Source organism: Acinonyx jubatus, chromosome C2, assembly GCF_027475565.1.
Source record: "Acinonyx jubatus isolate Ajub_Pintada_27869175 chromosome C2, VMU_Ajub_asm_v1.0, whole genome shotgun sequence".
NCBI lineage: Eukaryota > Metazoa > Chordata > Mammalia > Carnivora > Felidae > Acinonyx > Acinonyx jubatus.
Genome location: NC_069384.1, coordinates 3,297,804 through 3,428,100, shown reverse-complemented (window position 1 = coordinate 3,428,100; position 130,297 = coordinate 3,297,804). Strand labels below are relative to the sequence as shown.

Here is a 130,297-nt window from a genome sequence, read left to right as displayed (position 1 = left end):
CCTCACAGGGCTTCCACACGGTGGTGTCAATTCTATCCACATACATTAGAAAGCACGGGGCGCCTGGCATCCGACCTCGGCTGAGGTCATGATCTCGCGGTTCGTGGGTTCGAGCCCCGCGTCGGGCTCTGTGCTGCCAGCTCAGCCTGGAGCCCGCTTCGGATTCTGTGTCTCCCTCTTTCGCTCTCTCTCTCTCTCTGCCCCTCCCCTGTTTGTGCTCTTTCTCTCTCTCCCTCTCTCTCAAAAATAAATAAACACTAAAAAAATATTTGAGAGAAAGAGAAAGAAAGAAAGAAAGAAAGAAAGGAAAGGAGGAAGGAAAGAGAGGAGGAAGGAAGGAAGGAGGGAAAAAAGGAGGGAGGGAGGGAAGGAAGTAGAGAAGGAGGGAGGGAGAGAGGAGGACGGAGGGAGGGAAGGAGGGAAGGAAGGAGGGAGGGAGAAAGGAAGCAGGGAGGGAGGAAGGAAGGAGGGAAGGAGAGAGGGAGGGAAGGAAGGAGAGAAGGAGGGAAGGAGGGAGGGAGGAGGGAAGGAGGGAGGGAGGGAGGGAGGAAGGGAAGGAAGGAGGGAAGGAGGGAGGGAAGAAGAGAAGGAGGGAGGAAAGAGTCAGGACGGGGAAGAAGAAAGGCAGGGATAGTCATGCCAGGTGCTGTATGTATACACCTCTACCATTTAATCCTTGCAAAGGCCCCGTGGGCCCATTTTACAGAGCGGAAAACTGAGGCTTAGCAATTCAGCCAGTGGTGCCCAGCAAGGAAGAGTTGGACTCCTGGTCCCAGGACCCACGGCCCTGGTCAGCCCGGCCTCCTCGCACACGTCGCTTGCATCCATGTCAGTCAGCTCTCGCCGCAGCTTTTGATCCTCCGGTGGCTTTCGTCACACCTGGAATAGAGCCCCAAATCCTGCCAAGCCGGCCTCTCTGACCCCTGCCCACTCCTCTGCCTCCCCCGCCCGACCCGTCTCCCCACCCCAGCGCTGGCTGCGTCTGGCTTCTCCTCGCTGCTGCTCCCTCCGTGTGCCCAGCTATCCTTTCCGACAAGTCTCCTTCACTTGACTCAGTGTCTGCTCAAATGTCACCTCCTCCGTGACGACTTCCCTGACCACAATATCTACAATGTCAGCCTAAGAAACTCTCTATCCTCTTTCTCTGCTTTATTCGTCACGTTACGGGTCTTATCTCTGTCCTGGTGTTGTACATCTACTTATACGACGTATTGTACGGTGTTTCCTCCATTGCCTATCTCCCCGCCAGAATACAAGTCCCGGGGCAGGGGGGTGTTTGTGGTCGGTTTCCCCACCAGAATATAAGTCTCAAGTTGGTAGAACTGTGCGTGTCTTATTTACTGATAGAGCTTTCCTCCAGGCGCCCCAGAGAGAGGGGCTTACACTGTGCGTGGGGGGGGGGGGGAGGGCAACGGTGTGTCTGCTTTTGTTTTATATCCTCTTCTCTGTCTGCCTCCGAGCTCATCAGAGAGCAGGACCAGCCCCACAAATCTTTGCCCCTCCAGGCTCCCAGCTCCCTGCCCTTGGCCCCGTGCTTCACCCCGACCGATGCTCGGTGAGCTTTATTTGCTGTCGTCTGAACCGGGCTGGACCCAGAGGTCGGAAGGCCTGATGGATCCCGCCAGTTCACCTGCTTCACGCTTGGCCTTCGTGAGGTTCCGGTCAGAAACAGGCCATGAGAGACGCCGGTAAACCCTTTTGATTCCCCCCGTCTCCCACCTGGCCTAACTTCGTAGTGGAAGCTTCTTGGAAAATCTCCAGGCTTATCTGGTCCACTGATCAAGAAAAATGCTGTCCTTCACTTAAGGGTGTCATGATGGTGGCAAGAATAAGCCAGGCCCGGCGGCCAGGGGCCCGGCAGCCAGGGGGAGGAAGGAAGGAAGGAAGGTCAGAAGGAAATCCACTGGTGTGGTGGGGGGTGGGGAGGGTGGAAGGGGGCGGGAGGGCAATTTAAGGGAGCTGTAGAACCAATGGGGGTGGGGGGTGTCCAGGGGGTGATAAAGCTGTCCTCTGGCAGCCGTAACCCAGCCCAGCTGCGGTCTGGAGAGACGGACTGGAGGCACCTTTCTGAGGGGGGGGCGGCCCAAGGCGCACGAGCCGACGCCGGGAACTTCACCCAGTCCCGGGCTCTCAGACCCAAATGGTTTAAATGAACAAATACCAGTAACAGCTCAGTTGCTAAGAAAGAAAACAAAAAAAGGAACGGGCTTTTCCTCCTGTTAAGATCTCTCTTTGCCATCACGCTACCGTTTGCAAACTCTAGTCTGGCACCTGTTGGCGGAGGGGCGCGTTGGGTTTCTGCGCTTGCGTTTGGCGGAAGCTCGAGAAGACACCGGCAGGAAGGAGCCGTGTCCCCCACCTGCTGGGAGGATTCAGAGGCCCCTCCCGTTGGCCTCATACACCTCTGGTTTGGGTCCCGTGGGAGAGAGAGGGCGGCTCTCAGGTCAGGGGACAGGGAACCTCCAGCTCCTGTGGACAGACGGGCACTTAGGAAATTAACCACAAATGTACAAGAGGCGTGGCCAGGGCAGAACTTGGAGTTCACAGAAGAGGTTCTTGCACTAAAATGCGTACCGGCTCTGACCCCTTAGAACTCGCATTGGGCGGATTTTTCAGGTACCCCAAGGCGTTGTGGAAGCTATCCAAAATCACAAGCCTCGCGCTCAAGGACCACCCAGGAGGAATCCCGTTGAGCCGGAGCGCTAGGATCTGTGGACACACACTGTCGGTAAATAACCAAGGACAGGTCTGCATAACAATGACTCTGGGCCCTATTTCTAGAAATGACGTCATCGGCCTGCTGTGGATCCCACGCACGGCCACCGGGTCAGCCTGGGCCGGGAGGTCATTTGGGTTCTCGGACGAGCCTGGATCCTGACTTAAAATTCTGCAGCTGCCCCACACGGTCACCGAGGGCGCTGCCGCACGCAGGGGGCGCGAAGGACCCACTCGGTGGCCCAGCATGGTCTCCAGCACCTGCCCAGGGGCCCGGATAGAAAGAAGCCAGTGTGCTGGGCGGGTGTCTGGGGCAGCCATGTCCCCACTTGCCAAAGAACCTGGGGTGACAGGGGCCGAAATGAGGGTGGGGTGGGTTGGCAAGATGGGACCCCCCCCCCCCGGGTGACCCGGGCCGGCGCGCGCAAGCCCCCACTCGGCCCACCTTGACACACCTGGAACCTCCTCTCGTTTTCAATGACGAGCCTGGTCTGTGCCCTTCTGGCAGTTAACACAGCTCTGGGAACCAGAACGCGCTCTCCGCTCTGCCCCCGACCCGATCACAGGGAACACGGTCCAGAGAGACTGGGGGTCGCCTCACAGGCCGGCAGCCCCCGACCCAGGGCACGTGTCAGTCAGTCGCACTCACCTCCGACCTCGGAGCTCCTCGCAGAGAACGGCCTGAGACACCAGCCAAGGTCCCTCGAAAGGGTCTGCAAGTCGAAAACGCACAGCGGTCCAAAAAGGGTGGGTGGCGGCCGCGGTCAGCACTGGTCTGTGCGACAGGTCGGGGAGCACGAAGCCTCAGTGGAAAGTTGGGGGGGGTCTGCCCGGCAGACGTGCGCAGGGACAGGTGAGGGTGCCCCAGAGAGCCCACTGTCAGTTGTCAGCTGAGCCAGGCCCCGGGGCTGCAGTGCACGACTCCTGAGCTCCCGGTGTGCCCCTGTCCAGCTCCGCGGGGCAGACGGGAACCAAGTTCACCCCAAGGCTGGAGGGCGAAAGACACCCTTGCAGGGTCAGCACGAGGCAGCCTTTCCGTCCTCGGAAACATCACCGTAGCCAAGGCGTCCAGGATGCATGGTTGGCTCCCAGGACCCTCTTAATGTCCATTAAGGGCAAGGCCAAAAATTCAGCACAGGCCACATGCAGAAGGAAGGCTGGCCTCTGAATCACACACGGCCACTCGTTCCTTAACGGGGCGCAGTTTGTCCACTCAGCCCCAGGGGGAGGGCCGGCCCCCATCGGGAAGACCCTCCACAACTCGGTCTTCCCTCCTGACATCATAATTCAGCGGAGAAGACGGTGGTAGTCACCACACCCAGCACAACGCGGCTTATTCCTGACACGACAACCACACGGCCCCGTGCTCCTACTGCGCGCCAGGCCCTGGGCCAGCGGACTCCCACGCGTCGGCCTGTGCTCCCGACTAGTCTCCAGAGGGCTCCGGGCCGGGTCGTCCTCCCCATTTGATCGGTGAGGATCCCGAGGCACAGGGAGGGCACGTAAATTGTCCAGGGCCACATGTGGGATCGCAGAGGTGTGGTGGGTCTCAGGGCCCCAGGGCAGGAGCTCCTTGCCTGGCTCCCGAGGTCAGGGGGTTCAGGGAAGTTGGCACCGTGTAGGTGACCCCTTAATGGAACTTGAAAAAGAGGTGATCAAGGGGAGGAGACAGGGAGGGACCTTCTTCTCGATGAAATGAGGCGCAAAGTCACAGATGCGACAGTGAGTTTCTGATGTCTCCTTGGTGTGGACGGACAAGGACAGGGCAGACGGATGCCAGGGACAATACCACACTGGGAGGTGAGGAAACGTCCCCAAAGAGGCCAGTCAGGGAAGTGACAGGGCCAGACTGGCCCAGTAGGAAGGTCCTGGGGACACGTGCTCCAGAAGGATGACAGGGGCTGGGGAAGCAGGATCCCCGGGAGGAAGCCGCTAAAACAGACCAAGAGAGGGGCACCTGGGTGGCTCAGTCGGTTAAGTCTCTGACTCTGGATTTCGGCTCAGGCGATGATCTCAAGGTGCGTGAGATCAAGCCCCAGGTCCAGCTTTGTGCTGACAGCACAGAGCCTGCTTGGAATCCTCTTTCTCTCTCTGTCTCTGCCCCTCCTGCTCTCTCTCTCTCTCTCTCAAAATGAATAAACTTTTTTTAAAAAGAAGGAAAATGGACCAAGAGAGAGAAGGAAAGAGGGCCCGGGCCAGCCAGCTTCCCACGGAGGCCATCACTGTCCACGAGGAGCGGGGGAGGAGGGAGGCCCGCTGAGGGCCCAGGGAAGCAGGGTATTTCCACACCGCCCGGTAAACCAAGGGTCCCACGGCACAACATTTGTAAATGGGATGCGTCCTCTCCTATCCAGCCACTGCTAAGACGGCGGGAGGCGACCCGTCAGTCCAGCTCAACACAGTCACCTGATGCTCCCCCTTTGCCCAATTTTATGGCAACAATAACATCACAGAATGTAAAAGTGTTTTGAAAAAGGCAATGCCCAGGGGCACCTGGGTGGCTCAGTTGGTGAAGCATCCGGCTCCGACTCACGTCCATGATCTCACAGTTCAGGGGTTCGAGCCCCACGGCGGATCGTCTCTCTCTGCCCCTCCCCCACTCACGATGTCTCTCTCCAAATAAATAAATAAACTTTAAAAGGAGAGAGAGAGAGAACGAAAAGAAAAGAAAATGCCTAGAACCCTACCCCCTGAACACACAAGCATTTCTTACTCCCTTTCCAAACCAGTTCAGCTCTGTGGTGGTTTTCGCAGAGCCACCCCGGTGTGCCAACTGTGCAGCCCGGGATGGTCCTGTCCCCGGCACGTGTACAGCTTCAGCGTGTGGCTCGCGCCCCGTGGACGGATGGTATGTGGGAACGAGCAGCCTGCGTGCAAACGCCTCTGCGGACCCTGCCGCGTCGCTGAAGGTTCCGCGCGTGACCTTTCCCTGGGTCTCCACGCGCTCGTCATGATTTACCCTGTTGGATTCTCCCCTCGGCAAATGTGCCACAATTAGTTAGCCCGTGCCAATCTTTGGAAATGCAGGTCATTTCTTTCTTTCTTCTTTTTTAAAAAATTTTTTATTATAAATGGTACTTCCTTTCCAAGCTGGCAGGAAACCCGGAGTGCCCCCCAGAAGACTAAGAAGGGCCTTGATTCCTTACACACATAAGAGGCACATTATAAAGACACCATGAATAAAGCTGAAAGATAAGCCAGCAACTCGGAGGAAATATTTGTAAAATACACGATGGCCGATGAGCTGCTATCCTTTGCACACAAGGAGCCGGTTAAAAAAAATCAATAATAAGGGATGCCTGGGTGGCTCAGTCTGACTTCGGCTCAGGTCATGATCTTGCAGTTCATGGGTTCGAGCCCCCCCACCGTCGGGCTCCGTGCTGACGGCTCAGAGCCTGGAGCCTGCTTCGGATTCTGTGCCTCCCTCTCTCTGCCCCTCCCCTGCTGGCGCTCTGTCTCTCTCTCTCTCAAAAATGAATAACATTAAAAAGAATGTATTTTAATCAATAATAAAAAGATTTTCTTAATAAAACAAAGGGCAAAGCAAATGGATTTGCCACAGAAGCACAAACGGCCCACAGTCCGGAGAGACGTCTCCCCTCGCTCGTAAGCACAGACATGCAAGTCGAAACAAGACGTCTCTTCCCTCTTCAGACTGGAAAGCAAGCAGGATTAAGTCGATCTTATTTTGCGGAGGGTGTGGCGACACGGCACCCCCGCTTTCTGACGGCGGGCACGTACGTCAGCCGCACCGTCACAGACGGCAATCAAGCAAAATAAAAAACTGAGCTGTGCACACACTCCCACCCAGAAGTCTGACTTCCAAGAATGAGTCGCACAGAATAACAGCACAACTACCCAGGGATACACAGCGGGTTCTTTTTGCACCACGGGCAACCACGATGTGCTGGGAAGATCTCCAGGCCCGTCCCGTGGGGAACCGACGAACGAGGGAAGAGAAACGAGCGTACGTGTGTCAGGGACCCGCGGGGGCGCAGGTTCGGAAGAGGGGACGTCCCCACCTCCGGATCCGGATGGGACTTTGCCTCTTCCACTGCACCGTTTGAAGCATTTACAACCGGTCATAATTCTGTAATTACCAAAGCCATAAAAAGAAACAAGCTGATGTGGGTATAAATCAAACGTCAGGAACGCTGGCACCCGGATGGCTGCTGCCTGCACGTTTCTCCTCCCTTTGCCCCGGAGCTCGGGGCAGGCCGGTTCTCAAACTCTTGGCGCATCCTGCCCAACGGCTTTCCGCGAGGGTTAGAGCAGTTTGTGGGGTATTCGGTTCGTTATGTACGTGTGAAGCAGGCGGGTCCCTCCGAGAGGCTGGCGGTGCGGCTGTCAGAGTGTGACGCGCCTGATCTCTGGGCAGTTCATCCGTTTCCCTGCCCCACGGTGCTCCCAGAGTCCAGGGCGCTCCAATCCCCCTTCATAAGGCCGCTCAGTGCCTGGTGTATGGGGGGCACTAATACACTCTGCATGTTCAACGCACTCATTCGGTGCCCCCCACCCCTGCCCCCCCGTGGTTCGGAAAAAGAGTTGGCAGAGGAGGCGGTTGGATCCTTTTCAGAATGGTTATTACCAACACCAGGTAGACCCAAGAAAGAACAGGAAGGCGGTGTCCTCAGGGCACAGCAGCCCGCTGACCCATTTCCCCGCCCCACCCCCCAGTCCCAGTCCAGGGGCCCCGCCAGGAGCCAGCGCTGGGCGCTGCTGGCCACAGGGGAAGACGCCGTGCCACTCCGGACACGCGTCTCCCTCTGCGGTTGGATACATCCTCTAAACTTTTCCCGAGTGCCCGAACCCCCTTCCTCATCTCTGCATCCTTGCTGGAGACTGCCCACCCTGAAGGGACAGGGCAGACTCCCTCTCCTCCCCGTGTGGCTTCGTCTCCTTGAGCCGGAGAGGGACAGCCGTGGGACCCGGGGACCGGGGCCCGGCCCCTCCAGCCCCGGTCTCGGCTCAGTCCCTGTCATCTTCATTTTGGCCCTGATGCCTTACTCTGGCGTCTCCCTCGGCACAGTCCTTGTGGCAGATTAAAAGAGTAGGTTCCGCGCACAGGAACGAGCTTGAGTGTGTGGTACCAGAAAAAATGTGGTCCACGTGCGGGCCAGAGACAGAGGCTGGACCCAGCCCTGGCTCTCAGACGCCGGGGGACTTTGCGCCTCTGGGGGCTCCTTCTCCTCCCCCTTCCCTGTGAGAGTCGGGCAGGATCTGACACTCGGACCTCCCAGACAATCATAAGCTTCCTTCCCTGGGACTCCCCCTGGGACTATGCGAACGCAGCGGCCAAGTTCCTATAACGCTCTTGGGGCTCCTGCCCCCCGCCCCCAGCCCACCTGGCAGAGGCAGGCGGTTTCTTTCGTTTTTGTCTTGATTCTGGGAACTTACGTTGGCTGCATTCCTGGTGGCCAAGCCAGGGTCAGGAACACAGGTCAAGGACACCGGGGCGACGCTTGGGCTGATTTGGTGCACAGAGGGGAGAGCTGGCCCCTCCGAGCCTACCCCAGGGGCCGTCCAGGATGAAGGAGCGTGAATTTAGGCAGGGCCACATTATATAAAAGGGAAGGAGAGCAAAAAGCAGAAATAATGTCAACCTAAGCAATGAGCAGAAAGGAAAGATCTGAGCAACCTCCCAAGTGGTTACAGGTTCCAGCCACTTCTCACGGCCCTGGTCCAACCACCAGTGTTCTTAGCAAACGCTACCGTAGGGGTGGGTTCTCGGCTCTCCCTGCCGCAGCCCTGCTGGCCAGCAGCGGGATGATCCTGTCCAAACACCAACACTCGAGTAGACCACATCCCGTGGGGCTGGCCAAGGAGCGTGCCACCGGGTCACTTGCACGGTCCACATGGGGGCCTGCCGCCCCCTTGTCTCTGGGACCTCACTTCCCACTCCAGGCCCCCTCTGTCCACTCCCTCCTGCCCACCGGCCGCACTGGCGTGGAGGCTCTCCACCCTTCGCTAGAAGGTTCTTTGCTCCTGGCTTCCCGACGCTTGTGTGCTGTCTACGTCAGCTCCCCACATGCCCCAGTTTGTATCTCCTTCCCCCGTGACTTCTCTCCTTCGCACTCGTCATGACCCCACAGGCCACAGGTCACATTTGTCTGTCCCGTCTCGTCTGTGTCCCAGCGAAACGCCAGCTCCTCCAGGCCCAAGACCGTGTTTCTTCTCTCCTGACCGCCAGCTCCTAGAGACGCAGCGACGCACAGTGAGGACAGTGCTGGCTAGATCCGCCGGCCCGCTCGGGAATAAGGTGACGGCAGGTAATCCTCTTGGGCCCCCAATGGCTGCGGGCTCCCTGAACGAGAATGTGTACGCAGGGCCGGTCCAGGAAACACTCAGGAGAGTGATTATTATTCTGAATCCAGACCCAGCCAGCCAGTGTGAAGACACTCCCCCCCCCCCCCCCCCCCGGGACGCTGGGAGCAGTCACAGAGCCTCATGCTCCGATCTGGGACCCAGAGCTCCGTGGAGAGCCACACACGGCCTTTCTGGGGCGCCAGAGGGAGATGATTGGAGAGGGTCAGACCAGATGACTGTAAGACACAGGGAATAAACAAGCACCGGGCTAATGAGCCATCTGCTGGGTGGTGAGATTCCCACACCACACAGCGCACCAGCCCCACGGACCCATCGCTGGCTTAGCCCAAACAGCATCAGAACATTCGACAACAAAACTGAACCATGACAACAGTGCTTGCTCCAATTTTCTGGGGGCACGTGATCACAACTGTGAGTCAGGTGACCGACGACAGCCACCCAAACGAGGCCACCCCCGCACCAAAGTTCCCTTGCTGCCCTCTATCTCCCCCTAGTCACTTCTGAATCGAGTCTCGTGCGCCCAGGCTCTGACGTGGCCCCTTCGCTGGGCTGGAGGCCAGGGCAACGCTACGGGGACAGGAAGCCACACGTGCCCGACTGTCCAAAGGCTGAGTGAGGAAGACCACTTCGCCTAAAGACGATGAGCCCCACCTTCCCCGGGGCTCCAGCCTGGCCAGTGCTCCGCGTGGCTGGGGTGGGGGGGCTCTGGAAAGCCTGGGCACCAGGTGAAAACCAGAGAAGGCAAAGGAGGTGACCGTTGGCAGTGGTCAGGCTGGCTCGGGCCGGCGTGGAGGGCAGGAGGAGCCTGTGTGCACCGGGCCCTCTCTCAAAAAGCAACACCCGGTTTTCACCAGCCCTGCCCCCATCGGGTTCCCACTGGGAGATTCCAGAGAACTGGGAGCCACAAAGGAGCCCCCACTGTGGTCTGCAGATCACTCGCTGCCTGAAATCCCTTTTCTTTCCCGCCTGCCACACTCCCTGTAGCCACGAACCAGGTGTGGGGAGGGTGGGCAGAACAGCGCGGAAACCAGCACAGAGCCGGTGGCTGGGTAATCCTCACTCTGGCTCCAGTAAGGACAGAAATAAAATTGCCATTTCAGCTCTGGGTGCAGCTGGGAGAGGCTGTCAGTCCCGAGGATGTACGGAAAACTTAGGCAAGGGATATGCATGAATGAGAAGCAACTTTTCTCATTTCCTCGTCAAATTAGGCGAGGATTGCAATCGCAGCAGGGGGAGGCTGAACCCAGGGGAGCTGCCCGATGTGAAACGGGGCCCGGGATTGGCTAATGACTGCAGGTAGCCTGGGGGGGGGGGTGCCCCCAGTCCCTGATGTGTTTGATTAGCCACCTGGGGCAAAGGAGTCACTATGGGCAACTGTCCGTGTGGGGAGGTGACCAGCCTGCAGCCAGAGGGGGTCGCTATGGGATTTTCTGGCCGGCGGAGGGGTGACCAGCCGGCAGCTAGAGGGGGTTACTGTGGGAATCTGGTCACATGGGGAGGTGACCAGCCTGCAGCCAGAGGGGTCACTCGCTATGGGCACCTGTCCAGAGGTCACTTGGAGATAGGCTTCTCTCTTGGCCTGGTCCCCAAGGAGGCTGGAGTCAAGCCGAGGAAGAGGGGGTGTGCCCTAATGTGGGAAGGGAGGGAAGAGGGAGGAGGGAAGAGGTGGGAGGAGGAGGGAGGGAAGGGGAGGAATCGGGAGGGAGGGGGAGGTGGAGGAGGGAGAGAGGAGGTGGGAGGGAAAAGGGGGGAAGGAGGAGGGGGCGGAGGGAGGAGGGGGGAGGCCGAGGCCGGAGGCGGAGCACGAGCCTAGACGCGCGCGCCAGAGGCGGCGGCAGAGCCCGCACCGGTGCGGCGCGGCGCTCTGGTTGGCTGGTCTCCTCCTCCCTCCCGCCGCCGCCCCCTCCTCCCTCCCACTCCCCGCCCTCCCCGCGGCGGCTGGCGTCGAGAAAGTACAGTAAAAAGTCCAAGTGCAGCCGCTCGGCGCACAAGATGGGGTCCGGCTCCTCCAGCTACCGGCCCAAGGCCATCTACTTGGACATCGATGGGCGCATTCAGAAGGTAGCCTCCTCCCCGCCCTTGCAGCCCCCGCTGGGTGCCCCCACCCCTGTGCTCCGTGCGCGCCCCCCACCCCCCCTCCCCTCATCAGCACCGTGGCCCTGCGATCCCGGGCAGTGGCCCCTCCCCGGGTGAAGGGCGACGCGGGGGGGTGGGGGGGGTCGCCGCGGCGGGTGGGGGACCGTCGTCTGTGCGTCCACGCGTGGTGGGTCCGGGCTGCAGCCTCTGACAACTTGGGCTGGGGGGCGGCGGGGCCCTGCGGAGCTGGCATCCCCACGCCTCGGGCCCCGTGGAAAGGGGACGACCCACGCGGGGGTATTTTTTCCGCCTCATGGGCAGAGCTTTCTCTGTAACAGATCTCATCCGGTTGAGTTTGCATGTTCAGAGGGCTGGTACGCTAAGCCTTTCATTTCGCTCCAAACGACCCCGAAGCAGACACCGCGGAGCCAGTGGCAGCGATGGGCAGCCCTGGGGGATGTGGTCCCCGTGCAGGGATGGTGACCGTGGCACTGAGGGTGACCGAGTATGCCCCCCCCCCCGGCCAGTAGCAGTGCCTCCTGCCCAGTGGGGAGCAGGTGTGGAGGGGGGATGGGGGCCTTAGAGAGAAGGGACCCTCGTACCTGCCCCCACTCCCTCCGTGTCCCCTCCCAGGCAGGCGGTCAGCTCTGACCGCAAAGGGGGCTCCCTGAGTCTGCTCATCCCCCTGCCCCCCACAAAGCGACAGGCTCTGTGGTCCCTCTGCCCTTCTCTGGAGACATGAAGCCCTCCAGATGTCCAGTGACCCTAACCAACTTGAGTCTCATAGGAGAGGCTTCTGGGACAGACCCCCCCCCCCCTTTGTCCCGGGCCCCTCCCTTTCTAAACCCCTGGCCTGAGCCCAGAGAGTCCTGGACCCGTGCCTCTGATTGGCAGAGAGGGACAATAAGAAAGCTGGCTTGGAGGGGGGGATTTTCAGCTCTTCCTGAAGGCCCCGGGGGAGGGGGGGAAGCCACCGTGAGGCAATGACTCCCATTCTTCAGCTGTACATTTCACGGAAGCCCCCGTAGCTGCCGTCTCTCCCCTTCTCTTCTCCAGGACCCCCCACCCCCACCCCTGCCAGGAAGCCAGGGGAGGGTGCCCCCGCCAGTCACGGAGTAGGCAGGGGGCAGGAGAGGGTCTCTCCGAGAGATCTGGAGTGCCTCTGCCAGCTTGCCAACAAGCCACCCTCACTGCCACTGTCCCCATGTCCGTCCCGGGGACGTGAGAACCCACCCTTCCCCCACCCCAGCCCGCCCTGGTCGAATCAGAGAGCAGGGAACAGGAAGCATCTGCAAGGGCAGGCTGGCAACCCTCTCGTTTCATGAGTGCTGGGCAGGTGGTCAGGACAGGCCTCCGGCCCCCCGACTTCCAGGACTAGGCGTTTGCCGGACCGCTCAGGAGCCTCAACGGCCTCCTCAGAGGAAGAAACGGCCCCGCGTCAGGTGCACGCACACGCAGCCCCACACACGCACTTACACGCGTACACGCGTGCTTCCACGCACAACGTGCGCACGAAACCACGCGTGCACACAGCACACACGTTCACAAACACAAACCCGCACACCCGCCTGCACACACACGAGCACACGCTCTCCCGCCCTGCCGGATGAGACTTCTCTGAGGCCGGCCCCCTCGATCTTTCGGAAGAGGTGAGATGAGACCCTGCCGCCAGGTCAGCACTGACAGCTTCTCCCCCAGAGCTTCCCAAAGGTCTCCCCGAGAAGCTGGATCGGAAGCGGGTGAAAAGCGGAAGGCAGGTGTCGGAGGGTGCGAGGGGAGGGCTGAGTCTGGGGGCTCCGCCGGCGGTGCAGGCAGGCTGGCATGTAGGAGCGGACGCACCTGGGGTGGGGGCGACTTCCAGAAGGCAGCCCTTGAAGGCACACCCGCCCTCAGGAGCGGGGAGGCCGCGGCCTCCGAGGGGCCCGATCTGCTTCCCCGGGGCGGCTCCACCCCTTCCCGTGGTTCTGAGCAAGTCCCCCCCGCGGCGGAGCTGGCCTCCGCATCCGAAAAGTGGGACAATCGCGTCTGCTTTAGAGACTGGCCTGGGAAGCAGCGAGAGCGGGCGGCCAGAGCGCCTGGGGCTGCGGGACCAGGGTGGGCATCGGGCGCCCACCCCTGGCTCCGGCCACGAACGGCCTCTGGCCGCGGCGCGCAGGGGAGGGGAAGTGTGGGCAGGCGTCTGCAGCGCCTGTTACTGTTCCTCGACCTTGCTCGGAGCGCTCTGCCTTTGCCCTTGACGCTGTTGGAGGCTCGGCTGGACTTGCAGCCCTGGGCAGAGCCACGCATTTGGGGTTTCCAGGCACGTGCCGGAAAATGACAATGGGCCACTCACTGCACGCCCAGCAGCACCGTGGGGACGTCAGACGTCTCTGCCGAGAGCGCTTCCAGCGGTGTTTTCTGTGGCTGCGCCCTCCTTCCTTAAGGTCACAGGCGCCCGGTTGATTCTGAAAGGTCCCCGCGTGCTGGCCGTGCTCTGTCTCCCTTTAACCCAGCAGAGCCCTTCTCCCCCACCGAAGGCCGTGGACACAGACCCCACGTTGCTTCCAAGGGGAAAGCGTGATGGGGGGATGGGGGAGGGGTTGAGGCGCGTGTCTTCTGGCGTTTGCGCTGCTTTGCCCCTCTGGTCATCAGTCCCGTGGCTCCGCCTTATTTCTGCCCTGTGCTCCGCGACTCACCCGGCTCTTGGTCACTGCACGCTCCCCCCAGAGAAGGCACAGATGCAGGGGAAGAACGCCCCCAGCAGTGATCCCCACAGATAGAACCGGGTCCAACAGAGCTTAGGGGGATGGTCCGGAGTTGTCCGAAGGGAGGCCGCCTTCCCTGTCCTGGGGTGATGAGGCTGGGGCGTCTCAGGTGCCCGGTGACACCGTTGCAGCCATCGGATAGTTGGTTCAGTGCTTTTTGACATGAAGGCAACTCCAGACGCACACGTCACATACAGTCCCGGGGGCATACAGTGTGACAACAGCAGTGGGAACTGGGGGGATCCTCAGACCGCCTTGGGGAATCGATTTTTCGCCTGCGAGCTTCCCTTCAGAGGCTGTGCACAGCGGGCTCGGAGGGCACAGGTGGCTTCTGCTTGGGGCCCGCGCCCCTCCTGCCCCCCCCCCCCCCCCCGCCACACAAAGGCAGCACACAGAGCCAGGCCGACCGCGGGCCACACTCTCAGAGCCTCACCCCTCTGTCCACATGGCCTGGGCGCGGTCCTTAACCTCTGTGCAAGGTGCGTGAACCGCCAGGGCTGCTTGATGTAGAATCAACGGGACAAGGCGAGTCACTTAGCCCGCTGTCCGGACGAGCTGTTGAACAGCTACCATGTGCTGAGCGCGGGTCCGGTGTGACCGTGACACCCACAATGCCATTCCCCCCCGTGATGGCCTCACAAATAGGCAACCACAGCTGCTGCAGGGCTCCCCGGGACGGACAGAAGGACACGGGGGCGGGGCAGGACGTGGGGGGCTTAATGGATACGTTCCCTTCCTTGGTTTAGACTGGCTGGGGTCGGGGGGCGTTTCGCAGACTGGGAAGCCTTAGGATGACCCGGATGGGGAGCCGCTGGTTGGCTAAGGGGACGGCCTCACTCACCTCCACACACCTGTCCCCATCACCTCTCCTCCCCTGCACCAGATGAAGCCGTCCCCTGCTCGTGTCAAAGGGGGAGCGGTGTCCTCGATCCTGGATGGCTGGGAACCCCTGCTCCAGAGGACTCTTCTCTAGAAGCTAATGCTTCTTGTCTCCGCCCAGACGGTTGGCTTTTTTCTCTCCTCTGCGGCCCCGGGCCTCAGTACCTCTGCCTTCGCACTCACCTACCGTGCCCACGGAGAAAGGGTGCGCTCAGCTGGGATGTCCAGGGGATGGCAGGATGGTACAGGTGACGTTGGGGAGGTTGAGGGGCCCCTGCCTGGTGGCACATCCAGGCATGGGTTTGATGACCTTACGGAGAAGAGTGAGGCGTTCATGTGACCCTTCAGCCTGGCCTTGGGCTTGGGCTGGGAAGAAGACTCATATGGACAAGAGTGGGCCTCCCGGAGCTCCCGAGGATAGAAGGGGCCACCTCTGCTGGTGCATCGCCCTGGGCTGGTGGCTCCCTCAGGGACAGTCCCCTGCCGATGGCACCCTGCCCGGCCCACCCTCAGCCCCCACTCCGAGCCATTGCATTCTTGTCCCAGCCTCACCGCAGCTGGGACCCCAGCCTCGCTCTGAACCTGGACCCCAGGTCCCCAGAAGCAAACGGCCGCTTGACTTGGTGAAGCTGTGTCCACTCTAAAACGAGGGAACAAATGAGAAAACCCGAAAGCGGAGAGTGGTGTTGGAAAGTTGTTCTAGTATCTGCGAAAGACTGTGCTGGGTTCACCGATTGCGGTCGCCCCACCCGCTGACTGCGGTCCCTCCTCCCCAGTGCACCCGGCTGTCCTCCCTTCTCACCAGGAGCCGTGGTCCCCGGAGCCTGGGCCTGCAGTGCCTGGGTCCCGTTGAGTCCCTGCGGTTTCCTCTGCGGCCAGGCCTCCAACAGCCCTGCCCGCCGTCCCTCTCCCCGCCGCCTGCCTCCCTGTGCCCGCCACCCGCCCTGCTCCAGCCCTGCACCCTCCAAGGGACTCCAGGCTCCTCTGCCTTCCTTTCTTGCCTTGGGCACAAACAGCTACTGCACTTCTTTAGGGCAACCCCACCTTCTCTTTTGCGAAACGTGGAGCTGCCCCCCGCCCCCCCCCCCGCATGTGGTCAACACAGCCAGGCCCGGAGACCCTCTTTGGGGTATCTCCCCCTTCCTGGAAAATATGTCTGTCTTGCCACCTGGCAGAGCCTGGTGAAATTGTCCTTTGGAATCTGAGATGCGTGCACCTGCCCTGCCCACGTGCAGAGCCGACGACGGAGGGGCCTCCGCTCCGTTTGCGCAGGACCGCGTCCACTGGCTGCACGACCCGTCGCGAGTTCTCGGGGCCTGGGCGCCGCTGTTACCCCTGCACGACCGCCAGGTGACGGCGACTCCCCGTGGCCATCCTCCAGCGCAGTCTGCTTCTCTTCCTTTAAGTGTTTGTAACTTACGATATTTAAGTGGGTACTTGAAATGGTAACATAAGCTAATCGCCAAGTTCGGAGACGCCCAGGTTCGGAGAGGGTCTCCAGCTGGAGATGGTCTGTCTGGTAGTGAGGGGGGAGGAGGCGTTTTGCCTCCAGCTCTGTCCCCCTGGGCTTGCGATGACCCCTCTGTCTCCAGCTGGGTGGGAGCTGGGAGGGGGGATGTAACAAGAACGGGGGTGTCCAGTCTCTTACTGGACAAGTAGATCGACCAGACACCTCTCGGAGAGGAGGCCTGTCCAATCCTGTCTAGCCCGAGGGCTAGACAAGTCAGGGAACCACTGATCTCCCTCCCCCTTCCCATTCGCCATGGCCCGAAGGTCTCTTAAACAGAAGGACGCGCAGATCTCTCAGACGGCCTGCAGCTCACCCTGTCTTGGAGGGGTGACCGCACAGAGTGGCGAGGACCACGGGCCCCGCAGACCCAGCTCTGTCGCTTGACTGCCAGGAAGCCCGAGGGAAGTCGCCTTCTCCTTGGTACAGCGGGCACGGCAGAGGCGCCCCCATGGGGTGACTGCGGATGGCACCAAGTGACAGGCAGAGTGCCCAGGGCGGAGCCGGCCCCCCAGGGAGGCTCACGTCCTGTCCTGATAGCAGCTCGAGGCCCGGCACCCCCCCCCCCCCGCCACCCCCCGCCCCTCCCTCTCCCCTGGGAGACCGCGGCAGGAGCTGAAGCAGCACTCTTGTCACTTGTCCGCATCTCTGTGAGGCCACCGCGAGCCCGAATTCAGCCCCCAGGACCCCGGGTGCCTGCTGGAAACACGACCCCTGGAGCCCCGAGCGGCCTGGGCCAGCGGCCTCCCCGTGGCCTGAAACACGTGCAGAGCACAGCTCTGGTCTTCAGGGAAGGAAAGCAAGGGCAGAGGAAGGGCTTGGTGTCCCATCAGACAGCTCACATGACTTGCAAATGAAAGACGAATCAGGGACGCGGCCGAGCCGCTGATGTCAGTGCCGTTGACGGGGAGCCCAGGGCCCAGCCCGGCGGTGGGACGGCAGGGACCGGGGGGCGGGGGGGGGGCACAGGCAGCCGTGGCTCCCTGGAGGCTGGGTCCCCACACCCTGGCTTTGCCTCCTGGGAGTGGTGGGCACGTCCCCAAGGCCCTTCCCCCAGCAAAAGGCACAGGCCAAGCCGCCTACATCCAGCCCCCACTTCCTCGGCTGCGGATGACCCAGCGGCAGCACTACTGGGAACTGGGGCAGGTCTTTGGCTGGAAGGGATAAGAGAGTCCCCGGAAGATGCGGAGGGCCCCCCAAGTATCCACCTCGACAGCAGCCCGCCAGCTGATCTTGACCCTAGGAAGGATGTCCCCGCGCGTCCTAACTCCCCCCTCGGGCACGCGGACAACCAGCTGAGAGGCGGCTGCCTCGAGGCACGTCCAGGCCCAACATTCCTGTCCTCCGCGGAGGCACGAGCTCCAGGCCGCGGGGACCGCTCGAAGCCGGCGCAGTTTGCAAGTTAGCGACCCCGGCCCCGAACTGGAGCTGGACCCACAGCCTCTTACTCGGCTCCCGGGGCCGTCTCCTCCCGCTTGGTGGTCGAGTGTCTGCGTTCCCAGGGTTCCGGATCTTTCTGAGCAAAAAATATCCTAAGCGCGCACGTCAAGAGCCACCTGCGGGAGCGCGAGGAGCACGTGGCAGTCTCTCCCCGGGTGTGTTGGGCACGTGGCCACGTGGCGCGAGATGGCCCCAGACGGTTGCAACCTCAAAAAAACAAGTCTCTGTAGTTGACAGTGTGGTTCGTTTGCCTTGAGCGCACCCTCCCTGTCCTCCCGTCCCCCCTCACCCCCACCGCGGTACCACGCCTGTCCCCCGAATCCCCAAGCTGATCGCCCGAGGGGAGAGTTTGCCTGAACAGAAGCAGTACCCCTAAAAACACAGTCTAGAGCGTTAAAGTGGAGCCAGAAAGTCTCATCGAGTTAGCTTTAGGTGCCCTGCGTGACTTTTTTTTTTTTAATTATAGCAAAATACATATAAAACTGGGGGCGCCTGGGTGGCTCAGTCGGTTAAGCGTCCGACGCTTGATCTCGGCTCAGGTCACGATCCCAGCGTCTGTGGGATCGAGCCCTGCATCAGGCTCTGCGCTCACAGCACAGAGCCTGCTTGGGACTCTCTCACACGTGCGCGCCCTCTCAATATAAATAAGTCAGCTTAAGAAAATGTATAAAATTTACGATCTTAACCACTCCTGGCTGTGGAGCTCTGGGGCATGAAACAGATTCACAGTCAGGTCACCAGCATCCCCACCGACCACCCTCCCCGACTGAAACTGTGTCCCCAGTACATGCCGCTTCCCCAGCCCCCGGTGCCCACCCTCTGCTCCGTCTCCGTGGACCTGACTCTCCAAGCCCCTCGGACGAATGGAATCAGTCCTTGTCCTTCTGTGCCTGGCGTGTTTCCCTGAGCACGATGTCCTCTGGGTCCGTCCACGTTGTGGCATGGGTCCGCTTCCTGACTTCTTAAGACTGAATAACATCCCCCCGTGTGTATGGCCCACATTCTGTCTCCTGGTTCCACTCTCGGTGAACCTGCCTGACGGTCTTTCAACCTCTGTCGTTTCCCTTCTTTCCTCAGTGTGCAAAGCGCGGGCCGTGCTGTGGTGGCACTCTTATTGTCTTTTCTGAAAAGCGTTGTCCTCCCCAAAGCCCTCCGCCGTTTCCTGGCCGCAGTTGCGTTAATCGAGGACGTGGTGTGTGGTGTGGCCGTGACCACACCACACGGGGACGGTAAACAGTTCGGGGAGGGTGGGCACTTCCCAGATTCAGTGACACTCTGTCCACGTACCGACAGCATGATGTCACAGTCCAGAGCCCGGATTCTGGGACACACAGGCAAGTTCCTTACGTGCCTCGGTGGCTCCATCTGTGAAGGGGGGTAGAGGGAGCGTCTCCCTCGGGGGTCGTTCGGATGAGACACAGGACTGTGTGTCCAGTGCCAAAGCGGGGCCAGTCCGTGGTGAGTGCCGCGTAGAGCCCTCGCCGCTTGTATTGATCTGTTGAGAGTTTATCTATTCACGCTGCGGACGGAAGGCAGTCAGATCCCCGTGTCTTGTTGGGAGGGCCTCGCCGAGACCCCCGGCTTCCCACTGCGGGGCGGCAGGTGGCTCCCGGGTAGCTGGCCGTCAGTCCCCGCGTCCGGCCCGTGTCCAGGCGCGCTCTGTGACATGTAGAGATGCTTCCCGCCCAGGGACACCGTGCTTCCCGGGGCAACCCTACATCCACCCTCCTGCCCCCCAGCCTTCTCACCGAAGAGAGGACCCACACTTGCCTTTCCTTTCTCTTCTCGCCGGTTCAGAGGTGGGGCCACGGGGACTGCGGAGAGGAGGGAGGGCGGGTGGGGTGGCCGCTGACTCTGCCGCGCCCACTGCGCAGGATGAACGGGGACAGCCTGCCCCCCCTCCCCCCCCCCCCCCCCCCCCCCCCCCCCCCCCGGCCGCATTAGGGCTCCAGGCTCAAGCTTCATTGATTTTGCCGGAAGGGGTGTGGGTGCCGCAAACACTCAACAGTAATTGTGCTGTTGAAGCGAGCGGGCCTCGGGCTCACGCTGTGTGGCTGGTCGCTGCCCGGGCTGCCCGCGGGGGGCTGCTGGCCACACCTCCCCCCACGGGCCCTTGGCCCCCCTTGTGCAGCCCGGAGGAGCACCTCAGCCCTGGGAGAGATGGGAGGTGCTTCAGGGAAACAAAGTCAGAGCCTACCCGTGTAGTGGCGGGAGTTAGCGGGACCTGGTACGTTCCCCGCTCCGTTTAGCCCAGAACACGGCCGTGAGGAAAAGCTGCCACCCTGTCCTGCAATCGGCACCACCAAAGGGACGGTCGGGGTAACGGGCATGGTGTCCAGATGGAGTCCGGTCACCCTGGAGGCCAGTGGCCCACTGGGCCAATTTGTTTTGTAAGCAGAACGGTGAACGGAGCCCTGGAGCCCGGTGATTCAGGCTCTTTACCCTCCCAGCTTCTGCCTTCCGGGTGTTTTTTTTTTTAAACTTTTATAGTCTTACAAATGCCAGAGAGAGAGGCAGCACCCAGTACCGCTGACATTATCCTCTAGAATCTTCAATAACGTTGGATTTACATTCGCAAGAGCGGCTAACCCCCGGGTGCTTATGGAAAGGCTGGCTGTCCACCGAAGCCGCTGGGTGCTGGGCGTGGCTGGGGAGCTGAGCCATTTCCAAAGTGCTGGGGGGAGGCCCCCAAAATGATGTCTTTGCCCAGAGTTGCGTTATATAAACTTCACACAGAGAACAGTTAAGATGTGAGCAGTGCTTAAAGTTTCATACATCCCCTCAGATCTCTAGAAGCTTCTGAAGCCTGACACATCACTGCGGAGAACAGAAAATCCGGAGCTCAGAACAGACACCAGAAGGGCTGGGAAACAGGACTCCAGAGATGGCTGTGGCCTGTGGAGCCCTTAGGACTTTAGACTCCGCCCTCGAGCCACCAGGGTGCAGAGCTGTGGTCCCATCCCAGCGTGAACTTGATCCCATTTTGTGCGTGTTGTTTGGAAGGCTGAGCCCTAAGCAGCAGAGGAGGGAGATGGCCTCTGTGCCCCCCCCACCTGGCAAAGCCAGCCCAGAAAATTCCAAGGAGCCGGGGTCCAGAGAGGAGCTTCCCCTAGCAGAGGAGTGAGTAGGGAAGTGTCGGAGCAGTGAATTCCCCGCCCCCGCAAATTTCTGGAAGCGGTGTCGGTGGCCCGGGGCTGAGCAGGTGAAGGAGGTGGGATCAGCCTCGGGGCGCTGCGTGGACACGTGGGCAGGTAGTATGAAGGTCGGCGGGAGGTAGGGGGGAGGCGCTGAGAAGCGACAGGTGGGGGGGGAGAGGGCTTTCTTGGAGTCAGAATCAGACCTGCCCCCCAGGTGCTGCCTGTGTTAGAGCCCTAATCAGTGTCGCCAGTGCTAACGCCGTGGCCCTGAACGAGCCTGGAGGGCTGTGGCTGGGCGCGCCGGCTCCCACGGGCTCCTGTCCTGAAGGTGTAGACGCGTCACAGGCCACCCCACACCCTGCGCCCCACCTCTTGCCCGGAGCACCCTGTTTCTTCCAGCTAGCTTCCTGGCCTGCAGCTTCCCCCCCAGGGCTTCCCCTGAAGCCCGGGGCCTCCCCAGGGATGGGGACCCTGGGTCTCCTGGGTGTTGGTGCGGGAGCAGCCGAGGCCGCAGGCTGGATGCAGAGCCCCTGACCCCCCCGGTGTGGGTTTCTGATTCGGCCTCAGCCCCTGCAGTGAGCCCTCTGTGCGTCCTCCAGAGGGATCCAGGAGCAGGCAGCTTGAGAGGACGCCCTGGAGCGAGGCGGGTCCAGGCAGCAAACGGACCCCTCCTAAGGGCCAGGCTCTCCTTCTGGAAGAAAGAGTCGGGGAGCTGGCGGCTTTCACGCAGCTGCTGTGAGCCCCAGGCATCAAACTAACGGTGAGCCGCGTGCGGGCCTTCGGAGACACGGCCCCCGGCTGAGGTTCCATCGCGGTGACGGGCCACCCCAGAGTCCCATGGCGTTGAGCAGAAACCCTGACCTTTGCAGGGACGTGTGGCAGCCACCCAGGAGGCACGGGGCGTTTCAGCCTGGCGGGTGGAGGCCAGCCTCTGAAGGACAAGAAGCAGGGCCGGGGGGCCACTCCGGCCACCTCGGCGGCAGGCACACAGCCCGCTGGGACCAGCGCGAGGCCCCTGCCGCCCACACCCAGAGACACTTGCTTTCTGGCAGGAAAACCATCCTCGATTTTTCCAATGAAATCTCAAGGTCATGAAAAGGAAAGGGAAAAGAGGAGACCCCGGACGCAGGAAGGAGGGACTCCTCCCCCGTGCAGATGAGGGCTTCTGGATCCCTCCGCTCCGCGTGGCCACCCAGCTGCCCACTTTCTCCCACGTCTCCGATTTCCACGCCCTTGGCCTCGGCTCACCAGGGTGGCTGGGTGAGGGCGTCTGGCCCCGCCTGCCCGCGCTGTCCCCTCCCTGTGCCGCTGCCCGCGTCGTCCTCAGCTCGTGACTGATGCCGGATGAGCTGTCCCCATCCTAACCTCCAGTCCTTCTGGGAGTATTACAGTTATTTCAAAGAGGATTTAAAGTTATATTTGGAGGAGCGTCATGAAAAAAAACTTTGAATAAAAACATGCCCTTGCCTCCGTTTGCCTGCCTTCCGCGCTGGCAACAGAGTGGCCTTGTAGAGGGAGTGGTGTGGTGCAGGACGGTCCCCGTGGCGTCACTAGCAGGAGGGAGCGGGGTTTGCCCGAGGCCGGGCCCCCGGAAGGTGGACGGGAGGACGGAAAAATGTGACCCGCTTCTCCGGGTCGTCCTGGGCTGTCTCTGCTCACGGAAGCTGTGGGTTCCAGGTTCCATGCGAGTTCGGGCCATCGTGTGTCTCGAGACGGCCAGAGGTGGTGAGTGATTTCTGGGGTTCCGTGAAAATACTTGGATAAGGAGAGAATGAAGGTGCGCGGATTCCTCTCGAGAGAAGTCGCGGTCCCCTGTGTGATGCCCGGGAAGGAGGCTGGAGCAGGAAGGGGCATGAGCCTTCCGCCTGGACGGGTTCTCCTCAAAGGGCTGCAGGACCCGGATCCCCAGGGTTGTGCCCCGCTCCTGACCTCAGAGCCAACACCTGCCATTCGGCCAAGGCCTCTGGGACACCGTGCAGGACCCGCTTCCCGCGAACAGCCCCTCCGCCCGCGCACTTCTGCCTCCCCCCCCCCCCCCCCGCCCCGATTTCGCTCCTGCTGGGACGGACGATGGAAGTGATGCCGCTCGCTTTCCAAGGTGCCGGAGCTCGGGTCTCCCTGGGGAGGGTTTTCCTGACTCACAGGCTAAGTCTGGTTGCCACGGGGCTTCCCCACGTCTTTTCACCTCGCCCCGCCACCCCCTCACCCCTCCTGGATGCGGCTGCGGGCTGCAGGCTGGGGGTCTCCCGTGGGTGGCCCTCCTCACGGCCCCTCCCCCCGGGCATGAAGGAGCCCGGGGCCCAGGACGGTCTCGCTGGCCGCACTCAGCCTCCTGATACAGCCGAGCCCAACAGAGCCCTGGGGGACAAGGGTGCAGGTCGGGCAGGAGAGCCAGGCAGGGGCCCAGTGAGGGGACACGGGACAGTCGGGCACCCTTGAATGGGACCCAAGAAGTAAAGCAATTGTCCACCGGAGAGACACCTTCAGAAATGTCCCCACACAAAACAGTCCTTGGAAGGGGACTCCACCCCCACACATTTCTTACCCGTTCAGCTGTCTGCTCTTGGCATTTTCCGTCCCCTGTGGTCCATTATTTATCACGGCGGAGACTGGCCTCAGACACCAGAAGTAGAAAACGAAACAGAGCAAGCCGGAGAGTGACACGAGGGGTGAATGGATCGGCCATGACAAATGGGTTCAGCGCGGAGGGGGCCGTGGGCCCTTGCAGACACAGGCGCAGGGAGAGCGGCCCTGAAATCCTGCCGAGCCCAGGCCTGGAGCCCGAGCTGGAGGGCTGTTTAGACGGTCTGGGCGGCCGTGTCCTGCTGATGAACATTGTCAACCAGGACAGGAGTTCCCATGGATCCCCAGGCTGCTCTTGTCCGGCCTTCCCGCCCAGGCCCACATCGGCCCCTCCAGGAGGGGAGGGGCGGGGGGACAAGGTGATGGGTCCCCTCTCTGGAATCCGTCCCCGCCGGCCCCTCCTGGGGTTTGCCCCCAGTCATATTCGCACTCCGTGCCTCACACGGCCTCAAGGATTCCTATTCTCTGCAAAGAGAGTCCAGTCTTAGAATGGAGGCCAAGGGCACAACGGCTCCTGGGACGACACCAGCGCATTCCCACTGTCAGCGTCACTGAAAACAGCACCAATTTATTCTCTCGCGGTTCTGGAGGCCAGAGTCCAGGATCAGCACCACGGGACCTCCATCAAGATGCTGGCAGAGCTCCCCTCCCCCCTCCCTGCCCCCAGAGGCTCTAGAGGGAAGCATTCTTTGCTGCTTCCTACTTCGGGGGGCTGTCAGCACACTTTGGCTCGTGGCCACACACTCCAGCACCTTCCGAACTCTCTGTCTTCACATCACTCCTCCTCCTGTGTCACCTCTCCCTCTCTGCGGCCTCGCCATTCGGGGGATTCCCGTACGGCCCATCCAGAGAATCCGGGCTAATCTCTTCCCAGGATCCTCAATCTTACCGAGTCTGCTGAGGCTTTGCCTCGGAGGGCGGAGAAGGACGCCACAGGGCTCTTAGCCGCCCAGTTGTATGTGTTTCTGGCCTCGGATTAAACCACAGGCCCTTGTCTCCAAGGCTCCTCACATAATGGCTGTTCCCCAAAGCCGGCGGGATCATCGGTCTGGAAGGCTGACGGGGCGCAGTAGGGCGGTCGCGCCTTCCCTGCACCTGCGGCCCGGTGCATCGTGCTCCTTGTGGCCTCCCGTCCCTCAAGGCCGGCCCTCCTTCACAGATGGGTCACATCTGCCTTTATTTGTGCGTGTGATGACGTCACTGCCTCCCCTGCCTGCCGGCTGCCCGCACACTCCAAGCAGGGTCCTACATTTCTGTCTACTCCCACACCAAATTTTGCTGTTCATTTTGACGGAGTTAACTCATGCCGTGCTGAGCAAACGTGCCTCCAGACCCGTTCACTTAACAGACGAGAGGGCCCCCCGTGCGTGCACGGGAGCCGAGAGGAGATGCCTGGTGGGCCGTTGGCCGTGCGCCCGCCCCCCAGCCCCTTCCGCCACCGTGCCCCCGCTTGCTTATCCGGCGGCCCTGGGATCAGCAGACTGCAGTTTGCATCTGGCACAGACACGCGTGTAGCTGTAGGATCCTGACCCTCGGATTCCACACCTGTGCCACGGGGATAGTCCCTGCCCAGCACACATCGTCTCGCGCCCACAGCGTAGCAGGGATTTGCAAGTATTTTACAAGGGCGACCAGTGTCTCGACTTCCCCGTGTTGCAGAGGAGGACAGCGTGCCCACCAACCCCAGGGCGCGTCAGAGGCAGAGCTGGGGCTGAACCAGGAAGGCTGGCTTCAGGTTCCGCGTGCCACAGCACAGACCTCAGGGAAAGGTCTACCCATGGGGTGCGAGGGTCACTCCAGCCCTCGGGCTCGGTGCGGCGACCGCCCCGTGGGGGCCTCCCGGCACCTCGAGGCAGGTGGAGCTGTATTACCCCCACTGTGAGGATGAGAGGGCCCTGCGGGGCAGGGAGGGTGGCATTTGGGGGATTCCCCTTGTGTTTGCTCCCAGCTAGCCCTCCCACGATTCCGGGAGACTTTGTGCCGCGTCCGAGGGCGGTCATCAGTAGTTCCGGTGCCCTTCATCACCCTGAGCCGTCGCGTCCTCACCCCTCCCCGCCGACCATCGCCCCTCTGCCGGACACTCACGCACGCCCTTCCCCTCCATCGCCGCTCCCTCGCTGTGTGACTCTGGAAAAGTTCCTGACGTTCTCTGAGCCTTCCTATCTACAAAACGGGAAGAAGGATGCCCACCCTCAAGCGTACTTTAAGGATCAAAGGTCATGAGCGTTCTTCACCCAATCGCGCAGGGAAAGGAAAGGGGACCGTGTCTCACACACTCACACACGTGTTTGTTTTCAGTTCGGGATCCAAAGCTGGCCCACACATTGTATTTGTTTGCAGTCTCCCTAAGCCTCTTCCTATCCGCGTGTCTCGTGCCCTTTACGTTCCTTGCCATTTACTTGGAGATGAACGCTTGCTACTTCTGATCCTTAAAGACACAGACAACAATACAGGCCCGGATACAGATGCACCTGTAGCTATGACGCCCCGAAGGATGATGAGGCAGATTGTTGTTAGTTTTCTTTCCATGTGAATATCGCCCCGTGGCTGTCTTGAACCGTAAGAAAGGATCCCGTAGGTTAGGGATCCACACTGACGTGCATACAGATGAAGCCATATGTCTACACTGGGTTTTCAGTCACCCCGCGGGGGAGATGTCGGGGTGCAGATGACTCGGGCTGGGCCTGTGCTGCTGGCCGTGGGGGTCGGGGGCCGCGGTGGGGCCCCGCTGTCGTGCACGCTCGAATGTTTCCAGAGCACAAAACTTCTCTTCTGTAGAGGAATGGATGTAATGAGTCTGACACATACTTATAAATGGTAGTTTCTGCTGTTACTTTATATTCTCTTCAAACGCAGTGACCAGAAAAATACCTCCTAACTTGGAAAGGGAAACGAGGCCTGATAGAGAGTTTATTTTAGCGGATTGCCTGACAGTTAACTGTAATCCACTCTGTGGTACCATCCTTAAGGGTCCGAAAACAAGGGCCAAAAGAGTGAATATTGTGCTCACATTCACATGACTGTAAAATTTGTAATTAGAGGTGAATTGCAGACAGATTGCAGACAGAGATAGATGGAGAGAGAGGTAGACGGCCCACACGCTTCCTCGGCGACACGTGTTTGTTTCTTGAGTATTTAAAAACATAAAATGTGGGATTGTGGTCTTGGTCTCTTTTTAGCCTGTTCTCTATATTAAACACTTGTAATTCTTGGGCACTAAAAAGCCGGTGGAAATTCGTCTTTTAATTCCCTCAAAGGTAGAAAAGTTGTGAGTCCAGGGATGGGCCGTGATTTGGCCGCTTTATGGGCTGTGCGGGTTGAGCTCTAACTCCTGGAGCTGGGGCATGAGATCCGGGAGGCAGACTGAAATACCCTGGTTTGCTTTGAAGGCAGACAAAGCCTTATAAAAGCTTCTAGAAGCAGATGTAAACCTGAGTAGGTTCTAGGAACTACAGAAAATAAGTCACAGTTTGATAGACGAAAGATAAGGAATTTGAATTGGTTTCTTTTCCTCTGGGAGAAGAAGAGCCTAAGTCAATATGCCACCAGAAGTACCGATAATTGAAAACAAGGCAAACGGAGGACGTATACGCCATTATGGGCAAGTGACAGTGGCAGAGGCCAAGAGACCACTCCTGCTTCCCGTGCAGACTGCCCCTAGAGGTCTCCGTTCAGGAACAGCACGCGGCACTGTGTGCTTGAGCCAGGCGGGCCCAAGTTTGCATTTGGGACCACGCTGGCCAGGCCAGCTTCTTCTCTCTCTGTGGCTCGGAGCCCTCATCTGTGACAGGGCTGATGATGATGTCCCAGGGTCACTGGGCTCAGATTCTGGCTCAAGAACAGTCGTGATCCTGTCAGGTCGTGGTGACGGTGGTGGTGGCGGCGAAGATGTGATGACAGAGGTCAAGGTGGAGGTGATGGAGGAGGTGACAGCCGCGGTGACGATGGTGGCTCTGGCATCATCAGGGGTGTGACACAAAGCAGCGGATGCAAATTTCAGCCCCAGCTCGTTTGCACAGGCCAACGCTTGGGCGCCAGTGCTCCCGGATCTGATGGGCAGATCCTGTGCTCCGTGGGAGGCAAAGGACCGCCCACAATTCTGCCCTCGGGGACCTCATCTTCCGAAGACTTTCTTCCATGTTTAACGAAGACAAAACGAACCCGGACCAGGGTGAGGTCACGCTGATCCCTGAGCCCAGCAAAGTTTTCTCAACTCCTGCTTGGTGATTCGGTGAACTAATCCATACACATCTGCATCTATCTGACCCCAGTTTTCATTGCGCTTTGGATGTAGTTGAATGTGGTTAATGAGCAGTACAAGGATACCAGAGCGATGGAACCTGCTCTGTGACAGCTTTCCCAAGATAACACGTCCTTTCGTGCCACACTCTGCTGAAACACCCAGGAACGCCGACACATCGAGGTCGAAGCTGCCTCTTGCTTGTGAAAATGGCCTTTCACAAGGGGTCAAGGAGGAGCCTCCCCAGCCCCAGCCCCAGGGAAGGGTTTCAAAGGGCCCCTCCTGTAATCACAACGGCCACATAACTCAGCACTTAGTGCGCACCAAGCTCTCTGTGTGTCATGATGAACCTTCCTGACATCCCAGAGGCACAGGAAAACTACTTTCATCACTCTGCGGGAGAGTCAGAGCCTCAGAGCGGTGAAGAAATCTGCCCTGGGTTGAGCCGGTAAGAGGAGAGGCTGGAAGTGAACTCATGTCTGTGGCTCCTCCCTGCTCACCCCTCCGCCCTGCTTGTGCCTGGAGCAGTGCACAACACCAGCGTCCAGCCAGGGGTAATCCAAGGGATGTGAGACAGCTAAAATGGCCCACACTCCAGGCAAACCAGGACCTGCCGGTTCAGACCAAGCCAGCTGAGATCAGCCGCTCACCCAGCTGACTTACTCGTGGCCAGACCCACTTACTCTGCCCTGATGGCCAAAGAGTTAGTGCTGTGATTTGCACAGTGCTAGCAACCCATCTGTTCCCCCCTACACACACACACAAAATTTTACACGCAATCCTAATGTGTGAACCTTATATAAAGTTAAGTGACATGTGTTAGTACCCATTTGTCCTGTAAGTTCACATCTATAGCACGCAGTAAAGAATGAATGGGAACAGAGGGGGTCCCTGCGTGAGCACTGGGGTTAGAATCGGGAGCTCGGGGCGGCATCCACTGGCTAACGGCCTCAGCGTCAGTTAACGTCACTGGCCCCAGATTTACTGGTCCCCAAGACACTCCCTGAGGAGCGCACCCTGGCCCACACTGTCCTGCGGACGTGAGCAGGGCTGTGTGGCCCCGTGACTCGGGGGCCAGGACTCGGCCTTAGGACAGCGGTCAGGGGCGGCCTCGTGGGGGCCAACCCAGCGGACCTGACCCCAAAGATAATGTTGATACTTAGGTTATTACAGCCGAGGGTTTGCTTTGTAATTACATCTAAAGGAGTTTGAGGCGACCTACTGGAAGGAAGGAAATCTGAATCAGGGGTTGCCAAGAACCCGTCCTGTGCCCCCGTGCCCCAGGGTGGCTCTGGTCAACCAGAATGCGCCCTTCAGAAGTCAGCCGCTTCCCCGCCTGAGCCGGTCTTGGCCCATCTGCTGGTCTGGACTCTGCAGGGCCCCTGAGCCTGCTCATTGCAGCTTCCTCAGCAGGAGGCCCTGGGCCTCCACACCCTTCCTGGTCCCTGGTCAGCAGGGCCCTGAAGATGCATGGGTCTGAGGGGCGTTCCAGTAAGGTCTGGAGCCTAGGAATTCTTTAACAGGGAGTCCCAGCCCGTGGGGGAGCACCTGGCTGCGTCTTCAGCACTCAGAGCACCTGCTGGGGACGGGAGCACCCTCTGGCCTCCCCCTTCCGTTTCCCCAACTCGGGTTCCCTCCAGGTCCCAGTGCCCCGTGGGGTCCCTCCAGGCCCCAGTTTTCTTTCTCACCTCATTCTGCCCCAGGAGACACCTGGCCTCGTTCTCTGCCCTGGATTCTTGCTCTGCCCTCCCCCCAACACCTTCTCTGGGTCCCCCCATGCCCCGCCGGCTCTGCACCCTTCCCCCCATGTTCCCCTGGTGCCTCCCTCTCACGCTGGTTCCCACACTCCTTGCTGAGCGCTATTTAAATTCTGGGTTTTGTCCTCTGGTTAATTTCCTCATCTGCTTGGCGTAATGCCAAAGAATATTCTTTCCGAATAAAAAATGGTAAAGGCCGTTATTTGTCTCCTAAGAATTCTTTGTAAATGCAGTACAGCACGTGCTCTCGGGGGGGGGGGGGGGAATGTTCATAAAGTACTTCTGTTATCGGTTACTAACCTCAGCTTCCAGATCTAGATAACTCTTGCTTGTGAAAGCCCTGCAGAGTCACTGTAGAATATTTGGAAAACGCAGAGCATATAAAAAGAAAAGAACCCATCGTGCCACCAGACGTTTCGGGACCTCTCCCGAGGCTGTGTTCTCGTGTGTGTGTGCGTGTGTGGCTCTCTCTTGTTTACATAAATCTTTACCCTGATCATTTCACTCAGCATTACGTCAGCCGTACTTTCCGATAGAACGTGAAGTCGTCTTCAGAAACATGATATTAGTGCCAACATAATGTTCCGTCCTGGAGACTAGCTCAAATGGAGTCATTTCGTCGTTTATGTGCTATTTCTCCTAATCCCATTTCTCTGCAATAAATAACAGGAGAGGAGCCTCCCTGGCCGTGGCTCTTTGCTTGCAAAGCGGCCGCGCAGGTCAGGGGTTTGGCTCGCCGTAGGCGTGAGCTCACTCGTGAAAAGGGCCCGAACGGTGTTAGAAGGGCACTTTATAAATGCTCTTATTATTATGTTCGCTGTTATTGTTTCCCTAAGAGCGGTTCCTGGAAACGGCTTTCTGGGTCAGGGGGCACGCGTTTGCCAAACCACTTTCCGCCAGGGCCGTGTGGGTGCACATTCCGGACAGGGCGCCCCCTCACGACCCCCGGCCAGAGCTACCGCACAAAACCTCTTGATAGGTAGACACACAGTTGTAGCAGAGAATACAGAGAGGGGCGCCTGGGTGGCTCAGCCCTTGGAGCATCTGACTCTTGGCTTTGGCTCAGGTCATGATCTCACGGTTCGTGGGTTCCAGCCCCTTACTGGGCTCTGTGCTGACGGTGCGGTGCCTGCTCGAGATTCTCTCTCTCTCTCTGCCCCTCCCCTGCTCCCTCTCTCTCTCTCTTTCTCAAAATAAAGAAATAAACTTAAAAAAAAAAACAGAGGGAAACCCAGTTTCCCTCGTGGCAACTTCTTGCAAAATTATAGGAGTGTCACAACCAGGACGTGGACGCTGAGTTGACCCAACACCTCACTCAGATTTTGCCCGCTTTATCGTGCTTGTTCGCATGTGTGTATTGAGTTGTATACGAGTTTGTCAAACGTACAGATTCTCATTGCCACCCCCTCGATCACCCCTTTTGAGACCCCACCCCCCCCATCCTCCCCTCTCCTGCCGCCACCCACCCAGTCCCCAACTCCTGGCTGACGCTAATCTGTTCTCCGTGTCTAAAGTTTTGTCATCTCCGGGGTGTCATCTGAATGGAATCACACGGTATGGAACCTTCGGGGATTGATTTTTACTCACTTGGCACGAATCCCTCCGGATTCATCCGGTTGTTGTGCGGACCGATAATTTGTTTCTGTTTCTTGCTAAGCGGTGTTCCGTGGTGTGGACAGACCCCAGCGTGCTGGCGTTCACCCGTTGAAGGGCGCGTTCGTCGCTTCCAGATTTTGGCCGTCTACCACTGTTTCACCATTGTCAATTTGGTTATTTCCTCCTATTTTCTTGGAGGCCGATATGGCTATTTTTAGAAGTCCGTACCGTTGTTTTGGTGGAGTACAGATTTCTCATGTCAGCGGGACATTTATAATTAATGAACATCATCATCAATTACAAGAGTAAATACAAGTTAACACTGAGATTTAAAATGCCCTGGGGGGCTGAGATCAACAGCCAGTGTGAACAGAGCGAGGGGGGGGGGGAGGGGGGGCCAGAAGCGAGCGTCCCGGAAGCATCCATCCAGTTCTGATTAACCAGAGGAGGCCACACGGAACATTCCCTGTGTGGAGAAGCAGAGCTCACCCGTTGCTCCGCGGGAAGGGGGACTTGGTGGAAGAGGAAAGCGTCTTCCCCCCCTATGCTGGGACCCCAGCAATGTGGTGTCTGTGGCTCAGTATCCTCAGCTGAAGCCCGTAAAATCCCTTGGGGGCAACACTGCAGGAGAATCATAATGAGGACAATTTTGCCTGCGATTCGTTACCCCCAGGTTCTAAGCAGCTCTGTGAAAACTGTTGCTAAGGCAATTGAGTAAAAAATTTCACAGGCGCCATACACGGGAACAGCAAGACAATGAACGTGATTGCATGTTTTACAACAGCCAACCCCGAAAGCACGACATATCTGACACCGAGAGTTTTTTGATGATTTTCAGGGGTTCCGGGGACGTTTTCCGTGACTTTGAAAGGCGACTAACGCCGTCTGGCTCGCCAGCTTCGTGAGACTGCCCGCGCCCCGATCGGGATGGTGGCCGGCCTCGCGGAGGAGATCCCGGGGACGCTCAGCTCCCTCAGGAGGCCACCCCCGCCACCCCCACCCTGCCCGGTCCCTAGTCCCCTCCCGACATCCGCAGATTGAACTTTTCTTCTGCGATAGTGGCGGTCGCTGTCTTTCCCAGGCTGCAAAACTCAGCCCAAACCCACGCGGCCACTTGGTTATCCTACTTGTCCGGATGGGGAGCATTTCGTAATGCAAAACCACAGATATCTGCGCAGGAAACCCAGCTTCTAGTGGTCACTGACTTCGTGCCAGTCCACCCGAGAATGTGACAAGCCCAGCAAGAGTCGTTCTCAGCAGCTGCGGGGAAGCGCCTCGGCCGGGCCCCCGCCTCCCCGAGCGGGTGTGGGAGACCCGGAAGGACAGGGTGCGGGAGATCTGGAAGGACAGGGTGCAGGGCCTGGGGGGGGCGCTGGGGTGCGGGACACCCGGAAGGGCGCGGCGCGGGGCCTGGGGGGGCACCCCCAGGCCTGAGCCCTCGGCGGCCCTCTTACTCCTGCCCGAGCGCCCGACGGCTCCCAAGAGGGGGTCACTTCCTCGGAGACAGTGCCAGCCACAGCTGGCAGAGCAAGGCCCGCGGGCAGGAAGCCACAAGTCACGTGTGTGAAGGCCACGAAGACGCCGTCAGCCCGCTTCTGCGCACCTGCCCCCTCCGGAGCACAAGCGCCCACCCGCCCTGCAGCCCTCCCGGGGCAGCCGGGCTGGTTCTGGGCACCGGGACCGCGGGGCCCAGCCTGGGGCTGTGCAGCCCCCCACGCTTTGTAAAGGAGAGCGGATGGTGGACATTAAGACCAGCTTTCCTCAAACATTGCTTTGTCTGTGAATCGCACGTGAATTTGTCATGAGGCATGATACATCCTTCAACGGTCCCCGGTATCTGGCCAACATGGGATGCAGCACCCACCCCCTCCCCCGCCACGGGCATCTGGCATTTCCTGAGCCTCCGCCACCCGCTGGACCCGTCCCAGGCTCTGGGCACAGCAGAGCGAGACACGGACGGTGTGGCGGCCACGGCCACCTGTGGTCAGGGCTGGGGTGGACGTGGAAGCGGGGGCCGGGCCTGCCTTGACACGGCCAGATGCGGAGCAGGGCTGGGAGCCCGGGGAGGGATGGGGACGTGTGGGGACCGGGGCGCACACCAGCCACCGCCTTCCTCCGCTGGAGTAGAAGCTTCGTAAAGCCTGTGAGTCACAGCCTGGCCGCTGCCCGCGCCATGCACACTGCTGCCGAGTTGAAGAATTGGCCACCAAAGGTGTCTCGCCAGGCCAGTCCCTCCATACTGTTGGGCGTAACACCACACCTCTCAGGTTCTCGGAGCCAGGTGTGGTGACGCAGGAGTGGTCCGGGTGAGAGGTGACAGCCGGAAACGGGAGGGGGACACGAAGGAGCCCTGGCAGCTTGCCACTGGCCGAGGATGAGGAAGCCCAAACTGCCAGGCCCTCTGAGTAGGGGAAGGAACCTTCTGGAAAAGATCCGGGCGCCCCCATCTGTGGGTGAACTCCTCATCACCTCTGCTGGTCTCGCCGAAGCCTGGAGCCCCCACCGCACCCCGTCCCCGTGTCACTGCTGGCCCGCGTCCTGTTTCCCAGTCAGTGCACCCGTCGAAATCCTGTTTCTGCTCCGGAACATCCCAGGCAGCTCATCACTGTCACTGGGGTCTCCTCTCCTCGCGAGATGCCCGCCCACATCCTCACCTCGCACTTCCTGCCGGATACACAGCTTCATCGCTCCGTGGAAGGTCCTGGTTGAAAGCTCCCGGAGGGGACTTGGGAACAGCGCTGTCCTGCGCGTGGGTTTGCAGGCAGACCACACACAGAGTGCCCTCCGGGAGCCGCGGTTCAGCCACGATCAAATCTTCACCCGCCTAGCGTTGTAGCGGGGAACTCGTTTGCCTGGAGCTGGTGCTGCGGCCCGGAGACCCCGTCCACCCCCCTGTCTTTGGCAGGCAAGCAGCACAGTGTGTGGCTGGAAGCCGGGACCTCGAGGGGCCCTCCCCGCACGCTCCCTCCACGAGCCTCGGAAAGGGGAGTCCGGGGAAAGCAGGGAAAACACAGACCAGGGCCCTCCGTGAACAGAATCACATTCCGGGAAGAGGCCTCTGGACCCAGAATCAGAGAGAAGCCACACCCCGTCCTCTAGAACCGGCCCATCCTGTGTCTGTAACCCGCAGACCACCCAGACTCGGGATTTGGTGGCCGATGGCCACCCTCTCTGCAGCCACCAGCCCTGCTCCTCTAAGTACGTCGGTCAAGGTGCTTTTGATACTTGGAAACAGAAGTGGGCTTATGTCAGTTCAAGAGGCTCGGGGTTCGCGGTGGACGGATGTGAGGAGGTGCACATGGGCGGGTCCCGATCTGGGGCTGCGGGAAATGTGCTGGGCAGCTAGCAGGTGGAGATGCCCTGCGCTCTGACAGGTGTGCATTGGCCACTGCCGTCCCTGCGCCTTGAACCTGAGTCCCCACCTGTAAGGACAGGCCCGGAGGACGCCTGTCAGGAAGGAGCCCCGCTCAGCCAACCTGGCCAGAGCCCCGGGTCTCAGCCCTGGGCGGCCCGATAGGAATGGGTCAAGGCTGGTCCCAACTGTGAGCTGAGCCAGAAAGTCCAGTCAACCTGGGCTCCAGTGACACCTGCCTCTCTTCCTTGTCCTGACCGACTGTTGATCAGTGCCACAAAGCAGCAGGACCGTCCTGCTGTGAGCTTGGGGATCCCCCTCCCAACCCCTGCTTCCGTCTTTGCCTTTCTGGAGTCAAGCGTTGCTCCCTCCCCAAGAAACAGTGAAGCAGAGAACTGGGTTAGATGTTCCTTCTTCAAGCCCTGGAAGTCCCACAGGCTGTAAATTTGAAGTCCTACGAAAACAAAACTGGGTGCCGAACAAAATGGAGCGGGAGGTCATCCGGTGCGTTTGGTAATGTGGAGCCCCCGGGAGACCGGCACCCAGAAGTGCGGGATTCCAGAGCCACCAGGAACCGTGAGGTCCGTGCGCAGTGGAGACGGCTGGCGTTGGGGTTGTGTGGAAACATGGTGTCCGAATGATGCCTTCAGCCACCCGCCCTCCCGTGTCGCTCCTCACGGACCCGAGAGCAGGTGCACCTGATGCGATCGGTGCCATCTGCAGAATGGCAAACCGAGGCTCCAAGGTTACCGTCTTCCTGGTGAGGGGTGGGGAGGGCGAGAGAGGAGCCGGTGGGCAGAGGGAGTAGCCGGTGGGGACAAGCCCTGCCCTGCCCTGCCCTGTCGCTGGAAGGAGGCTGGTGTGAATGCAGGCACCGAATGACACCCACGACCTGGGAGTCTAGGTGCTGCGGCCAGGTGTGTGCACAGGGCGGGGCGGCCCTGGACGCGTTCCGACCTCCACTGGCTGGCGGGGCCTGAGGGGGCCTCTTTGGCTTTGATCCCGGCATGGGGCTGGGCTTGTGGCCCCCTTGCCCCTCATTGGTTATGCGGCAGCAGGAAGGTTCTAGACACGGAAGCTCCCGCTGGCATCACGGGCCCCCGCTGAACAAGAAGATTAGCATCCAGCAGGCGAGAGATGGGTCCTCGTGTGTTTCTCGTGTCTCACTCTAACATCACGGTGCTGCCAGTCAAGCCACGTGCAAGGGTCTACTTACGAGCGTCGGTCGCTGCCTCAAGCCGGACGGAAATACGAAATCTGTGTTTTTCTGCGGGCTTGCTCCCCGTACATCTCCCGTTTACATTTCCTGTTTCCAGCACTCTTTCTTGGCTGCACAAAAGGGAAAGGATTTGCAGAATGATTCGGCGCGGGAACCAAAAGTCACGGGGCCCCCTGGCAAGGCTGCCCGGTGGCGGGGGGGGGGGGGGTGGGCAGTCTCCCGAGCCAAACAAGCGTCTCCCACAGCCAGGAGCACCTGACCTCGGCTCGGGAGCCTCTCCTGCCACCAGCGAAGAACCCCCGTCCCAGCCCTGCCACCATCAGGCACGCCCGTCGCTGTGCCCCAGCCTCTCACCTGCTCACAGCGTATTCGGTCAGGGGAAAGCCTGGCTCTCGCACACATGTAAGACGGCCCCACATCCAAGACGTCATTAGCTGAAGGGGGGGGGGGGGACTAAGAAGATGTCACAACCAGCACAAAAGGGAAATCCAAGGACCATACACCTGTGTGTGGTTATCTTTTTTTTTTTTAATGTTTATTTTTGAGGGAAGGACAGAGCGTGAGTTGGGGAGGGGCAGAGAGAGGGAGACCCAGAGTCGGAAGCAGGCTCCAGGCTCTGAGCTGTCAGCACAGAGCCCGATGCGGGGCTCGAACTCACGAACCGTGAGATCACGACCTGAGCCGGAGTCGGACGCTTAGCCCACTGAGCCACCCAGGCGCCCCTTGCGTGCGGTAATCTTGAAGCAGAATCACAAGTGGACGCGGCGTGACCTTCCAGTGGAGACACCCAGCATCATCTGTTTTGTTTATCCTGGATTTCCTTCCGGCCTCCTGGCCTGTTGTCAAAAATCACCTCGACGGGGGGTTATTCTGGGTCTGGAGCGAGGCTGGCCTCGCTCGGTGTGGCCGGGTAGCTTCCACGGGGCAGCAGGCGGGCCGGGGCGCCTCGTGAGCCTGCCTGACCTCGTCTCATACGTGCATTTTTTCAAGCTTCTGTTATTAGCTGTCCCGAGGCCGGGCGGGCGAGCAGGACAGTGTCTCTCTTCCAGCGGCCACAGGCGGCACTTAGATGCCGGTGAAGCCTCTGCGGACAAGCACAGGACATGCCCCCCTGGACCGCGTTCCCGTCCACCGATTGTGGGCTGAGTGAGCCCATGAAGCTGTCTGTGTTCCAGCTAAAAAGAGTCACGGTCTGAACGCTGTCTGAGCGAGGCCGTCAGAAGCCCGTCCCCGGGAGTCTGCCCCTTGGCGTGGAGGTAGTTTTTGTCCCGTTCTCTGGGGCTCCGAGGTGGCCCTTCCGGGCGGAATCACAGCCTGGCGTCTGGCTGATGCAGAGACACGGCATAGACGTGACTCTGCCCAGTTCTGCCCGTTCCCACAGAAGAGAAACTTGAAGCGCAGAGAAGCTTGCCCAGGGTCGGAGAGGTCAGAGGCAGAGCGTCAGCGTCCCCCAGGCGCCCCGGTTCCCACACTGTCACCCCAACCGCTGCAACAGGAAATCCCCACCCGCGGGCCGGCTGCGCTGGGCAGAGTCAGAGGAGCCCTCCCCGTCTCAACGGGCTGCATTCATGCATCTTCGGGGTCGCTGCTGTCCACGCCCCTCCTCCGTCCAGCCTCCGGGAGCCCACGGCGGAAGCGGGCTTTCCAGAAGAAGCTGGAGAGAAAGAATCTCAGAGACCGCCCCTGCCTGTGAACGCTGCAGGCTGGCACAGGGCCCCGACCCGCCGTGGGGAGCCTCCGTGCACATGAGCCGCGTGGGCGGCGACCTCTATGAAGGTGTCGCGTCTGCCCTGACGACAACACGGGTGCCCCTTCTCCTGGTCTGAGGCAGCCCACCCAGCCCACCCAGGCCCCCGCGAGGGACCTTGCTGTGGTCAGGCAGGGAGGGAGGAGCGCGGGGCTCACGGCAGCCGGGAGACCCCCGGCTCCTAACCCGCAGTTCCCGGGGCCCAGCCCAGACCCTCTGCCCCAGAATCCTCGCGCCGGGGCCCAGACATCAGCATTCTTCCGCCGAACACACCCTTGGAGGAACACCTCGTCAGCAGGGCTGGGGGGAGAAATGACTCTCCGTTCCCCTCTGCGAACGCCCTCGCCTGCCTCCTTGTGCACCCCTGCCCTTCACCGGGGCCTGGAAGAAAGCCTCCAGTCAACCTCACAGAGGTTCAGAACGAGAACGTCAGAAGTGGTGCTGTGCCGGTGGGCGAATCGCCAGGACCCCAGACCCAGCCCTGCCGCCCCTGCCCGCTCACGGCACGGCCAGAAAAGCCGAGGCATAGACTGTGGCGCTCGGGCCTGCGCTGGGGTCACTGGGGATGCGCCGTCGTGAAAATGAGGGCCTGGCACACGTCAGATAAAGGCGAGGCTCCTCTCCGGGGGGCGGGGAGGCTTCGTAATGCAGCCAGCAGTGGGGGGAGGGGCATCCAGAAAGCAGGGGTGGCACCGATCGGAGGGCCCGGGGAGGGGCGCCACGGCCTGGAGCGAAGCGGGGGCGGCCCCCGGCGAGGCCCCAGGCCGGAACGCCCCCGCAGCCAGCTAGGACGCGGCCACACGGGCAGCCAGAGTCCCTGCTGCACAGGAGAGTGGCACGGCCGTGTCCGAGTCCCAAGGCTGGGAGCTGGGGCAGGACCAGGAGCGGGGACAGTGCAGGGGCCACTGCAGGTCGCCAGGCTGAGCCAGGGCGGCGGCCACCAGCGCGGGGCGGGCCACCAGCGCCGTGACTGCAGGTGCAGATAGGCCGGCGGGGAGCGGGTGCGCTGGCTGAGCCTCAGCGTGGCCAGGCCAGCAGCGCACGGTGAGTGGCATTGGTCACAGAAAGGCGAGGTGCACGGGGGTGAGTATTCACTGCGTCCTGTAAAGAGAGACCCAGAGCGTCTTAGAAGAGACAGTGGTGCTCTGGGCACCGGAAGATGCCCACCCATCCCAGGGCTGCTTCTCGCCACGCAGGGACGAAGGGAGGGGCGGTCAGCCAGGGACAATGTGGAAGGAAAATGTCCCGTGGGTGGAGACGGGGGCTCTGCCGTGGACTGTCCACACCCCGTCAGCCACAGAGATCGGCCGCTCCCGGGGAGGGATTCAGAGCAGAGACTCACAGTCGGGACCCCTTGGACAGAAGACGCTGATGCAAACGTGTTTCCCCCCCCCCGTTCCCGGGGCGGGACCCCCCGGGCGCTGTGCACCTGCCTGCGTGCTACGTGTTTTGCTGTGGAGACCGCTGGTTGGCCGGTTCGCTTTGGCTTTTCCCATGGTGATGCCCCCTTGGATTTAGTCCTACAGCCTCAGCCCCCCGAAGTCCACAAGGGCAACCTTTTTTTTAATTTAAGTTAATCACCTTTAACAAACTTTTTTCCATAACGGTCTCCAGGAGTCATTGGAGACTCCCCGCAATGCCGTGTCACGAAACCGAGGGGGTCAGCCTGTGCGTCAGACGTCACCGATGGTGACCGTCACCCGCCGATGTGCACCACGGGTGAGAGCTTTACCTCTCGCGACATTTTCCAAGACACAAAAGAAAAACTGAAGTTTTCACAGTCCGCGTGGATGGGCTGAATGAAAACACATTCTTACAGCATTCCCGTGCCCACAGTTCTATTGTCTCTTTTTACGGTGAACCTGCAGGCTGGGCGGGAGGCAGGGCTGGAGGCACCTGACGTCGCCATGGAAACTGGCACGCCGCCCCGCCCGCCCGTCACCTCCCTGTTGCTTGTGTCTTACAGGTGGTTTTCAGCAAATACTGCAACTCCAGTGACATCATGGATCTGTTCTGCATTGCCACCGGCCTGCCTCGGTGAGTGATCCGGACGCCCCACTGCCGGCCAGGCCTCGCCAGGCCAGTGCACCTTGAGGGGAAGGCGCCTGGGAAGGAAGGGCGAGCCGCCAAGGCTGAGGACCACAGGTGCACCAGGGCCCGGTGGGCTCGGTTCACACGTGGGAGCCCTTTCGGATCCGTGAATGAGACCCCGCGGGCCTGGGCCACGGCCTGTGTTCATGGAGGAAACCGCTGGGCAGAATTAGGCAGAAACCACCGTCTTCCAAGGGGTTTTTTTCCTTTTATTTATTTGCTTTCGAAGAAAGGCCAAGGGAGGGTGGTTGTGTTTTGGCTTTAACACAGGTGAGATTTTTCCATCTCGGGACAGGGTCTGGTGGCCACGGGGCAACGTTTGGGAAGACGGGTTGAGAGTAGTTGAAAAGGCCAGGGACCCCCTCCCAGAATCATCACAATTCCAGAAGAGCTATTTCCCCCAATCAGTCTGAGTGCAGTCTTTCTCCTGACTTTTTTTTTTAATATTTATTTATTTTTGGGGAGAGCGCAAGCGGGAGAAGGGCAGAGAGAGGGGGACACAGGATCCGAGGCGGGCTTTGCTCTGACAGTCTGACAGCAACGAGCCCAACGTGGGGCTCGGGCTCATGAACGGTGAGATCGTGACCTGAGCCGAAGTTGGACGCTCATCCGGCTGAGCCACCCAGGCGCCCCTCTCTCCTAACTTTTCGATTGTAAAGAGTGGTCAGGAGTGGCCGTGGCGTGGCATCTCACTCCAGAGCTGTGGCCCCGGTCAAGGGCTGGGACGGAACACCAGGAGCGTCTCACAGACGGGAGGAAATTGTGTGCCTGGAATGACAACGAATGGCAGTTTTTAGAAGCAAAACTGGCCCACAGTCCCGGGCATCTTTCCCTGACCATTGTGCTGAACAATACACGTGTATAATTCTTGAGAACAACCCGGGATCTGGGTATCACCCCCCACAACCCCGTGCACGCCACAGAAGGGCAGAGAAGCTTAAATAACATGGTCAAGGCCACACGGCTTAGGTGAGACCCCAAGGGCAAGAGGTCGGGGGAAGATTCAGCTCACCCACTCGAAACTGCTTCGTAGGAGAGCATGCCCCGCTTACACGGGCCCCCACAGGGTGGTCGGGGAGCAAACCGAACTCGTCGTTGGCCAACATAAACGCTCCTTGCTGTCTGGCTGCCGTCTCCTTGATCTCCCGACTCCGTAACTTAGACTTCCTCCGATTCCCATTTTAAATTACTTAAAAATGGGGGCACCTGGGTGGCTCAGTCGGTTAAGCAGCTGACTCTTGATTTTGGCTCAGGTCACGATCTCACGGTTTGTGCGACGGAGCCCCATGTTGGGCTCTGCGCAGACAGTGCGGAGCCTGCTTGGGATTCTCTCTGTTCCTCCCCACCTTGTGCTCACTCTCTCTCTCTCTCTCAAAATAAAATAAACTTTAACAAAAATTATTTTAAGTTACTTAAAAAAGGACAAGGTAAACCCCACTTGGAATTACACATGGCCGCTTGTGTGTTACAAACGCAAGTGTCGTGTCTGGGAGCCGGGCTGGCCCCGGGACCCCTGTTGCCCTTTTGCGCGTGGGGACGCTGACGCGGTGTATCTTCCAGGAACACAACCATCTCTCTGCTGACCGCGGATGACGCCATGGTGTCCATCGACCCCACCATGCCTGCCAATTCAGAACGGTAAGTGGCAGCTGGCCGGCCTCAGCAGCTCGGGGTTCTTGGGGTGTCTCTGACGCTTCTCTACACGCGCGGGAGGGGCTCTAGGTTGTCCTTGCAATTTGCTGCTGTAGGAAAATCCGAATTTAAGCCAAAGATGGGGTAGGGGTGGGGGGGGGGGGCGAGAGAGGCTTGTTCCTTTGCAGACCAGTCCCTCCCCAAGACAGTCACATTTGCAACAGTGCTCAGGAGGGCTCGCTCTCAACAAGAGTCCTCTGAGGAGCCACGGATGGGGAAACTGAGGCACAGAAGGCAGGTGAGGAGCAGTGAAGCCAGGTCCTGGGGCCCTGCACTGACGGCCCCACTGTCTGCCTCCAGAAGGTTCCCTGACCACAGCCCCAGGGGTGTTGCATTCACACTGGAGCAAGATCTGGTGGTGGCCCAGTGCTGCCTGCCCAGACCAGTGTGCACAGGAGGCGGGGGGGGGGGGGGGGGGGGGACCTGGGGGCCTGAGGAGTGGTTGCGGGAGACCTGGAAAGTGAAAGGGACATTTGCAAACATGAACATTCATAAAATCAGCCAAGCCTGCAGTATGGCGGGAAGAAGGACAAGGCCTCTGGGCAGGGGCCCCTCCCCTCCCTGAGCAGCCCCCTGGCCCAGCCACCTACCGAGTCCCCGGGGCCTCTGCTCTGTGTCTGCGGCTGGGCAAGGCGGGCGAGCAGGGTCCACAGGGGACGCCCCTCAAGACCCCCCCCACCGCCGCCCCTCTCCCACTCCTGCTTCCCACTGAACATCTGCTCCGAGGGACATTTGTCACTCTGGCCATTGGGCTGTCCCACCTGATGACTGAGCCCTGCCGGCCATTCCCAACCTGAAGGAGAAAGCATGCCCCAGGCGGGCCCCACTCGTGCCCCAGCAGCTGGAGGGCCCACGGTGCTTAGTGAAAGTTGGATACATTTGGGCTCCATGTGATGGGGTGGTCTAAGACCCTCACTGGAGGCCCCCAGAAGGATCCCCCCACCCAAGGTGTGTGCACACCTGAGCACCCAGAGGTGCCCCGGGCTGGGTGCCAGGTCCCCCAGGCCCTGCCCAGGGCGCAGACCCTCCCCCGCACAGCTTAAGGCTTCAGTGCAAGGAGTCGCACGAAGCCGCTGGGAGGCACAAAGTCCTCGACCATCCTCGTAGCCACACCGTCTCTCAGGCTCGGTGAGCCGTGGTGAGCGCTGTCCTTCTCCACGCACCCAGTTGCCTCCGCCAGGCCTCCCCTCCACCGTGCCCATCGGTCTTCCCAAATTCCGTCCGTCGGGAGCTTCTGCCCCACACCCTCGGGCTCCGATTGCCAGCCGCGGGCTCCCCAGAAAGAGCGGCGCGAACCTGCTCCCCAAAGACTCCAGCGTGAGTCCCGTAAATCACGGCACACGCTCAGCCAGATCGCGCTTTAAGAGCTGAGTCTTGAGCGACCTGTCACCCCCGACGTGCACAGACTAAACTGACCTTGGGGTGGGGGGGAGACGTTCCACTCAAACCAGCACAAGCTGGTCTCTGAGCGAAACGGCATTTCTCCTCAACAGCGGTTTGTCCGTAGCTTGTCTGTCTGTACTTTGTGGCTTCCGAATGTCTGCTTTGTACTTTATTCTGCGCCAGTGGCTCTCGGCAGGGGAGGTGTTGTTCCCCTGGGGACACTGGGCAGTGTCTGGAGACACTGTGGCTGTCACAGCTGGGGCGGTGGGCGGAGAGTAGGGCTGCTGCTACCCATCCCACTGTGTGCAGGATGGCCCTACCATGCTCAGGATGGTCCCACTGTGTGCAGGATGGTCCCACTGTGCACGGGACAGTCCCACTATGTGGATGGTCCCACTGCACGCAGGATGGTCCCACTGTGCACAGGATGGTCCTAGTAGGCACAGGACAGACCTACTGTGCGCAGGATGGCCCTACTATGCGCAGGGTGGCTTCCATGCAGAGACCCACTGCCTGAAACACCAGGGGAGCCGAACTTAAGAAGCCCGGGTTTCTGTGCTCTCTGGCATTTTCTTTCCAGAGCTACCCATTCTGCTCACAGGTCACCAGCCCCCCACCCAGCTGCACAGGAGACTTCCCGTCCTCCCTCCCTTCCCTGCCCACCCCTCAGGTCCTCACGCTCTGGATCTGGGCTGGGGCCCCAGAATTTGCTGTTCTCTCGGCTCCCAGGTGGAGGTGGCGATGCTGGGTGGATGCCACTTCCCAGGTCCCATCCCAGGGGCCCCCAGACCCCGCCTGCCCCAGGTCTCTCCAGGCCACTTGTCTAGTTGCCTGGGGGTCCGGTGCCACTAACCCAGTGACTTGCAGCCCTGCCGCCGATCAAAACCACCAGAGAGCATCGCAAAGGCCCTGAGGCCCAGACCCCGCTAGGACCCGCCCATTAAATGTGAATTTTTGAGGGATTTTTTCAGTCTTACCAGGTGATTCCAGTATACAGCCCTGGGGGAGAGCCACTGGTATAGAGTGTGGAAAACGTACGAAACTGCCCTTGACCCCAGGTCGGTGCTCACCAGAAAGTCGTGTCCACCAGACACAGGGTTTCCTCTCTGGGAAAGTGCTGGAATCTTGTTTCTTCCCAGCAAACAGTGGCCAAGTAGGCCGTGCATGTGGTCAGGCTGTCTCTCCAGCGTCTTCCACTTCTGAAGACATTCGCAGCCGCTCGTCGCCTGCTTGCTTCCCCAGCCTCAGACTCAGGAGCCATCTCACGGGACAGGGCTGGTGCTGGTGCTCCTGTAATTGTCAGCTTTCCAAGGTCTCTTCTCCAGATTCCGAGGGCTCGTGACCTGGCTACTGATGAGAAGCGGGGTCCCGGTGGCCCTCAGGCCGATACTTTTGGGCTCATTTCAAAGCAAATATCATAATCGTCTGAGTCTTCCTTCAAAATACGTTTCCCCTTAATGCCTTCTTTAGATGCTCCCAGCCAGCCTTTGCTTTGGACTGTCCTACCCTTCCTCCGGGCTTTGCGATGCACAGACGCCTGGTCTCTGCCTCCAGGTGCCCCTCAGCCGAGCCCCGTGCACCTTCCGGGAGACTTGGCCCCAAACACAGCTTCATCGCAGTGCTCCTGGCACGGCCTGCTTTGGGGCCTGTTGGCCACAGGACATTGTCCAGACGCCTCCAGTGCATCCTCAGCCCCCTGTTGACTGGGGCCAGAGAATTTCTAGAGCTTAGCCATTCAAGCAGTGCAGGAACACCTGGCCCTCTAATGCGTATTTGAACGCGGAACATTACCTCCGTGAGGACAGGAGCATTTTTGTCTTTGTCACCTGTACCTGACCTGTGAGCCCTCCGGGAACAATTTATTGAATAACGACCTGAACACAGGACACGGGACGATATCCCCACGGGCTAGTAAGGTTTCATCTGGTACATTTGTTCCTAAATTCTTGCGCTGAGTCAAGGTCATGTGATGGCCTGTCAAGATCAAGGATCATGCGTGGGCCTGTTAACCGGTCTTGCCAGGACTCCTTCCAAGGCTGTGACCGTCCATACTCCCCCAGTGATGCTTTTTCACCTGCTTCCCTGTGTCCTTGCAGCCTGTCTGTCACAAGGTTTTGCAATTTTGCTAAAAAAACAAAAAACAAAACACAAAACCAAAAACCCAAACAGCCTCTCTCTTGAGGTTCCTCTTTAAAAAACTATTATGAGCTATTGCCTATGCTTTTGAACTATTTTCTGTTGGCTCAGTCGTCTTTCCCTCCCCCCGTCCCTTGCTGTTAAGTCCTGGTGTGTCAGGCGCAAACCTTCTGTGTCCATCCCCTCGGGGCCTCGTGATGACTGGGGATGGCGTCAACAAGATGCCCGTGCGTGTTCACCCGGGCGGCTGACACCACCCGCTCTCGTGCACTTGGGAGATGTGGCCGTCGGGAGCTCGGACCGGGCCAGGGGCAGAGCGCCTTCCCTGTGCGTGTCAGGTGCTGGCACGGACGTGGGCACAGGAGCCCTTCCCGGCGGGATCCCGCACCCGAGCGTCAGTGGTCCCGATCACCAAATTTGTTGAATTCACCACATGTGAACATCAGAGAGGAAGTTCATCATTTAAATGATATGTTTAAAGTATTCGGAATTCTTCCGAACGAGGAAGCTCAGAACAGCCAGAGAAACTAATTTCAGAAAAAAACCCTAATCCGCTGGATTCCAATTTCTCCCGAGTGCTTATCTCCCGTACCAGGCGTGCTGGGAGCACCTCGGACGGCATCTCACAGAGAATTGTCTTCTGTCTTGCAGCACCCCGTACAAAGTGAGACCGGTGGCCATCAAGCAGCTGTCTGGTAAGGCCCTGCTATCATTTTTAAAATTAAGAGAAAAAAAAGAAGGCTCCAGGCTGCCCCTGTGATTGAATATATATTAGGTAAGCATTTGAACGTAAACCCTGTGCTGTTACAGAATCTGAAGCCCTGTCTTACGCTCCACCCTTGACGACCCCTCGGGGGCCTCCCTCCTAGGCCGTCCCCACGGACTTAGCAGACCCTGGGTGACAGTCCGCCCTTGTCTTCCTGGGCGCGGAGTCTGGCCTGTATGCTCAGACCCATGAGCCGCCAAGTCCGCACGTCAGGCCGTGGGCCGTCCGCGGCCCCCAGCCCCCGGGACGCCGGGTGCGGTCAGTGGTGTTACGGTGGTAAAATCCCATTTCCTTCTGGATCTTTTCTCTCTCGTATTTACGTATGATTCATGCAGAATACAATGTTCCCATTTAAGTGTATATTTTGATGAGCTTTGAAAAATGCATACCCCCTTGTAACCGTTCCCAAAACTAAGACGCGGAACATTTACGTCACCCGAAAAGGTTCTCTTGTGTCCCTTCCCAGTTAACCGCCCCCCCACCCCCGCCCATGACCCCTGGCCTCTGTCAGCAACCCACCTGCTTTCTGACCCCATAGATTTAGCTTTTCGAGAGCTTTGTGTAAAAGAGATTACATAGGATGCCTCCTGCTTTTTGACTCGGCCTAACGGCTTTGAGACTTGTGTGTGTGTCAGCTGCCCCAGTGGTTCATTCCTTTGTATCGCTGGGTAGTGTTCCCTGGTGTGGCTGGACCCCAGGGTGGTTCCCCACCCATCTGTTGAAGGACAGCGGGTTATTCCCAGTCTGGGGGCTTTTAGGGTAAGGCCGCCATGAGCATTCAGGTGGATGCCTTCGTGGGGACGGACGTTTTCATTTCTCTCGGATCGAACGGGACCGCTAGGTCGTAGCGTTAATTCGCGGAAGAGCCTGCCCATCGGTTTTTCCAAAGTGGCGGCACCGCCTGACCCTCCCACCCACCAGGGGTGAGCAGTCCCCAGACGCGCTCGGAGTCGTCAGTTAATCATTCTAATGGGTGTGGTGTGATATTGCGTGTGGTTGGACTTTATGCTTCCCCAGTGACTAATGATGGCGAATGTATTTACTAACCGGTCATAAATCTTCTCTCATGATCTGTCGTGGTAGGTGACTGCTTTCCTTATTATTGAACAGTGAGTGTCCCTGATTTATTGGAGACCCACACCCTTAGTCAGACCCGTATCATAAATATTTTCTCCCAGCCTGGAACTCGCTCCTTCGTTTTCTTAGCCGTATCTTTCAATGAGGAGAATTGTTCCATTCTGATTCGGCCCGGATTATCAATTTTGATCTTTTTATGGTTTGTGCTTTTCGGTACCCTACCCGAGAAATCCTCGTTTGTCCCCTACCTGTGAGGTTTTCTGCCGTTCTCTCTTCTGAAGGTTTTGTATTTTTAGTTTGTCCCTTTAGGGCTGTGATCCCTTGCAAGGTGACTTTTGTGTATGGCCTGAGACAGAAGGCGAGGTTTATTTTCCTTTTTAAAGTGTAAAGTTAATTTAATTTTGATTTTTATAAGCTTGGTGGCCACAGAATAGAATTTTGAAGCCACCCATCCCATGCAGGCCGGGATGAGGCACTTATGTGTCTGCACCTTGTCTCATCTTTAAGGTGACAGTTGTCAGGGCACCTGGGTGCTGGGCAGCTCAGTTGGTAAAGCATCCGGCTTCAGCTCAGGTCATGATTTCACAGTTTGTGGGTTCGAGCCCCGCGTCGGGCTCTGTGCTGACGGCTCAGAGCCTGGAGCCTGCTTTGGATTCTGTGTCTCTCTCTTTGCCCCTCCCTTGCTCGTTCTCTCTCTTTCTCTCTCCTTCTCTCTCAAAAATAAATAAGCATTTAAAAAATAAAAAACAGGAAATCTTCTGGATCTAAGGGGAAGAGTTTTCAGACTTGCCAACAAAAATCACATCCATCAAAGGAAAAAATTGATAGAGGTGCCTGGTTGGCTCAGTCGGTTAAGCAACTGACTTCGGCTGAGGTCATGATCTCACGGTTCGTGGGTTCAAGCCCCGCGTCGGGCTCTGTGCTGACAGCTCGGAGCCTGGAGCCTGCTTCGGATTCTGTGTCTCCCTCTCTCTCTCTGCCCCTCCCGGGCTCATGCTCTGTCTCTCAAAAATAAAAAAATGTTCAAAAAATTTTTAAGTGACAGCGTTTACATGTGGGCACTGATTGCTTTACATTTTTTTAATGCTTGGGGCATCTGGGTGGTTCAGTCCCTTAAGCGTCTGACTCTTGGTTTCGGCTCAGGTCATGATCTCTCAGTTCATGAGTTCAAGCCCCACTCTGGGCTCTGTGCTGATAATGCCAAGCCTGCTTGGGATTCTCTGTCTCCTTCGTTCTCTGCCCCTCCCCCACTTGCACTCTTTCTCTCAAAATAAATAAATAAACTTAAAATAAAATAAATGTTTTTAATGCTTCAGTAGCTCTTTGAAAACACTTAATTCAATTCTCTTGATAGTAGATGTTCGAATAAAATAGGAGTTCTAACTTTTTCTAGAAGGAAAATTCCTTTTTTAAAACAAAAAGCAATCAAGCCCTTGACTTGATAATGAATGTGACTTTTTTTTATTAACTAAACCCCACACTTTATTCGGATTTCACCAGTTTTTCTCTGGATGTCCGTCTTCTGTCCAGCATCCAAGCCACGGTCCCGTCTGTGTCACACTGGCCCTTGGGTCTTCTCCATTGGCCCCCTCTGAGAGGGCCATCTGACTCAGACACTTTGGAGAGTCTATAGAATGTCCCCCAGGCTGGGTTTGTCTGAGGTTTTCTTCAAGATCAGCCTAAGGGTATGGATCTAGGGAAAGAATAAGGGGGCCCACAATATCCCTTTGAATCCCTGGCTTCCCCACTGCCGAGCTCTGTTTCCCCTTCCTTACTCTGCTCTTTGGAAGGATGTCGCTCAGTCTAGCCCACCTTCACGCGGGGCAGGAAAGGACTGAGATTCATTCTCTCTGCATGGATATCCATTTGTTCCAGAACGTTTGTGGAAAAGACAGTCCTTTCCCCCCATCGAGCTATCATGACATCTTTTGTTGTTCCGGGTTCCTTGTATTTTCAAATAAATTTTAGTATCAGTCTGTCAGTTGCTATGAAAAAAAAAATTCTTTCAGTGGGACTTTGAAATTGTACTAAATACACAGAACAATTTGAAAAGAGTTACTGTCTATATTGCTGAGTCTTCTGATTCAAGAATGTGGTATCTCTCGATTTATTTGGGTTTCTTTTAATGTTTCACAATAACATAGTTGTCAATGTAAAGTTCTTAAATCTGTGTTAATAAATTTATCACTAAGTATTTAATATTTTAATGTACTGTCAATGGCTTTTTATTTCAATTCCCAGCAGTTTTCTGTTTATAAAAAATATACTTGGGAGCGCCTGGGTGGCTCAGTCGGTTGAGCGTCCGACTTCGGCTCAGGTCATGATCTCGCGGTCCGTGAGTTCGAGCCCCGCGTCGGGCTCCGTGCTGACGGCTCGGAGCCTGGAGCCTGCTTTGGATTCTGTGTCTCCGTCTCTCTCTGCCCCTCCCCTGCTCCCATGCTGTCTCCCTCTCAAAAATATATAAAGATTAAAAAAAACAATTAAAAACATATATAATTGGTTTTGTGTATTGGTTTAGCTAAGCTCATTCAGTACATCTCGTACCTTTTTGCCGATTTCCTATGATTGTCGACATCTGCAGATCGAGAATTGCTTCTTCCTTTCAGACTGGATGTCTTTTGTCTCTCTTCTCTTTCTTGCCTTGCTGCTCCTGCTGGGATATCTAATAGGAGAGAAGCACATGGTGTGAGAATGCATATTCTTGGTCTGTTCTCATCTTAGAGACAAAGTGAAGCTTTTCACCATCGGTTATGATGTCAGCTGTAGGGTCTTTCTGTAGATGCCCTTTCTCGGGTTGAGGGTTTTGTGGGGTTTTTTTCCCCTTAATTCCTAATTGGTTGAGAGTTTTGATCATAAATTAGTGTTGGATTCTGTCAAATACTTTTTCTGCCTCTATTGAGATGATCATGTTTTTTACTCCTCTGTTCTGTTACTGGTGGACGTACTGATTGATTGTAAAACTTTAACCTTGAATTCCTAGTGTAAACTCCATTTGGCCACGGTCCACTATCTTTTCGCTTTGGGTTCAATTTAAATACGTTTTGTGAAAGGTTTTTGTTATCTGTATCAGCAAGGATTCCATAGTTTTACTTTCGTACAGTATGTTCATCTGGTTTTTGCATTAGGGTGATGCCGGCCTCGTGGGAAGTGGGGAGGTGCTCCGCCCTCCTGCTTTCTGGAAGTTTGTACAGGGATGGCACTATTTCTGCCTTAAATGTGTCCTAGAATTCACCAGGGAATCCTCTGTGCTTCGAGTTTCTTTGTTGGAAGGTTTTAAATTATGAATCCGGTGCCTTTAAGAGACAAGTATGCCCAGGTTTTCTGTGTACTTGGAATGAACTTCAGGAAGTGGTACCCATTCGAGCAAAGATTTCATCTAAGAATTTGTTGGCAGGATGGAGTCTGGGAAGTGCTGGTCATCCCCTTTATGTCCATGGCATTGGCGTGAACTCTGCTTTTCCATCCGAGATACCCGGAAGGTAGACCTTCTCCGTTCTCGAGTCAGTCTGATTTATACATTTTCTTGATTTCTTTTTTCTAAGAGCCAGCTTTGAGCTTCATTGGTTTTCTCCATTATTTGGTTCCTCTTTCACTGATTTCTCTTCTCATCCTTTTGATTTCCTTCCTTTCCTTCCTACCCACTCCACATCTAGTTTGCTCCTCTTTTTCCAGCTTCTGAAGGCGGAAGCTTAGATCATTAATTTTAGATCTTTCTCTTTTTTCTATAATAATTCGAAGCTAACGATAGCCCTCTAAATATAAGTTAGCGGTATCTCATAGATGTCGATGCGTTGTGTTTTTGTTTTTATTCAGCTCACAATATTTTCTAATTTACCTTGGGGTTCCTGCTTGGATCTATTTGTTATTTAGAAGCATGTTGTTTAATTTGCAGATTGTTGTGTATTTTCCAGTTACCTTTCTGTTATTGATGTCTCAGTTCATTCCACCGCGGTTAAAAGTGGACCCTTGGGGCGCCTGGGTGGCTCAGTCGGTTAAGCGTCCGACCTCGGCTCAGGTCATGATCTCACAGCTTGTGAGTTCGAGCCCCGCGTTGGGCTCTGTGCTGACAGCTCAGATTCTGTGTCTTTCTCTCTCTGCCCCTGCCCCGCTCACACTCTGTCTCTGTCTCTCAAAAATAAACATTAAAAAAAATTGTTTTTAAGTGGACCCTGGATGGCTTCTGTCTTTTCTAATGTATTGGAATGCATGGTGTGGCTTGGGGATTGTTCCGTATACACCTGAGGAGCATGTGAACCCTGCTATTACTGAGCGGAATATGCCACCAATATCAGTTAGGTCGAGTGAGTTGATAGGGTAGTTCAAGTTTCCTCCGCCTTCATTTTCTGTCTACTTGTTCCATCAATTGCTGAAAGCAGGGCGTTGAAATATACAAATGCCTTGTAGATGTATCCATTGCTTTTCTCAGTCTGTCAGGTTTGCTTCATGCGTTTCCCTTCCTGTTATTGGGTGCGTACTTGTTTAGGATTGTTCTATACTCCTGATGGATCGATCCCTTTATCCTCCCAAAAATGTGGCCTTTGTCCTTGGTACTATTCTTTGAATGTCCTCCTTGTCTCATATTAATACAGCCACCCCAGCTTCCTTAGGCTTTAGTGCTCACATATGATACCCTTTCCATCTTTTTATTTTACTGCGTCTGTGCCTCTGTAGTTGAAGCAGGTTTCTTATTGGCAACATTTATCAATCTTGGCAATTTCCGCCTTTCAACTGGAGCCGTGAAACCATTTACATTGAAAGTAATCATAGATACAGCAGGGTTATCTTGCTGCTACCTTGCCACTCATTTTGGCTTATCTCATTCATTATTTTTTTAATTTTTTCTCTCTTTTCCTATGTCTTCTGGATACTGACCATCTTTTCTCCACTCTTGGTCTCTAAACTGTACTTCTTTGTCTCTTCTTGGCTGCCCTTGGTTTCACAATCGGTATCACCGACGTATCGCAGTCTTCCTTTAAATTGTGTCCTGCCACTTCTTGAAGGAGTGGGGTCTCAGAGCCGTGTGCTTGTGTGTGCCCCCACCCTGTGCTCTATGTCATACATTTTACTTGTGTGCTACGTATGTTTTTAGGCCCATAATCCACTGTTACTCATTTTTTGCTTTCAACAGTCAATTATATTTCTTTGTATAAATCCACATTTGCATTTTTTTTTTGCTATATTGTTGATCATCTGGATTTCGTTTTCTCCCATTAAAGAGTGTGGGTTCTGTCCTGGCAGGCAGTTCAGTTACTAACAATTCAGTTTGATGCCTTTGAGACCTGCCTTTAGGCTTTGCCAGGATGGTTGTAGTGGACCAGGATCCAGGGATAGTTCAGTCCTACTGCTAAGGCGTGATGCCTCCAGGGTGTCCCTTGAACTCCTGGAGATAAGGTTGGGGGTGTCAGGGGCTCATCATGTGGGACTTTCAAGGCCCATCAGGAGGCTGTAATTCCCGTAGGCAGAGAGGAGCATGGAGGCAGCGGGGGTGGTGAGGAGTGGCCAGATTCTGGCATGTTCTCCTTTTTTTATTATTAATGTTTATTTTTGAGAGAGAGAAAGAGAGTTGTGAGTGAGGGAGGGGCAGAGAGAGAGGGAGACACAGAATCCGAAGCAGGCTCCCGGCTGCGAGCCGTCAGCACAGAGCCCGACGGGGGGCTTGAAGTCACGGACCGCGAGACCATGACCTGAACCGACGTCAGACGCTTAACCGACTGAGCCCCCCAGGCGCCCCCAGATTCTGGCATGTTGAGGGAAGAGCCCTGCTTATTTCCTGACTGAGTGGACATGGGACATCAAAGAGGAGTCAGAGGAGCCTCCAGAGTCGCTGAGGGGATAGAATGGCACCCCCCATGTGGGAACAGGCTGAGAGCATCTGGCACACGGGAGGAGAAGGCAGCTCACGTTGGGACATCTCCACATGGTGTGGCTGTGGGCACCAGTGTTGAGTAGATGTGACTAGAGCCTGCGGCTCCTCCGTCCCCCAGCCCTCACTGGGGATGTGCCGTGGCCCTGCCAGTGATGGTGCTGGCAGTGTTTGCAACCCGGGCTCTGTGAGCTCACCAGGGAGGCAGGGAGCTAGCACGAGGGACCCAGGATGGGGCCCCGGGACGCCACACTCGGGCACAGGATTCCATCGGAAGAAGGACGCTGGCCGCTTGTCACCATCCAGAGTGGAGGGGCCAGAATAACGAAGCCTTTGAGGAATAACGAAGCAAAAAACAGGCCGAGTGCGCGGCCGCCCGGACAGGAATGAGCTTCGGGAAGGAAGCCTGGGGGGCGTGGCAGGCGTGCCCAGGTGTTTACAAGATTGTCTCTGGAGGAAGAATAAGGAGGGATTTTTGTGTTTCAGGGCCCAACTTGGACCCGTGGAAGTGGGTCTGTGCTCCTTAAGGGAAAGAACTTAGCAAAAGCTGGAGTGCACCTGACCGTGTGGGGACTCACTCAGCCTCCCGCGGGAGCTGGCACAAAGGCATGTGTTCTCTGCAGTGACGGCGAGCGGGTGTCCTCCAAACGTGCGCATCCCCTAGCACCGTGAACACCCGCACAAGACGGTCCGCGCTCGCCGTCTGCACACTGGTGGGCAGGCTCACACCCTGGTGCACGAGGACCCCTTGTCTACAAATGCACAGTATCCCGGGGTTTTCCTCCGGGAAAAGAGTTGGTATCAGGTAGACCCCCGTGGTCCGAGCCTTCCTGAGACAGGTCAGGGAATGGCGCTGTGTCTTTCCGCCTGGAGCTTTTTCTGCAAATGGGAACTCTCGGCTCTCGGCAGGAAATGCCCCTCCTTCGCCCACGCACCGGCGCCCAGCCCGGCCTTGCTTCCAGAGCCTCTCAGCCTCTCCCAGGGTCAGTCGTCAGCCCCGGCCTTGCCACCCTGAGTGTGGCGGGAAGGAGCCCCAGCTGCCCGTGAATCAACAGGCCACAGTCACAATGGCAGGAAAAAGGTCAGGAAAGGAAGTAGGAGCCTGGGGTCCAGACTTCCATGCAGCTGCTGAGGCCCCTGGCCTGGCCTTTCCTGGGGGTCGCCGTCCTTCCCGCTGGCCCCACGTTTCGGTCAACGCTCCTACCTGGTCCTGGGGGAGCCCTGGTCTCTCAGGGCGGTGGAAGCTACGTATTGAGAGCCATGCTTCTCCAAGGGAGCGTCTTCAACTTTAGGACTGACAGCAGGTCCCCCCGTTCCCTGCCCATCCCTAGGACCAGGACACATCGCACTGCCCGGCTGCACCTCTGCTGGCCTCTCATCCAGCGGGCTGGTGGGGGCGCCCCGTGGGGGCTGCCCCTGAGGCTGGCTTTCATTTCTGTCCCCCTGGGCAGAGATCAGGGGTGACTCCAGGCCTGGCTTCCAAGAGCTTCCTTGTCCTTGTTCCCAAGGACAGACAGAGAAAGTGAGCCGTGAAGACACATCAGAAGCACCCCCACGGAGCCTGCCTGTGGTTTTGCAAGTCACAGGTGACAGGTCGCTGGGGGGAGTGACAGGTGCTGGCCGCGCCTTGAACGTTGCCCAGAATTCCAGCAGGCCACACGCAGCCCTGTCCACGGGGCGTTCTCCTGCCCTTTTCTCTCCCCAGTTTAGTGCGAGATTCAGGGAGTCCCTGCCAGAAGGGCCCGTCTGGATGTCCCCACGTGTGCTTGCCTGCTCGGGTCTCTCCAAGACACCCAGCGCCCCAAACTTGCTCGCCACCGCTTACGAAACAGGAGTCACAGTGCCCGGGACTCACCCTGGCTGAGTGGTGGCTTGCTGAAATCCCAACACCGCAGAGCACTGCGGTGACGGACCCCGGAGCTGTTCTTCCAGGAGGGGACCAAGTGTATGCAAGGTCACCGCGGTCCAAATGCGGAACTCACACTGGATTCCGAAGACTGGATTCACGAAGAGCGTGCAACACCTCGCTGCTCGTTCTCCGATTGCACGTTTTCCTTGTGAGATAGAAATCACCAACATGGAATGCGCCGTTTTCACGTGACAGATTCCATGGTTTCTAGTACATTCATTTTGTTTTGTGCAACCACCACCACTGTCTAGATCCAGAACATTTCCGTCACCCCGCAAAAACTCCCGTGCCTATCGGCAGTTACGCCCGTTGACTTCATCCCACACCCCCCCCCCCCGCCCCGCCTCCGCCCGGTCCCTGGCAACCACCGTTGCTATGGAGATGCCTGTTGGGGATGCCTCCTGTGATGGAGTGCGCGGCCTTGTGCGTCTGGCGTCTTCCCCTGAGCAGCGTCGTCGGGCTCCTCGGTGTCGTACTGCGCTCCAGTTCCCGGAGGAGCCACGTTCTCGTGAGACGTTGGGCCGTGTTTTTTCATCAGCTGATGGCATCGGGGTGGGTTCCACTTAGGGCTGTTGCGAGTGATGCTGCAGGGAACGTGGGTGTGCACGTTTTCATGGGATGCACGTTGAGATGAGATATATTGGGTCAAATAAAATACTGACATTTTTTCAAAGTCCAGTCGGTGCCCAGCAGCACAGAGCGGAGGCCGCTGGTGCCACGGGCGCCCACAGCGTCCTCCCACCCAAGCTCCCAGCCTGCCTGTGGACCTCCCGTGCACAGGGCCCACCAGAAGTGGGGAGGGCTTGCCGCCCCGGGAGCAGTCCCCGCCTCGAGAGGGGACCAAGGGACAAATGCACCTCGGCGCCCTTGCCGATGCTGGGAGGCCCTCTGAGGTGGCCGTCAACGGTTGCCCAGGGGACCCCGTGACAGGCCTGTGCTGACTTGCCCTCCATGCACTCTCTTCTGTCCCTTGCCTCGGTCCCACATGCCCTCCAGGGCTTGCTGGGGTCCCTGCTGCACCCATCTCCCCGTCTGTGGGTCGGCTTCCAGGCACCAACCTGAGAGCTGTCCCCAGTCCCTTGTCAGTCGGGTGAAATGGCCTCAGGACGGTTTCCTACCACACGGCGCCTCAGTTTCCCTGCAGAACAGGGAACCCACCCCGTGGGTTCTTGGGAGGACAGATGACAGAATTCATGCACAGTGTTTAGCCCGGCGCCTGGCATGTGGTAGGTGCTCAGTTAACGGTAGCTGTCGTCGGTAACAACCCAGGGGCTGCAGTCACGCCTCTCTGGCACTGCTGACGTTTCCTAGGACAGGAACGGTCCTGGGGTCGAAAACGGCACGCGCCGCTGGCTGCTGTCCCCTGCGAGTCTGGTGCATGCCTGGAGATAAGCACAGCGTTGCTGATGAGACAATAATGCTCTTCGTAGTATTTTCCATCCTTAGCTCCGCTTCCGCCTGAACAGCCTCCCGATCACAGCCTCGGTCACCCTGACGTGCGCCACTCCTGAGACACAAAGGATAACCAGCCCTGCTGCCCTGCCGCCTCCAAGGGGCTTACCCTACTCCCGCGGGGTCCTCACGGGATTGCACGACCCGGTCCCACCAGCAAAGGCAGTGGCACCTAGCACGTCGCTGCCAGACGCGCGGGCATCACACAGTCATTCGGGGCCTTGGGGACCCGTGTCCTGCCCCCAGAATTTGGTGACGCAGAAATGGCGGGGTCCGAACATTACCTTGAGGACCCCAGGGAGGCTGCCGCTCTGAGCGCTGTCTGCCTCTGGGCACGCGTGAGGACCTGGCAGAGCCACATACGCCCGCATCCCGTGCGGCTGAGACACGCGCACGCCCGAAGCGCACAGTTTGATGAACTCGATGACAGCACCCACGCGTGTAACCCCCATCCCACCGAGATGAAGAACAGTTCTGTCACCCTGAAAAGTCCCCCGTGCCTGCTTTCAAGTCAGTGCCCACTTAGGAGACCGCTGTTCCGACTTCCATCAGCACAGACCACGTGGTCCTGGTCCGGAGTTTCGCGGGAGCACAGTCATTCTGTAGATGCTGTTCCGTATGGGGGACTCTGTCGGTGTCATGTTTTTAAGACGCATGCGTGTAGTTTATTAACTTCCATGTTGCGGAGTAGCGTTCCACTGTGAGTTCCCCGCCGCTGGCTCTCCTGTTGAGGGACGCTGGGTGATTTCAGCATGCACCGCTGTAAAAATCGTACAGATCTTACTGTAGGCATCTCTGTCCGTTATCTTGGGCCGTAACCATGAGCGATGTCGCTGGTTCATATGGTAAATGGATGCTTGGCTTTATAAGAAACTGGCCAACTGTTTGCCCCAGTGGTCGTGCCGCATTACATCCTACCAGCCGTGTGTAGGTGAGCTGGGAGCTCCACATACAACCCAACACAACGTCTCAGCTTTTAACTTTTTAGACATCAAGTAGGTATAAAATCATATTTCATCATGGTCTTTTTGGTTTTATTTTTTTTTTAATGTTTATTTATTTTTGAGAGAGAGAGTCAGGAAGGGGCAGAGAGAGAGGAGGACACAGAATCCAAAACAGGCTCCAGGCTCTGAGCGGTCAGCACAGAGCCCGACACAGAGCTCAAACCCACGGACCTCAAGATCTTGATCTGAGCCAAAGTCGGACACTTAACTGACTGAGCCACCCAGGCACCTTTCATCATGGTCTGAATTCACATTTCTCAGATGACTTAATGACTGTTGAGCATGTTTTTACATGCTTATTGGCTGTTTGAACATCTTTGTGAAGTGTCTGTTCTATGTGTTATGCTCATTTTGCAAACAAGCGTGTGTCTTTTTGTTTTTGTTGTTTTTATCACTGGTTTGTAGGAAACTCTCTATATTCTGGATATAATTCATCTGTCAGATATATGTATGGCAAATATTTTTCCCCCTTCATGACTTGCCTTTTTAATTTTCTTAATGACAGCATTTGATGAGCAGAAATTTTTAACCTGATAAAGTCTAATTTAACAAGTTTTTCTTGTATGTATTGTATTTTCTGTGTCTTCCCTACGAAACTTTCTCCTACCCCCAGGTAGAAGAGATAAGATAAATTTTTAGGAGATTTGAGAGTGATAGCTATTATGTTTTGGTCTATGATCCATTAAAAATTTTTTGAATGTTTATTTATTTTAGAGACAGAGAGACAGAGCACAAGCAGGGGAGGGGCAGAGAGAGCTGGAGACAGAATCTGAAGCCAGTTGCAGGCTCTGAGCTGTCAGCACAGAGCCCGACGCAGGGCTCGAACCCACGAACCGTGAGATCATGACCTGAGCCAAAGTCAGACACTTAACCGACTGAGCCACTCAGGAGCCCCAATCTATGATCCAATTTAAATTAATTTTGTGTGTGGTGTGAGGTAGGGATCGACCTTTTTTTTTTTTTTCCCTGTATGTATATTCAGTCATCATAGCACCACTTGTTAAAAAGACTTCCTTTTTTCCATTGAGTCACTTAGACACTTTTCTAGAAAATTATTTGTCTCCATGCATGGGCCTCTTTGTAGTCTTTCTGTTCTGTTTCATCCACATGTGTGTCTATCTAGACACCAATAACACACTGGGCTTGAAACCAGGGAGCCTTCCACATTTGTGTTTCTTTTACAGTTATTTTGGTTATATGGGCCTTTTCTTTTCCCTACAAATTTCAGAATTAAGAATCAACATGTCAGTTTCTTTTTTAAAAAGCAATCTATGACTTTGATTGGGATTGCATTCAATACAGAGGTTAGTTTGGGAAAGCTAACATCTTACCAATACTGAGTCTTCTAACCCATGAACATGGTACATCCTCCACTTACTCAGGTTTTCCTTAACTTGCCTCAGCAAAGTTTTTTAGCTTTCAAGATGAAAGCCCTGCATATCTTTTGTTAAACCTATTCCATGGCATTTTCTGTTTTCCAGTGTAATTGCCAAGGGGACCTGAATTTAATTTTCCATTTGTTTTCTGCTCATTATTCTAAAAATACAGCAGATTTTCGTATATTGACCTAGTATCTTCTGACGTTGCTTAATTCATTTCTTAGCTCGGGTAGTTATTTTCTAGATTCCTAGGATTTTCCATAAAAACAATCATATCTTCTGATAATAGAGACACTTTGACCTCTGTTTGTTTTCTATCTCTTTCACTTGTCTTGTGGCCCTGGTTGAAACTCTGATACAATTAAGTAAAAATGAGGGCAGGCACCCTTCCTTTATCCCAGCCTTAGGAGAAATGCGTTCACTCTCTCCACCAAGTGTGACATGGGCCACAGGTGTGTTGTAAATGCCTCTTATGGGGTTGAACATGTCTTCTTCCCCTAGGTGCTAATAAACATTTTCCATCAAATGTTCTTTGACAAAATTCTTGGTAAACTGCATCAGGTGTTATATTTGCATCTGTTGAGATGGGTTGCGGCAATCTTTTTATTCCTGGGTTTCTGATTTTTTTTTTTTTATCATAAACAGGTATTAGATTTTGTCACATACTCTTTCTTCATCTAGTGGATGATCATTTGATTTTTCTCCTTTATTCCATTCAGATAGCGAATTACGTTGACTGATTTTTAAACGTTAAAACAACTTTGTTTTTCCATGATTGCTGCACTTGTATTCCTTGAAAAATACTTAGGAATGAGTTTTTTAAAAGGTATACAGGATCTCTACCCTGATGTAACATGTATTCTCTTTTACATATTGCTAAATTTGATTTCCTAATAATATTAATAATTGTTAAGGATTTTTGTGTTAACGTTCAAATGGGATACAGGTTTGTAACTTTTTTCTTGTAATGGCTTTCTTATGTTTATATATGGTTATAATGGCCTTATAAAACATGTTGAGAAGGGCACCTGGGTGGCTCAGTCAGTTAAGCGTCTGACTTGAGCTCAGGTCATGATCTCACAGCTCATGAGTTCAAGTCCCATGTCAGGCTCTGTGCTGACAGCTCAGAGCCTGGAGCCTGCTTCAGATTCTGTGTCTCCCTCTCTCTCTGCCCCTGCCCCGCTTACACTCTGTCTTTCTCTTTCTCTCTGTCTCTCAAAAATAAGTAAACATTAAAAAAAATTGGGGTGGGGGCACCATGTGGCTGAATCAGTTAAGCGTCCAACTTCATCTCAGGTCATGATCTCGTGGTTTGTGAGTTTGAGCCCCGCGTCGGGCTCTGTGCTGACAGCTCAGAGCCTGGAGCCTGTTTCGGATTCTATGTCTCCCTCTCTTTCTGCCCCTCCCCCACTCACACTCTGTCTCTTTCAAAAATAAAATAACGTAAAGAATTGCACGCTCTTCTAACTGAGCCAGCCAGTCGCCCCTAAAAGTAATTTTTTATGGTTACCTACATGTATGTCATTTCGGGTGCTTGTATTTACCCCTGTAGATTCCAACTTCTAACTGGTGTTTTAGGCCTTCAGCCTGAAGAATTTCTTTTTTCTTTTAACATTTCTTGCAGTGCAGAACTCCTAGTGACTGACTCTGTCAGATTTACTTATCCAAACATATTTCTGTTTTGCCTTCCTGTTGAAAGATGGTTTCTCAGGGTATAAATTCTGCATACGTGGTTTGGTTTTGGTCTTGTATTTGGAGGGAAGTTTAAAGATGTTGGATCCTTTTTTTCTGCCTTCGTCGTTTCTGACGAGAAATCAGCTTTTCCTTTATCATTATTCCCCTGCAAAGAACGTGTCCTTTTTTTTGGCTACTTTCAAGGTGTTTTTCCTTTGTCTTTGGATTGCGGCAGTTTGATTATGATGCACCCGGCCCTGGTATTTTTGTTTGTTTGTTTGTCCTACCTGGTATTTATTGAGTATCCATGGTCTGTAAACTCGGGTTTTCTCCAAATTTGTGAAATGTTCAGTTTTATTTCTTGGAATGCATTCTACGTGGCATTCTATCTCACCTTTCCTTCGGAGATTCTAATTGCGCGTATGTTAGAAATTTGCTATTATCCCTCAAGGGGTTGGCTCTGGGTGTTTTTTTTAATGTTTTTTCTTTGCTGCTCTTCAGGTTGCATAATTTCTGTTCATCAGTCCTCAAGTTTCCTGACTCTTCTGTTCACTCAAACTGCTGTAAGCCCATCCATGAATGTTTGGAGATATACTTTTAAGTTCTACAATTTTCATAGGATTCCTCGTCATAGATTTCTGTCTTGAGAGTCTCCATCCGGTACTATCCACTAACATCCTTTTCTCACAGTCCTTGGACATGACTATAATTTTGCTTCATTAAAAGTTTGGTCTGCTAATTTCAACATACGCATCATCTTGGGCTTCTGGGGGGTGATTTTTCTTCTTGACTGCATATCACATTTTCCTGTCTCTTTGCATGTCTCTTTTTTAGTGTAGACTTACACTACGAATAATACATTGCAGAGACTCTGGATTTTGTTATCTTCCTCTGAAGAGTGTTTGTTTTTGTTCGAGCTGGCAGCTAAATTGTTGAGTGATCACTTTGGTTTGGGGGGAGTTGTTTTGGTTTTTTTAAGTTTATCTATTTTGAGAGACAGAGAGAGAGAGAGAGAGAAGCCTGGACTCAGACTCCGAGCTTTGTCTCCCATGTGGGAGCACTGATATAGACATATCAGTGCTAAGCTCTCTCACCCTACTAGGCACATAAATGTGTAATTCAGAGATGGATTAGGGAAGGAACAAGGGAGTTCTTACAGAACTGGTCACTCCCAGCCACAGACTTCCTTCTTTGAGAGTTATCCCTTTCATTTCCACTTTCTCTCTGACAATCCCAGGCTCTGCCCTCTGAACCCTCAACCCCGTGAACCTGCAGCTTTCTGCTTACATTCTAGCCACCCCACACTGCAAGCTCACTCCACAAAAGAACTTAGGAACCGTCTTCCTTCCTTCTCTAGCAGCCCAGCCATGGGGATGTACCATAGTTTATCCAGCTAGTCCCCCATCATGGATATTTATGTCGCTTCCCATCTTGGGCTGTTACAAACAGTAAGTTAGCCATTTTCCATTCCTCTTGCTACAGCCCCTACAACCGTGTGCGATGTGTTCGAGTCCATAGATGGAGCGAAACCTTTAGTCTGTCAGTCTTTATAATCTTTAATAGATTTTTGCAAAAGCCTTGTCTTTTCTACTATAACCAATTCGTTTATTGGGTCAGAGTTTCTCCTGCAGAATTCTCCCCGAAATTAATCTTGTGACATTGTTTTGATATGTGCAGGTTATCATACGGTGGACAGAGTCCCAGCAACATGTACAGTCCACTGCTTGTTGCCAACTTCAATTCCCTCTGGGGCATCCTCACTAGAATATCATACCCACACCCTTCTACCTCAGAAGCACAGCGCACCTCGTCAACCATGGGGGAGGGTGTTTCTGAGAGAGGAGAAGTGTGTGCGGAGTATATTTCCCGCATGGGTGAGCGCCATCCTGCCCCGTCTTCGCAGCCCTAAATGGAAACATGACCCGGGTAGGGCAGGATGAGTTTGGCCACGTCATGACTCAAGCTGCTCGCTTTTATCACCCAGCCACATCGGGTTACCCAGAGGATTAAATGACCGATCTGTGCAAACCACGTAGGACAGTGCCTGGGCCATAGGAAGAGCTCAGTACAGATTGTTGTGGTTGCTGCAATCTATAAAACAATAAAGGAAAATTTCACTGCTGGCTGCCCCAGAGGCAACTTCCCTCACGGGTAAGTTGTCTTGCAAACTAAGCCTAAGGAGGAGAGAAGGGCAGAGAGAGAAATCATGTCCAGACATCTGGAACCAAATTAAACTATGCAGAACACCAAGTCCCCCTCTCCAAAACCGAAAGGGGAAAAGGTCCACCCTATTCCTGCCCCTGAGGTGCCATGGGTCCCGAACGACCCTGCACGTAGCCCGGGCAAGACGCTAACAAGATATGCTCCAGAGTTTCAGATGTGGTCATCAGAGTCCTTTGGGCCACCTTGCTTTCTGTTACATCTGACGGCTAACAGGAGACAAAGGAATCACTCAGGGTCACCACCAGTCACAGGGAAGTGTCCCTTTGGCTGCCAATAAACATGAGTGATTTCTCGGTCGGACAGACCCTGGAAAGGGCACCTGTGCCTTTAAGAAGCAAGGTGAGTTCACTGTTAATCATATATCTTTACTGTGCTCCTGGGTTATTAGGGAAACATCCTCATTCTGCATGTCTGTTTTATGATGTCCATAAACACTGAATTGCCGACGGCTGTGCCCTGGGCCAGAATGTCCTCTGCCGGCTAGAAGGGCTGGGGGAGGGACACCAGAGCAGGGGTGAGTTCACCCCTCTGCTTCCCTGGAGAAGGGTGGTGACACTCCGAGAAGGAGGGATGGGGCAGGGGATGGGCAGGGGCGGGCGGGGACTCCCCTTCCCTGTCCCCCGAGGCAGAGCCCTGGACAAGAGGGACAGAAATGTGCACCTTCACTTCAGGGCCTCGGGGGCATCTCTTTGGTGCCCACTAATGGGCATCGTTTTCCCCAGTGCGAACTAAGATACCCCTTTCTGAAGGGAGAGCACGAGAGTCTTGTTTTGTAAATGCTCTGGGAGAATGTCTCCAGTCCGTGTTTCTGGAAGGATGCTCAGCGTCTCACCCCACTGCTCCCGGGTGAGACTGACGAGGGGAAACACTGCTCCCGCGTCACAGGAGCCGCTGGAGCACGGCAGTGGCATCATGCGACACCGGCCCGCTCATCTGAGAGATGGTTCTGGCCCGAACTCGCAAGCACCCCACGTGTGCCGGGGGTCAGTGGTGGGGCCGAGGTCCCCACGCCGCCTGCCCTCGGATTGCGGGTTTGGGGGCCGGCGTCCTAGGGCGCGGTTTGCGGTCACTTGCCCAGGGGAGAAAGGCACAGGTGGAGACCAGCTCAGGTGCGTGAAGGAGGACGGAAGCCCGGCCGTCACCGTTACTCTGTTCAGGACAAGATGGAGAAGCACCCCGGCCAGCTCGCTGCCGATCGGGTGAGCGCATCGTGTAAACCACCCCTTAGAGGAGGAATTATCGGTTGGGCTGTGCTGTCGATCAGTTAAGCCAGATTTCCATGTCGTTCCGTGGGGGGGCGGGGGGAGACTCGGGATTTATCTGAAACAAGTAAACAATTCCTGGAAGGACTGGGAGAGGCGGGGGCGGGTTCCGAGAACCGTGTGCAGCGGCCGAGGCGTCGTCGGGCAGCGGCGGACTCTGCCCTGGTCACTCGCGGGAGCCGCTGGGTAAACGGCGTGGGGGAGGGTGCCCGGCCTGCCCCCGGGCGTCCCCTTGGCTCTGTCCCGGGGGCCGGGTCCTGGGGCCACTCGAGCGCACATCCGGGGCCTGAGGCTGCGCTGATCTGACAGCGTCCTGGCAGCCGGACCCGGGCTCCGCCAACCTCCGGGGTTGCCCTGGAACCAAACCAGAGTCGGCCGTGGGAGACAGTCTGCCGGCCACGCGCGTCCCCGCCGGCGCCTGCCGCCTGGGAAGCCCCCGGACACGCGCCCACGACGCCCTGAAGGCAGCCCAGGCCTGGCGAGGCGACGGGGGGCCTGCCGACGCCTGTGTCCTGAGCGCTGGCCGTCGGGGCAGCCAGATCCTTTGCCTGTGCTGGAGCCACGGTGAGCTGGGAGCAGCGGTCTCCGCCCGGCGAGCGGGCTGCCCGCGACTCTCAGCTGGCTCTCCCCAGCCTCCGTCGCGCGGGGCGGCGGTGGTTCATCCGGGCCTCCCGTCCCCTCGGAGCCTCCTTTCCACACCCCCGGTTTTCCGCCCCGAAGTGCCCGGCCGTCCGCGTCGCTGCTGGTTGCTCTCAAAGCGATTCAGAAATTCTCAAAGCTGGGGCCCCTGGGTGGCTCCGTGGGTCGAGCACCCGGCTCTTGACTTCGGCTCAGGTCATCATCCCATGGTTCGTGGGATCGCGCCCCGTGTCAGGCTCTGTGCTGTCAGTGGGGAACCTGCTTGGAATTTTCTTTCTCTCCCTCTCTGCCCCTCCCCTACGCATATGCTAGCTCGCTCGCTCGCTCTCTTTCTCTCAAAATAAGTAAATAAACTTTAAAAAAAAAAAAAACGACGGAGCGCCTGGTGGCTCAGTCGGTTGAGCGTCCGACTTCGGCTCCAGTCATGATCTCACAGTTCGTGGGTTCAAGCCCCGCGTCAGGCTCTGTGCTGACGGCTCGGAGCCTGGAGCCCGCTTCGGATTCTGTGTCTCCCTCTCTCTCTGCCCCTCCCCTTCTCACACTCTGTGTCTCTCTGTCTCTCAATAATAAATAAACGTTAAAAAAAGTTTTTTTCAAAAAAAGAATTTTTCAAAGCAAAAGACCTAAATACGCTTTAATTTTTAAAATTCAATATGTGCCGTGCCACATTTAGGAGAAAGAGGTGAGTTTCCTACATAATGTCAGATTTTTCTGAGTCCCAACCGGGAAGGTTGGGAATAACTGACATTTGTGATTGAAAACTGCTTGCTGCTCCCCCTGATCCAGGGGTTTAGAGCCATCAGAGGGTTCCAGAGTTGCCAACAGAATGCAGGCAGGATGTGCCCCCCCACCCGGAGCTCAGCCTGTCCCCCAGGGGCTCACCAGGACAGGCACTGAAAGGAGGGAAGGGTGTCCAGGAGGGCTCGTGGCTGTCAAGGACCCGCAGTGATTTAATGACAATGGCATCCGATGGCTCCCGCGGGCAGCGCTTACCGTGGGCCCGGCGCTGGCCTGAGGACTTCCCACACGCGATATCACAGTTCATTTTCAGTTCTGAAATCCACCGGGAGGAAACGCTGGCCCTCTGTAGGAGTCCCAGCGAGCCTGGTGGGGAGGGGAGGCATCCACTTCCTGATCAGGGCTGTTTGTGGATGTGCGGGTGTGGCTGGCCTTTGCACACATAGGCATTTTTGCCTCTTTCCCCTTGCAAAGAATGCAGGCCGTGCGAGTATCTAAAGCACGCGGGAGCCACAGTGCCATGGCGTGATGGTGCCTGGTGGCTGTAATCACCCAGAGCTCGGCCTCCTCTCGGGCCCCCTCTGAGAACAGCGGACGTAGAGGCCTGAGTTGGGCTGACACATAGCTGTTAACAGAAACCAGAACACCCGTGTCCCCCCCAGGACTGAACCAGAGATGGGAAGGTACAGGATGAGGGGACAAACATCTTCACTAGTGCTTTTGGGCTGGACATTCGATTTAGGCATTAAAATCCAGAAACGCTCAAAGGATACGATGTCGAGAGTCCAAAGGAAAAATTCCTTAACTTTTCTATTCCATTCTATCGTATTTTTTTATCAAGCTTTCTATTTTTATTTTTTTGAGAGAGAGTGTGGGGGGGGGGTGTGCATTTGATCACAGGAGGGACAAAGGGAGAGAGAGAAAGAGAGAGAGAGAGTGAGAGAGAGAGAATCTTAAGCAGACTCCATGCTGAGCGCGGGGCTCAGTCTCAAACCTTGAGCTCGTGACCTGAGCCGAAATCGAAAGTCAGATGCTTAACCGACTGAGCCACCCAGGCTCCCCTTGGCTTTTTGTTTTATTTTAATTTTCCGTAATGTTTATTTATTTTGAGACAATGTGAGAGACCGAGCACAAGCGGGGGAGGGGCAGACAGAGGGAGACACAGAATCCGAAGCAGGCTCCAGGCTCTGAGCCATTAGCACAGAGCCCGATGCGGGGCTCGAATTCACAAACCGCGAGATCATGACCTGAGCTGAAGTCAGATGCTTAACTGACTGAGCCACCCAGGCGCCCCAGCTTTTTATTTTTAAATAATTATAGAATAGTACACAGTTGTAAGGAAAGGTACAAGAGAGCCCACGTACCTCTTACACATTTTCCCCTGCGGTAACATTTTTGAAAACACAGTAAGATGTCACAGCTGCGCCCAGTCGATACAGTCCAGATGCACAACATTTCATCCACACCAAGATTCTTCCTCCTTAACCCCTGACAGTCACGGTGTTCCCCATGTCCGTGGTGTTGCCATTTCAAGAGCGTTCTATAAATGTAGTCACTCGATAGGTACCTCTGGGGATTGGCTTCTTTTACTCAACATAATTCTCTGGAGATCCATCTGGGTTGTTGTGCGGATCACTAGTGTGTTCAGTTGTTTTTCATAACCCAGTTTGGGGCTGTTACAAACAAAGCTGCCGGGACCGTTGTGTGCAGGTTTTCGTGTGGCCGTAAATTTTCATTTCTCTGCCCTGGGGAGCAATTGCTCAATTGTACAGTGCATGCATATTTAGTTTTTTCAGGAAGCTGCCAAACCATCTCCCAGAGCGGTTGCACCGTTTTGCATTCCCTTCAGCAAGGTGTGAGTAATCCATTTCTCCCCATCGTTACCAACACTTGGGGTTGTCATCGTTTTTTTGTTTTTTTTTTTTTTTTTTTTTTTAGCCTTTTTGACAAGTACGCCGTGACATTTCACTGTGGTTTTAATTTGCGTTTCCTAATGGCTAACGACGCCTACGCTTGTGCTCCCTCTGTGTTTGCTTCAGGAAAACGTCTGCTAGTGTCTCCTGCCCGTTTCAGATTGGGCTGTTCTGTTTTTGACCGTTAAGGGGTTTTGAGGGGAGGGGTTTGTCTGCAAAGTTTATTTCACAGGGCTTACTTGGAGTTTTGATGGCTCTTTTCACGTTCTGCATTCAAGTCTCTGTTGAGTGGACTTTGCGAAGTATTTCCTCCCAGACTGTAGCCTGTCCTTTCGTTGTCGGTTTCCCAGTCCCGCTCATGGCCAGAGCTTTACTTCTTTTTTTTACCTATTTTATTTTATTTTATTTTATTTTATTTACTTTTAGTGTGTATTTATTTTTGAGACAGAGAGGCAGAGTGTGTGTGGGGAAGGGGCAGAGAGAGAGGGAGACACAGAATCCAAAGCAGGCTCCAGGCTCTGAGCTGTCAGCCCGACGCGGGGCTTGAACTCACGCATCGTGAGATCGTGACCTGAGCCGAAGTCAGACGCTTAACTGACTGAGCCACCCAGGCACCCCAAAGAGCTTTACTTCTGACGAAGATCACTTTGTCCATTTTCCCTTTTATGGATTGTATTTGAAGCGTCAAGTCCAAGAACTCTGCCTCCCTCAGGAACCTGGAGATTTTCTCTATTTTTTTCCTAACAGCTTTATAGTTTTCTATGTTCCATCCACGGTCCATTTCACGTTAATTTTTACATAAACTGTGAGGTTTAGATCGAGTCTCATTACCCTGCCTGTGAGTGTTCAACTGCTCCAGCACCATTTGTTGAAAAGACGGTCTTTCCTGCGTTGGATTGCTTTTACACGCTGGTCAGAATCAGTTGGGCATATTTGTGTGGGTATAACTCTGGGTTCTCTGCTCTGTTGCACCGATATCTGCGTCTACCCCTCCGCTCGTATCACACGGCCGTGATTAGTGTCACCGTACATGGAGCATACCTCGTTTTCTTGTGCTCCATTTCATTGTGCTTTGCAGATATTCTTTTTTTTTTTTTTTTTTTTTTTTTTTTTTACAAATTGAAGGTTTGCATCAAGCAAGTCTGGTGGCACTACTTTTCCAACAGCCTTTGCTCACTGCATGTCTCTGTCACGTTTCAGTCATTCTTGGAATAGCTCAGGCTCTTCCATTTTTATTGTAATTGAACGGCTGCCATCTCATGATAAAATTGTAACGGATGAGGAGTTGCTTGTTAGGGATGAGCAAAGAAAGTGGTTTCCCGAGGTGACATCTACTCTTGGTGAAGATGCTGCAAAGATTGTTGTCAACAAAGGATTCAGAATAGTACCTAAAATTCATTGAAAAAGTAGCAGCAAGGTCTAAGAGGACTAACTCCAGTTTTGAAAGGAGTCCTACTGTGGGCAAAATGCTTTCAGACTGCATTGCCTATCAAGAGAAACCTTTGCGAAAGAAAGACCCACAGCCTGATCAGTCAGCGATCGTCCATATTGAGGCAGGACCCTCCACCAGCAAAAGGATTGGGACTCACTGAAAGCTTAGACGATAGTTAGCATTTTTTAGCAAAAAAGTACTTTTGGAATTGAGGTATGTACATTTTTTGGACATAATACTATTACACACCTAACACACTGCAATGCAATATAAACATAACTTTTACACACTAGAAAACCAAACGGTTCATTCTGACTCAGTTTATCGTGATGTTCAAGTTCGTTGAACCCAAACGTACGATATCTCTGAGGTCTGCCTGTCATAGGTCTTAAACTCAGATAGACTGATTCAGTACACTTTATCTTCTTTTTAAAAACAGTTTTAACTCTTCTAATTCCTTTGCATTTTCACGTAAAAGTCAGAATAGGGGCACCCAGGTGGCTCATTCAGTTAAGCGTCTGACTCTTGATTTCGGCTCAGGTCATGATCTCACAGTTCCTGGGATCAAGCCCCGCATCAGGTTCCGCATTGGCATCGAGGAACCTGCTTGGGATTCTCTCTCCCTCTCTCTCTCTGCTCCTCCCCCACTCACACACTCCTTCTCTCCTTCTCTCCCTCTCTCTCTCTCTCTCTCAAAATAAATAAATAAATTTTTAAAAAGAATAATTGTGTCTATTTCTACAAAAATCTTGCTGGAGTTTTGACAAGAATTATGTTAAACCCATTTATGAGTTTGGGGAAAATTGACATCTTTACTATATGGAACCTTCTGAACCATGAACATGGTATGTCTCTCCTTTTATTTAGATCTTTTTTTATTTCTTTCATCAGTGTTTTGTAGTTTTCATCATACAACTTCTGCATATGTTCTGTTATATTTATACACAAGTTTTGGGGTTTTTTTTCTTTAGTGTTTATACAGTGGTATGGTGATTCTAATTTTGGTGTCTACATGGTCATTGCTATGTATGTAAATACAATTTTGTATATTTATCTCCTATCCTGTGACCTTGCAGAACTCATTTATTAGTTCTAAGAGAGTTTTTTGTAAATGCCTTAGAATTTCTGGTGTAGACAATCATGTCATTGGCAAATGGGGACAGCTTCGTTTCTTCATTTCTGATCTGCTTTGCTTTTTCTTGCCTTGTTGCACTGGCTACAACTTTTAGCACTGTGTTTAATGACAATAGTAAGAGTAGACATCCCTGCCGTGTCACGGTTTAAGCAAGAAGCAGTCTTTCACCATTAAGTGTAATGTCAGCTGTAGGTTTTTGGTAGATGTTCTTTACCAACTTAAAGTTCTCCTCTATCCCTGCTTTTCTGAGGTTTTTTTTTTAATGTTTATTTATTTTTGAGAGAGAGAAAGGGAAAGAAGGAGAGGGCCCAAAAGAGAGGGAGACACAGAATCAGAAGCAGGCTCCAGGCTCTGAGCTATCCGCACAGAGCCCGATGCAGGGCTGGAATCCACAAACTGTCAGATCATGACCTGAGCCACAGTCGGACGCTTTACCGACTGGGCCACCCAGGTGCCCCTTATGAGAGTTTTATCAAAGGAACAGATGTTAAATAGCTTTTCAAATGTTTTTTCTGAATTGATAGATCATGTGTTTTTTTTCTTTAGCTGTTAATAAAGTAGATTGCTTTCATTGATTTTCAAATATCAAAGCAGCCTTGCATCCCTGGAATCAACCCCATTTGTTCTTAATGTATAATCCTTTCCATATTTTGTTGAATTCTAATTGCTAATATTGTGTTAAGGTTTTTTGCATCTATATTCATGAGGAATATTGGTCTGTAGTTTTCTTTTGTTCGGTTGTCTTTTTCTGGATTTGGTATCAGGTTCATACTGGCTTCATAAAATGAATTGGGAAATGTTCCCTCCTCTTCTGTTTTCTGGAAGAAATTGTTTAGAAATGTGCTAATTCCGGGGCACCTGGGTGGCTCAGTTGGTTAAGCGTCCAACTTCAGCTCAGGTCATGATCTCATGGTTCGTGAGTTTGAGCCCCGCATCAGTGCTGGCAGCTCAGAGCCTGGAGCCTGCTTCCTATTCTGTGTCTCCCTCTTTCTCTGCCCCTCCCCTGCTCGCTCGCTCTCTCTCTCTCTCTCTCTCTCAAAAATAATAAATATTAAAAAAAAATTAGAAATGTGTTAATTCTTCTTCAAATGTTTGGTAGAATTCTCCAGTGAAACCATCTGCCCCTGGAAATTTCTTTGGGTAGAGTTTTAAAAGTAGAAATTCACTTTCCTTAATAGTTATAGGCTGTTCAAATTACCTGTTTTATATTGGGTGAGTATAGTCATTCATGCTTGTTAAAGAGTTGCTTCATTTTCCTCTAAGATTTCAAATTTGTGTGTGTCAAGTCCCTTATCCTTCAGGATTTGTAGCCGTATCCCCTCCTCTTCCTAATATTGCAAATCCGCGTCTTCTCTGTGTGTTATTTTTGTCAATCTTGCTAGAGATTTGGCAACTTGTTGATACTTTTAAATAACCAGCGCTTGGCTTCATTGATTTTCTGCCTTGTTTTACTAGTTGTTTTTTTTTCTCCATTGATTTCTTTTATTACTTCCTTTCTTCTGCTATTGTGGTGGGTTTATTTTGCCCTTCTTTTTCTAGGCCGTTGGATTAGAGTCGAGTCTTTCCTCTCTTCTAATGTAAGCATTTAGTGCTATAAATGTCCCTCTCAGCACTGCATTAGCTATGTCTCACAGCTAAATTTGGATATATATTGTATTTTCATTTTCATTCAGTTCAAGGTCTCTTTTGTTTCCTTTGAGACTTCCTCGTTGACCCCTGAATCACTTAGGAGCGTATTGTTTCATTTCCAAGTGTTTGAAGATTCTCATACGATTTCTGTTACTGACGTCTGGCTGGATTCTCTTATGGTCAGAGACCATACTCTGCATGGTTTCAATTCTTTTAAATATTTTGAGGTTTCTGTGTGGTCTGTCTTAGTGTGTGCTTCCTAGGCATCTGAAAAAAACACGTGTTCTGCTGTTGTTTAGGCGGTGTGGTCTATAAATATCGATTGGTTGATAGACTTCTAAATTTATCTCAAGACCTCGAGATCATTAACCCTCGAAGGCTCTGTGCGACACCATTTTCGCCAAAGATTTCAGAGTAAGTGATTTAAAATCCCGCTGAGTCCACCAAGGAGGCCTGTGAAGCTTTCTCACCGGTGGCTCTTGCTGGTAGAGTCGCTGTGTCTCTCCCCTGGGGTGAGAGTAGGCTCCCTGAAGGACAGGGCCCCGGATCAGCCAGCAGCTCCACCAAGGGCTCTCTTAAAGTTTCCTGGATGACGTTTTCACTCCTCTAACAGTGTCTTTTTTTTTTTTTTTTTTTTTGAGACAGAGAGAGACAGAGCATGAGCAGGGGAGGGGCAGAGAGAGAGGGAGACAGAGAATCTGAAGCAGGCTCCAGGCTCTGAGCCATCAGCACAGAGCCCGATGCGGGGCTCAAACTCACAAACCGTGAGATCATGACCTGAGCAGAAGTCGGACGCTCCACCGACTGAGTCACCCAGGCGCCCCATACGGTTTCAAAAGATTTAACAAAACATCGTTTTTCTTCTTCTCATCGGGTCTCAGAATGCTAATGCCACAGAGAACCTTGGTCCATCACCCTTGCATTCGGCAGGTGAAGGGATGAGAGGTCTCAAGAGGCTAATCTAGATTGTTTTTTAAATGCTTTTCGTGAAATTAACGTGCGTTCATTATAGAAATATATTAGATCTAGAGAAACAAAAGGAAGAAAAAAGTGCACATATAATCTCACAACCAACGTGTCTCCTCCCAATGTCTTCAAAAATGAGAGCCCACGTTTGCATTACTGGTTTGCAATGTCTCTCTCTTTCTTTAACCACAGATGTGAACGTTTTCCAAAATATTATTTCTGATAGCAGACTATTTCCACAGGACAGATGGGCCATCATTTACTTAATGTCCATTTGATGGGCACTCGGGCTTTTAGAGTCCCCGCTAAGTTCAGTAACACTGTGATGAATGCCTTCTGTGTACATGCGTATGTTCCTTCCTAAAAATGGAGATTGCAGATCAGAACGTGGGAACGGGAGCTTTTTTTTGTGTGTGTGGCTTTAGCACCCCACTGCCAAACCGGATAATTGAGATTTCGTGTTTGTCTGGGCAGGTTTGGTTTGCTTTTCATTCGTTTTGGTTTTAGGCATAGAGCCAGCAGAGATTACGTGGCTCAGGAGTAAGTCCTGTGCGGGTTCTCGGTGTTTTAGGGCGTGGACGAACAGCCACCTGAGGCCAAGGCGAGCGAGCCGTCCCCGTTCCCAGGAGAGAGAGTGCTGGAAAGAACAGTGCCGTGAGCGTCTGTGCCTTCCTATGAGGCATCTGGCGCTGAGCCCAGTCAGGAAACAGGAAAACTGGCAGGTTATATTCAGCCCGGGACCGGGACCTTGTAAAACCATCACGCGGCCCAGGTTTACGTGCAGGAACAAACTCGCTCACCCTGGCCCACTTCCTCTCGCCAGGACCCGCCATGACAACGCCGTGTTTTACGTTTGGAGCATGCCTTGAACTTGCTTTGTCCTAGTAATTGCCCCCATAAAATGGAGCGGGGCACTAAGTGAAAACTTCCCGTATTTAGAGAGCCAGTCCTGCCTGCTTTTTATGACTCGTGCTGACTCCGGCAGGACCAGCTCTGCCAAGAGGCCACTTACACGCAGGTTGGCAGGAGCAGGACAGGAGGGAAGAGCGTCTGAAGGTGGACGGGAAGACCCCAGGCCCTGGGGAGGCCCCGCGTGCTGACCGTGGGCCGGAGCATCCCCCCCCAGGTAGCCCAGGCCGCTCCCTGCCCCGGTGTCACCGTCACCCGCCACGACATCCCAATTCAGGCCACAGTGGTCCACGGACTTCTCCCTTTCTCCATCTGCCTTTCTCTTTTGGTCTGCAGAAAAAGAAGAATTAATCCAGAGCATGCTGACCCAGGTCGTAGAGCAGTTCTCAAGGTACAGAATCTTCTAGACACATAGTCTCTGCAGAGGTATGCTTTTCTGCTCACGGCAATGGTGGGGCCTCGCTTGGAGGTCGTGCTGGCCGGCAAGGCTCCGGCACGTCGCTCACCCGGAGGGGCGGCCTTCCAGGGGGAGTCCTCGCATGACCCCCTGTAGCTGAGCCAGCGCGGGTGGGACCCAGGAAGCGCTCGCCTTATACCGAAGAGCAGGGCCGCTGGGCGCTGGGAGCGTGAGAGCTCATGCTGCTGACAGGTCTCTCCACCGGCTCTCCTGGGCTTCAGAGGTCAACCTACAAGAACTGACACCATTTTTGTTTTATTCACTTATTTTTTATCTTTTTTAATGGTTATTTTTGAGGGAGAGAGAGACGGAGTGTGAGTGGGGGTGGGGGGGAGGGGGCAGAGAGAGGGAGACACAGAACCCGAGGCAGGCTCCAGGCTCCGTGCTGTGAGCACAGAGCCCGACGCGGGGCTCGAACCCACGAACTGCGAGATCACGACCGGAGCCTAAATTGGACGCTTAACCGACCGAGCCACCCCGGCGTCCCTTATTTATTTATTTTTAAATGTTTTATTTATTTTGAGAGAGCACAGGGAAGGGGCAGAGAGAGGGGGAGAAAGAGAATCCCAAGCAGGGTCCACACTGCCAGCACAGAGCCTGACGTGGGGCTCGAGCCCACGAACCGTGAGATCATGACCTGAGCTGAAATCCGGCGTCGGGCGCTTGACCAACTGAGCCACTCGGACACCCTGAGTTGACACCACTTTGAAAATGGGCCTGAAAACAAGCATTGCCACGGAGACCCTGTGTAGACGTGGGCTTCCTTCCGCTCCGAGTTGTCCTGCCCGTCCCGAAGTGATGCTTTCCGCCCTTGGTTATTTCGAGGTGGCATCTTGCCGTCCGGGGGCATGTGGGTGACACGCCCTCAAAGCCCAGGCATTGCTGCGCCGAACGGGCTGGGCCCAGAAGGGACGTGGCGGGTTTGTGAAGGGGTCTGTGCCCGGCCAAGCAGGGTGCAGGGCGAGGGCCGTCCCCGCCCAGGTGTGGGGACATGAACACACCCCGTGCCTTCCGTCACGGAAGGACGTCAGCCGAGGGCGTCTTCCCCCCACCGCCCGACCCTCAGACACCTTGAGCTCCTGGAGAGCAGCCCCTCGCCCCCCTGTGCCCCCTACAGGGGTGAGCCTGCCCGCGGGAGGGGTTCGGCAGGTGACCGCCAGGCCCATCGTAATTTCGAAGAGCTTAAGACTTATGTGTTGACTCGTTTTCATTCCTAGAGCGTTTAAGATCAACGAACTCAAAGCCGAAGTCGCGAATCACCTGGCCGTGCTCGAGAAGCGCGTCGAACGTGAGTGAGCTCCCTGCTTCTCTCTCCTTGTCCTTTAACCTCTGCTTAAATTAGCCACCTAACGGCCGGTGGTGAGCGGCGAGGGGAATGAGGCGAGGCTGGAGGTGAGCGCCCGTGTCTTTGGTGCCCGGGCGAGAACAGTGAGCACTTCCTGTCGGAACATGGTCCGTGAACACGGTCCACGTGCGCAGCGGCTCGGGCCACGGTACGTGTCCAGCAGCGGTGCGTGGCAGCATGTCTGGGTCTGAAAGGGGCAGAACGAAACCGCGGAGTCCCCCAGACCAGCCCCCCGGAGACGAACTTGTACTGAACATCTTTGTGCCTCTCTTTACGCAAACGAGGCCTGCCGACGCCCTCCCTGACGTCACGATTAGTTCTGGACCACGTGTACCAAATCATCACCTCCTGCTCCCCAGTCACCACCAAAGCAGCAGAAAAACTACCAGGAAGCACAGGAGAGTGGGTTCGGGGCTTGACCCAGGGGCCAGGGTGCCCAGGCCTGCACCAGACCCCGCACACCGGGAGAGCCGGCCCCGTGACACAAGGTTTATTAATGCCAGGTCGTGCCAGCGACCCAGAAGGCTCGAAGCTAAAAACCCAGGCTTTTCTCCGTGCCACTCGGGACGTGTGCTTTATGCACATTCCGTACCAAAACCGTTGGGGGGAAACATTGAAATGCAGCTCCAGTCATATGTGTCTTTAAGGAACTTTCGTTAGCTCTGGAGCCGAAGGAGGGCCCTGCCTCCCCAGCCTGTGCTGTTGCCTCTGCCCCGTGAGACCCCTTCCCCCCATGCCGGCACCCCGCCTAGAAAATCGTCCCCAGAGGCTCTCCTTCGAGGCACCCTGTGACTCGCAGAGGCGCCCTGGGGCTCCTGGAGGGGGTGGCCAGGCTTGCAGGGGGTGCTAACCACGAGTCAGGCAGCTGTGACCAGTTGGGGGCCAAAGCCACTCCTCGTGGGTGGACTCCAGCATCCCTTCATGCTCTAGCTTGGGGTTCCGCTCTGTGCCCACCTATTGAAAGTGTGAGGGCGGACGGGTGAGGCCACACCGTTGAGGCCGGACATCCAGCCTCACTCGAGAGCTGTGGCCAGAGTGAGTGCAGGACTTTTAAGGGGTCCTGCACCGGGCCCTCTCCCTCCTGTGCAATGGGGGCAAAGTAAAGCTGGGACAGGCCAACCAGGTGAGCAGTGGAAGGTTCCAGAGGCAGCCCAGAAAGGACAGGGGCAGCAGACATGGGTGTGCTGATGCTGAGGGCCAGGCCCCCTCCTCCCATGTTCTGCCTTTAATCCCACTACGTGTTCTCCTCCCATTGATTAATGCACAACTTTGCCGTCTTGTCACTCACTCTCCATTTCCTTGGCAACCAGGCTCTTCATAAACGTAATCGCCATAAATTCTGAATCTCTGGGACTCAAATTAGTGATATCGTACTGTCTCGCCCAAAAGGCTTCGTTTGAGCATCACTCCCAGTAAATGGCCCGGAAACCTGATCCACGTGAAGCAATATCCAATAATCGAACATTACGCCCCCACTGAGAGCTGCTAACACGGGGCACGCCTTTAACTTACAACAGTAAATAAGCAAGTGAGAAAACAGAACAAGCCGTATGATCCCAATTTTGTCTTTTTAAAACTCCGGATGGACAGATAGCTGTGTCGATGCACGGGGCTGAGAGAGAAACACCTGGAAAGGCACACGTCAATAGATATTAAGTGGGTTGTTCTCGGGGTCCGTAGGACCATAGATAAATTTTAAAACATTCTTTGAGATGCTCTGTATTTCCCCCATTTTCTACAACAATCAGATGTAACTGTATCAAGAACATAGTAAGGGGAACCCGGGACTGTAAGTGGCAGGGTGCCACCACCCTGTTTGGACACCCCACTGCGTGGCTGTTCACTTTGGGGATCAAAGTCTGTGCAACATGCAGGGACTCTTCTCCAGATCTGTTTGCTTTCAGGAATTTTCTGCCACACGTCGCTGGGACGTGGCTTCCCCGAGGCTGAGCCTCCTGCGGTGTGGCCCAGGGCCTGGACGCGGTGCTCTGGGAGGTCCAGATGCAAACCGGAAGGGGTGCGCGCTGGCCTGCTTTGCCCAGAGGAGGACCCGCGGCTTCCGTCCACTTCCCAGTAGGGTCCCTGATGCAAGAAAGTGCTAAGAACGCCCCACTCCCAAAGGAGGGTGTGGGCTCTCGGTGAGAGAGTGGACCGTCCTCCAGCTCAGACTCTCTGCATCTCCCCACCTGGCTGCTGCCACCCAGCCCCTTGCACTGACGGCCCCGGGCTTCGGTCCCGCGTCCCCGGGCCTTGGTCCCGAGTCCCCGGGCCTCGGTCCTGCATCTCTGGGCCTCGGTCCCGTGTCCCCAGGCCTTGGTCCTGTGTCCTCAGGCTTTGGTCCCATATCGTCTTGGTGGAGCTTCGCACAACATCCCCCAAGTGGCACAAGTCGCCGGAACCAGACCCGAATATCAGATCCTCCAGATTCCCACCACTCTGGGCAGAAAGAAGCAAAACTTTCATGTAGCCTTGCCCCTGCGTGGCTCCTGGCCCCGGAAGCGTCTAGAAAACTGCCCAGGGATGCTCAGGGCTCCGGCAGGCTCTCTCCCCACACTTGCTTCAGAACGGCTCCAGAGGCCATGGGACGGAATTGTCTCTCCCCGTTGTGTGCTTAGGCGCTCAGACCACGTTTGAGGAAGAGGGGAATAGAGTAGCATCGTGGGTCCCGTCTTTTTGCAGAGAAACCGAGGTGCGATTACAGAGTAACGAGGCTAGTCTTTTCTGTTGCTCTCAAACTGATCTGATCTGAATGGCTCTCGGAAGGGAAGCCGCCTGCTTCGTGGCAGCCTTTCTGGGCTAAAGGTGCACCTGCCAGAGCAAACGTCTCAAAGGTGAACGCTCCCTGGGAGGCACGAGCCCCAGTTCTTTCCGGATCTTTCTCTGGTGCCCCGTGGTGTCCGGATGTGGCAGGCACTCCTGTGTGGCGGGGCTGCGGGAATGCGAGCCGGCCCGGCTCTGCTAACCCACGACCTGTCCTGTTTGCCTGCCCCCAGCCCCCGCCCCCGCACGTCCACACCCCTTCCTGGCTAACGGCTCCGGTGGGACCTGAGAACTCGGAAGTTTTCTGCTAATACGAGCTCATCCTTGCCGGGAAGGCTGTGGTTTTGCCTGCTGAGCCTCTTGCTGGGTTTTAATGCGCGGCGGCCACATTTCCTCCCCTTGTCTTTTTAGGACAAGAGATTTCTTTGTCCCCGGTCCTCAGCTGGGGAGGGGAAAGAAAGTGGGGGGGGGGGGGAGTGGGTGCAGGAAAACTCAGGACTTGAGGGAGGGGAGCGGCGGTCGCCGTGGCCAAGCTGCACCGCCGCGGGCCGCAGCGGGGACCAGTGCAGGAGCCCGAGCCAGCCGTCCTCGCTGCGCAGGGCCAGCCCCGGTTACAGCCTTGCGAGGTCCTCCACGTGTCTCCATGGTAACCCCTGTGTCTCCTTGTCCCAGTGGAAGGCCTGAAAGTGGTGGAGATTGAGAAATGCAAGAGCGACATCAAGAAGATGCGGGACGAGCTGGCGGCCCGAAGCAGCAGGTGAGGTCAGGCCTAGGAAGGGCTGCCCTGGCCGGGCCCCCCGAGGGGGCTCCGGGCTTCGCTCTCCCGCAGAGCCCGGCGGCGGGGCCCGACCCAGCGCGGGCTGCGGCGGGTGCGGTTTGGCTGGGGAGTGCTTGTCAGTTGCGCGGCCTCCTTGTCATAGAAGAAGGTTCACGTCCAAGGCGGGTGGAGGCGACGACATTTCACGGAAAGGAGGAAGAATCCGCCCGCAGATCAAAGCCTCAGGATTAACTTACCCAGCTCGAGAGAAGCTGGAGAGAGGTTGGCATCGGTTTTTGAAGCAAGGGCCCGGTTAAGAGGAACGGGCGTGAGGCTCACAGGGGAGGGCGTCCTGGTGCCCAGAGGCCGTGCTCCTGGGTGGACGTGTCCCCCCCCCCCCCCCCCCCCGCCGGCACAGAGCAGGGAGAAAGGCCACAAGGCCTCAGGCCATTCTGGACACAGAAATCACTCTCCCCCGGGGAGCCAAAATTCGTGGGAAAAAACACCCCGGACTTCATGCCGCCCCCTTGAAAGCAGGTTTTTGTCCAGCAGGACCCTCTCCCGAAGCTGTGAGCACAGCAAGTGTTTGAGCTGGCGGCAGAGATGAGGAGGAGGGGGGGGCGGGCACGTCGAGCACTTGCTGTGTGGGGACCTCACACCTGCCGGCCCTGCGAGATGGCCCCCAGCCCCCCTGCCCCCCCACGGCCACTCCCGGGAGGGGACTCCCAGGAGGGGGCACAGCCGGGCCTCAGCGGGGCTGAGGGGGAGACAGGGAACCTAAGAATCGCCCCGCACACACATCGGGTCGTCTTACGACGACTCATCTGCCACTTTGAAGATCGTTCCCTGATTTTAAAACACTGAGGGCGACCGGCTCAGCGAGGGAGGCCGGCTGTGCAGAAGGGTCTCTGAGGGCAGGAGGTAAAGGGGAAGGAGATGGTCCCGGCGAGGTTCCGTGCAATGCAGAGGGGCCGGCCGGCCTCGGGGGGGCTCGGGGAACAGCCTGATGGGCTCAAAGCCACGTTAGTGTGGTCCTCCAGGGACCAGGCCTGTCCGTATCACACCCACGTGACGCCTGATTTGGATCTGGGGATGTCTTAGCCCATTTGATTTGGGGATGTCAGGGCGAAGGCGTTTGTGAAAATGCACAGAAAATTGGGAGTCAATGATTCATCTTCGACATCCCCTCAGTGAGAGGCTAGCACCCTCGTGTGACCGGGTGAGGGCCCTGGACTGGGCCGGGGACGGGGCTGGGAAGGATGCTCACACCCACCCCGGCTGTGGTCACGGAGTCGCCCTCGGGCTCAGGATCCACACGGCCCGGCTCAGCCCCGGGGCCGCCCTCGTGTGCCCCAGCCGCCCTCCGCCTTGGGGCCAGGTGCGGGCGGGCTGATCCGCCGGGGACGGTGGCTCCGGCGCCCCCAGCGTTACCAGCCTCATCCGGCAGCTTCCAGGAAAGGGAACTAAGACTGGAGCTTGGCTTCGGTCTGAAACGAAAGAATCTGAACTGGCCTCCTGGCTTCAGCGGCTCGTCTGTACCGCGGGCCGAGGAACCTCACCACCTGGGCGGGAATGATGCCCCGAGCTCCCTTCCCGCCTCTGTGGGCACCGCGTCACTCACTAACGTGCCCACGGAGCCCACGGAACACCCACGGGACACATTTCTGAGGCAGCCTCTTGTCCCTTCTCAAATGACCACATCCGACCACCTACCTGAAGCAGCCGGGGTGAGTCGCGAGCCCCACCCTTGCTGGTCCCGTCCCTGCCGTGTCTCAGGCGCCCCCCGGCCCCCACCTCCCCCCATCCCGTGGAAGCGAGGCGTGTGCCAGCCTGGCATCCCACAGGTCAGGCTGCAAGGGGACACTAACGTGGCCCAAGTGGCCTCGCACGCCTGTGGCGGCCATAACAAAGCACCACAACCGGGGGGCTTTCTCACGCTAGAAATGTGTCCTCTCAAAGTTCTGATGGCAGACGTCAGAGAGGGAGGTGTCGATGAGGCCATGCTCCCTCTGACGGCTCCAGGGAGGGTCTGTTCCAGGCCCCTCTCGGAAGCTTCTGGAGGTCGTCGGCAGTGCTTGGGGCTCCTCGGCTTGTAGCTGCATCATGCAGTCTGTGGTCTTCACTCGGCCTTCTCCCTGTGTGTCTCTGGGTCCAGATGTCCCTCTTTACAAGGACACCGGCCGCATCTTAACTAATCACACCTGCAGTGACCCTGTTTCCAAAGGAAGTCCCGCTCGCGGGTGCTGGGGCGTTAGGACTTCAAATGATCACTTTGGGGACGTGGTCCAACCACAACGTGGCACATGGGGACGATACGCCCGATTTCAGAGCCCACGGGAAGAAGCCCACCCGGGAGCCGAGAGGAAAACGTCACCCACAGGCACCCATCTGGCCAAGTGGGCTAAGCTGAGGCGTGGTGGGTGCCTGGGCTCATCCCCGGAACGGAGCTCTCTTCCTCACCGCCCAACAAGTCCATTTTTAGAGCTCCCAATGCCATGATCCAAAGAGAAGCCTTCCCGGTGCCCTAACTGCTTCGAGAGGCGATATTCTCAGCAGACGGTTTTCACAGCATCCCACGTAGGTGAGAGACGGGTAAATGTGACTCTTCAGTCACAAACAGAGGGGGGTAAAAATCTCCAACATCGCTGACACATTTAGAAAAAAGAACCCCAGGGGCCTGGGCTCGGGCCTCACCCGCAGCCCCGCCGCCCACCCCGGACCCTGGTCCGGGAGCCGGGCAGCCCCTTCCGTGCCACACGCTAACCGCCCTCTTGCCCTTGCTTCGCGGAGAAGGGAAGCTGGGAAACAATCAGCCGCTCGCACTGCCCCTTCTGTCTCTGTTGGCTGCAACGTTCCGTTGTAGTGGTGCAAGGACGTCACGCAGCATTTAGCGTCCCTGGGACCAGGCTCCCCGACACCTAGCTTCGCCTCACTGCGGGGGAGAGAAGGGCACCCCGGACAGCTCTTTCCGGTGATACCCACCCGCGAGGTGGCGACCGAGCCTCTCCAGAAGGCGGAGGGGACATAGGCGGCGGGCAGGGGTGAGCCCAGCCCCGTACCCGCAGGGATGACTAATGACCCACATTCGCCAGCACGTGAGCCCAGCCCAGCGGGGCCTCGGCACCAGGGGCCCCGCTCTGGGAGCAGGGGTGGGGTAGCGCCGTGGGCAGGCTCCCAGACGCCCCGGGACAGGCCGCACGCCTCCCAGACCCACGCCCTGGGCTTCTCCTGGTCCAGGTTCCTGCTCACATTCAGGGCAGGGCCAGCCGAGCACAGAGAGGAGTGCCACCCCGGGGCCGGGAAGGGCTGCGAGGGCCTGGGTGGCATCGGAGAGCTCCGGGGTCTGCGGCCCCCACTTCCATCAGAAACAAAGGGCCTCGTCTGCCGGATGAGCCACAGGGGAGGGGAGGCCGGGGGCCCCTGGAAATGAAAGCAAAAATAAGCCCCAAATAGAATGAAAAGAAAAGGCAGCGGGCCAGCTGCTCCGTGGCTGGAGGAGGCTGGTTCCCATGGCAACGGGCACAGAGGGGAGGGCCCAGGTGGGGAGGCCCCGGGAGAGTCGCCAGGCGCCCAGCACACCGGGAGGGCCCAGGTGGGGAGGCACCGGGAGGGTCAAGGAAGCTTGCCTCGTGCGACCACCCCCCTGGGACACGCACAAGGCCTACCTAGCTGGTTTAGTTTAAGAGAGAGAGAGAAAGAATGAGCAGGGGAGGGGCAGAGACAGAGGGAGGGAGAGAGAATCCAAAGTGGGCTCCACGCTGTCAGTGCAGAGCCCGACGCGGGACTCGAAACTCACGAGCTGTGAGACCATGACCTGAGCCGAAATCAGGAGGCAGAAGCTCGACCGACCGAGCCACCCAGGTGCCCCAGTGCCGTCTCCTGTCTCAAGTGCACAGACCACGCTTGTCACTGCTCAGAAACGTGTAGGCTGCAATTTCTCGTTCGCGGGCGACCACGGGAATCATCCGGTCGGTGTCTTCTGTGGGTTCGTCGGTGACTCTTTGGCTAAATTTGTGTGAAAACCCCCTCCCCACACGGAGTCGGGTGGGTTTTGTGAGCATCCGGGGGAGGGAAAGAGCACGACACCATTTCATTCTGAAGGCGCCTGTTCCAGAAGGAAAACAGGCTTGTTACTCTGAGCACAGCCCCCAGGTAAAAGCTCCAGACTGAACGGATGAGGGGGCGAATCCCCAGCAATGACCACGGCTGGCGAGGCCCCCGCCTAAAATCTGGATGCCGGGCCGCCCAGATCCTCTAGGTATAAGTACCTCCTTTCGAAAAGAAATACTGTGTTGTAATCTTTTTTCATTTACAACACCGTGAGCAATAAATAGATCGAATTTTAACCAACGGGCGCCTGGGGGGCTCGGTCGGCTGAGCATCCGACTTCGGCCCAGGTCATGATCTCACGGTCCATGAGTTCGAGCCCCGCGTCGGGCTCTGTGGAGCCTGCTTTGGACTCTGTGTCTCCCTCTCTCTCTCAAAAATAAATAAACATTAAAAAAAATTTTTTTTTAATTTCTTTAACCAACTTCATCCAGCTCATCCATTTGTCCAGGAGGCCACAGTCCCCTCATTGTCCGTCCACAAACGTGGTCTTTTGCCCTCGTACCTCAGTGGATTCTTTTTGCGTTACCTTTCAGTGCATACCGAATGCAACCTTTCTTTTTCCTCTCTCCCCTAAACTCTCCTTACTTCACATAATACTCATAATTACCTAAAGAACATGTAATCGTCCGTCGTGGTTTAAGCTATTTCCCACATTTCAGTGGCTTCCGGTTTGGGGTTGTGTTTTCGTAACGACAGATAACGTTGCAGTGAATACCTTTGCGCACAGGGATGGCTGCTTGCATCCAATTCTTTTCTGAAGATAAATTCCCCAGGGTAGACACACGGGCTTCATGGACATGAATTTCTCTGTGGCTCTTACTATGTGGTACTAAATTGCTCTCCCAGAAGGTGGACTTTATTTACAAAGTTTGCCAAGTCCGAGGATAGAGAGCGTGTTCACCTTCCGAGAAGGTGGGGAGGGGGCCACGTGCAGCCCCCCCGGGGTACGGCCAGGTCCGCACTCTCTGCCCTGACGGTGGGAGGAGGCTTTCCCTGCAGAGCACCCCCCGTTTGGTGTGTTCTGTCCCCGTGGAGAACATACCTCGATACTGAGGGACGAAGGAAGGCAGATAGCAAACGCATCTCCCGACGGTAGGCGCTGGGGGAAACCACAAACGTCCTGCACGTCTGTGCTGGGAGACTGGCTTGGTAACACAGCCACATCCAGAAGCACTGGGCAAGGATCTGCCTTGTCCCGAAGCCCCGCTCTGTGGGGCGCCATGCAGTGAGTGTGGGATATATGAAGTGAGAAAAAAAAAAAAGTTGCAAAAGAGGAAGTTTGGTACAATTCCATTTGGGTTTAAAAAAAAAAAAATACAAGGCGCTATCCCTGTGTGTCCATGCGTAGGAAAATTCTGGAAGGATACGCCAAACTTAACTGAACGCATTTCCAGGGTGTGAGGTTTAGGGGAAAGAAATAGGTAAAGTGGGGGGGGGGGGGGGGCCGGGGACTTGCTTTCTTTTTTTTTTACACCTTACCTACTTCCTTGTTTGAATTTTGTAGAATCCAAGGGTCTTACCTGCGTCATTAAAAGATATTTAGGAACCTGTTTAAAATGAAGCTGATGTGTTTTCTAAGAGCCCCAATATCATCTCAGGAGGTCCAGGCAGGGTCCCTGGGGGTTAGCAATGAGATGTCGCCGGATTTAGGATTTACTGTCCCGCAGCAAGTAAGGCCAAGGGGTCTGTGGGGTTGGGGTCGGGGTTGCTCCGAGGAGGTGCCCCAGTGGACACCCCGCTAAGTGGCGATGCCAGAGCTAACCCCGACTTTTCCCCTTTAGGACCAGCTGTCCCTGTAAGTACAATTTTGTGGATACCAACAAGAAGATGACGCCCCGGCGTGATGTCCCCACTTACCCCAAGGTGAGAGGAGGTTCTGGCTCTGACGAGACCCCGGCTGTGCGTCCACGGCCAGGGCACCGGGCCCCGAGCCCTCAGCCACCCCGACTTGCCGGCCAGGCCCCCTCTGGCTGCGCCTTCGCAAACCCAGCTCCCATGCGGCGCCGGGCTGTGGGACGCTCCTGCTGTCCTCGGGCAGGGTAGTGTTTTGTCTGCCGTGTGTCTGCCACAGGAGCCCCGGGCCCGGCCTCCTGTGCCAGCAGGTGAGGGACAGCCCCCGCCCCGTCCGCCCGTCGCCGACAAGGTGAATGTGTCCGCACTCTCATGTTACTGCAAGGAGCTTTAATTTTTTAATTTTTGTTTAATGTGTATTTATTTTTGAGAGAGGGAGAGACAGAGCACGAGCAGGGGAGGGGCAGAGAAAGAAGGAGGCACAGAATCCAAAGCAAGGTCCAGGCTCCGAGCTGTCAGCACAGAGCCCGACACGGGGCTCGAACCTGGAACCTTGAGAAGATGCCCTGAGCCGAAGTCGGACGCTCAACCGACTGAGCCGCCCAGGAGCCCCTGGAGCTTTAATTCTTAACTAAATTATCTCAGATCTGCCTGGTTGGATCTCCCGTCCCCGAATAATACGTAGTGATTACGAGAAGTTTCGCTCTCTAGTCTCAGATCTCTCAGTTACAGGAACCCAGGCCCTGGTGACAGGAGCAGTGCCCTGGGAGTTGAGAGGGGTCTTCAAACACCACAGAGAAGGGTCCTGTGGCGTCAGTCACCATCTCAACAGTCCCTTCAGCTGAGTTGGCAAAACCCTGGCCCGACTGACCTCACGCTCTCACGCTAAGATTCAGGCTTCCGCGTGCTGGCGCTGAGACCGGTGTCCCGGGTCCCCAGGGAGTCATGAGACCCAGCCGGTGCCCAAACTGAAAGGTGTCTCTCCTCTGTAGCAACTCCCTTTAAAAAAAAGAACAAACCAGGGGTGCCCGGGTGGCTCAGTCGGTTGAGCGTCCGACTTCCGCTCAGGTCACGTAGTCACAGTGCGTGGGTTCGAGCCCCGCGTCGGGCTCTGTGCTGACAGCTCGGAGCCTGGAGCCTTCTTCCGATTCTGTGTCTCCCTCTCTCTCTGCCCCACACCCCTCCCCCCCCCACTCACACTCTTTCTCTCTCTCAAAAATAAACATTAAAAAAAAAAAAAAAAAAGACCTAGGGCAAGGTTATATCTAATCCCGGAACCCTGTCATCACGGGGTTCCTCCCTCTACGATCACAGCCTCAATCTCCTACGACAGTTTGACCCGAGCTCTGGTTTCCCCTCTGCCCACACCCCTCAGCGAGCTGTGCTGCATTAGCGTATGGCCAAAGCAGGGACAGGTTCCCTCAAAAAAGAAACTCCGAATAGCTTCTTAGCCAGGATTTGAATGTACGCCACGTTCCCTGGACTTCACTTTAGTGTATTTTTTTCAAGTCGGGTGTATTGAGAGGTAACTGACACGTAGTGAAGTTTCCCTCCTGTGGGTGCAGAGTACTGCGAATTTGGAAAACCTCAGGTGACCTCCAGCAGTACCAGGGGGCGGCACATCTCTGTCACCCCACGACCTTCCTCGTGCCCTCCCCCTGCCCCCGGCAGCCACTGATGGGGTTTCTGCCCCTGGAGGTTGGCGCTCCCCAGAATTCTGGTAGAATGTGGCCCTGGAGCCTGTGCACAGGTGTCCTTGAAAGGGGACAGGAGGAAGTGGAGGAAACATCCCCCAGCCCGCGTGCGGCCGGTGGCCTTTGTCTCAGCCCAGAGGCTGACGGTCCCCTGTCCTTCCCAGTACCTGCTCTCTCCAGAGACCATCGAAGCGCTCCGGAAGCCCACCTTTGACGTCTGGCTCTGGGAGCCCAACGAGGTGAGTGAGGGGCCCCCGTGCCAGCGTCACGGGCACCCCAGATCTCTGCCTCCTCTCTGGTCTTTGTTTTTTAACTTGATTCTGCAGGTTTTACTCCAAACTGACTCTGGGCAGGCCCAGGAGGGCCCCAGAGACAGGACTCAGCGAGGGGGGTGTCGGAGCAGAGGCGTGGGCGGTCAAGGGCAGGAGGGCTGGGCCGTGACGCCGCTGGCTCCCCACCCCCCAAGCACCCTCCCGGGCGGCTGCCATGCCCACCAAGGAGAGGCCCGGGAGGCGTCCCCCACAGCCAGCGGAGTGGGACGCAGGACGCGGAGTCCCTTTGCGCAGCAAGAAGGATCTTTACGTTGTCCGTTTTGCTGAGAAAACACTAAGATGGAGACTTCCCGTTTGTTTGTTTAGTCTAATAATGTCAGTTGTACCCCTCCCTTTGTGAACCCCAAGAAAACAAAAGCCGTTCATCATGGACACCGGGCCCAGCAGCTCTACGGACAAATTGTCCGGCTTTCTGGCAACACAGACGTGTAGACAAGCTGCCCCCGGCAAGCCCACCGCCTGGACAGCAGGTCCGCTGACGCGGGAACGGAGGGCTTTGCGCCCTGAGCGGGCGCCGTCTGTGTCTCCAGGGCCCGGGCTCTCGTGCTGTCCTCCTTGCCGACGCAGGAGAGGCCTCCGCCCCGCCGCGCGCGGACCCGGGTCCCAGGGGTCGTCCCATAGCCAACCCTGAGCCAGACGACACGCGGCCACCGAGGAACGTGCGGACCGGAGCGTGCGTTTGGAGGGGCAGGAGGCTGGCCTTGCCCGCGAGGTCGGTGCGTGACCGGCAGTGACCGGGAGGGTGGGAGGTGGCGTGGCCAGCAAACAGCAGTTGGGTCTTGAGGAGAGCGTCGGGACTAAGGTCTGAACGGGGGGCCCAGGCTGGGCCGGGCCCGCCGGATGGCGAGTGGACTCAGCGGGGTGGCTTCACGTGCACAGATTCCCGCTTCCCGCGGGTGGGCAGGAGCCCCGCCGGAGCACTTCTAGAAGAGCCGACGCTCCCGGAAGTCATTCTGGCCCCGGCCCACCGGGAGCGAGAGCAAAGCCGGGGCCCCCGGTGGCAAAGCGCCCACGTGGACACGGGCACTCGCCGCCCGTCTCTTACGGAATCTCACCGAGCGCAGGGCTCCCTGTGGCCACGGAGGCCACGCCGCCTCGTGGGGAGATTGAAGGATTCACGCATCCACGATGGGAAGGCTGCCCGCCCGCCCTCCCACAGGCGGACCCGTCAGGGGCCCCGGACCCCTGCCGCTCTCCAGTTTCCAAAACCCGGCGCCCTGGACGTTATCCTATCTGCATCCATCCCGTCCCCTCCAGGAAGACCGGTGTGTGGTCAGCTTGCAGGACGTTCCAGGACGTTGCCGGCTCTCCCAGGACCGCGTAGCCGGGAAGATGGCTTTGGGGTGGCACGCCCTGTGTTAGCTCGGGCAGCCACAACTCAAACCACATCCTGGAGGCTGCAGGTCCGAGATCCAGGCGTGGGCAAGGCTGGTGTCTCCCACGTCTCCATGCCGTCGTCCCTCTGTGCGTGTCTGTGTCCTGGCCTCCTCTCCTCACGGGGACACAGGTCCTGGTGGATCAGAGCCACCTCAGTGACCTCATTTAACCTGGATGACCTCTCTGAAGGCCTGCTCTCTGCACAGTCACGTAGGGGGTTAGAGCTTCCATTGACTGATTTGGGGGCCACGGTTCAGTCCATAACACACCCGTTTGGGAGGAGGTGGTCACACCGTGACCACAGACAGCCGGGGAGCGTGGCCGTGCAGACCCCAGGAGGCTGGCCGATGGCATGGCGGCAGGGCACAATGTCACGCCCCGGGCCGCCAGGCGATGCCTAGAGATCCCTGCTTTGCGCGTCGCCAGTCACCCTGGGAGACCTGCCTCCCGGAAATCAGAGCCCGTTTTATCAGACTCCCACTTTGTAAAAATCACTTAATCTTTCTTCCCTGGTTTAATGAGCTCCAGAGCTCTGAGCTGTATTTAAATAGATCGCCACGATGACAGCACATCCTCTTTGGGACCGAAAACAAATCTACTTCAACCTGAGATTTCTACAGAAGACAGCTCAGTGAAGTGAATTCGGGGCAGGAAGCTCACCTTCCAGACCCTGTAATTAACGCATTAAAATGTGTGTGTGGGGTCCCAGCGGGCCCCCGAAGGGCAAAATGGAGCATGTGTGGGATGCAGGCTGTCAAGGCTCAGCCTCTGTGTCTGCACACGCACCTGCTCTGGGGTCTGCGTCCGGGGGATCTGTGCCCCGGCCTGTGATGCCCTTCGGGAGACGGTTTCTCGTGTGCCGAAGTTCACGGCGTCGCCGCTGACACGGTCATCTGGGGGTGCTCCCTCTCACCCGATCGCTGTCCTTCTAGGGGTCCTGAGACAACAGCCCCCCACCCGGCCCCAGTCAACACGGCTCCTCCCTCCGGGCCTCCCGGGAGGGGAGAGCTCATCCTGTAGGGACAGGCCCTGGCCCTGCGCGCGTCCCCCAGGGCTCCGGAGGGGCCGTGCCGGGCTGGCTCGCTTGTGCCGCTGACCGCCTGCTTCCCCTGTGCCTCCAGATGCTGAGCTGCCTGGAGCACATGTACCACGACCTGGGCCTGGTCCGAGACTTCTCCATCCACCCCATCACGCTCAGGAGATGGCTGGTGAGTGCGGGCCCCTCACGTCCCTCTTGAACAACACAGTGCCTTCCGGTTACTCGGGAACAGACCGGCCAGGCACCTTCCTGGACGGACGGAGGCGACGTTCCCAGGAGAGTTTTGTGAGAACAGGTGGCCAGTGTCCGTCTGTCTCCTGCCAGAATACTCAGTCCCCCTAAACCCCTGCTCTGGCGGCGAGAGTGAGAACCAGAGAGGGGCCGGTGAAGCAGCCTGTGAGGGTGAGTGTGCAGGTGTGTGTATGTGAGTGCCTGTGCAGAGAGCAGAGTGCGTGTACGTGTATGAGTGTGTGAATGTGTGTTTCACAATAGATTTTTTTTTAAATAAAAGATTGCTTGGAACCAAGTAGGAAAAGCTTAAACGTCAAATACGAAAATATGAAAACGTGTGATGGTGACTGGGACCCAGAGCCCCTCCCGTAACCCCCAGCCCTTCCCCCGGCTTCACGTCCCCACGTGGCCCCTCCGAGCCCCGCTGGGGGCACCTCAGTCCGTGAGCCCCGGTGGAAGCCTGTTCCCCACCTGCCCTCTGAGGCCACAGGGAGGCCAGTGGGCGTCCTCGGGCCCCCGGGCCACTCCTCCTTACCTCCAGCAAGCACAGGAACACAGCCGGCCTCTGGGTCGGCCAAGGATTTCACAGAGCTGGCATTCCGAAACGCCAGCCAGCTGGTGAAATCGGAGGAAAGGTGTGCAGGGCGGGGAGGGCGGGCAGCTGCGTGCCAGCAGCCGGGACCTCTGTCTCTCCAGCTCTGCGTGCACGACAACTACAGAAACAACCCTTTCCACAACTTCCGGCATTGCTTCTGCGTGACCCAGATGATGTACAGCATGATCTGGCTCTGCCGGCTCCAGGTGTGTCTCTGGGGGGCTCCTGCTGGGGGCGGGGGCACCTCGCTCACGGACGCCGCCCCCACCCGGGGGCACGGGCTCCCCTACCCTCCCAGGGAAGCCACCTCGCCCCTTGCCGTCCTCAGGCGAGCTGGTGGCTCTGTGCAGCGAGCAGGGGCGGGGCACCGGGCAGGTGTGGGCCCGCCCTCCCGGCCCTACCCCAGAGAGCGGGCCAGTCCTCCCCATAGGCCAGCTGCTAGGGGACTTCGTCCTACCCGTGTCCCGCCTCTCCCACCCCATTCCAGCCCCCTCCTCACCCCCTCCCGCCCTCTCTCTAATCCAGGAGAAATTTTCCCAAATGGATATCTTGATTCTAATGACGGCAGCCATCTGTCACGATTTGGATCACCCAGGGTACAACAACACGTACGTGTACGATTTTTCTCTCTCTCGTTTCTTCCTTCTCAAGGGCTCTCTGGTTGTCAGAAGTGACCTCTTCAGCTGCACGCACAGACCAGTTCTGAGGTGGGGCTGCGGCAAAGGCCTCACCAGCACCCCCGGCTCAGATGCTTGGGACACGGCTCCCACTTTGGGACTTTGTCCAGGGCCTCGGGCCCCCCCGGGGCAGACCCTTCCTGGTCGCCAAACCCCGAGGGGCCGCCGCCCTCCTTTGCGGTCCTGCTCCAGACCCTGCATGCCCCTCTGCACAGGCAGAGCCGTGGTGGTGCCCAAACTCGCCTCCGCCCGAAGCCGGGGGCAGTACCCGCACAGGATGCCCATTCTACGGATCTCACTCCCCAGCCTGTGTCCGGCAGCAACGGGGCAGAGACTAGGACTGAGGGAGAGAAGGAGTGCAGGCCAGCAGGGGGCGGGGAGGCGCCGTGGGGGGCCAGGAGGACAGGCCAAGCTTGGCCGAATCGGTGATCCGCTCCCACCCTTGGGGTGGGGGGGCAGAGGCACAGAGCCCACCCCGTGTAGCCATCAGGTCCGGGCCGCGTGGCGCCCGTTCGCATCCCTAGTGAGGCACCTGTCCTTTCGGTCAGATGCGTCTGTGCGGTGACATCACATATGGCCGGGAACTCGCCGGCGGCTTTCATGCCAGGCCTCCGTCAGGACGGGAGTGGGTTCCACGGTGTGGACGTCCGTGTTCCTCAGAGGAGGCCGGCACCATGAGCGCCCATTCCCCCATTTCACACTCAAGACGATGTGCACAGCACAGGCCTTAACCGCAGCCTCTGACCTCAGAACACATCTTGGTTCTTCTCCCAAACGTCTGCCTTTTGCATATGCCGATGTTTGCAAGGGGCCCGAACAGATTCCCTTCGGGGCGGCATGACTGGGAGAAGTCGGGGTGTGTGGGTGGTGTCTACTCGGCGGGATTCTAAGACCTCGAGGGTGTCTCGTTAAAGGGGCGGCAGAGTCAGAGAGCCCAGGGGAGCAGGTCCCCGGCACCTGCAGGGCACGCCCGGCTTGCCTTCCAGCCTCTGCGGGCACCGCCGCGTCCGAGCGCAGGTGCCCGAGGCTCCGTTTGCTCTGTCCCGCGATGCCAGGTACCAGATCAACGCCCGCACGGAGCTGGCCGTCCGTTACAATGACATCTCGCCCCTGGAGAACCACCACTGTGCCGTGGCCTTTCAGATCCTCGCCCAGCCCGAGTGCAACATCTTCACCAATGTGCAGCCAGACGGGTTCAAGCAGATCAGACAGGTGTGCAGGGGCCCTCTGACCGCAGAGTGGGAGGCGGTGAGCACAACCACAGAGTAGAGCCCCTCCCGCCAGCGGCCGAGGCCCCAGAAGCCCCTGGTCCCACCAGGGATCCTGAGGAACCCACCCCCCCCCCCCGCCCACCAAGGCCAGTGGCATTCTGGGGAGAGGCACGCCCTCGGCATAAACACACGGGACCCCACTGACCTGCATTTCACATCCAGTGTTTCACCCGAAGCCTTTAAGATCCGTCCTTTCTCCAGCTTGCAGCCCGGGAGAGTGGGGGTTACAGAGGTGAGGGGCACCGTGGGAACGTGCGGGCCCTGGACAGATGCACCTGCTGAGTCCAACCTAGCCGACTGTTTCCCCTGCCCCCCAGCTGCCTCCCCCTGCCCCACCCTCACCCGGTCGGCCCCACCGCCCACTTCACATAAGAGACCCTGGGGAGGCCTCTGTCGCCCTCCTGTCCTGAGACAGACGTCCACCTCGCTGGAGGTAATGCCCCCTCCCACGCAGGAGGTCCCACGCTGAGCACAGCTCTGTGTGCCACCCTCTGATGTTTTCAGGGGAGGGAAGATACCAGAATGATCTCTTGGAAGAGTGTATGGGTTGAATGGTAGCCAAAAAAAAAATTGTATGTTCACTTCCTAACCCCCAGAACCTTTTGTATGTGACTTTATTTGGAAAAGAGTCTTTGCCGTGGTGATTAAGTTAGGATCTCTGCGTGAGATTAGCTGGTGTTACCCAGGTAGGCCTAAAGCCAGTGACAGGTGTCCTTAGAAGAGACAGAGGAAGAGACAGATACATGGAACGGAAATTGGCCTAAAGACGGAGGCAGAGGCCGGAGTGACCCGGGGCCACAGGAGCAGGAAAAGTCAGGAAGGACGTTTTCCCAGCGCCTTCAGACTTCTGGCCTCCGGACTGGGAGAGAATGCCCCGCTGTGGTTCCCCGTCACCTGGCACGCAGCACACACGTGGCAGCCCCAGGACACACGCACAGGGAGCCACCCTCGTGGTGAGGCACCCTACTCTGCTGTCCCACGGATGACAGCCTCACCCACCGGGTGCCCGGGGCCTCGCTTCAAGGTGCACCTGTTAAAGACGCTGGGACCCGGGCTGTCCCTCCTGGAGGTCTGACGGGCTGCACTTCATCAGAGAACACCGTCCCTCCATCTGCCGTGGAAGCTCAGAGCCGAGGCCGGTGCCGAAGGACAGTCCCCATCGAGTCGCCAATTTCCGGCCCAACCATGTCCCCTTTATCTATGGGCTTTCTGGCCTCTCTTCCATGTTCTGGAGCCGCCGGCCGGGGACACCGCGAGCTGTTGGGATGAGCCCTGACGTGTCTTCCTCTCCAGCGTGGGAAGGGGCGAGTCGTAGAGAGTCCCCGAGGGCTGCCGGTGAGGAGCTCCTGTGGGGAGCGACCTGGAGAAGCAAAGCGGCCGGGTCCCCTTGGTGTGTGCCCTGCCCTCCTACCCCGGGAGCAGTCAGAGCAGCGTCCCCAAGCAGGGGACCCGCCTCCCTCACGCCGCCCGCCATGGGGACGCACAAGGCTTGTCAAACGTCAGACGTGAGACTTTCCTGACCGTGAAATCATTCAGCCCGATTTTTAATAATATTTTGTCACCGAGTACCTTGCTTACCAAGGTAGGAAGGTATTTGTAGTTAGAGAATCATCGCATTGTCGCTTACGAATGTGTTAGTAGAACGACGCTGTCAAATGCAAGCGGGCTTTGACCACCCCCGCGCAGTGTGCACCCAGAGTCACGTACAGATGAGACGCGACAGGGGAAAGAGACTTCTGGAAGATCGGCGATTGACCTCCGGCAACGGGACGTGAAAGGAACGGCCGTGGATCTGGATTCCTGAATTGAGGGAAGTATCCGTCCTCAGTCGAAACCGACCGTCATCACCGGGAAGCCCAGCGCCGAGCCGGCCATCTGCAAGCCGATGGGCCTGCCCCCTCGTGGACTCGGCCCTCGGGGCCCATTTGCAGCGCATGGGTGGGCTTGAACCCCCAGCTGCGGCCCGGGAGGCTCCCCAGCCTCTCATCTTACAAATGAGGACGGTGTTGTGCAGACGCACACGTAGAGTTGGCCCGGGCCCCGGGGAAGGGCCGTGTGCCCAGCCGGCGCTCGCTGGGTCCTTGCCGGGATTCCGCCCGGGGCTAACGCTTTGCTCTCACTTTCCAGGGGATGATCACTCTGATTCTAGCCACTGACATGGCAAGACACGCAGAAATTATGGATTCTTTCAAAGAAAAAATGGAGAATTTTGACTACAGCAACGAACAGCATGTGACCCTCGTAAGTAGATCGCTACACCCGTTTTGGGGGCCCTGGTGCACGCGTCCTACGCTCCGGCCCAGACTGGACCCCGAGACCCCAAAACCCTGAACCTTGCCCTGCAGCTTCCAGCTCTCCCCGGGCAGCCCCCAGCGGGCCTGTCTTCTGGTTGAAAGCAGCTTTTGTGCTTCCTGTGCCGCCTTCTGATTTGAAGGTGGTACGTGGGGGAAAGCAATCCGTCCTGCTCAGTCCCGAGAATAAAGTTGGCTCTCCCACGAAGGCGGTGCCCCAGAAAACACTCCGATTACCAGCTTCCGGGCGGGCACCCCAATTACCAGCTTCTGGACGCAGCACCCCTCCCGGCCCGGCCCTCCACGAGCAGGGCCAGCTGTGCAGAGAAGGGCAGGGAGCCTCACCGTGAGGAGGGCCCGCCTGGGTCTGCACCCCACCTGCCCTTCGTAAGAGAAACACGTGGAAACACCCTTCCCCGTCTTCGGAGAAAGGGGTTCTGCTGAACCTTGTCTGGGCGTTAGGCCTGCTTTCCGGCCTTCTCTCTCTCTCTCTCTCTGGCTCTCTCTTTTTTAAAACCGATGGTCGCTTTCTGTCCCTGGAAGCTGATGAACAAGGAAGCCCTCTGAGATCTGGCCGCCCGTCTGATGTCACATCCCCAAAACTCATTCGTAGCTAATACACAAGGTGTGCAGGGAAGGACCTCACGTTCTGCAGAAGTTACACGGCAGGAGAAAATGTCCCCTGGGGCCAGGGCCTCCCGAGGCATCGCTTCTTGGGGACGGGGCGCAGAGAGATGCAGTCATGTGGGAGCCATGTCCCTGCTCCCGAAAACCAGCAGGTGTGGGTGGGGCCGCCTGGCCCTATGGCAGGGTGAGGGCGGTGCATCTGGAGACAGAGGGACGAGTAGACGTGCCCCCTTTGCCTCCGTTTTCCCTCTGAAACGTAAGGAAAGACCCTGGAGGGCAGAGGCCACATGTCTGCTGCCAGTGTCCAGACCGTAAGCCGCACAGAGTGACCATCACCCCTTTACTCCCTTCCTTCAACCGTCCAAGCGGGGGGGTGGGGTGGGGAAGAGGCCCCAGGTCCCCGGGGTTCCATCCACCCCCACACTGGGCGAGGGGTGGCGGCCCGCAGCACAGACCAGGGGGTCGTGCCCTGGCCGGGGAGCCCCCAGATCTCCACTTGTTCGTGCACAAGGGCTGGGGGAGGTAGAGGGGAGGAGGCCCCCAGGAAGAGGCCCGAATGCTGACAAGCTCCGCGCGGCCGGGCCTGGGGGCCTGGAAGCTTCCCGCCGCCCGGCAGCACCCAGCCTGTGCCCCGGGCCCGGCGTCGGGCCGCTGCCCCGAGAGGCCTGCCGGGCAGAGCCCTGTGATGGCCTGTGTTCTGGAGTCACCTGAGCGGAGACAAGGAAGGCCGGGATCGACTCCCGGGGACTGACAAGGGGACAGGGACAGGGGCAGCCAAGTCAGCCCAGGTTCAGCTGAGGCCGTGCCAGGGTTTGAGCCAAGCAGAGCCTTGCCTAGTCGCCTTGCCCACCTGCGCCTGCCGGGAGGCCGGGGCGCGCCCGGGGCCCGCAGCCCTGAGCTGATGTGCCCGGGGGCACCGCCTGCTGAGTCAGCGTCACACCCTGAGCGCCGGCCCACACATCGGTGACTCCCGGGGCCCAGGACATCAGTGACTCCCGGGGACGGTCGTGTGCCGGCCCCAAAGGCACCCGCCTTCGGGTGCAGGGGCAAACTCCCTGGCCCGACCGGTCTCCTGAAGTGCCCACTGGGCGCGCAAACCTCACCAGACTCGGAGGGCTGGTCTCCGGGGAGGACGAAGTCCAGACCCAAACGGCAGCAGGGGGACGTGCTCTGGGCCCCGCTGATCCCCCCTTGTCTTCCAGCTGAAGATGATTCTGATAAAATGCTGTGATATCTCCAACGAGGTGCGTCCGATGGCAGTTGCAGAACCTTGGGTGGACCGCTTGTTGGAAGAGTATTTCATGCAGGTGAGAGCGTCCCAGTGCCACCAAACCCCCTGCGGGGGCCCCGTGTTGAAAGGGGGATGGGTGTTCCTGGGGGACGAGTGGATGGGAGCAGACAGTCTCTGGCCCCCAGAGAGCCTCACGGCAGGTGCACATCCGAGAGGAAAGACGGCCACAGCCTGCAAAGTAGCGTCGACAGCTGCCACCGGGGACCACGAAAGAGCAGTGAATGGGGGCGGCAGCGTCGGGCAAGTGGCCTGAAAGGGAAGAAGCAGAGGCAGGAGGGGAGGCTCCCCCGGGGCGGGCGACACCAAGCAGGTCGGCCTACGCTTTGAGGCCCGGGGAGGCCCTCAGACAGAAGACCAACCAGCCCACGCGGGAGGTGCCGGAAGGGCCAGTAGGGCGCTCACAACGTCAGCGTGGTGGACCCCGGGTTCAGAGCCGAGAGCCGAGAGCCGCCCGGCGACTCACCCCCCACCCTCCACCCTGTCCCTCCGCCCTGTCGTCACGGCGCGGCCCTGCCTGCCCAGCTCCTGCCACCCGTCCTGGTGGCTGTGAACGTCCCCACGATGGAGCGCGCTGGCTGGCGGTGGCACGTTAACCTGCCTTCTGCCCTCTGAGGCCGGTGACCCTCAGGGCCCCCCAGATTCTGCACTTTCCAACGTTTCGGGCTGTTGCCTCCCTGCAGAGCGACCGCGAGAAGTCGGAAGGCCTTCCCGTGGCCCCTTTCATGGACCGGGACAAAGTGACCAAAGCCACGGCCCAAATTGGGTTCATCAAGTTTGTCCTGATCCCCATGTTTGAAACGGTGACCAAGGTGAGTGACCATCACCGCATGCTGAATGACGTCGCGCTGAGAAGCACACACGTGCACACACGTGCACACACGCACCAGCGTGCTGTAGCTGCCTGCTCAGTGCCCCCCTCCAGCACGCCCAGAACACCCTCTCGTCCCCCCTGTCTTGTCCCTCCCGGTCTTCCGGCCTCCCTGCCCCCTGGGGTCCCCCTCTGCCCTCCACTCCCAGGGCACCTCTGCTGACCTGCCCCATCCACGGGCACACGGCCATCCCCAGGCAGATTTCAGCAAGGAGACTATCTCTGCCTCTCTCCTGAACCTTCCATGGCTCCCCACTGCCCACGACGCAGGGAAAACTGCCCGCCTCGTTACACACAGTCCCCCACCCTCCCTAGCACTCCGGTCGTGCAGGACGGCCCCAGTTCCCGGTCCTCCCCTTTCTTCAGACCACCTCTGACTGTGTCCCTTCAGCTGGCCTTGGCCCCGTCCCACCCGCCAGCCTTCCAGAACCGCCTCAGCACACCCTTCCCTAAACCCCATTCACTCCCGCTTCTCTGGGGCCTCGGCCTTCCTGCACATTCCTTCACGGACTTCTGGGCCTTCACCACGGCCAGCGGGGACAGGGGCACAGCGCTGCCACATCGGGCCTGCCCCCCTCCGGCAGCAGGATCGGGATGTGACTGGGGAGGCACGGAAGGCATCCCGGGGCCCAGAGCTACGTGCGCAGGGTTCCGTGGGGCCGGGATGGCCCGAGTGAAGGCGGACGGCCGAGGCCCTGCCGCGGGAATGGCCTGTCTCCTCCGGCCACCGCGGCTGTGCAGAGACCAGAGGCGAGGCTGGCGTGTGGAACATGGACACTGGGGGACGGGCAGGTGGAGGGCAGGTCCTTGCGAAGGGACAGGGCAGAAAGAGAGCAGGACCCGGAGGTGGGTGGGCAGGGGCAGGTGGGAGGGTCTCCAGGAGGGTCTGCAGGAGCCACTGACCGGACGGCCTCAGAACCCGGGTCAGCGTGGACCCTGCTGCGGGCGGGACCCCAGAGCTCCATGGGGTGCAGGGGACTGACTCACTGCCTGAGCCACTGAGCCACGCAGGACCCGACACCTGGCCTCCCGGACGCCGCGGCCGCGTGGAAAGACGGCCTGAACACAGCTGCTTGTCCCTCCCAGCTCTTCCCTGTGGTCGAGGAACTCATGCTGCGGCCCCTTTGGGAATCCAGAGACCGTTACGAGGAACTGAAACAAAGAGATGACTCCTTGAAAGAGGTAAAGCGAGCCGGGCAGGAAACGCGGTCCTCCCCGGGGACGGGCCGAGCCGGGCACCCCTGCAGGGGCCGCTGCGGACTCATTTCCACCACCACCCCCCGAAGTCCAGACCCAGGCAAACCGGGGAGCATCTACTCTCAGCGAAACCAAACGGCCCCCGATGGCCCGCGCCCCTCGGAGGGGCCACGTCGTCCCCAAAACCTGTGCTGCAATCGGGTGGGCCAGGGCGTCGAGGCATCTCAGACCCCCTCGGAGCCGCGCCCTGGCCCCTTGCGGGTCCCCGTCCTCCAGCCCTGGGGCTGGCCTTGCTGAGCGAGAGGGTGGTGGAAGGAGGCGCTCCCCGCGGCACAGGAAAAGCATCCTGGAGCTCTCATACACGGCGGCTCGGCCCCCTCGGGGTCGGGGAGACGGGGCGTGGCCCCAGGTCGCTGTCAGGACAGGACCGTTCGAAGGGAAGGTCCAGCTCACGTGGGCAGAACCGGCACAGACGCTTTCTGCAAAGCGTGCGAGTGGGCTGATCGCCCCAGGGCCTCTGCGTGCGCACGTCTCTGCTTCGGGGACCCCCGCGGGCCTCCCCTGCGTGACGTCCAGCCACCAGGGTGTGCCTCCCCTCAGCCCCCCCCGCCCCCCGCCTCCTCTCCAGTGTGCCTGCTGCCTCTCGCTTTGTCCTGGTCTGGCCTCCACCAGTGTCACGCACCCCGTCCCGTGCCATCCCCCGCTCACTTCAGTCAGGGCTCCCTGGTCATGGCGTCCCCCCACCTTGCCGCCGGGAACCCCCGAGCCCCACTGAGCACTGAGCGGTTTCCCAGGCGCCCCGTGTTGCCCTCGCCACCCCCCGAACTGCTCTGTGTGTGACGCTGGGCATGTGTCAGTGCCTACTGGTCGATGGGCGTCCCACGACTGGCCTCTCTAGAGGGATCCCTCCACTACAAGGTCCCCGAGAGGTCCTGAGACTCCAGAGGCTAAGAGCAAATGGTACAGAGAGCGATGTCAGAGCAGGTGTGCCCGGCGGGGCCCCTGCAGGATCGCTAAAGCACACTCCAGCCGTCGCTATGAAGATCCCAGGCCCCGCCGCCCAGTGGGGGCCCCCGGGACCTCCAGGATGCTTCCCTACCCCCAGAAAGGAGAGACCCCCCCCCCCCCGCCAGAAGAGAAAGAGTGGACGGCTCCGTGCTCCCTTCCACCAGGCCACCGGGCTCGGCAGACACCATGAGTGCATTGTCCAAGCTCCGGACGCTGGCCGAGAAGGGGAGGCCTCCCACAGCTAGGGAGGTGGCTCGCTCGCAGAGCCGTGTCTGCGACGTGCACCTGCGTGTGTTTCGGCACACCGCGGCCGAGGACCTATGCCTCAGTTACACACCTTGGCGTCTCAGTCAACAGGAAGCACTTTAGCAGACAGTCAGGTCCTCACGGTCTCCTGGGACCTGATCGTTGCCTTCTGTATACCTGTCCCGGTTACAGAGGGAGATGGAGAGCTTGACGGCGGGGGGCACTGATACGTCGTCGTCGTCGAGAGAGAAAAGCAGAGATGTGAGAAACAGAGAAGAGGGTGCTATTCTGAACTGACATCTCGATGCACATGGTAACTCAGAGCCTAAAACGGGGCGGCACTGAAAATCTCTGGGAGGGGGGAAGGAAAGAAGGTGGGGGCAGAAATCTGAAAGACAGATGGGTTTTTTCAAGTTTTTGGGACGTTTTTTATTTATTTTGAAAGTGAGAGAGGGCGTGCGCACAAGCAGGGGTGGGGCAGAGAGAGAGGGAGACAGAGACTCCCAAGCAGGCTCAACGCTGCCAGCACGGAGCCCGATGCAGGGCTCGAACTCACGAACCGTGAGATCACGACCTGAGCCGAAATCAAGAGTCGGACGCTTAACCGACTGAGCCACCCGGGCGCCCCTGAAAGACGGATGGTTTTTCAGTAAAGTGAGACTTTTATTCCTGGCCTATAATTCTTAGAATTAGGCTCTGAAGGAAGGGGGGGTCACGCTTGGGTTGATAGCCAAAGATCGGTAATTAGCCTATGTGCCGCTTATAAGGAAAAGCACGTTTTAAAATCTTTCCAAACATAAAGCATTTGCGTCTGTCGCCGTGAGCGTTTTCCTGTGCCCCTGATGCAAGCTGTTCGTTTAGTCCATGTCAAAGGGAAACCAAGCTCATTCGGCCTCTGCGTGGTAAGGTCGTGGCACACGCACGTCTGAAGGACCCCTGGAGAGATTCTCGGGACAAAGCTTTCCAGGGCACAGGGTGTGGGAACCTGTGTCTTGTTTGGTGCAGAGGGGCAGTGGCCGGCTCTGGCGTCCGAGAAACTGAGCGCAGCCAAGTACAAGCTGAGAGACCCACACAGGCGTCTCAGCCTCTCTGAGCCTCAGAGCCCTCATCTCCAGCCTCGAGATAATCACACCATTATTACCCCTTCCATGAGCAACATGCCGGGCCATCAGAAGCGCTCGGGAAACACTGGCTTTGCGTGTTTCGGTCACACCCTATTTTTTAGTGGTTCAGGAGAAGGATCAAAATCGTTTCATTTGGCCTAAATGTGCTCAGCCGTGTTTCCAGTCCTTAAACATCCCGTGCGTCCTCCCGTGACGATGTTGATTGTGTTGATTGTGGGGGGTTTCAGCCCCCACGAAAACAAACCAGTAGGTCTTTTCCCTCTTCCGAGCAGACGGAGCCTGGAGGAGGCAGGACGATGCGGGCCGTGGTTCTGGACCAGGCTGGCCGAGCCTCGTGAGCCGTCCGCGTGGGGAAGTTCATTCCGAGCGCCTGACTCCACGAGACCATGTTTTCTAAGAACTGTTTTGTTCACTGATACAAAAAAAAAAAAAAAGGAAAACGGAATTCATGATGCTGTACAGAATTTTTATTTTTAAACTGTCTTTTAAATAATATATTCTTATACAGAAACGGGTACTGTACTTTTTCTTTGTAGTGTTGTGTATCCGGGGGCTGCGTCTGGCAGTCCCCAGAGCCCCCGAGCTCTCACGGGGGGACAAGAACTGTGCTTTGCTCGCAGATGTGTCTGCGCGGTGTGATGTGACGCTCCCTCCCGTGTAAATTCAGAATTAAATGCCAGGCGGTGCCCGGAGCACAAGGACGTGCGCGTGTCCTGTTTGTGAGCAGCGAGGGGGCGTTGGTGGCTGTGTATGGGGAGGTGGGAACGTGCCACTTCAGTCAGCAGACTGTGCACAGCACGTCTCAGGGGAGGACAGCTGTCCTTTCTTCCTGCCTTTGCTTTTGGGACCAGCACTGGGCACTGGGGACAATCTGGGGGGCCCCGTGCCCATAAAGGGAGACCCGACCCCGGCTGGCGGGCGGTCACGCTCTCCCTCGGCCCCGCTGCGTGCATTTAGACCCCGTGACGCTTCCCAGGGCCACTGGCTCCTTCCCTGCACCCCCTCGGGACAGAAGAGGCTCCTCTCAGATGAACTGACCCGTCAGGCCGCCCGCCTAATCTGAGCTCTGCGGACATTTCACCCGCTGCCGCGGAGTCCCCTCAGAGCACGCCTTAGTGAACTCCAGAATATTGCTTTCCACCTCTGAATAATTCATCTGTGGGCTGTGACATTTTCCGTCACTTCTCGAATCCAGTTCCGTATGAACGGCGACCCCGGTTCTATTGCTCTTCGCGGTTCTGTTTTTCATGTTAATCCCGCTAAAGCCCGTGCACATGGCCATGACACACGCAAACCCAGCAGGTGTCCCCGATGCAGGTCTCCCCCATGCCTGCCTGGCGCCCTGCACTGAAGTCCATGACCCGCTCCTCCCAGCGAGCCAGCCTCTGACAAGTGCCCCCCACCTGCCCGCCCGTGAGCCCGGCTTCTGGCCAGTTCCCTCCACGCTCCCACCCCCGTGAGCCAGCCTCTACCCAGTTCCTTCACCTGCTCCCCCAGAGGGGCAGCCTTCTGGCCACCTGCTAACTTGTGCTCCACACCCACTTGCCACACTCTGCCCCCTTGTCAAAGTTTACACAGCGACCTCTGAGTTCAACACTTGGGCACACACACACACACACACACACAGGTCCACACGCGTCTGCGTGAGCATACCCATGCCGACATACAGAGAAGCACGTCCACACACGCTCACACTTGCATGAACAGGTGCACAGGGCTGCACACGTGTGCTTGCCCACCGGGCTGTACGTAGACACGTGCCGATGCACGCCCACGCACACAAATACACAACACGCTCACGTGCACGAATCCACATAATCACACGGACGGCTGCAGACACACACACGTATACACACTCCTGCACACTCTGTCTGCATCACGGGGTTGTGGTCCCACCAAGTCCTGGAACGAGGAAATCCACAACTAGGAGGGGCCTGTAAGGAGACGACGTCGGTGACAGTCCCCCTCCTTGTGGGACAGCCTGGGTTCCTAGCGGAAAGCTTAGACACGGGGACAAGAGCATCAGCATCAGCGTGAAGGAGAAAACGTTCGGAGCCGCACTGCCCATTAGAGACACGCGGCGCGCGGCGCGGTCCAGACGTGACACGGGCGGCCGCCCCCACGGCCCCACACATGGCACATGGCAGCAAGACACCGGCACCTTCCTGCAAACCCCCTACGCCCCCATCACCCTGTGTTCACACGAGGGGACAAGAACACGCTGTTTTGCATTGTCTTCCTCTCCCAACTTTGTAGCCATTCAGGGAATGATGTGTGGGGTCAAACCCCGGCTCCGACGGACCCCCCCCCCAAACCCCACTCCCAAATGTCCTGCCCGAGCCGGGCCCTGACGAGGCGCTGGGCAGGCGGCTCCCGGTGCACCCCTTCTCCCCCTGCTGAGGACACAGCAGCCTCTTGTGGCCCCAGCGCTGAGCCCGGGGGGAAGGAGACAGGAAAGGAGGAGCGTCCGTCACTCCCACCTGGTATGGTGACCCCGGGCCCGACGCCCCCACACCGCCTGTCTCTCTGCCTGTCGCGTGTCGGACCACGGGTACCGTCTGCGGCTTCCTCTGCTTGTACTGTCCAAGGCCAACGGGACAGTCCTCACGTGCTGGCATCTTTAGCCAAATCACATCGTGAAACCAGTTCCACTGGTGGAACGGATGGACATTAAACGAATGAACATTAAACACGCAAAATACCTCATCTCGGCCGAACAGCCGTGGGCGGGAACCACTGGCTTCCGGTTGCCTCTGCCCCACGTGGCCAGCCGGGTGCCACAAGGCCACCCGCCACGTCCCCCGCAGGAGACGCCCTATCCGGCTCGGGCTCCAAGGGCAGCTGCGGCGCCAGGCCCCGCCACCCCCACCCCGGGAAGGGCCGAAGAGGGACAGTGAGTCGGGCACGTGTTCTAGACGAGAGGCTTTGCTCTGGCTCCCTGCTCTCCCAGTATCACCGCTGGGGAGTTTGTAAAGTTCAAATCAAAAGAATTCAACTGTGATTTCTCTAAGGGGCGGATAAAAGTGTCGCTCTGGATTTTGGGGGGCCATTCTCTGTCAGGAGCCCAGAGGAGCTGCATGAGGCTGCTGGGGACTCACAGTGAATCCACGCAGGGTCCCCACGTTCCCCCAGGCTCGCTGTCAGCCTGTGTCCAGCCGGGCGATCGACGGAGTGAGCCCGGCAAAGATCGGACAGTGTGCCAGAGGCCCCGCAGCAAGGACGGGAGGCGGGCTTGTGAGCTTGGGGTGTGCGGCGAGGGCCACCAGGTGGACGGCGAGCCTGGGGCAAGGCGGGGCCTCCTGGAGTGTGGCTGTGCAGAAGGGCCACACAGGGAGGCCGGAGGCCGGTGAGGGAGATACCCCGCGCCATCCAGGAAGAGAGGGAGGTGGGGTCTGAGGGGCCGCGCAGGCCCTAGGCCCAGCTGGACTTGGTGAGAACAAGGGGGGCGATGCCCACCCGGGGTCCCCACCGAGTGGGCTTGACCAGCCGGTGACTGGGCCCATCTGGGCCCCAGCCCTTCCCTGGCTCGGATGCCCAGCTCCCGGTTCAGGTGACTGGAATGGTTTAGAAAGGCAGACGCCAACACAAAATGATCTCCCAGGACCCCACCCACGTTGGGGGCAGCCCTGGTGATGTACACGTTACGAACTCAGACATCTGCCAACTGATGAGCGAGTCTGCGTTCGTTTGTGGTCGCTGACCGAGAAATCGTGTAAGGGGAAAAAACAGAGTGTGTGTGTGTGTGTGTGTGTGTGTGTGTACGTGTGGTGGGGTCAAGGATACTCAGGCAGGTGCCAGGGGTATAGGCACATACCCCTCCTGGCACATAGGCCCCGCTCCCGGCTGGAGAGGGAAGCTGGAAAGATGGGAAGATGGGGGCACCGAGTCCAGGCCTGACAAACAAGGAACGTGTGCGCTTTGTTCAGGGGGAAAGGGACAGGTGTGGCTGCGTCACCCCAATCTCTGCTGCCACGTGGCCCTCCTCCCTGTGTGTCTGTGTCCAGATGTGCTTCTGCTATGGGGACATCAGTCACTGGATCAGGGCCCCGCCCACCTCAGGGCGACCTCATCCTAACTTATTATTCTGCAAAGACCCTATTTCCAGAGAAATTCACGTTCACAGGTGCAAGGGGTTCCGCTCTTTCCTGGGGGGCAGGGGGGGCACGGTTCAACCCCCAACGCGCTCAGTCTTAGCTTTCCCGTCCGTCCATCTCTGCCTCTCCAGCGGCCGTGCGTGCCGAGCCGTCAGCATGAGGTCTGGCTCTCAGCTCTCCATCGACAGCAGGCCCCTCGGGAGCCCGCCTCTCTCTCTGAGGGTTGAGGCGTCACTGCTGAGGCCCCGGGCAGGGCGGGGGCTCAGCTCTTTGGGGATCCGAGGAAGGCAGAGGGCAGGTACCCGTGAGGCGGGAGAACGGCAGACTCAGAGTCCAGTGCAGACACAGGAAGGGACAGCAGGGTCTCTGCGGGAGGACCGGGGCACCGGGCGCAGGGGGACTCACAGGGGACGGCTGAGAGCAAGGGGTTAGGAGGAGAGGTTGACAGGAAGGTACAGACCCAGGAGGACAAAGTGTGACCATCTGCCCGGGGAAAGCTCAAACCTCTGGCTACAAATGGGAAGCGTATCAGTCAGCTCTTGCTGCATAACAAACCGCCCTGAAACTTAGGGACTGGAAACCACATTGCTTTTCACTCCTGGTGGCTCTGGGGGTTGAGGGGCAGGATTTGTGGTCTGGACTTGCTCAGCTGGAGCCGGTGGGTCTAAAGGGCCTTGGCCACATGTCTGTGGAGCTGTTTGGTACCAGCCAGAGTTCCAGCCCCGGGCTGTGTCGCTGTGCAGCAGGCCAACGTGGTTCATCCTCAGGGTGGCAAAGTGATCCCAGTGGCAAGAGCACCTAAGCCCCAGTGCCCGGGCACTTTTCACGCCTTGCCACACACACGGCTGTTACGTTACGTCCGTCTGGCCACAGCAAGTCACGTGGTCAAGCTCGGGTGTAAGGGGGGCAGGGACAGACTCCACTTCACGACAGAGGGACACACGGTTTGCCATCTACCAGAGTGAGGAGGCCCGTGGTCTAAGCACACAACTGGCACCCACGCCCCAGTTTTAGCCTCTTCTGCCTGCTCCGTTTCGGGAGTGACGGCTCCCCGCGGACCCCGAGTCACTGAAAAGTTACCTCGGCATCCCGATGCTGCGATCGTTGGACTCCCACTGAAAGGGTGTGGCTTGGAAGCTCTTGAACACTTCCGTGTGGTCCTTGGAGGGCTTCCCAGACGTGCCGTGTGGTCTCCACTCGGTTTTCCCACCAGCTCTGCCCGCCGTCTGTTCCGACCGCGAAGTCGGGGACAGCATCACGCCCCACTTTCAGGGCCACGTGCCGCAGCCCAAAGGGGGTTTTCCTGCCCCTGGCATTGTTTCGTTTCACCAGATTCTCCGCACGGGACTCACTGCACCAAGCCATCAGAGGTACCTAATAAAACCTAAAGAATTTTTAACCGTTAACCTTGCAGCAAAAGCATCTAATGAAGGGACTCTAACAACGAGTGCAACCTTTTACTCTGAGCCCCCAAGAGCTCACGGAAGGTGTCACATTTGATCTTTCAAGTGATGGGAGAGCAGGAACGCTCAATTTTCTGAGACATTCAGAGGAGGCTGGGGTTTCCAGGCAACTCTGAGGAAGGTGGGACCAGCGTCTGACGAGTGGAGGAGACTGCAGATAGGCCAGGGCACGCCCACAGGGCGCCACCAGCCAAGGCCGGAGCCAACGACTGTGTGTTTCGAGGACACTTCACGTCGTTGAAAAATGCTCATTAGGTGATGCCAGACTGGGCAAAGTGGATGCAAAATGGTTTGTACGGTCTGATCCCGATTTTGCTGAAGAAAAGTGTTAACAACGGCTATATTACAGTAGGTTGTTTCCGCGTAAAATGAAAACCGATGTTTTTCCAGCTTATTTTCCTCATCTTTTACAAAGAAAACGTATCATTTTTCAATCAGAAGATACAACCGCGAGCAATACTATATTTGGATGGGGTAGCTTGGCCAGTGGCTTGAGGCTCAGAGGTCGGACCAGGTCACAGCCCAGAGGATGTAAATGCTGGAGCCCAGCGCCTGTGCGCGGAGCCCGGTCCAGGCGAAGAGGACGCGTCTCCGCACCGCCAATCAGGTGGTAAGATTTTTCTTTCTGCTTATTGTCCGAGAAACGCCACCCCCGGAACGGTAAAGGCAGCCCCGGCTAGGGGCGCTCAGCCCAGCCCCACCCTGGGACCCCAGGCCCTCTGAAGTCCTAATGTTCCACACTGGGGCCGAGGACACCCGGGAACAAGAAGCCAGGCATGGGGGCACCTGGGGGGCTCATTCAGTCGGTTAAGCATCCGACTCTTGATTTCAGCTCAGGTCATGATCCCAGGGTCGTTCAGCTCTGCGCTGACAGCACGGAGCCTGCTTGGGATTCTCTGCCTCTCTCTCTGCCCCTCCCCTGCTCGTTCTCTCTCTGTCTCTCTCTCTCTCTCAAAATAAATAAATAAACATGAAAGAAAGAAAGAAAGAAAGAAAGAAAGAAAGAAAGAAAGAAAGAAAGAAAGAAAGAAAAGCAGCTGCCAAGGCATGCCACGGCCCCCACACACTAGACCAGCCACCTCTGGTAGGATTTCACAAAACCCCTCGGGGAAAAGCACGCCGTGTTTTCTCGATCCACTGTGAGGGGACACTGTCCACCATTTCGACTAAGTAGGTGCCGAATGTATTTGTCTTTAGGAAAATAATGCCTGTTCTTGTTCAGAAATGAAAGGGTATAAGGAGGGAGGCCACGGGAGGATGTCAGCACCACTGCAGAAGGGAAAGGGGGTTCTTTTCTCCTGGTCAGTAAGGGTCATTTAAGGGGCAAAAGGACACAGTTCTGTTAGCAGTGGAGAAACCGAGTCAGGGATGATGGCAGGGGACAGAGGCTTGCCTGGGTCAGCGCCAGGTGGGGCCTCCCGCCTCCCCCTGCGGCCTGATGAGCGAGGGGCTGGTGGGGCCACGCAGCGCCTTGGGGCAGGTGCGCAGTGACCCAAGCCCACGAGGTCCCTGAATCTTCGACGATTGGCGGTGGCCTCCTTGCCGAGAAGCCTGGTCTCCTGGTCGGTGAGTCACCATTACCGCCCGCTGTGCTCACAAGGACAGCCATGAGGGACCCCGGCCCCCAGGGCAACTCATTGCTTCTAGCAGGCTTCTTGGGAGCTAGAGAGAGCCCCCCACTCCAGGTGGGTCTGTCCCTCCTGGGCCATTTCTCGCTGTGACTCTGAGCACGGCACCGTAGCCTCTAGGGGCACCCATGGCGGTAGGCCAGGCCTCCACGATCCCCTCCAGTGGGATCCCCCGTGGTTCTTGTAAATTCCCCACAGGAGGGTCCATGCAGGAGACCCTCCTCAGCAAGGCTGGGGGCTGGGCGACCAATATGGCTGCAGACTGCGTCCCTCACACCCTGTATCCCCTCAGCTCACAGGCTGCCCCCCCAGGACACCCCCACCCCACAGGCGGCCCCCACCCCAGACCCCCTACCCCACTCACAGGCTGCCCTCCCGGGACACCCCCAGCTCACAAACTGCCCTTCCCAGGACACCCCACTCCCCAGCTCACAGGCTGCCCCCACCATCCCCAAATCTTGGGAAGCACCATTCAAAGTCAACAAGTGAACTGTTTTCTCTCAGTGACCCTGTCAGACTCCCATTCCCACGGCCGAGTCTGACTCCAGCCTGAATTGCTGAGGGCAGGACTGGATCAGCAGGTGCCCAGAAAGGCAAAAGGGATTCAGGAGTGGTTTGTGAGAGTCCTCCCCGCACGGGGATGTCCGGGAAACGTGGGAAAGTCTAATAGTCTAATACATTCACTTCTCTTCAACATGCTTCACATTATAACCAAGAAAGTGACCATTTTTACGTGAAACTCTCAATTTTGAGACAACTGTAGATTCCTGCGCAGTCGCAAGAAAGACTGGAGAGCGAGCCCGCGTGCCCTTTACCCAGGTCTCCAGTGGTGACACCTTGCAGAACTCCAGTGCGCGGTCACATCCGGGATGGTGATGCTGGGGTCACAGTGTGGGTACCGGGCGCTCCATCCCGCGGGGGTCCCCCTGCTGCCCCCTTCCAGCCCACCCACTGTCCTTCCACCGGCCCCCGCAGTCCCTAACCTCTTCTCCATCTCTGTAATTTTGTGATTTGCTGAATGTGACATGAATGGGGCCACGCAGTGCCATTCTGTGGAGGTTCATCCAGGTTGTTGTATCAGGAATGCATTCCTTTTTCCTGCCGAGTAGTGTTCTGCAGTGTGGACGGATCGCCGTTTGCTGAATCATTTACCGGCTGAAGGATGCAGGCTGATGCCAGCTCGGTGCTGTGACGAATAAAGCTGTGCACACTCGCCCACCGGCTGTGTGTAACTGTGACTCTTCCCATCTCTCTGGGCTGGGTCCCAGGAAGGTGATATTGGGTCACAGGGCACAGGTCACAAGAAACGGCCAAGCCATTTCCCAGAACGGCCCTACCACTTTCTGGTCCCACCAGCAATGCACGAGTGATCCAATTCTTCCCCGTTTTCGTTAGCATGTGGCACTGTCACTATGTCATGTTAGCCACTCTGACAGGTGCATGCCAAAACCCAGCAGGGCTTTGATTTGTGTTTCCTCCATGGCTAAGATGCTGAAACTCCGGGAAGACGAACTCTAGTATCCTCGGTAAAATGTGTGTTCCTGTCTTTCACCCACTTTCAAATCTGGGGGGTGTTGGGAGGGCGTTTTTTTTTTTTTTACTCTTTTCACCGTTGACTTTGAGAGTGCTTTGTATATTCCGGACACCGCTCCTCTGTCAGACGTGCGGCTTGTGACGCTTTTCTCCCAGGCTGTGACTTGTGTTTTTTATCTTCTTCACAGCGGTTTTCACAGAGCAAATATGTTTTGCAAATCGGACAGAGTCTGATTCTTGAACGTTGCCTCTTACCCATCTGCCTTTTGGTGTCAAGTCTAAGAACTCTCTGCCTAGTCCTGGACCCTGAAGATCTTGTGGGTTTTTTTTTTTTCCAAAAGTCTCATAGTTTTACGTTTTGATCCACGATCCAACTTTTTGCATGAAGAGGTCTGTGTTTTCGCCTCGGGATGTCCGGGGCTCCGGCACCCTCTGTGGACAGGACTGTCCCTGGTCCGCTGACCTGTGTTTGCACCATTGTCCACAAACTGCTGGCCGTGTTTGTGTGGGCTTCTGTCTGGGTTCTCCGTTCCGTCCCGCGGATCTCTGTGTCTGTCCCTCCGCCAACACCACACCGTCTCAATTGCTGTAACTGCATAATAACTTGAAATCAGATACGCTGATTCCTGTCGTTTATCTTCAGGTTCAGAGGTGTTCAGCTACTCCAGTCTCTTTACCTTTCCATAAGTGTCACAATCATTTTATCTGCACCCTGGGATTCGGACAGGCACGGCATTAAACACGTTATTGCACATAGGGAAGAACCAACATCCCTACTATGTAGATTCTTCCCGTCCATCACCGTGGCGTGCCCTTCCTTTTTTTAGATCTTCGTGTACTCCCTTCAGCCGTGCTTTGTGATTTCGAGGATACACATTCGGTTTGGTGAGATTACGCCTGCGTATTTCTTTTTTGTTTTGGGTGACTATGAATGTTACTGTATTTTTAACTTCAGTGTCCAAGTGTTGTTAATCTATAAAAATGCAATTGCTTTTAATATCATTTCTTGTCAAATTGGCTAACATACAGCGTGTACAATGCGCTCTTGGTTTGGGGGGTAGATTCCTGTGGTTCAACACCCAGTGCTCATCCCAACAGGTGCCCTCCTCGATGCCCATCACCCATTTTCCCCTCTCCCCCACCCCACCCCCCAACAACCCTCAATCTGTCCTCTGTATTTAAGAGTCTCTTATGGTTTGCCTCCCCTCTCTGTATCTATTTTTTCCCCTTCTGGTCTTTCCCCTCATGGTCTTCCGTTAAGTTTCTCACCTTCCACATATGAGTGAAAACATATGATATCAGTCTTTCTCTGACTGACTTATCTCACTTAGCGTAATATCCTCCAGTTCCATCCATGTTGCTGCAAATGGCCAGATCTCACTCTTTCTCATGGCCAACAGACACATGAAAAGATGCTCACTGTCCCTCATCATCAGAGAAATACAAATCAAAAATCACACTCAGATACCACCTCATGCCAGTCAGAGTGGCTAAAACTACAGTTCATTTTAGGGGCATCTGGGTGGCTCAGTCGGCTGAACATCTGACTCTTGATTTGGGCTCAGGTCATGATCTCTTGGTTCGCGGGATCGAACCCCGAATTGGGCTCTGTGCTGACAGCATGGACCTGGCTTGGGATTCTTTCTCTCTCTCTGCCCCTCCCCACCACTCTCTCTCTCTCTCTCTCTCAAAATAAAGAAACTAAAAAAATTGCTTTTTATGTATTAATCTTGTATCCTGTGACCTTGACTCATTCGTGTACTAGTTCTAGGAGGTTTTTGTAGATGTCTTAGGACTTTCCACATAGACCATCAAAGTCATCAGCGAACAGGAACATTTGAACAGTTTTTGCTTCCTTGCTGAACGGAATGCCTTTTATTTGCTTTTAATTTTGAGAAACATAGCCTTTGTTGAACATGGTGCTGGGTCTCTTTTCACAGAAGAAGGTATTAACACACAAGCACCTACGCACTGAAGCAATTCTGGCTTTCTTGGATCAGTAAAATCAGGGACATTGCATGTGGTGACCCTGAGCTGGGATTCTGGTCTTTGTCGGAAGCACAAAGGTAAGTGTGATGCTGAGTAGGAGGGGAGGCAGAGTTTCTGTGCTTCTGTCTCAAGGTGGGAGAAGCATGTTGACGCAGCTCGTGGCCAGGCTCCTGCCTCTCCGTGTGCCTCTCTCTCCACACATGCTTTGCGGGGTGGGGGTCTGACTTGTACCGTCAAGTTCTTTGTGTCCCGGCTTCATGCAGAAGAAGAAAATAGTTTCGTTTGTACAAGTGTTCTGTGTACAAGTACTCGTGATGTGGGGGCGTATCCTTGTTAGCTGGCTTTTGTGTGTCAGCTTTGTATCAATAATGCAGAAGAAGAGCCAGTCTGGTGTGGGAGGAGCCAACAGTTCCAAGAGGAGACCTCTGCCCCCACCCAACGTGTTCCATCTTGGGAAATGAGTCCCCAGAGTTCCCCATGGTGGAGGCTTGGTGCTGGGGACAGAGGGGCAGCACTGCGGGTGGCAGGGAGTTCAGGGGTGGGGCCAGGGACTGGGGGGCTAGCATGGCCGGAGTCCTCTGAGGCAAGGCGGCTGTGGAGGGGACAGTAGGGCTCTGGATGCAGGAGGCCCAAGGGCTTGCTGGCCAGGTCCAGGGTCAGGTTCTGGAGGGAGGCTCTCCAGGGTGAGACCACAGGACAGGGCCCATGCCCACCTGCCTCGTGGAAGAAGGCCTCTCTGACTTGGCCCATGAGGGATGGGCACAGCCCCACTCCTGCCCCAGTCAGCATCCTAGGGCTTCAGTGGGAGGCAGTGAGGTAGCAGATGCCGGGCTTTGAGGGTGTGCTCACGAGCCCCATGCTGTCAGCACTCCCACTGTTGGCCAGAGGACCTGTCAGATGAAGCACTCGGTGACCAGACCAGCTCTGCGGGAGGCACCCAGGGGACCCCACACTGTTCCGTCCTTTGTTGTGTCCCAGAAGAGGCTGGCACAGTGGCTGCCACAGGGGCACATGGTGTGCCACTTGGAAGCGAGACTCTCTCTTTCCTTTTCTTGCCTTATTGCATTGTCAGAATGCCCAAAACCACGTTGAGTAACAGTGGTGAGAAGAGACATCCATGCCTTGTTCCCAATATTAGGGAAAAAACATTCAGTCTTTCAGTGTTAAGCATAACTTCTGTAGACACTCTTGATCAGCTTCAAGAAGCTCCTCTCCATTCCTGTTTCTCTGACAGCTTTTATCAAGAACGGCTGTTCTATTTTGTCAAACGTTTCTTCTACATCAATTCATATGACCTTATGGGTTTTTTCTTCTTTAGTCTGTTAAAGTGGTGGATTATGTTGATCACTTTTTGAATATTAAACCAGCCTTGCATCCCTGGAATAAACTCCGCTTGGCCATGGTGGTTAATTCTTTTTATATATTGCTGAATTTTATTTGCTAATATTTTAAGAACTTGTGTAATATCCTACGGGATATTGGTCTAGTTTTCCTTTTTTTGTACTGTCTGGTTTTTGTCATAAAGGTGATACTAACTTCATAAGACGTATTGGGAAGAGCTGCCTTCTCTTCTATTTTCTGCTGGTGACTGTGCAGAATTGGTGTTAATTCTCCTATAAAAGCCTGGAAGAATTCTTCATTGAAAACATCTGGGTCTGGGAATTTCTTTGGGGGGGAAATATTTTAAGTACTGATTCAACTTCCTTAATGGTTACAGAGCTATGCAAAGTATATATTTCATAATGGGTGAGTTTGCTAGTTTGTGCTTTTCAGACAACTGATCTGTTTCATGGAAGTTGTAAACTTTGCGTGTGTAGAGTTGAAGTGTTCTCTTATGATCCTTTTGATGTCTACAGGGTCTCTAGTGATATCTCCCCTTCTGTTCCTGGTTTGGGTAATCTGTGTCTTTTCTCTGTGTCTTCAGCCTTGCTAGAGGTTTTGTTTCGTTGACCTTCTCTGTTGTCTCTGTTTTCAATTTCATTGATGCCTTCTCTTTATTGTGTCCCCCCTTCTGCTTGTTTTGGGTTTATTTTGCCCTTCTTTTTGAGGGTGGAGCCCGGACTATTGATTTGGGATTTTCCTTCTCTTCTAATGTAAGCATTTAGTGCGATAAATTTCTCTCTTGACCTTGCTTTGATGTGTTATCTTTTCATTTTCATTCAATCCGATGTATTTTTTATTTCCCTTGAGAGCTTCCTCCGTGATCCATGGATTATTTGCGCCAATTCCAACTGTTTGTGGAGGTGGTCCTGTTGGCTTTCTGTTACTGATCCCTAGTTCGATTGTGCTGTGGTCAAAAAAACACACTCTGTGTGATTTCATCTGTTATTTGTTAAGGTATGTTTTATGGCTCATGATGCCATCTATCTTGGGATACATTCCATGAACACTTGAGAAGCGTGTGTTCTGTGCTGTTGTTGGGGGAAGTGGTCTATGAATGCTGAGTAGATCCTCTTGGTTGGTGGTAGCATCGAGTTCTTCTTGTGGTTTCTGTTGGTGGTAGTGGTGGGTTTCTTAGACAGCGAGTGTGTGTGTGAGCTGGGGAGGAGAGGGGCAGAGGCAGAGAGAGAGAGAATCCCAAGCAGGCTCCAAACTTGGGGCTCAATCCCACAACCCCAGGATCATAACCTGAGGGAAACCAAGAGTTGGATGCCCAACCAGTCATGGCATCCCTTGTTTTATGTCTAGCCACAAACTGGCTGAGCTCTTTCACTGAAGGCCACAGCTGCTGCCAGCCTTCTGCCATGTGGCCACGCTCTCTGGACCCTAGAAACAGTTTCCTCCCTCACCCTTGCAGACCAGATCCTTTCCAGATGCCGAGCACCATTCTCGTGAGCCCTAGGATACTGGGTTCTCTAACTCTGCCCCACCCCACCGCACTGTCACTTTCCTCGGTGACCCAGTTTTCTGTGTCATCTGTTTCCTGCTGTGGCCTCATCACATGAGACATATCTCAGAGGGCTACTGCTATTACCCCAGACTCCTACGGTGGATATTCCCACCAAAAAATGAGCTCATGGAGTGAAATAGTTAGGTTTGGGCTGCAATAAAATGCATACGAGACTTGCATTTCCACTCAGAATGCCAAAAGCCGCAAAGAACATCCCTCCCACGCTACAACGGTGAAAGTCAGATGATGAGTCACAAAGGAACAAAGTAAACTGAATTCCAAAAAGGAATGAGCCCCTTCAAGGAGAGAGAGAGAGAGAGAGACAGAGAAAGGGCACCAACTGTTTCATCTTTGATGGGACGCGGAGGACGTGACCACCGCACAAAATGGACAAGAAAAACTCAGTTAATTTGAAGAAGTTCTTAAAGGCTAGTAAGTATGACAGCTGGTTAAGAGATGGGGTCCTGCACAGAGCGCTCTCTGGGTGACACAGGTGTGCGTGGAGGGACCAGCAGCTCCTTAGGCTCCCCATTCTTCCCAGACTCACACCAGCAGAAGTCTTCAGCTGAGGGAAAGGCATCAAACAGTCACACCCCTGAGGCAGAAGCAGAGACCCAGTGGTCTCGGGAGGCTCCGTGGGGCCGTCCTGCAGGGACAGCTGAAAGCTGAGGGGGCCAGGAAGCCTGAGAAGGACCCTCCCCTCCAGCACTGCACCCCAGTGTAACTGCAAGGCCACTGCAACCCACAGCCTGAGGGGTTTGAAGTCTGCACCGAGGTAACCATGGCAACAACAAACCCCAACTGGCCGGGCCCCTGACCAGATAGAGGCCCGCGGGGGACGACGGGCGCAGCTCTCTGGGCCCCGGGGACTTCCGGCCACTTGTTCTATCCATTACTGAGAAGGCAGCACGCAAGTCTCCAGCCGTGACTGTGGATTTGTTTACTTCAAGACTCAGTCCCTTCAGGATTGTCTTCATGTATCTTGAAGCTCTGATATAAGGACACACACATTTAGGATTCTGATGCCTTCCTGATCGCTTGACCCCTTCACCTCTACCCCTGGCAACAGCCAGGTCATGATTTCCCAGTTGTTGAGCTCAAGCCCCTCATCGGGCTCTCTGCCGTCAGTGCAGAGCCCGCTTTGGATCCTGTGTCTCCCTCTCTCCTGCCCCTCCCCCATCTGCACTCTCTCAAAACTAAATAAAATATTTTTTTAAAAATTAGAAAAAGAAGAAGGGCAAAGTGCATGCCTCCCAGGTGAGTCCCTTTACAGGACTTGTAAAATGAGGATCCATCCAGAAACATTGCTTACATCTCTCCAACCCTCCCTGCCTTCAGAGAGGCAGGGAGATGTGTTTTGTCTGCTGGGCACAGTGATGCCTCCGCAAAAGAGAGGCCTTCTGTAAAAGGGAAAAGGGAGAGTAGACACTGGCCAGGCAGCCAGCAACCTCTTTCTCAGATTGAAAAATTCTTCAGGTGGAAAAAGGGGATACATAAGAATACAGTCCTGAATCTCCTCTTCAACATGAAATCGTTGTTCGTTTACGACAATTATTTTAGTAAAGAACTGGCTGATTTGAACTCTTTGTAGTCAAGATTAGAGGCATAAAATGTGCTCCCAGTGCCTTCCCAACCCCCTCTCCATGTCCCTGGGTCTCCAGGGCGCTGAGGCAGAGACAAAAGAGAGCAGTCTGAATACACGCATATGAACACAAATTGAAAACTGCTCAGCTAAAGCGAATTAGTTCAAAGAAACAATAAATTCGGGGAGCTGGTCACTTGGCAAATTGGCTCTTCAGAGAGCTGGCTTTTAGTGACTGCCCACGCGGAAAGAGGGATTCAGGCAGAAGCCCACCCCGATGGGGTGGGGGCGTCCCTTAAGGACTCCTGGGGGGTTTCTTGTGGGGCTGGTAGGTTCCCTACCAAACTCGGGGAGGTCCCACGGGCTGGAGCACTGTTCCCACTGCGTAATAGTCACGCCCCTTGAAGTGTACCGTTGACGTCCTCTGGAAAGGGAGAAATGAAACCCAAGCGGAAAGACCGCTGACTTGGGGAGAGATCGTGTTCTGCAGAAAGGCGTGCAAATGGGTCCTCTGCGCATTGGAGACCGAACCTGCTTTCAGGACAGGGCGCCTTGGCGGCTGGGGCTGCAGCAGGAGTCTCGCTGGAGAGACACCCAGGTGGCAGGAAGACACCCAGTCTCCCCCGCAGCTCTCTGGGGCTTTCCATCAACCCACCCAAGGTCCTCAGGAACTGAGAGCGACCACTGTGCGCACCTGCTTCCCGGCAAAGCGTGCACGCGCATGGTCACGCCACGGGCCTTTCCTGCCGGGGGGCTCTCAACCTTCTCGGCCGCCAGCACTGGCTGAAGGTGCTTTCTACTCTGCGCTGTCCTGCAGCCGCGTTCTGGCAGCTCGCTGACCACAGACGAAGGGCCACTCCCCACGTGACCCGGGGCACACACGCAGGGTCGGCCGGCCACCAAGCCCCGCCACGGAAACTCTTCGTTTTCATTCCTCCATCAGAAACGCGTCTAAGGAAGTGTCCGTTACTAAAGGGTAACATGACAGGAAGAGGTTTCCAGTGGTGACTTCCAATCTACAGAGAGAAAAACAAAAGCACCTCGAGTCCTGGGAGATGGAAATTGAAAACCCCAGAGGAGGGGGAAAAAAAGTGTTGCCTGCTCCTATTTGATTGCACAGTTTGAAGCAGGAATAGTTAGAAGGAAGAACAGGAAATTATTGGATTGGAAACTTTCTAATGGCTAAAAAGAAGTGACGAGCTGATGCATCATTGGCAATTTAATGGGAACTGGTCCTCCGATCACGTCTGACTGTAACTGACAAGGAAGGGCTTCTCAGGAGACAGAGACCCAATCACCCCGCTGCGGGCGGGAAGGGCTGGGAAACACATTGCTTCACATGCCCTTGAGGTGACTTTCTTGGGAAACTGCTGGCTCCGAGCGGGAAGGGGCCTCGAGGGAGGTGAGGGGGGCGCTGGGACCTGGACGGGCTCCCAGGCGCGGCCACGGGGCAGAAACTTTCCCTGGACCAGCAGGGACTCTGGGCTTTGCCTCTGAAGCCGAATGGCCGGGTTCAAATTCAGGACCTATTCTTTGCTAACCTCCTGGGCTTCAGCTGCCCCACTTAGAGAGGAGTAAGAATCACATCCAGCCATCATGAGAACGAAACAAGAGTTAATCACCAACAGCCAACGATTTGATCAACTGTGCCTCTGTAATGATGCTTCCACAAAAACCCTAACTGAAGTTCAGAGAGCTTCCAAGTTGGTGAACACACCCACCTGTCAGAGGAGGACAAACCCCAACACGCTGGGGAACCACCTGCCAGGGGAGGACACGCCCCAACACCCTGGGGACCCACCCGCCGGAGGAGGACAAACCCCAACACCCTGGGGACGCACCTGCCGGGGGAGGACACGCCCCAACACCCTGGGGACCCACCTGCCGGGGGAGGACACGCCCCAACACCCTGGGGACCCACCTGCCGGGGGAGGACACGCCCCAACACCCTGGGGACGCACCTGCCGGGGGAGGACATGCCCCCACACCCTGGGGACCCACCTGCCGGGGGAGGACACGCCCCCACACCCTGGGGACTCACCTGCCGGGGGACGCCCCAACACCCTGGGGACGCACCTGCCGGGGGCCCCAAAACCCTGGGGATGCACCCGCCGGAGGAGGACAAACCCCAACACCCTGGGGACCCACCTGCCGGGGGAAGACACGCCCCAACACCCTGGGGATGCACCTGCCGGAGGAGGACAAACCCCAACACCCTGGGGATGCATCTGCCGGAGGAGGACACGCCCCAACACCCTGGGGACGCACCTGCCGGGGGAAGACACGCCCCAACACCCTGGGGACCCACCTGCCGGAGGAGGACACGCCCCAACACCCTGGGGACGCACCTGCCGGGGGAGGACACGCCCCAACACCCTGGGGACGCACCTGCCGGGGGAGGACACGCCCCAACACCCTGGGGACGCACCCGCCGGAGGAGGACATGGCCCAACACCCTGGGGACCCACCTGCCGGAGGAGGACACGCCCCAACACCCTGGGGACCCACCTGCCGGGGGAGGACACGCCCCCACACCCTGGGGACTCACCTGCCGGGGGACGCCCCAACACCCTGGGGACTCACCTGCCGGGGGCCCCAAAACCCTGGGGATGCACCTGCCGGAGGAGGACAAACCCCAACACCCTGGGGACCCACCTGCCGGGGGAGGACACGCCCCAACACCCTGGGGACCCACCCGCCGGAGGAGGACAAACCCCAACACCCTGGGGACCCACCTGCCGGGGGAAGACACGCCCCAACACCCTGGGGACCCACCTGCCGGAGGAGGACACGCCCCAACACGCTGGAGACCCACCCGCCGGGGGAGGACAAACCCCAACACCCTGGGGACGCACCCGCCGGGGGAGGACAAACCCCAACACCCTGGGGACGCACCCGCCGGGGGAGGACACGCCCCAACACCCTGGGGATGCACCTGCCGGAGGAGGACAAACCCCAACACCCTGGGGACGCACCTGCCGGGGGAGGACACGCCCCAACACCCTGGGGACGCACCTGCCGGGGGAAGACACGCCCCAACACCCTGGGGACCCACCTGCCGGAGGAGGACACGCCCCAACACCCTGGGGACCCACCTGCCAGGGGAGGACACGCCCCCACACCCTGGGGACCCACCTGCCGGGGGAGGACACGCCCCAACACCCTGGAGACCCACCCGCCGGAGGAGGACACGCCCCAACACCCTGGGGACCCACCTGCCGGGGGAGGACACGCCCCCACACCCTGGGGACTCACCTGCCGGGGGACGCCCCAACACCCTGGGGACGCACCTGCCGGGGGCCCCAAAACCCTGGGGATGCACCTGCCGGAGGAGGACAAACCCCAACACCCTGGGGACGCACCTGCCGGGGGAGGACACGCCCCAACACCCTGGGGACGCACCCGCCGGAGGAGGACAAACCCCAACACCCTGGGGACGCACCTGCCGGGGGAGGACACGCCCCAACACCCTGGGGACGCACCTGCCGGGGGAAGACACGCCCCAACACCCTGGGGACCCACCTGCCGGAGGAGGACACGCCCCAACACCCTGGGGACCCACCTGCCGGGGGAGGACACGCCCCAACACCCTGGGGACGCACCTGCCGGAGGAGGACACGCCCCAACAACCTGGGGACCCACCTGCCGGGGGAGGACACGCCCCAACACCCTGGGGACCCACCCGCCGGAGGAGGACAAACCCCAACACCCTGGGGACCCACCTGCCGGGGGAAGACACGCCCCAACACCCTGGGGACGCACCTGCCGGGGGAGGACAAGCCCCAACACCCTGGGGACGCACCTGCCGGAGGAGGACAAACCCCAACACCCTGGGGACCCACCTGCCGGGGGAGGACACGCCCCAACACCCTGGGGATGCACCTGCCGGAGGAGGACAAACCCCAACACCCTGGGGATGCACCTGCCGGAGGAGGACAAACCCCAACACCCTGGGGACGCACCTGCCGGAGGAGGACACGGCTCAACATCCTGGGGACCCACCTTTTGGAGGATGACGTGAGCCAAAGTCGGATGCTTAACCAACTGAGCCACCCAGGCGCCCAAACACAATTTTTTAAAACAGTCTCTGCTTTTAAGACTCAATCTAGTTGTTGGGGCACCTGGGTGGCTCAGTGGTTTCCACAACCAACTCTTGATTTCTTTGGCTCATGTCGCGATCTCAGGCTGGTGAGTTCGAGCCCCACATCAGGCTCTGTGCTGACAGTGGGAGCCTGCTTGGGATTCTCTTGGGATTTTCTCTCCCTCATTCTCTCCCACTCCCCAACTTGCACACTGTGTGTGTGTGTGTGTGTGTGTGTGTACCTCAGAAGTAAGTAAATTAATTAATTAAATTAAAAAGGAAATCTAGTAGAGGAAAAAAAACACACAGACTCATAACACAGCTGATATTCTGGCCGGAGGCAGAGGGGATGCTAATCCGCCCGTCTCCACCTGTAGCCATGGGGCCTCCCATTCGGACTGGAGGGGAGCGGAGCATGGGCTGGGCTCTGGCACCCAGGGACCCTCGGCCACGCCCCTCCCCCTCCCCACCCTCTTCCCACCACCGGCTGGCAGGGGGCTTCCTCTAGGTATCTTTTCCTCTGTGGATTAAAATCTTCCTATCCCATTTCTCTCGCTACTAACGAGAGCCACGCACTTACTATATCTTTATTTTCTAGTGGTGCCGTGTACAATTTTCCCTGTCTGCTTAGACCAGGCAAGGCTGAAGTCACTTGCGCGGCCCTCCTGCAAGACACCCACCCCTCGGGGGCCCCACCCCGACTGGCCCCTATTGTTTGCGTTACTGTGGCCCAGGGCTCGGGGGTGTGCGCCTGCAGTTTTAACGGCTCACACAAGACTCTCTCACCATCGTTTTGATCCTCCGCAGTCAACACGTTCACGCTCACCCCCATCTCCCGCTCTTGTTCACCGTTCCCCTGGCATCCGAGCTGTCTTGCTCTGGCCTTCACTTCCCGTCTCGGTGAGCCCCCCCGCGGGTGTGCTTGTTGGGAAACGTCTTCGTGTCATCCGAGTTTAGGAACAACAACTTAGACGGGTTTACCCATCCTCGGTGTGCCCGCTGACCATCCCGCCACGTTTCCAGCCGTCTTCACTGCTCCTGAGAGGTCGGCGGTGAGCCCACAACCGCCATACCCAGCGTTCAGCTTCTCGCTCCGCGTGCCGTTAAGATTTTATTTTTGTCTCCCAACTGGCAGATGGGGCAGCGGGCCGGTTTCGGGCAGAGATCAGGCAAGAGAAGAAGCGTGGGATGGACCGAGTACAGGACGAACTTGAGCTTCGCACCTTTAGATGAGCCGCGGCAGAAAAGACGAAGACAGGAGGCGGTAGGGGGACAGAGACAGTGTGACGGGGGGCAGTACTGCTCCCACCTGCCTGTGCCTCGTCTCTGCGGCTTGGCGAGCGAGCGTGGGGCTGGGTGGGAGTGGGCCTGACAACAGCAGACCCCACAATAAGATCTCATACGTATTTAGTGGATTTTTTTAATGTTAATTTTTATTTTTGATAGAGTGTGAGCAGGGGAGAGGCACAGAGAGGAAGACACAGAATCCGAAGCAGGCTCCAGGCTCGGAACGGTGAGCACAGTCCGACACGGGGCTCGAACTCACAAACCGCAAGATCACGATCTGAGCTGAAGTCGGACGTTTAACTGACTGAGCCACCCAGGTGCCCCTCATATGTATTTATTAAATAAGCATCTTCCTGCTCTGCCGTCCTTGGTGCAGTGCCTCACAGGCCAAGGTGGCTGCTGGAGCACCAGCCATCATGACTACATGCCAGGAAGGAAAAGAGGACCCAATATTTTCCCTCACGTTTGGAAAATGCAGTCCCCTGGCTGGGCAGCAATGTGCCTGGCGAAGAGCCAGAGTCCATCACCGAGAAGAAACGCATTTTACTACGAGCTGTGCGTGCACCTCACTAAATGATGCTGTTTCTCTTGACCAATAAATTCTTTTGAGATAAATTCCTTTAAAAGAAAATTTTCATTTCATCAGGACCTTGCCACCTGAGCTCTCCATTCCTTATCCCCCAGGGAGATCATGCCAGAGAAATAATCAAGTGTGCTCGCCCACATCCCACACACTCCCACCGGCTTCCCAGACAGGCTGATCCCCACCCCCAACCGCATCTCGGCTTCCGGGGCTGACTCCTGGAGGCAGAAAGAACACTCCCACATCCTTGCTGTGTGGAGGCGGCGTGCCTGGCGGGAGAGGCTTGTTGAGGCTGAGCCTGGCCACAGGTGTCCATCCGTCTTCCCAGCTGGTGGGGACACTGTTGTCCTTATCAAGTACAAAGCCAGGTCCGGAATGACTGATCACTCACTGCCAGGAAGAGGTCGTTATTCCGCTATGATTTCCTTCTATAATAAACGTCCTTTGTTTTAGCAGATTGTAGCACTGAAAGAAGAGAAATCGGGTATAGCCTGCAAAACAGGGACGCAGGGAACAGGGGAGATGGGAACAGAATCGATCGAAGGAAAAGGGGGGGGAGGTGGCACAGGAGGTAATAGAAGACGCAGACGAGACGGGTCAGCGTGGGCCTAACGTACCAGTAATCACACTTCAGAGAACCACATTGGGCTGGTCAAGTACAAGAGATTTCTTAGAGAAGGAAGGCATTCAGCCACCTGTTGTTTACAAGAGATGCACCTAAAATACGAGGAAGCAGGAAGGCGTAAGGAAGGCTGGGGAAAACACACGGGAGGGTATTAGCCAAGGAAGGGGATCCCGCAGTCTGGATGCCACGTCAAACTGCCTTTGAGGAAAGAGCATCCTGGGGGAAGAGGACGCCCTGCGTCCTAGGAGTTGAGTGTCTGAACCGCGAGATAGCGTTTTCAGAAAGTGGGTAAAGCCAAGTTGCAAGAAGGAATTAACGTGCTCAGCTTCCTCCCTTCACGTCCTTACTCGTTAGGCAGGGCCGTGGCAGAGCCCAGGGCTGCAAGAGGGCAGGGCCCGGTGCACGGGGGGGTGGGGGGGTGCAAAGGCAGCAGAGTTTCATGGGACGCATGGGCAGGACCCAGAGAGAGTGGCAGTCTGTGCCCGAGAGCCCACGCTGTCCGAGCCTGGCACGGCACACGATGAGGAGGCAGCCCCAGGTTCTGGGCCCAGCAGCGGCCCAGCGCAGGGTTCCAGAGCCCGGAGGGGGTGAGGAGGGCTTATTCGTGGGGAAAGGGAGCAGTGAGGGTGGTGGCCCACCGGGTGTCACAGCCAGACCGGGTGAGCAGGGTGTCCACACTAGGCATGGTGCCGTCTGGAGGAATGGTCAGGGCCAGGGGACGCATCCAGTAGTAAACACACTGGGGACATCAGGAGCCAGGTCCTTGCAGTTGGAAAGGGGAGTTGCAAATATGGAAAAGGAGAAAACAAAATGAACTCTGTGGTGTTGCTCTGCAGGGGTCCATGGCAGCTCTGGGGCCTCAGTACCTCCAGGCGAATGTAGAAAGGCATCCACGCAGAAGCACGTGTACTCATGTCCTCACCGTGCCCTGGGAGGGGCTCAGGCCATGACAGCCACGAGGACAGCACTTGGACCCTGGTTTCCAAATGCCGCTCCACAGTCTACAGAACCAGGCTTGCTGGAGAAGCACGGACCCCAGGGCTTGGGCAGGGAAGTCACAAGAAGAGCCTGAAACCTCTTTGTACGGAGAGTAAGACAGAGCTCACAGCGATGGGACGTGTCCAAACAAAGAGCCAGGATGACCACACTCTCTTTAGCCCACACTCATTTGTAAGTAGCCATCCTGATGGGTGTGAGGTGGCATCTTCTTGTGGTTGTGATTTGCACTTCCCTGATGACCACTGATGTGGAGCGTCTTCTCACGTGCTTGCGGCCACGCACATGCCTTCCTCAGAGAATGCCTATCCAAGTCCTTTGCCCATTTTTGTAACTGCGTTGCTTTGTATGAACCCCTTATCAGATATACTATTTGCAAATATTTTCTTCCATTCTAGGACTTGCCTTTTTTTTTTTAATTTTTTTTTTAATGTTTATTTATTTTAGAGACAGAGAGAGACAGAGCATGAACAGGGGAGGGGCAGAGAGAGAGGGAGACACAGAATCCGAAACAGGCTCCAGGCTCTGAGCTGTCAGCACAGAGCCCGACGCGGGGCTCGAACTCACGGACCGTGAGATCATGACCTGAGCCGAAGTCGGACGCTTAACCGACTGAGCCACCCAGGTGCCCCTAGGACTTGCCTTTTTACCGTTGATGGTGTCTTTTGATACGCAATTTTTAAAAATTTTCATGAACTCGAGTTTGCCTGTTTTTTCTGTTGTTGCCTTTGGTGTCATATCCAAGAAATCACCGCCAGATACAAGGTTATAAAATCTTACCCCTATGTTTCTTTTAAGAATTTTATCGTTTTAGGTCTTACACCCTGGTGCATGTTGATCTTTGATTCATATTGAGTTAATTTTTTTTTTTATTTTTAACATTTATTTATTTTTTGAGAGAGAGACAGAGAGTGAGCAGGGGAGGGGCAGAGAGAGAGGGAGACGCAGAATCTGAAACAGGCTCCAGGCTCTGAGCTGTCAGCACAGAGCCCCATGCGGGGCTCGAACTCATAAATCGTGAGATCATGACCTGAGCCGAAGTCGGTCACTCAACCGACTGAACCACCCAGGCTTCCCATATTGAGTTAATTTTTGAATATGGTGTGAGGTAGGCATCCAACTCATTCTTTTCCATGTGGATATCCAGTTTTCCCAACCATTTGTTGAAGAGACTGTCTTTTCCCCATTGAATGATCTTGGCATCCTTGGCGGAAGTCATTTGACCATAAATCCAAGGGATTATTTCTGGGCTGTTTATTCTATTCCATTGGTCTATGTGCCCGTCTTAACACTAACACCGTAGTGTTTTGATTACTGTAGCTTACAGTAAGTTTTGAAATCAGGGAGTGTGAGTCGTCTGGCTCTGTTATTTTTCAAGATTGTTTTCGATATGAAGGGTCCCTGAGATCCCATATCTCTAAGTTTACAATTAGTTTTTCTATTACTGCAAAAAACATCCTTGGGACTTTGATACTTATTGCACTAACTCTGTAGATTATTTTGGGTGGTATTGACATCTTAACAATGTGGTGTGTTCCGATCCATGACCCTAGAAAGGGTTTCCATTTATTTACGTCTTCTTTAGTATCTTTCCAAAATGTTCAAATGTTGAAAAACTTTTCAAAATTGTTTCATTGGACAAGTCTCTCCCTTTCTGCGTTAACTCTAAGTATTTTCTTCCTTTGATGCTCTTGTAAATGGAATTGCTTTTGTAATTTCCTTTTCAGATTGCTCAAAGTTAGTGTATAAAATGCAACTGATTTTTGTGTGTTGACTTCGTAGCCTGCTACTTTGGTGAATTCATTTTTTTAGTTCCAACAGTTTTGTTTTGTTTTGTTTTAACGGAAACCTTAGGTTGCCTACATATAAGGCCATACATCTGTGAATTGGGATCATTTCACTTCTTTCTCAATTTTTACTCCAATGTTTTTTTATTTCTTTTTCTTGCCCAACTGCTCTAGCTAAAACTTCTAGTACTACCGGGTCCTGGTCTTAGAAGCAAAGCTCTCAGTCTCTCCCCATTGGGTATGATGTTCACTGTGGACTCTCCACAGACAGTCTTTATTTTGTTGAGGGAGTTCCCTTCTACACCTAGTTTGTCGAGTCCTTTATTACAAAAGGGGTGTTGAATTTTGTCACATGCTTTCTCCACACTGAGATAATCATGTGTGCTTTCTTCCCTCATTCAATGGTTCATCACATTGATTAATTTTCATGTTACACCATCTTGCATGCCAGGAATAAATCACACTTGGTCGTGGTGTCTAATCCACGACCTGAATGCGGCTGAATCTGGTCTGCTAGTGTTTCACTGAGGACTTCTGCATCAATGTTCACAAGGGATATTGGTCTGTACGTTCCTTTTCCTTGTAACGTCTGGCTTTGGTACCACAGGAATACTGACCTCACAGAACACAATAGGACGTGTTCTCTCCTCCTCAGTTTTTTGAAGAAGTCTCAAAAGTCCTGACTGCTCCTTCTTTAAATGTTTGTTAGAATGCGCCAGTGAAGACTTCAGGTCGAGGGCTTTCTGTGTCGGGAGCTTTTTTTTTTTTTAAGTACTGCCTCAATCTCCTTAGGAGTTATAGGTCTGTTCAGATTTTGTATTTATGATTTCGTCTTAGGAGGTGTTGTGTTTCTAGGAATGTGTCCATTCCATCTAAGTCACCCAACTCGTTGCTGTACCACTGTTCATGGTACTTCCTTACAATCCCTTTTAATTCTGTAGAATCAGTAGAGAAGCCCCCACTTTCATTTCTGATTTTGCCATTGTGTCTCCTTTTTCTTAGTCCATCCAACTAAAGGGTTGTCCATTTTGTTGATCTTTTTAAAGACCCAACTCTTGGTGTCCATTTTCTCTATTTTTTTTTAATTTCCTGTTTCACTTATGACTGCTCTAATCTTTATTATTTCCTTCCCTCTGCTAGCTTTGGGATTAGCTTGTTCTTTTTCTAGAAACTTACATTCTTGGTTTCAGATCTTTGGTTTTTAACGTAGGCATGTAGAGCCATAAATTGCCCCCCTCCGCACTGCCTCTGCTGCACCTTGTGAACTCTGGTATGTTCTTGTTTTCCTTCGTCCCTGAGTATTTTCTAATCTCCCTGGTCATTTCTTCTACGACCCACTGATTGTGGCCAATCACAGTCAGTGAGATTGTGGAAGGGTGTGTTCTTCAGTTTCCACGATTTTGGGAATCCTCCAGTCTTCCTTCTGTTATTAACTTCTAACTTCATCCCACTGTAGTCGGAGAAGATTCCTTGCGTCATGCCTATCTTTCTACGTCTACTGCGACGTATGTCCTAACACGTGGTTCACCCTAGAGAATGTCGCACGTGCACCAGACGAGAATGTGTGCCCGGCAGCTGGGTGAGCCCGCTTCGCTGGGTTTATCGCGCTGTGAGTCCTGCCTGGTGCCATGTCCTCACTGCGAGTGTGGTGCTAAAGTGCCCTGTTACTGTACAACGGTCTCTGCTCCTCCCTTCAATTCTGCCCGTTTTTGGTTTATACGTTTTGATGTTCCGTCACTGGTGGGTAAATGTTCACAATTATTGTATCTTCTTGCTGCCCTAAACTTCTCCCTAATACATACTGTGCCCTTTTTCATCTCTTGTGACCTTTTTAAAATTTTTTTTAATGTTTATCTATTTTTGAGACAGACAGACAGACTGAGCGTGAGTGGGAGAGGGGGAGAGAGAGGGAGACAGAGAATCCGAAGCAGGCTCCAGGCTCCAAACTGTCAGCACAGAGCCCGACGCGGGGCTCGAACTCACGAACCACGAGATCATGACCTGAACTGAAATCAGACACTCAACCGACTGAGCCACCCAGGTGCCCCCCTATTTATGCAGTTTTTGAATATCCTAGTCTGTAATTTCTGGCTCCTCAAAGGAAAAAAAAAAAAAAAAGTGAAAAATGAAGGGGAGAAAAAAAGGACAAGGGCCCTTTAAATGCCCTGGAAGCTGTGTGGGCTGCAGAGAGAGGGGCTTGCAACAGCAGCGGGGCAGGGGTGACGGCACTGGCTGCCCTCTTCTCCGCACCTCTGTGATCGGAAGCAGCAATCGGCAGTCAGAGCCCAAAGCCCCAGTGTTTGGGGGACAGAGTCCTTCTTACCCACCCCACCCCCCACCCACTGTGCAAGCCGCTCCGGGAACAGGTGTATCGCTGCCTGCCACGTGGCTGGGGGTAGGTGCTACCGTGCTAAGAGCTGAAAGTGACCAAAATTAACCACCCAAGCCCTCCCCTGGAAGTTGCAAGCCTTCAGTAGACTCCACGGTTCCAAAATGGTGACGTCAGATGGCGCGAGGGCGACAGCCGTCCAGGTGGGGAGACAGGTTCCTGGTGCTTCCCACTCACCGTCTTCCAGAACCCTCCCACGTAATCCTGAGCGCCTCTCTTGTGGGAGGGGGGGAGCGCACAAGGGCTCAGACACATAGAAACAAAGAAAACAAAACTGCGTCTTATCTCAAGGAGACGACGACCCGGCACACGGGCAAGCATGGACTCTGGAGGTGGTCACATCACTTCCGCCCCCCACCCCCCACCCCGGCACCTGCAGCTGTGTGTGCGTCACCCTTCCCCCGCCCCTCCACGGGGACAAGTCACTGAGCCTCGGGCTCCTGATCTGGAAAGTGGGATGAGGACAATGGTCGTAGAAATCCAGCAAGATGGCCAACAAAAACACCTCCCACGGCGGTTAGCCAGTCAGCGGTCAGCAGCACTCAGGAAATACTTTCCCTCCCATCTCCATGGAAACAGCAGTCAAAGGCTTCAGAACCACTCTCCCCCAGATCCAAAGATCTCAGAGGGGAAACCTCTTTTAAAATCAGAGGAGTTACGGGGCGCCTGGGGGGCTCAGTCGGTCGAGCATCCGACTTCGGCTCAGGTCATGATCTCAAAGCTCGTGGGTTCGAGCCCCACGTCGGGCTCTGTGCTGATGGCTCGGGGCCTGGAGCCTGCTTCCGATTCTGTCTCTGTCTCTCTCTGCCCCTCCCCTGCTCGCGCTCTGTCTCTCTCTAAAAAATAAACATTTTTTTTTTAAGGTGTTAATAAAATAAGTAAATAACGTAAAATCGGAAGAGTGACCCCTCACAGCTGGGCACTCCATCCTGTCATGGTCCCCCGACGGGAACCACCGAGCCGAAGGACGGACCGGTGTGTGCTGTGCCCATCGGAGGGACAAACCCAATCCACAAACGTGCAGTAGAACGTACGAGCTAATAAGCAGGGGCTCCAACGATGCACACTTGAAACTCAGTTTCCAGACCATCCGGTCATTGACTCCCTCACTCATCCGTGCTGTGACTGAACCCTCACACCTGGAGAGACGTGCGCTGGCCACCCACACACACGACACGTCAAGCGTGAACGGTCGTGGCGGCACGTGGGGACAACGTAAAACTGTAAGGCGAGGCCTCCCCGCCGCACCGCGGATGACCCTCACCCCTTCACATGAGACAGAGAAGCAGACGCAGAACGGAACATACGGGGCAACTCCACACACGCCGAGCGCAAAACCAAGCAAAACCAACACGTGGAGTTAGCATCAGGGTGTGGCTCCCAGGGAGCGGGGGCAGTGAGCCCAAGAAGGTTCCAGGGAAGGGGCTGCCACGAGGTGCTGCGGCCCCGTCTCCTGACGTGGGAGCAGCGCACGCAGTCAGGACGGCGAGGAAGCCGCGGCGTCCCCACACGAAGCCACGGGCCGCGCACTCACAGTCTGCGCACGCTGGCTGACGGGCTCCCCACCGGGCCGGTAAGCGAACGTGTTCGGGTTAGAAGACAAAACCAGAAGATGCCGCTGAGCGGGGTTCGAGCGGTCCAAACTGTTCTGAACTAGAAGCCGAGAGCGCTTTGCCTGCACGCTGGGCCTGAACGTCAGCACGGCACATCCTGCTGGCTGCCCACGGAGGTGCCAAGAGCGAGCCTCACTGCCCACAGCCTCAGTGCGTCCAGGAGGGGTGTCCTTGGGTGCTGGCTGCCTCTGCAATTAGAGGGGGGGCAGGCAGATGGCGCACGGGATGCGGGAAGCACCAGCGGCTCAGGCCGCTGATGGGGACACCGATGGTACCCGCGCGATCGGCCTCAGACCAGATGCAGAGCCACCGGGCCTTGGGCGAGCGTTCTCATCCATTCCGCCACCCGCTCCACAAAAACAAAACCACATTCCGAGCTCTGGATCACTGGCCTCGCCCAGCTGTCTGCAGGCTACCTGTGGTCGCCTGGGCCTCCTTCCGCCCAGCTCCACAGCAAGTTCTGTAAAGAAGGTCCGAGGAAATAACAGGGCAAGGACGGAAGAGGGTCTGTCCGCACGGGGCCCGCATGCTGCCCGTCCGTGGCACCTCTCAACCATCCGTCATAATCTAACTGCGCTTCCCTCGATGCGCGCGGATTGAGAGCTGGCTTAAAATAACTGAATAACAATGTCTAAAAGCTCGGATTCCTGATCAGCTCTGTACCCTCGGAGCCTGGTACACATAGAGCTCAGTAATTATTTCTTCAATGACTTCACACAGTGTTCTACACTTTACAATCCTAAAAACAGCAACATACACGACATACGTATTTCTTACTCGGGATCTAACAGGCTAACATTTACTAAGGCTTATTATGTGCCAAGCACGGCTCTCAGCAAGACACGGGGATACGTGTCGATCCTTCCGCACGTAACTGTCACAACCCTAGGGGGCGGGCGTTCTCATTACCCCCGCTGTGCCGATGGGACAATAGCAGAATGAGCTCCCTCATTGCCCACAAGCACGGTAAACTATCTCATCTGAGCATTCTGTTACAGACTGAATGCTTGCATGCCCCCAAAATTCACGTGCCGAAACCTGACCCCCGAGATGTCGGCGTTAGGAGGTGGGAACTTTGGAGGGGATTAGGTCATGAGAGGTGCCCTGATGAAGGGGGGCCCATGAGCACCCTCACCCCTTCCCCCACGTGAGGACCCAGCGAGGAGACGCAGCCTTCCTGTGAAGCAGGAGAGGCCTCCCCAGACACTACACCTGCCACCTGATCGTGGACTTCCAGCCCCCACAAGTGGGAGCCACAAATGCGCGCTGCTCAGGAGCCCGGTCTGGGTTTGTGGCATTCTGTTAGAGCGGCCTTGAACGGACAGAAACCTCCCAACATCTCTGGATTTTCTCATCTTCCTGCTACGGACATGCATTTCTAAACAAACCTGGCTTCAGAATAATGGTTTAAAAAGCACAAACAAAACAATACCAGGTCGGCAAGGAGGCAGACTGAATGGAACCGTCACACATCACCCACGGGGTTGTAAAATGATATTACCGTTTCGGAAAAGGGGCAGTTTTCTACATTTCTTTTAATGTTTATTTATCTTTGATGGAGAGACAGAACGCGAGGCAGGGAGCGGCAGAGCAAGAGGGAGACCCAGAATCCGAAGCAGGCTCCAGGCTCTGAGCGGTCAGCACGGAGCCCGACGCGGGGCTCGAACCCATGAACTGTGAGATCATGACCTGAGCCGAAGTCGGACGCTTAACCGACTGAGCCACCCAGGCGCCCCTGGAAGTTTTTAAATAGTCACAAATACACTGATGACCCAGCAATCCTATCCCTAGACACTTACCCAAAACACAGGAAAGCATGTGTCCACAAAAAAGCTTGTACAGAAGTGTTCGTGGCAGCATTGTTCACAATAGCCACAAACTGAAAACAAACCAAATGCCCAGGAAAAATCAAATAGCGGGATATTCATCCAAAGGGAGAAACACAAACAAGGTGCTAATATACACAGTAACACGGGTGAGTCTCGAAAACATGCAGAGCCAAAGAAGCCAGACATGAGAGACCACGTATCGTATCTCCTGACTCCATCTGCATGAAGTTCTGGGAGCAGCAAACCAAC

At 56.4% G+C, this 130,297-nt stretch overlaps 1 protein-coding gene across 4 annotated transcripts; it reads left to right on the top strand.

The window, feature by feature from the left end:
* The first annotated feature begins 10,822 nt into the window (after nt 1-10,822).
* PDE9A (phosphodiesterase 9A) lies at nt 10,823-100,377 on the top strand. 4 transcript variants are annotated; one of them, XM_053220508.1, is made up of 20 exons: nt 10,823-11,103; nt 39,286-39,356; nt 40,971-41,048; nt 45,273-45,316; nt 72,928-72,982; nt 74,266-74,336; nt 77,826-77,910; nt 83,802-83,883; nt 85,670-85,744; nt 86,368-86,553; nt 88,336-88,422; nt 89,181-89,285; nt 89,605-89,687; nt 90,812-90,968; nt 93,155-93,268; nt 95,148-95,252; nt 95,917-96,045; nt 97,191-97,286; nt 98,748-98,868; nt 99,952-100,377. In XM_053220508.1, exons 1-19 carry the CDS (start codon nt 11,035-11,037, stop codon nt 98,850-98,852), a joined length of 1,797 nt encoding a protein of 598 aa, XP_053076483.1. In that variant the 5' UTR covers nt 10,823-11,034; the 3' UTR covers nt 98,853-98,868; nt 99,952-100,377. The 4 variants fall into 4 exon arrangements, with proteins under 4 accessions (XP_053076483.1, XP_026897333.1, XP_053076485.1 ...); XM_027041532.2 differs by lacking the exon at nt 86,368-86,553 and having other exon boundaries at nt 10,842-11,103; XM_053220510.1 differs by lacking the exons at nt 10,823-11,103; nt 39,286-39,356; nt 40,971-41,048 and having other exon boundaries at nt 45,309-45,396.
* Nucleotides 100,378-130,297: the final 29,920 nt, after the last annotated feature.

What these genes read in the sequence shown, in the direction of transcription:
- PDE9A (XM_053220508.1), top strand. Translation starts at nt 11,035, where the DNA reads ATGGGGTCCGGCTCCTCCAGCTACCGGCCCAAGGCCATCTACTTGGAC. An exon ending in GTCGTAGAGCAGTTCTCAAG is followed by an intron (nt 72,983 to 74,265) that starts GTACAGAATCTT and finishes TTTCATTCCTAG; the next exon opens with AGCGTTTAAGATCAACGAAC. An exon ending in GGTTCAAGCAGATCAGACAG is followed by an intron (nt 90,969 to 93,154) that starts GTGTGCAGGGGC and finishes CTCACTTTCCAG; the next exon opens with GGGATGATCACTCTGATTCT.